The 144179-nt window shown below is 42.5% G+C and overlaps 2 protein-coding genes and 1 long non-coding RNA gene across 4 annotated transcripts; 1 reads left to right on the top strand and 2 right to left on the bottom strand.

The window, feature by feature from the left end:
• Positions 1–56104: 56104 nt before the first annotated feature.
• PDGFRA (platelet derived growth factor receptor alpha) lies at positions 56105–91395 on the bottom strand. Of its 2 annotated transcripts, none has more exons than XM_027735918.2 (23): positions 91104–91395; positions 83224–83284; positions 81519–81833; positions 78533–78796; positions 77675–77805; positions 76496–76667; positions 76204–76393; positions 75593–75708; positions 74988–75114; positions 73798–73991; positions 73245–73339; positions 73002–73134; positions 68856–68960; positions 68063–68173; positions 67564–67717; positions 66285–66451; positions 65042–65157; positions 64375–64497; positions 63653–63764; positions 61676–61775; positions 61453–61558; positions 60507–60742; positions 56105–59490 (listed from the first exon to the last, which is right to left on the bottom strand). In XM_027735918.2, the coding sequence occupies exons 2-23, from the start codon at positions 83270–83272 to the stop codon at positions 59343–59345; spliced, it is 3264 nt and encodes a 1087-aa protein (XP_027591719.1). In that variant the 5' UTR covers positions 83273–83284; positions 91104–91395; the 3' UTR covers positions 56105–59342. The 2 variants fall into 2 exon arrangements, with proteins under 2 accessions (XP_027591719.1, XP_027591718.1); XM_027735917.2 differs by lacking the exon at positions 91104–91395 and adding an exon at positions 90510–90672.
• Positions 91160–109103, top strand: LOC120323996. Its single transcript, XR_005564986.1, has 2 exons — positions 91160–94620; positions 102420–109103. It is a non-coding gene; the product is annotated as an uncharacterized LOC120323996 (long non-coding RNA).
• A 17412-nt stretch (positions 109104–126515) lies between these two features.
• On the bottom strand, positions 126516–127993 carry GSX2 (GS homeobox 2). The gene is made up of 2 exons (XM_027735931.2): positions 127500–127993; positions 126516–127288 (listed from the first exon to the last, which is right to left on the bottom strand). Exons 1-2 carry the CDS (start codon positions 127954–127956, stop codon positions 126948–126950), a joined length of 798 nt encoding a protein of 265 aa, XP_027591732.1. The 5' UTR covers positions 127957–127993; the 3' UTR covers positions 126516–126947.
• Positions 127994–144179: the final 16186 nt, after the last annotated feature.

Raw genomic sequence — 144179 nt, 5'->3', positions numbered from 1 at the left:
CTCCATGCCATGCTGCCTGACTACAGCAATGGTGCTGCTTGCTGTAGCCATCAGAGGTGCCACCTCAGCAAAATATATTTGGTTGCAGGTGATGTCATGTCCATTTTGACACTAACTTGTAGTGGAACCTCAGGAAAGTTCAAGGATGGAGCTTGTCTCCCACTGGACACCAGGGCTTGGAAAAAACCCCAAAGGGTCATTTATACTACTCCGCTGCACTAGGACACTTTTAGCTTTCCCTAAAAAATTTACCAGAGAAGTGTGTCCAGGTACATTTCTAGGGATCCCTTACCTCCTTCAGCAATGCTTCATCACTGAAAACAGTCTTCCAATGCTTCATCACTGAAAACACTTTTCCTATTACCTAACACAAATCACTCTTATTTCCATTTAAGCCCCCAAACCTCTAGCCCTGTCCACCTGGCAGGAGAGAAAGAGTTTACTCTATCCTCTTTCCAGTTACCTCTCACATATCTGAAGGCTGTTGTTACATCTCCCTTCCATCTTCACTTGTTGAGGCAACCATGACAGTAGCAATGTTCTTTAAGAATTGTAATCAGTAGACACTGGAAGGAAAATCAATTAGATTGATGTCTTGAGGGAAGTGAGTTCTTTGGCCTACTTTGTAGCAGTGAGATTTCCTGGCTGGTCAGAGTATTGCTCTGCGTGCAGGGGACGGGGAGGAGGGAATAGCTCTGTCTGTGGAAATTGGGAGGGCAAGTGAGAATTGGCATGAAAATACCTATTTACCTGTGGGGCATTTTTTATAGTACTTTTCTATGGCAATTGAAAAAACAATTTTTGGAAGTACTTAGCCAGTAAATGTAAAAAGAAAGACAAGCCCAGCCTCAGAAAGGATTTAAAAGTGCTCCATCATCTTCAAAAGTCTTTCTCTCTGCATGCTTTTATCAGAGACTGTAGCATAGAGCCACAAGTCCTGCTCATGCAGGATAGTGCATGAAGAAAAGATACAGCAAAGGTCCGTTTCAAAACATGAAATTCCCCTGAATGAAGCCATGAAAGTAAACTTTGTGTCACCCAGGCCAAGCTTCTGGTGGAGTGGAGGTCCTCTGCATTTCATCACAGCACAGGCTCTGATACAGCTACCCCAAAGTCTCAGATGCAATTTTTCAATGTGAAAAAAGGATAAGCAGCACAAAGTAATTATTACATAGTTTTAGTTCACATGCTCATCATTTGATGCTTTAAAAAAAAGCTTAAGTGGAAGAGGGTCAGACTTCAACAAAAGCCAGACTGACAAGTGTCATGAAGGACTACAGTATAATTAGTGTTATGTTGCATTTGATTCAATAGTTTTATTGTAAGATCATTGATCAATAAAATGCTCAGATATTTTTTATGAATTAAAGCTTCAAAATCTCACTTCAGTATTGGTTTTATTTTTAAAGCCAATCATTGATGAATATGGCATATTCTGACATGTTAATCAATTCATTATTCCTTGCAAATACCAGCAAATAAATTAAAATATGATGGATTGAATTATGTTAATACTAGCCCAGATGCATACACTTCTATTAACTTGAAACAGGATATGATCAAGTATTTAGCAAATAGCCTCAGGATATTGAGAAATTTTTAAAAAACCCAAAGAGACAGTAAAATTTTGGGGACTGAGTGACAACTGTATAGCTCACAAGTGCAGCAGATGCATTAACAAAACAACCTGCTTTTCAACTTACTGTTGTCTACAACCAGTGTGTTTCTCAACTGTAATGCAAGATAAGAAGGTGACAGTTATTAATTTCAATGACTCACTAAATAGTAGAGAACAAGTACATATAGCTTTAGCTCATCTCTATAACCACATAATCAATGTTCCCACAGCACTCTGTTGTCATTGACTGGCAAAATAAGCAACAGCTGAGAACTGGCTAGGTTTCTGATTAAAATAATCTGGCAAACAGAAGCAAATTAACCCCATAGTGAAAATTATGCAGTTTCTTTGCTGGGTAAAATTTGTTTACTATGTGCGGTGCTGTGGTCAGTGCTGAGAAAATATTCTGCAGTGCAAGGAGAATAGTTACAGTCTGTCACTTTCCTGATGCTTTGAGGAATTGCAGGGCATGTGATTTTGTTTGCTTTTGCACACATACATATACTTGCACAAATAATCTGAGAAATACTCACTGAATATATTTCAAAATTGCTTTCTCTGGGTGCTATAACATTGGTTTTATTGGTTTCATTGAGCAATACAAGTATGCCACAGCACAGCAAATTCTATTTGTGAAGCTTATGGCCCACTGAAGCAATATGTTAGTATGATTTGTCACAACAGTAGCCTAATTTGCCTGTTTTAGGAAGGAAAACATAATCCTCTGGCAACATGCAAAATATTTTATTATCCCTATGGCAGTTAAGGCTGTATAATGAAGAAGAAAAGTGTTCCTATAACTAGGGCTCTAAAAACAGCCGTGTCAGATTTTTACTCAGTGTCCCCTTTGACAAGTTTTTCCTTAATCTTGCTGTATCTGTAAATTTGTGGTAATGCTACTTTCTACCACTCTTTATCTCATATTTGGACTGTAGCTCTGTAAGACAAGCCGTTTCTTTTTGTGTGCAGTACTGCCAACTTAAGATGTTTTTCACATGTCTCATGATATTTGATGCTTTCCACGACTCTTGTCATTATGTGAGAAACTCAGTATTCATTAAAACATAAAAGTTCTGATCCTAATGGCTGTAGATAAAAGCTCAAAAATGGGCTGCGCGTACACAGTAAACCTCAAAGAGCAGAAAAGAAGAGGATAACAAATAACAGGAGCCCTGATTTTATAGCTACTGGTAGATCAGTGTTTGCCTGTCTTTTTTAGCTGATTATTTGCGAACCCTCAGTTTTGAGGTTGATTCCTCAGCACATACAGTACAGAAAACAATGCCATTCTCACCTTCTGGGGGTGATGGAACAGTTGGAGAAACCCCCATGGTGGGACCTCAGTCCTGCCTAGGGACATCCAGTATGAACCCCTCCTTCTGGGACTAAGGCTGCTGGAGTCAATTTGGTCCTGATGTCTCCATAGCACTTGTTTGTCCTGTGTAATCTAACACATCATTAGTAAAAGTTTTATTGGTACAGGGAACTCAAAGACAATATCCTCTCAACAACACTTTTTTTTCTCTATAGTAACAATTTTTCTCTCAATGTGAGGATTATTTTTTTTGTGGTAAGATTTGGCACAATACTCCATATTGACAACCATCTACTTCTGCTGCTGGTCCACTCCTGACAACTAAGTGGTGTTCAGCTGAAAGGAGAGCTGTTTGCTCACCACCTGAAGCAAGTTATGTCAAGATTCTTGTAACTTTTTTCTTACAAGAGCAGCATCTCCTTGCTAATCAATGGCCTGGCTTTCAGGTGATGCCATCCCACCTGTAGAAACAAAGGCACTTCTCTTCCTACACTTAGAGTTTCAAAGGATACTTCTCCAATAGTACTGTGTTTTGAAGAACTATACTCTGAAATGTGGCGGAAATCCAGGGGGAAAGGAAAACGAGGGGGGGAAGAAAACAACATGCTCAAAGACAAGTGTCTTTCACTACCTGCTCTGTCAGTAAAAAATGAGAAGAAAAAATACCATTTTGTTTTCTCTTTGGTTTATTCACAATATAGCAGCTTCCTTTACCCTGTGCCAAAAGTATGTATGTGTATGTACCATTTGAACCCTTTTTCAGCTATAGTCAGTATTTTTCAGTATGGACTTCTCTTGTGGTGAGTTGCCATTGCCGTTACAACTTAGTGGCATTGCTTTTGGCAGGAGATGTGTATTCTTTTTCCTTAGCTACTTAGTGGAGAGAGGCACTACAAATCCCAAGCAGTTGCAGTACCTGGAATACCTACGTTTTTGGACTTCAGTGTAACAGTTGGTGTGGTCTGCTGAAGAGCATAACTATTTCTGTGATCTCTTCTGTGGGAAGGTAGCTTGATCTTTCCCTGCAAATTTTACAATGGCTTCTCACTGATATCACAACCCAGGAATATGCTTATGTGACTCCAGTGCAGCACTTCTTCTCCGTGCGGTACTCAACCTGATATACTATGGAAATCACATCTTTAACCTCAGTTTCCTTAAATTAAATTATACTTAATATGCTGTTTTAAAAAAGGTTGAGATGCTTTGAAAGAATGCACATGATGTCTTAAATGCAAAATACTGTTTTGATTTTAAGCAGCATAAACTCCTTTTTGCCTTTCCCATATTGTCCATTCCTTTGCCCCAGTGCCAAATTTGCAATACTGTCTGAATGAATGATAGGAAAGTGTGTTGGATAGAATGCACTAATAAATTAGGTCATGGTACCTGATGACTTGTAGGTCATCAGTCCTTTTGCAGGAGAAGCAGAAACAGTGCAAAGAGCTTGCACAGGTCCTACGGTCATACTATTCACTCAGTAGATGGTGCAGGACATTTAGAACAGCAATAACCCTTCTAGGTTTCCTGAATTGTTGATGAGCTGCAGGCATGAGTGTAAGCTCATCTCATATATCTTTATATCTACAACACAGATGTGTTCCTTCTGTCTCCCAGTTTAGGAACCCCTAAGAGTCAATAGGGAAAACCAGGGATTTTTAGGGAGTAATTAATCAGAAGTATTGTATACATCTGCTTGAGGATTAAAAAAAATCATGTACCCAAAGGGATTCTTTTCTTGCAACAAATATATTTAACAACCAGTTTGGACATTTACATCTGAACCCCTGAACTCCACACTTGTGGAGTCATTCTTAATCTGGAAGGTACTTCAGACCCCAAAAATCAGCTTTTCCATCCATAAGCACCTTTCAAAATGGCCTTCAAGTTCATTATCTTCCGTAAAACTCATGCTTCTCATTGCTTCAGATGGAGGGCATTATAATTTCTGTTTTGTCATTATTGTTCATATAATGACTGGATAAATAAAAGGTATTATAAAAAACAGATAGCAGTTATTGCTTTGAGATTTGTCCTTTGGACTGTGGCTGCAGCCTGCTTAGGTTATCGTTTACTGTGATTTATGTGGAAGAAACTCAAGCTTATCTTCTTCATCAATCTTTTGCAACCTTCACCATGCGTACTGTTAACTACAAGTTACCAACTTGTTTTTGCATTGGTATGTCAGCTAGATCTGACTTTCCCGTGACTTAACCTAAGACTGGACTGGATTCCTGAGTTTTGCTCTAAATAACATTTGTAAAAGCAATGCTGGGCACTTTCCAAAGTTTAATAACAGTTTCCTTAATATTTTTAAGATCTGAAACTTCTTGTGTTTTCAAAACATGGTAGCAAAACAGCAGGAGCAAGGGAGGATGATAACAGGAAATCTTCTCAAACATATTTGAGCTACTGAGTATCTATCACTTGCAGTTCAGGAGCACTGCCATAGGATTTTAACAGGAAAAGCATGCAGCCTTTGCATGCACGGTTTTTTTAAATACTGGCAAAATAAATGAGGCACTTGGTCAGTCTTTGTGAACAGGCAGAAGGACTTAAAGATACCCATACAAACAACCTCCTCATTGCTAGGGTCTTACAGTCAATCCCTATTTCTTAGTCTAGTGACAGATTTCATCTCCAAAGTCCAGCACAAAGACTTTGACAAAGGCAGATTGAGTGACAGCACAACTTCTAAAAAGATCACCAGGGCCTGATTCTACAATATATTGAGTGGTCTTGCATTGGTTCCTGTCTAGATACATGTGACTTGATAGAGCATTCCATGTAAAAGGATTCTGATTCTTCTCGTGAAGAATGGGATTTTGCAATTTTTCCCTTGTGAAAGTTAAATGAAGCCTGGCTGACCTCTACAGTTTCCCATAACAGATCTTCTTCAGTCATAATAACAAACTTCTCTTGGAGTTACATTAAGACCCAAGGCCACAAACACAAGTTAGGGACGAGACTACTCAGAGCTAGATGGACAGGAGGTTTTCACCAGGGAAGGATGTGTGCAAGTGCAGGAGACAGATATTATTCTGATGGAGCTACACGTCTAGCTTGTAGGAACCAAAATAATCAAGGAACACTTGCAAAGAAGCCCCCACGGGCAACACTTGCTGTGCAACCACAAGAAAAACATCGGAAGAGACCGCTGCACTGTCTGGAAGAAGAAGTGGAGTGGCCATCACAGAAACTTTCTTTTGTTTGACCTTCATGAGAGGTGAAGTCACACCAAGGAAATATCATATTCAATGGTGAGCTTTTCCTGAGGCTGGATTCAACCATCAAGACTCAGATTACTAGCAGATGACATATATGAAAGGATATGCACTCAATGATTGCACACTGTGTGCTTATACATCATTTCATACCTGTTTAAATGGCAGGGCATGGAAAAACAAAACTTTCAGGGTAAAGAAACTGATGAAAATAACATCCTGGGTATTTAGGCAATCGCAGGCTGAAATCAATCCATTGGTGTGATGCAGCCAGGAAAATAAAGTTATAATTGTGAAGTACATCAGCTCGGGGGTTTTTTGTAGTTGGAGGCATGTCCATGCCATCATAGAGGTGACTGTTAGAATCCCATCTACACCACTCTGTACAAGCTCATACTGAAAAATGTGAATTCCAGGTTGGAGAAGGGCAAAGAAGGGTTATTAGAAAGAAAAGTGGAGCACTCATTCTACAAGAACAGATATAAAGAGCGTGGGTGGTTTAGACTAGAATACAGAGTTACAATCATTCTGTATATATCTGTGAAATGGCTAATCACCAAGTAGTCATTAAAGAATTAAGAATCCTTTAAGTAAGATGACAATACTGGCACAAGGCCAAATGAGAAGAAAGTGGCAATGAATAATTTGGAGTGGGAATTAGAAAGCAAGCTCTCATCCTCCAATGTCCTAGAACATATTTTCAGTTGCATCAAGAAAGCAAGATTCTAAGGTTTTTAAGATGAGCTTGTTGTGACTAATTGACAGTAGACAGCATCCCAGTGTATCCTGCATTTGCCTTTTAAAAGAATACAGGCAGAAAGGAAAGCCCAATATTTTGTCGACAGGAAGGTCTTTGTCAATGATGGAAAAACTAACCCAAAAGAACAGCCTTGCGTATTTAGACCCTCAAGGCAGGGACACCCTTCTTCACCTAGGCCCAATATTCTGGAGAGTTTTTTGGCTCAAAGACCATTGAAGAAAAATTTGAAGCCAGACAGTTCTTTTCTGTCTTCTCATAGACAATATTTGTCATTTGCAAAATTTGCAGAAACCAATACAAATCAATTAGTTGATGGCAGAAACACCCAGATTACATGAAGGTAATCTTCATGTTGGGGCATTCGTGCATTCATGCCTGCTCTTAGTCACCACACCTGAGAGAAAGAGGCAGAACCTGGAAGGATGGTCAAGAGGTATTAATGCTTTAAAAAAATTAAAACATGCCAAAACAAAAATGGTGGCATTAGAATGGAGCTCAAGGATTATTTTTTTTTGTCTCTAAAAAAATTCTCCATCTATCCATGACACTGTAAATGTAATTTCCCTGTGACAAACTAAAAGGCTCTGTAAGTAATGCTTTTTCTCAGAGGTGTTTTTTCACTTTGTAGTTCTTCAATCTTCATTTATGCCACTTCTCCTTCAAATGTTCCGCTTTGGTTTTGTTTATGTCTTTTACCTTCCCCTGTCCTCCATTTCTTTCACCCAGCTGGAGTTAGGTGACCCTGGAGAGATGAAATATAAAGAAAAGCACCTGGAAATTCAGATGAGTTTCAATAGTTTAATATCCTTCCTCGTTTAAAATTCTTTAGGGTTTAGCCTCCTTCTTAAAAGACATTTCTGATTCACTTACCTGAGATTATGCAAATCACTGCTGAACTCAGAGCAGCAAGGGTTATTTCCCTGCATAAAATTAGCAGACACTTAGTAATAAGATACATTTACATTTGTACAGCACATTTTATCTCACTGGATCCCAAAGCACTGCTGAAATGTAGTAGGATGTTGAAACTGAGAAACATTCTTGAGGCGTTAATTCTCCCATTCTCACTAATGTATCCTGATGACATTCATGCAGTAATTCTTACTTCATACCAGTGGAAATTCTCCAACTGCCTTCCTCCATATACTCATAAAAACTTAGGAATAAAAAGTATCCAAAACAGGCTTTTTTCAAAGCCACATTCATTTTGCATAGAGCCAGCAGAACATAACTGCACACTCTGGACTTCGTTTTCAGCTCTCCTAAAGCCTGCTCTTCAAAAGTCTTTATTTCCTACCTTAAGATTTTGAATGTGTCTGCCTAGAAGTTTTTATCTTTTCTCTTTATCTTTAAACAATAGATGGGACCCTTATAATCTAAATCCTTGTTTGATGGCTAGGCTTTTAGTGGTCTTCGTGTGTTTAAAATTATTAACAAGTACTACTTTTTTTCTCTTTGAGTTCAGCCTGTTTTGTCCCTCTCCATTTATTCTGCACTTTCATGAGCACAGGCTCATCTGAAACTGTCGTCATCCTCATAGTTGATATCACTGGGGCATGTTTTTTCACACTTCAAATTGAGTTATAGACTTATGACAAACACACACCCCCCTACACACACGTCCCCTACATTTACTAGTTACATGTTTGATCCCATCTTATACGTACTTTATGTACATATGTGTGCGATTGTGATACAGTAAACTTTTAATATAATTCAAAACCACACTCAAAAAATAAAGGCTACAGAAATATGAGAAGCTGCTGGGAACTTCCCAGTGGAGACAAATACTTCCACCAAACTGAGAAGAAAAGTGGCATTCTGAGTATCTATCATGATTTCTTGGTAAGATCTTGCTTTTGTTTTTGAACACATTGCCTCAGAGCAAGTGACAACATACCAATTTTTCAAGTATTTATCATTTCTTAAGTGCAACAACATTATCCTCTAGCCTGAAAATAAGTAATAATAATGCTGCCATGGTGTCTAGAAAATTAGCCAGATTTTAAATCTGTTTTTCAGAGATTTCAGAGAAAAGGCTAAAATCTGTTGTGTCAGATATTCAAATAAAAAGACTGAAGCTGGATTATGGGTGTACCTCTCTGGTTCTAGCATGCTTCTTGCAGTTGTCCCTGCTTTTGCCTGAGTTTGTGCATTAGGCTCAAAAAAACTGGCAGATAACAAAGCCTTCTGATAAAGATGTAGGTCTTGAGCCCCAGCCAAATGTCAGCAGGGGCCTTTTTATGGACTCCAGAAGGAATTGGCTCATGCCTCTCTGGCATGAAAATTTAAATGTATTACCCAGCAAACATGGAGCTTGGCTATTAGAAGCCTTGAACAACAACAACAAAAAAACCCAAACAGGCTTTGTTCTGTGCATCAAATTATAGTTCTGAATGTGTGGCCTTTGTTGTTAGTATGTTCACAAGATGCACCTAATTGGATTAGGAGCGCTTTGAATAAGACAGAAGTAACCAGTTGGGGGAGCCCGGTGCAGAGCAGCCGGCAGTGGGGAAAGGCACTGTCCTCTGCAGTTACCAAGATGACAGGGAGCTGTAGCAGCTGGAACAGAAGAAATTAAACCCAAAGTGTAAAGTTTAGTACTGAGGTGGGAGTTGGTGCCTTGGAGCGTCATCTTGGGCAAAGGAACCTGAATTCAGGCATTTAGAGATGCTTTCCTTTGGTACACATGGTGAGGCCATCCTGGTGGCACTGGGGCCGTGTGGGTGGGTGGAGGACATAGAGCAGAAGAAGCCCATGGGCCTGGCGCAACTGGATGGAGAGTGAGAAGAAAGGAGAGCATGTCAGAATAGTTTAAAGCACTGTTCATCATAAACAGCCTTCATGTTCAGTCATGAAATTATGCAGTAGCTATGAGACAAGAAACTAAAATTGCTAATACCATTTGTACACCATTTGTACAGCATGAGAAAAATAAATATGCTGCTATTTGACTGCACCTAACATCAATTCACACACATCCAATTAATTAACATGGCAGTTAATTAATGGGACAGTTTTGATCTGCTGTAGCAAAGCTTTAATAGGTAGTGACTCGCTTAGTAATTTATTTCAGTCAAAATTAAAACCAAATACTTTTTATTGGCCCATTTGCAGATCTCCGTATTACCCTAATGGCATCAGTGTGACATCTGAATCCAGCCAGAATTAATCTGAGATGACAAAAGATAAATAGAAGTTGGTGTAGGTCAAGGAGCACAAAAATGGCCATGAAATGCCACCAGATAATCTGGGTCCCTGGTAAAGTACAACTGGCCTCTCACAGCCTCTTGTTAGCTGGTTCTGGTTATTTCCTTCTCTGAAATCAGAGCAGGACTGAACAAAGGAGTGACTAGGCCAAGAAGACTTTCAAAGCTCTTCCTCCCTTAGGAATACATTAAATAACACTGGATCCCGTATTTTGAAGGAGACACTGCTAGTGTAGCAGAAATCCTTTGCTGGCCCAAGTTCCCACAATCCTGCGTGCTAGAATGGCTAGACAAGTATGGGAAGGACTCTTCCTGCAAATTACAACCCCAGGACAAGTGTTTGCGGCAGCTTTTGAAGTGCTCATTCAGTTGCGAAGACTTGGTTGCCCACAGACCTGGGGAATGGCACTCACTGGCACCCAGAGGAGAGGGGGATATGCATATCACCATGTGATCTGATTTAGAGACGATTCCAGGGCAGATCACAAAAGAAAAAAAAGTGGTCTAAAAATACCTCTGCCCTTTCAAGGGTTTTGTGTTGCACCCACCAGAAGCAGAGAACGGAAGCTCACCTTACATTTTAATCAGTCTTTCTCTCACTTAATTTTAATCTGACCCTGAGTAATACCCCCTAAGAAGATTCATGTAGAAGCAGATTACAGCATCTAATTTGCTAATGATGAGACATCATCCTCAGAATCACAATCTTCTGTCATGACTTAGTAGATGCATCAGGAAATAAGATAAAAAATGTCCTGAGTCCTCAGCATTGTCTTACAGCTGGAGCATTTGTCCTCAGCACTCCCCAGCCCTGGATTCAGTCCTACCTCAGGGTTCTGCCTTGCCATACTGGACTGAACTGCAGTAAATAAGCAGGAAAAGCCTAAGTAAGAGTATGTTTGCATTGGAAACTTGAGGGGAGGAACAAGGTGGTTCCTGTAGGTCAGTGCTCCAAAACCAAGGGACTCAGGTCAGCAGGCAAGTTTGGATTGCAGTTGGCCCATGCAACTGGGAAATGTATTATGAAGAGACATGATTTCCTACATACAGAGAGAGTAACTCTTCCAGAGGGATCAAACTCTTCCAGTTTACAGCCAGGGGGAAGGAATGCTGTTTTTTCTCCAGTTTTTTTGGTCAGGCGTATGGGCAGGACTTTCTGAGAAAAGCAAAGAAGAATCACAGGTCACCCCTGGGGAGTGAAACACAGGGGAGCATGGACCACTTGCAATGAAGCAAGCAAGGGAGGGAAGGGACTCTGGGTATTTTGCTCAAGAAAAGGGCTTAGATAAGAGAGAAGCTGTCAGAAAAATAAAGTATTCTCTGTATTCTCTGGTTATGAAATGGTTTGTGATTATGACCTGATTCTCCTTAAATTCAGTGGAAGACTTAAAAGTTTTTCAATTTCTAAAGTGTACTTTTGTATAATGAAATGAATTCTAACACCTGAAGAAATAGAAGTCATGAATGGAAAGAAATGCATTAAAGCCAAAGGTGCCACAGTATCTTCAACTTTTATCCCAGGCAGAAACAGAAAATCTATCAGGAAGGGCTCCAGACTAAGCAAACAGAGTCAGCATCTCAGAAGTCATATTAAGAGTAGCAGAAAGCTCAGAAGTATTGCAAAAGCATTTGGTCAGCAAAGAAATCTGTGTTCAGTAAAAGGAATATTGCCAAAAGTCAAGCTGAGTCAGACTTGTGAAGGATATTAAAAGACACAGCAAAAGATCTTTCAGCATGAAGAAAAGAGGAACAGGTATGGAGGAAAACTCTAATAGTAAAAATCAAGAACTAGCTTCCTAAAGTTGCTAGAACACACTCTGTGCACTTGCCCCACATACAAATACCGAAGAGACTTGAGAACTGAGAGCGGCCTTCTCATCCACTTTTCATGACAGACTCAGCCCACAGGCCACACGACCTACTCTGGCTCCCAGCTGGTTCCCTGCCACGACATGCAAGCATAGCTTTAATCAAAGGCTGAAAATCAGAATTGACGAACTTCTGCAGTCAAATGCGAATGCTCAAACAGAAAAACAGCATTTCCTGGGCACCACTGTGGTCCATAGCTCCTAAGGTCAGGGAGAGGATTTGGGAGGGCAATGTAGGCTATAAACTGAGAAACAGGGGAAGAGCTGCCTCTTGCACCTCTTCTCCAGTCATTTGCTGGTCTGTCACCAAGCAGGCAGGAGCTGCTGTCAGCCCTGCAGGAACAGGTTCATTTTCTGCCTCAGTTTTCCCTGGCCTTCCTCCTCCCCTTCCCCTCTCTCCTTCCACTCCAGCAGTGCTCCCTCCAGGATGAGTTCCCAGATGTACCTGTGTCATGCCTGCTGCAGTATGGTCGATGGGCACAGATGAGTAGAAGAGTTTTTGCAGCCTGCTCTTTATCATAGAGGAGATAGACAAACCCAGTGGTCCTGCCCTTGTATGACGCCCTTGCCAGCATATGCCCCAGTGTATCCCCAGGTGGTCAAGGACAGAGTTTTCTGTGTGATTATTGGGAAAACCTGTATCTTGTGAAGAGTTGAGGGAAAGCACAACTGTGAAGAGGGCAATGCTCCAGGAACTAGTATGTTCTTTCTACATCATGGATGACAAAACTGTCTTCTGCAATCTCTTCTGCATTGCAGGGAATTGAGGGTGGGATGTGTTCTTGTCCAAGGAAGGAGGGAAAGGGGATATCTGGGTCTACATGGAGAGGACAGAGAGATGCCTCCATGGCAATATTGATCCTTTTCTTTAGGAGTCTGCACTGATGAAGTCAAGAATCTCCTGTAGCTTCAAGTGCTGCAGGGCAGTGGATGGATGCTCTGAGCAGAGCAGAGACATTCCACTAGTATTTGCTGTACGTCTCACCCACACTGTGTTGCTGACCATGTAGCCCGAGGACTGGGAATTGTAGCAACAGCTCACTGTACAAAACAGGCTGCCTCTCCAGCCTGCCCCATTACTGGACAACCAACTTGAATTTGTTGATTTAAAATGTGCCTATGTGCCATTTTACCCCACACAGCAATACGGCATGGTGCAGACCAGGTATTCTTTTAGGTGCAATGTTTGCTTGGTGATAGAGAGAGACCAATTGCAATAAAGAGTTGATGTCTGGCAGTCAGCAGCAAGTAAACTATCACAGGGACTCACAAGGACTTACCTCCTAGAGGATCTCATGATGCTGTAGTTTATATTTGGACCTTGGACCAATGATTTACAAGTATTATGATACCTTTGTAACAGAGTTTGTCAATTAAGTTCCTTCTCATGCATCATTTCCTCCTCACAGTTTTGGTTTCCTTTAGGAACCAAAGTGACACAAAGTAAATGGGAACAATCAGAGAATTCACATCAAATTGTACTACTGCTTCAGACCAACATGCTAAGACAGACATGGTCAGTGGACATGCCAAAAGAAGTGAGAAAAACTGATCATTGGCAGAGACAGGTCCTCCAATAGCCTCTGTCACCAAGTTAATGGAAAACAGGAAAGTGGTTTTAAGATGGAACTTTGTACATTTCTGAATGCAACTACATGATTGCAAGAAAACCAATCAAATGGGTCATATATTCCTTCCTGTTGTATGTTCTGCATTGTGATGTGCACCAACACCGAACAGTGACAACTAGTATGACCAGCTGATTACTCTAGTACTGCCTGCTGGAGATTTTCATTCTTTTTCAATAAGCCATGATGACCATTTATTAAGCCAGGGGGTTAGTGGACTTAATCTGTTTCCTAAACTGTGCCTTAACATGTGCTACAATTTCTTTCTTAACCATTTGGTTCAAGTAAGTAGAGCTCCTAGGAAGAAAAGGTGTTACCTAGATCTCTATGGAAATTATGACATGGCCTGGAACTGTACTGCGTGTAAAGTAAGAAAACTTGGCTGACTATTGTGAAAATAAGTAGGACAGTTTCTAATGTGAGGGAAGGTGTGGTCTGGAGAATTTAGCAGGAGATTAACAAATATGGTTCAGCTATTCATAACTGCCACGAAAAATGTCTCACAAAGTTCTGGGGTTTTGCTTTAACTCTATAGATGGAACTACAAATATTATACAGTACAATTTGGCTAAGTAACAAAGATTGTGCATCTGCAATAACCCATTCTTTATACTGAAGGAGAGAGGGAAAAGGATAATAAAACTTAATTTATCCACCCACTTGCAAATAAAAATGGCATTTCATATAATAAACTTCAGGATTGCATTACTGAAAAAAGATGTCTACAAATATCACACTTATATTTCACCAAAATAATAAATGTGGGTTGATATGGTATCTTTCACACTCAGGAAATTCCTCATGGGTTTACATGATGACCCATGGATGTCTTATCAGTTGGTCTGTAGTGAATTTAGCTGTAACACATTCGCCTTTACTTATAGAGATATTTCAGTTTTGCAATCTAAGGAAGAAATACAGAGTTGGTGAGCATATCAAATTTAGAAATCTGTCTGCTCATTTTTTGCCTTAAAAAAGTCATGAGCTCTCCAATATTAGTTTTTGTGACTTCCTTTTGGAGGAAGAAGGGTTTTATGGCAGGATTTGAGTAAACTGGAAATAGGCTTGAGTAAACAAGACATGAGTTGGGACAAGAAATTCTCATCTATTGTCATTAATTGAGATGGACTTTGACTAGCAAGACCTGAATGGAATTCAGCAGCTGAATGGCAGCTGATGGCCATTTGGCTTAAGGGAAGGACATTCAAAAGGGAGTACTGAAAAATTTCCAGGAAAATACAAGCACAATATTACATACTTATATTCAACTCTCTGAGTTCACACAAGAATATTTAAGGTGCAAAGAACACCTAGTCTAGCCCACCAGAGATATTGAAGTATCCAGTGTGTATTTCTCAAATAATCATAGGGTAACAAAGATCAGTTGTGACCATCTAACTTGGTGTCTTGTGGAACCTACCAGAGCAAACAACCAAATATTTTCATTTTTTGTTTGAACTAGAGAATCTCTTTCAGAAACAGGTACTTTAGATTAAAATAAAACTAAAATCTTACAATTGGTTTCACCAATCCTCTGACAAGGTTTTCTAATGGTTAATCACTTCCATCTTTAAAAATTGCCACATATCAGGACTTACCAAGTTGACAACCAATTGCCAGCCACTGGATATTATTATGTATTTGTCTACTAGCTTGAATGTCAAAAGCCACATTCTGCTTTTGCCTCCTCCACCAAAAGGAATGTGTTTTGATGCAGAGGGATGTGCAGCCTCATGGTGAGAGTGCTGGCTCAGGTTCTAACATCGAGGGTGAAATAAGTGCGGTTCCCACAACTGCTCGGGGATGTGCGTGCCAAGCCTTGCAGCTGCAACCATCATTTTATATATGCTGTGATGCTGAGGAAAGCACTGGGAGGTGGTTTAGCTCATAGGTCCTCTTGGCAGTAGCCCTGGAGGGTTCTAGCAATCACTGAAATACATGACCAAGTGAAAAATTGCTAAGGCAGGCACCAAACACCATGTACAATAGCTTTGAAAAACTCAGGTGCTCTTTAGCTTTTAAAGGGGAGTCTGATAAAAGCCACGAGGAAATATATCTCCAGCAGTGTCCTTTTTCAAAAGCAAGAAGCAGCATGAACATTCCCAGGATCAATCTGTGATATGCCTGTCTACCTCTTGCTAATTCACTATTAGAGGTGGTGTAGACAGCCCTGACACCTTGCAAAGCCTCCAGCCCTCCCACGTCCTGGTGCACTACTGTAAGGCAGAAGAGACAGCCCTTCACTGCAAGGGTCTGAAGGATCACTCCAGGGCTACCTTCACAGTCTAACAGCATGATGGCCTGTGGAAACAGTTTGGACTCTGGTTATATGTCTCAGGAAAAGCCAGGGATTAGGTCAGTTGTTACAACACTGAGCATTGGGAAGCTTCAGTCTCTGTATGGATTTAGCCCCCTTTTAATTTAATATTAAATTTGTTACAGGAAATGCACTTCTGAAGCAAATGCTGTGTGCCTTTTGCATAGTCAACAGTATAACATTGTAAATAAAATGGAAATCTAACAAGTAGTCTTTTTTCAACACGTGGCATAAAATTTTTTCCTCACACATGCAACAAAAATTATTAGAACAATTTAACCAGGAACAGCCAGGGAGGGGACAGGCACTGGCAGGAACAGCGCAGGAGAGATGGAGAAGATGGGGAAGATACAGGTTTCCTCTGGCCATTAGATCATATTACCTCCTGGACATGAAATTGAATCTTTTCCTGCCTCAGAGATGTGCAGATGGTAGACAAAACCCTTCATCTTACTGTAAAAGTAGAAAGAGGATAGAGGATTTGTTATGAATCTAGAAAGGTCCCAACCCCACTGGTAAGAGTAAAGTCTGAGTCACATCATAGATTTTTTTTTTCTTCCTGTGGTTTGTCTGGATTTTTTTTGAGTAACAATAAGAGATGGATTTTTTTTTTCTTTCAAATACCACATTATGAAAAAGGGAAGAAATTATGAAACAGGAAAATTAAGAGTTCCTGTCCAGCTTTCATTTAACTCCCTTTATGCACATATTTTATAGCTTGATCTCTACAACACTTTCTTTTAATCTCTTGGGACCCATTTCATTCATTGAGGATACTGCAAAGATATAACATGAAGGAGACATTGGTTTACAGGCAAATAGGACAGGTATATAGTTGAGGCACTTGAATGTTGCCCTATAGGATTGGGATTGAGTCTACAAAGGATTTAAGACTTGAGTGTACTAACCTTGTCTGTCATCCCTGGACCTTATATTTGGGGCATCTCAGAGTTCACTCAGAGCACTGCATAACATCTCCACGCCTCATGCTGGTGGCAGCAAGGACAAGAGAGGAACACCCATCCTAGGCAGGGTGTCCTCTTTTGCCAGGAGTGGGCACTTCAGCTTCCCTTTCTGCTGATTCATTGCTGCTGCTGTGAGACTTCACCCCACCATCTCCAGTTTCCCTGAGGCTCATCTTGCCTTTTAAATATGATATTTTGGACCCAAGGCTAGGCTTTTAGGACTAATAATTTTAATACTGGAAACAGAGGTTCCAAGATCAAATCAGAGGTAAAACAGAACACTGTTCTGCACTTAAAAACATTCTCTCTGTTCCATTTCAGTGTGTGTCATCACAAAGTCCTCCAGTGTGTCCAGGCTGCAAAGATGGGAAGAAAACGTTCCCACAGACATTCATCACCTTTCCCTACCCACCTTATCTTACCTTATCCCCCCTTGCTCTTATATCACACTATTTTGTCTTCTCACTCCTCGTTTCCTTACACTGCAAATGTAAACTTAATGACTTGAACTTTGTCACCCCCTTTTACTATTACCCCTCCCCAGGATAAGGGGACATAACACACCTTTTGAAACTACTATTAAGTTGCAATAACATGCAGCATACCAGTGTGAATCATTAATCAGACAAGCCTTCTATTAATCTGTGAATCCCAGTGCATTCTGAGAAAGACCCATATGGACATAACACAGGTGGAGCATTAAGATGTTTTGTCCACACTGCCTGTTCCTCTTTTTGCTTTAAAGATTTTGACATCACAGCTACCACAGTAAATTGAGGTAATTTTTTTCAGGGAAAGGCACCGTAAAGTTGTATTCATTAGTATTCATTAACAGTTCACCATGAGGAAATTAATAATTTCATATTCTCTGCAGAGTCTGAAAGGTACACAGTAATTAAAAGGTGGAAAGTTCTGCATAAGTATCAGCCTTCCAAAGACTGAAAGCAATGTGGGTTTTACGGAAGAAATTATCCAATACCCTACAGACTGTGTCAAGATGCACGCTTGCAAGAAGACATGTTGAGACTGCCTGAGGCCCCTTCTTTCAGTAATTTTCTGTTCTATATTTGATTACACAACTGTATCATTCCTGTAACTTAGAAGTAGCATTGAATGGATTCTAAAATGCTTATTTCCAAGAAAGGAACATTTAGAGAGATTCAGGTGACTAAATATAAGAAGAGCTGTCTAATGTCATTTTAGATGCTCCAAGAAACCCATCTGGCTTACAGCTGCTGCTCCAGCAGGGCACAAATCCTGCCATAAATCCTGTGTCAAAGCTGCCAACACATTTAGATGACTCCAACAACTGCCACCACCTCCAAAAGCATTATGTTTAGGTACCTGAATTTCCCCATTTAAATTACATTTGAACACTGAAAACAGTCATCAGATAAACTCGGATCTAACTGCAGCCAGGATCTTCTAGCCACAGTGCTCAATTAGTTTCATTTCTCTGCTTTAGTCCTTCCTTCTTAGTTTAGAGTCTACTGTCTCCTGGGGTCTCCAGGCAATTTTGGCGAAACGGCTGACAAATCAGATGCGGCTGCAGTAGCGCAGTCTGAGGAAATGCTTGTCTGCATTCAGAAATCGGCAGACGTGGCATTTTCACTCAGTCCATTAATCCTTGTGTAGCTGGGGTTAAAGTTATAAGCATGCAAGTGCTGCCTCTTCTTACCCTGTTTGCTGGTTTATACTGGCTTGGGGGTTGGTTTTTTTCCTGAAATTCATCCCTGAAGAAGGCATGATTTGCAGTTAAAGAGAAGGGGAAATGCTTCTGCAGTCTTAGGGCAGGAACGGGAACAGGCAGAGGAGACAACAGAACCAAGTTACACAGGTACCTGCGATATTATTCCCATCAGGAAAATCCAGTCTGTGATGCTTTAACAGGGTGCAAAAAAACATACATGGATAGTGCAAGAATATTGCAAGCTCAAAAAATATATATTGTTAGAAGATTAAAGGCCTCCTGATGAATGTTCTTAAACTTCTATGTGTTCTGCAGTCTTTATTTTACTGGTATTTTCTGGTTGGAGAAAAAACCTTTGACATGCCTTCTTCAGCTTCCTTGTGGATAGAAACTATGCTAAACAATTTTCCCACCTAATTTCAATGGAAATTTCAAGTACCTAGATGTCTTTATGTATTTGGTCTCCAAACATTGTTTATATTAGAAAATGCTTAATTTTTTTTATAAAAGCAATACATCTTCCTTGCTGTAGGTCAGCTTACGTTCAGAAAAGAGGTTTTCTGTCACTCTAGGTGATATAATTTTGCCAGTTAGAATACATGGTACTATCAAAAGAACTGTTTTTAGTGTGGGCTTATACGTACGGTAGAGTTTTCTATGCTATTCTTAAGTTAGGATAGGATTTTTTTTTCACACTACTGACATCAGGTCGGAAGTGCAGTTTAGACTAAACAAGGTGCACTTTGCTCAGCTCAGTGAAGTATGAATGCTATCAGTATCAACAGGGATAAAAGAAATACATTCTCTGCTGGTAGACATCAAAAATCTGGTGAAACAGGCTGAGCTATTCCGGTTGCTTACCTGGAGATATATTCAAGCTACTCTGATCATTGCTGCCATGTAAAAATCAGTTTTATTTAAGGTATCTCTGTGTTGATACTGCAATGGAAAGACACACCACATTTCCAACCACTTTGCAAAATAAGGGTCAAATATATCTTAGAACAAGAAAATGTTCTGATATTTCACTGATTTAAAAAGTATTCTTCAGAAATGTGTGTATACTGTGAGTAAGAAGGATGCTTTCTTCCTCCAATGTCCAGTTATCTTGTGCATTTAGACAATGGGAGCCTCAGGTATTTTTTGTGCAGAGTGACCTTTAAGTTTAGCTGCTGCTATTCCACCCCGACATAAAGCAAACTGCAGACAAGAATATCAGTGTAAACGTGATAGACAGTTCTACAGAGTAGGAACTGCAATATCCCCTTCCCTGTCTCAAAAGCACAATGCATACCCCAGCACACATAGGTACCAAAGCTGAAAAAGAAAACAATGCTCAGTTTCAGACTAGTTGCATTAAAAAATTTTATTTGTGGTCACCGTGGTAATTATACACTTCACATGATAAATTATAGTCTGGAAAGTTATGCTGGGGATGAAAAAAGCAACACCCCAAGGTCACAGAACATGGTGTCCAAAGAGAGAGGTGCAAAGCTTTAATTCCTTTTTATTCCTTTGTTCTGTGATATGTTTTCACACTGGCTGTAAAAGCTGTCTGTTAAGACTGTCAAACCACGTCATCTCTCTTTCCTTTGCCTGTCATTTTACTGTTGCTGCTGAAATTAGGGGAAGGCCTTGGGAGCCCAAACATCCTTGTTCCTACTCCGATGGTGAGAGGTCAGCAGGAGAAGTAGCTCTGCTCCTCTGGCTGCCTTCAAAGGACCTCCTGGGACCTCTAAAAAGCCTCATTCTGCTACAGGAAGCTTAGGTTATTCTGAGAAATTATATAAAAGATAATTTTTTATATCTGTGCATCAGATAGTGTTATTTGTATATCCGTTATCTGGCATGATTTCCCCAGTCACTCTGTATGGGTCTTTCACACAACAGAAAAGGCAGCTGAGAAGAGAGTTTAAAGAAAGGAAAATATAGAGCCTCATAATTTAATAGAGAGGTTCAAAAGGAAGTGAGAAGTTAACAAGTTTAAAATCCTATTTGTTTTATTTTCCCTACTGCTTTCATGACACAGATCTTTAAATAACTACAGACTTGAGGACATTTCTCTCCAAGATAAGAGCCTCGACTTGGTGACTACCTGTAAACAGGGCAGAAACCCTTGTACCTAGTTCAAGTAGAATCATCTTTCTTCTCAGATGATCTTGAATCTTATGTGTCCCAACCCCAATATTTACCGTATTTCACTATATTTTTTCTTATTGCACTTATATCTCCTTTCTTTCAGGTCCCAAATTTCAAAGATTGCAGTTACGTTACGTAAGAAAAACTTTAAACACATAGCCTTCGGGACACGCCTGACCACATGGGAAAATACAGCCCAGTTAACAGTGAGTGACCTCTCTTCTGAGAAGAGAGCCAGCAAAAAGTTAAAAGATGTGTTTCAGGGGCCACGTCTGTCCACACACTGTCCTTTTTACTTCAGTCATCCCTCACTGAAGGAGGACTTGAATTTTGCTTTTTTAATAACTGCTCTCCAAGTGTATTTCTCATATTCTGCTTTACCTACTCTGTAAGCTCTTGGGAACAAGGATCACATTAGATCATACGCTTGCACTGCATTCAGCTGAGTGCTAGCAGAGTATTTCTATGAAAAAAAGTATTACAAAGTTAGAGGGAAAGATCACTGAAACAGATATGGAAGGGAAGAAGATCAGAAGAGCCTCTTGTTATAATAAGGACTTAGGGGAGCAAAGCTTGCGGTATCTCTGTTTGACCTTTACAAATAAGAACAACAACAAAAAAAAAAATCTGAGATTGTTTGCATGAAGAATCAATGCAGATAAGGAGTCTGTTAGAAATCGAGGATTTGACCTTGATGTGACACGCTGTGGAGAAATTTGCAACTCTTACAGTCATTTGACTGTTATAACACACCATGCTGTGTTCACATAATCAGCCCAGATAAGAGCAAAGGCTCCCCCTTCTTATTTCTTCCCTTTAATACATTCCTTTCATCTTCTTTTTTTGCAAACCTCTCTAGCACTCCTGCATATTCCACACTAAATGCACTTCTAGTTTTAGAAGTGAAATGAGTAAGAGAGCTGCAAGAAACTGGGACTGGCCCGAAGACGCTGTTTCAATTACGCTCATTTAGTCTTTCTAGGACTGAATGGAATATCCCTATGGCAATGTACTCTTTAATCTGCATTAATTTCTTCAGTTACGTGGTAACCGCTGATGCATTGTAGTAATCACTGACAAATAGACTTGGTTGGAGTAGGCAAATTGGATCTGTGGCAGAAGAAGAATAGAAATCTCAAATCCAAGGAAAATAAAAACCTAATTCCTATCTATGCATTGGCAGAATGAACCTGAGCTCAGATCAAAAGCGTTTATCTAAATAAACCACTTTTGCAAGCACAGAGAGCTTGAGATGGAATAGAGAAAACCAGCTGAGAAAGGCTTCCAGAATTAAAAATTCCAGAATACTGAAGATATCTTATATGAAAAATAAAGCTTCTCTGCCCAACAGGTCCTACATCACCTGCTCAAGTACAGAACTGTACTTCTTGAACTGATGCTCTCTGACTGTCTCAGGTCCTTTCCTTCTGATAGTTATCATATTAAAGAGGAGGAAGATTGAGAGCTAACTGATATGGACTGTATGAAAATGTAAAACAAACATCTCTATGGTACTTGTCCTTTCAAATGTTTCTCTTCATTTGGTTATTGCAACTGGTTTTAAAAAAACACCTAGCTAATTGATGTATTATTTTTCATATGAATAAAGGTTATAATTTCCTTAACCCCCCAGGAATCAGGCCTTCCAGATCCCATCAGATTGACCTAACATTGTGAAGTATGCTTAAAATAACACATTTTGGATTCTTTTTATTTGCCTTTTAGATATGATCTCCTAGGTAAAATTGCCTCATGTTTTACATTTTAAAAAAGCTGGAAATGTTATAGAATCTTTATTCCAAGAATGTAAGTTTTAAGAAATGCATCAAAAATCATGAAACTTGAAATTAAAACATGAGACTTGGCAGCAGTGGTGAGCAGTAATTCGCTCTTCCAAGCACTTCCTCACCCTTTCAAATAGAAATTGCTAATCGCAAGAAAAAAATTCATAAGCGCAAATTTGTAAAGCACAGATGAAACCAGCAACATATAATTATTTCTTCTGTCCTTTTTTTTTACATTTAACCCAAATATACCATTAATTCCACTCATCTATCTCCAGTTTCTCAGCACTGATCTGAAAATGGACGTAGAGAACAAGCCCAGCTTAGCACTATGACATCCTTGTCTTGACCAAATCTGTGTAAATTCAGCAGCGGCAGATCACCTAGATGTTTGCATACAAATTGATCCAAGTCTATTGACTTCCTTTTCTGTAGTTCTCTCCCATGTATTATGCAAAATTCAGCAGGCAGATATTATAATCAGCACATTAGTCATTGAACAGACACCTCCAATTTCCTTGTAGCTTCTCAAAGTCATATTCTGCTGCAGCTCTGAACATTCTCAAGTGTTTCATGGAGTCGGCATCTCAATGTGTGGCTACAAAAAACCAGGACAAAATGAACATGATATGATACTACAATGGACAACTTCTGATCCTCAAGTGCATAGGGTTTTATTTTGACCCTTTGCCATCTGCATCACAGCAGAAATTGCAGAAGCCCTGCAAAGCTTGAAAATACTGTTAATAGACAAATGTCCTCTCATGGCCAGTGCAATTCAGCCTAATGGAATTCAGCCTTGCATTAGTAAGTCTGGACTGTACCAAGTAGTATCTCCTAGACTTGCTAGCAATGTGAAAACTCAGAGACTACCCTAAGTTTTCACTGAAGAGTTTCCTTCTGACAGAATTTAGGAGTGGTGGTAGCTGAAGCTCCAGTGCTTTTGTTACTGCACAATGCCAGCACAGCATTCATCAGTGACTTCTACACCACATGCTGCTTCAATAATTTTCTAGAGTAGCCAGAAGAACAGCAGGCTGGGGGAAGGAGGGTACAACACTGCAAAGTCGGGGGCTGAGCATTTTGGGAATCTGGTAATGTCTTTTCCTTCCTTCTGGATCAGCCACTGATTCTTCTGATTGGCATGGCAGAAAACTTCAGCCCATCAGCTGGTTCTAGTACCCACCCAGGGGATGTCAGCCACCAGACTTACAGCCAGAGTTTTTGGCTATCAGAAGTGAAATATCATCCAGCAATTGGCCCTACTTCTTGCATGATTCCAAGTGCTCTTTCCTGCACAGACATACTCTCCAGATGTTACTAAAATGCCGTTTTCCATGGTTTGGAGATGCTTTTCCTCATCTCTAGCTATGACCCATTGTGCCAAGGAGAGAAGAACACTCCCCTCCTTTCTGCTTAAAGAAACATCCTGGGAAATGGTGCCATATGCCAGAATTGGAAAGATTTGTCTGGAGGATCCTGGGAGTGTGACTAAGCCCCTCGGGGTGTCTAGAAACACCTCAGTTTTCTTTCAAATGTTGCAAAAGCTGCTGTACTTTGAGATCTGTGCTTGGGGCATGTGGGTAGTCTGGGTTTGGGGTGGCTGCCCCTGCTTCCACAGTGTGCTATGCTTCTGGTGTGGGGGCTGGCAGGGACAGGTGGGAGAGCCAGCAGGTCCCCAGGTGATATGCTGACACATGGGCAGCCACAATAAGATCTTACTTTTCTAACAGGAGAATATTAGCTTCTGTTTAAGAATGTCATTTTGCTATGCAAAAGAAGGGATCTTAAGAAACAGTAAAATAGCAACAAATGTCCCCTTCATACTGATTTAGACAACAAAGATTTTTTTCCAGTGGTTATTCTCCAGTCTAGAGTCCAATCCAAAACACCAAAACACTCCATTAAATTTTAATGGGTACAGGTAGAGAACTTAACTTTTAAGCCAAGCTGAAATATTTATCTTAAGGCTAGCCACACTGATCTGAAACTTCAAGCTTGAGAAATCTGTCTGGACATCTCCTACATTCAGACTCTATTTTTTATCTAGAATTTGGATACTTCCTGGTCTATTCTGAGCAAAATACCAGAAAACCCACTTCTCTTCACGAGAAGTGTAGAAATGAGAAAATTGCAGTGTGGGGGCTATGAAAGGTGAAATTCTTCTGGGTATGTTTTCATTGAAGGTTCAGATTTATTCCTTCATTTAGTTTTTTGCTATGATTTACAAATTTGTAGAGACTGGTCCTCAAGAAAATTTATCCTCAAGAATGATCAGGCCCCATGGTAAAATGATGCACTGACATCTTTTGTGTAAGCAAGTTAAACTCCCAGCAACCTAAGGATGTGTGAGCTGTTTTCCAATCTGGATTTCACTGAATTGTAATTACTCCAAAATGTTTTAGATTCTGATAAAGATTTACACATTTTCTTTTTACTTCTGCTCCATTTTGATAGCATAGATGGCAAAATGTTTTACTGTGGATAAATGTGACTGTGGGTTTGTGACTTTGCTAATGATCATGAGTCAATAGGTCTCATGATAGCTAAAGTAGCTGGCTAGATAAAGAGATATACAGATGCTTATCTTTGCAGAAAGATGTAGTGGTAGAAAATCTTAGCAATGCTGCCTGTCCCTCAGCTGTGCATTGCTTAAGCTCATAGCAGGTCAGTTTAAAGCTAAATCCAAGTCCAGCTGCCAATATTTGCAATTTGTACTGCATTCTCTGCCAAAAAAAATTCCGTCTGAAATGTCTCATGCTACTGTCTCATCAGACTAAATATTGTCTGCTACCTTAATCCTAGACAGAAGTGGAAAAGGAGTGCAAAACTGTGTTTTTAAAGTGTATTTGATTGTCACTCTTTAGAGGCAAAGTGTTAACTCTGGAAATCTGCAAAATGGACTGCTAAAGAACTACAAATATGCTTTGTTTTATGAATTACCATGAGAAGAATTATTTTTTAGCTGAGAGAGTTTGAAGGAAGATGGGAGGAGGTGGTATAGGTCGTTAAGTAAACCTAAATAGCTTATACTACCTTTCATTTATTTAGGCATGGATGGGATTAGCTTTAGGCTGATTAAAGGAGACTATAGAGAAGGAGGCAACAGGGGATATTGTGGAGTAGAGGAGGAGGTACTGCATATCCAGTCATGCTGTAGGAAATCTTTGCAACATGTTGCTGTGGCAAAAGGCTTGTGCATTAATAAACCTGCAATATTGTGTGGAAACCTGGAGGTGGGGCTGAGGCACTTGACATTTCTTGAGGCTTGGAAACTGGAGCTGAGAGGCTCCTCTGTGCAACAAGGAGACATCCAGGCTCACCTAGTGCATGAGCCAGCCCTGCCTTGGGTAGCAATCTGGGATTCCTCGGGCTCCCCTAAACAGTATGAGGACAGGAAGGGAACCTGGGAAGACAGTAGAAGGCTGGAGAGTTGGTGGCCTGTAGTTGTGCCACTTCACAATAACTCACAGGCAATATACTCCTAAAAAAACTCATATGCAGGAGTTACTCAAATCCCTTCTCTGTAACTGGTTCCCAAGGCTGCTGTCCTCCAGCAGTATGGGGATTTGCATACAGCCCATTTTTTCCACAATAACCATCTTTCTACTTATTATGCAAATCAAATACCCTGAATCAAAGAGTACACAACTCCTGTTGTGGAGTTACAACTATTGTAATAGACTCAGGAAAAGAGCCATCACTGCATCCAGTGAAATAACACCATTGCAGTATGAGGGCAAGGTTTGAAGGAAGCATCTAATTCAGCCTGTTAAGAAGAAGCAGCTTGATGTCTTTTCGGTCTGCAGAGCCTGAGCAGGAATAGTCCCATTTCTGCTGGACCAAACTTTGAATCACCCAGGAAATTTGGCTGGAGTGCATTGCCAATCAAGCCACATAAAATTATTAAGGAGAGAAAAAAGCAAGAAAATTTATTTCTGAGCTGACCAGAAAAAAACCGCCTGGCTATAAATGGATAGTTTTAATGAAATTTTACAAGTGTTTACTGGAAAGTCTTTATAGTTAGTTCATTCTTGAAAACACTGTCATGTTGTTTATTTAAACTGCTCTATCTCAGCACTATTCAAAATGCTCTGACTGGAGAACTGGCAGGGGTGTGCCATGGGTTTTGTTTTCCTAAGCTGTACATTTTTTCCTTCTTAAAGAAATACAGTTGAATGTCAAATGATAACGTAACTGGTAGCTGAGCTGTTGCATATTTTCTGGGAGCTCTTTTAGTAGCTGTCAAAGGGAAGACACCTGTGAGCCAGAGAAAGTGTACAGAGGGCAAGTGTCAGCAGTTTCCTAAAGGAGGTCTTTGGAAGGGCCCAAAGGCAACCTTTTCTCTTGCAATTTCTTTGGGTTCTACTTTCTACAGACTGGCCTTTTTTAGGGAAACTAAAGGGAGGTAAGATTGGGTTTGACCTTTCTGCTTCTGTCTAGAAATCCAGAGGCATTTTCATCTTGGATACCACATCTTGGTGCATTTCTGAGGAGCTTCAATACCATCTCCTCCTGACCACCACTTTTGGATATGGAACGGTGTTTTTTTGTGGCTGATCCTGGTAAATTTTGCAGTGGAAATGCAGATCAACTTAACAAGCCAAGCATACCCAGTTCAATGTCTTTCTTTGCCTGCTCAAAATGGAAGTATTTTACCAATATCCAGAAGTTCACAGACTGAAGAAAGACACATAGCTACAGAGTAAGCTCCTTGGCAGAGAAACATAGTGGTACTGACCATGCTCATCCATGTATTAGCACCGATATCCATCCTAGCACCACCATTCTCTGCCTGCTCTGCAAAACTCTTTTTTGTTAGGAAAATAGGAAACTGGTGATATTTAATGGGCAGGGTGGGTTTCGAAGAGTGATTTGTTTCCCAAACACTAGATGGAGCTGGGTAATTGAGGTTCATTTCCAGCCTCCCCACAGGTTGAGGGTTGTGGAGGAGCTGAGGGAGGCGGTCGGGTTGGCAGTCATTCACCCTGCCAACTTCTAGAAGCTGGTTCCAGGGCTCTGTAATAGGGTTTGCTTTTATTTTTAATGTGCAACAATAGCCTTATAGAGCAAGGCCAGCCTCATCTTCACATTACATGAAATGGGTCAGTATTTGAATAGACAGATTTATTGTGTTTGCATTTAGGCTTAACAGTTAAAATAAATAGTTCTTTTCTTCCTTGGGAGCTGATGAGCCAAACTCACTTCCAAACAACTGAAGACTTCTTTACTTTTTGACAAACACAGTTCTCCAATTAAGAACAGTAAATAGGATTATACAGTCTGAAAAGGCTCTTTATGGCTAGAAAGTTTGTATGTAGGAAGTGGGGGTCTCTCTTTAGCATTCATTGTAATTCTTTTAAAATACAAACTAATGATTTTGTCACATCCAGAGTTCAGGATTTTCAAAGAGAAAAGCTGCTTAAAGGCAGCCAGCCTTCTGAGGAAAGAGATCTGCATCCGTATGATTAATTCTGTATAATATATGCAGAATTAATATATATTTTTATTCAAAGTCTTTAAGATGCAATCTTTGCTTTCAACCATGTGAAGAAATACGTCATATTTATTTTTCTTTCAGGAGACATTTTTATTATGTTAGATTGATATAAATACATATATATATATATTTGTCTTCAATTCAAAGTGGAATATATGACACAGGTCAGAAAAGGCCAAATAGTTTAGCACACCAGGAACTCAGTGTGACAGCTGTCTTGCCAGTTGCTTTAAAGGTAGTGCAAACCCAGTGCAGAGGAGATAGAAAATAACCTGATAGTAAGAGAAGCTTGATCCAAAAGTGCATCAGTGAGTACCTGGGTAATATTGTACAATACAAAAGCTTCCATCCTATATCACATGGCTGCAGATGTTCATATTATGTATACAATCATCTAATCTCTCTTGACTCTAGAACATCTGTGACATAGATTAATTATGCATTGTGTAAAGACAAAGCGTGGTGATTTAATTAGTTTTCTGATTACTGATTTCCAGTTCCATTGGCTCCTTCTCTTGTCCTTGTAGTATCAAACAGGATTTACTAGTTTATTTTCTTTTTTTTTCCTTCTGCTACAATTCAGCTTTCTCACCAGGGCACTTTTCCCTGTACTCTTCTCATTTCTTTTCCGCTTCCGTATGTCCCTTCCATTTCTACTGTTTCTTTGAGATTAAGTGTCTAGAACTGTAAGTATTAATCTAGGTGGAGGGAATACCATTTGTTTCCAGTTTGATATCCTTGGTTTTTTTGCATTCCAGATGCAAAATGATGATATTAATTGCGATATGCGGAGAATACAGTTATGATGCTACTTAAGACAGACAAATGATGCCCTGGACTTGCTACAGTAAAATTTGTACCGATGTAGATAATTACATTTATATCCTTTTTATTGGTATCAGGTATATCCTTTTTTCCCCTTTTTGTTCTCTTAGAGATTCCTTAAAAGCTCAAGTAGTATCTGCAGTTTTGCCATTCAGCCAAAATTTTGCAAGATTTCTTTTGTCCCTGAGTTCTGTTTTTCTCTGGGGAAGGGTACACCTCTGAGAGCCTGTTACTATCTGATTTTGCAGCCTCCCACCCTTCTAATATACAGTCAAATCTGAACCACTTTCTTCTGCTTGTGATGTGCTTCAGGTCTGCTGGGCATTTTGTGAGATGGTATGGTAATTCCTGTTTTTTCCTTACAGCTTGATGCTGGGCTGGCTCATCTGCTCTTCTGCTCTCAATTTCTCCTCTCAAACTGCTTTGAGGATCATCACTCTAGTCAAATGATGAGAAATGAAAAGTGAAAAATAGGGGTTAAAATAAAAAAATTGAAACCAAATCATTGTTTAATTTTGGTGTTTATGTACCGCTCTTTGCCTTCTCTGCACTTCCGCACAAATAGGGAGGATCTGATGAAAGATGCTCAGGTCCAAGCACTTTCATGGCTCATCTCATGTGTAGGAATGCATAGATTTTCAGCACCAAAGAAAGAATTTGCATATGCTTTAAAGGAGATTGTCTTTTGCATTTTTTCTGTAATTCCCCAACTTGCTTTTATTTGAAACACACCCTCTTTTTCAGATAAAGGGGAAGCCAACCAGTCAGGGTAGGAGAGTGGAGCTCAGTGTGGAGTAAGGCACACTGCAGCTGCAGTTGTTGGAAATAGTCTTTTAACGTCCTGGCTTGATGCCCTTGCTTTCTTGGTGCCCAAGGCAGTTTCACACATTTTCTAGCGATCCATCTGTGAACGATAGAAATGGAGCAACAATGCTCAATGCACAAGCATCGGCAAAGACAGAGGAAGAGCCTTTGCTCTCAATGGCTGAGCCCAGTAATCCGCTGAGAAATTAATTCAGCTTGGTTGACACATGCTGCAGAGCAAAAAGATATTTACGAAAAAATCTTTACAACACATTATAAAAGACACATCTGCAAGTGACTGTAATGGCTAAGATACCTTTTCACCAACGCAGATGTGTAGAACATTAGGGTGGTGGTGATGACTGATTGTAGGGCAGGTTTTTGTTTATAGGTAACTACTGGGATTATAAAATTAAAAAATTGCAGTTTGACACCATGAAAAGCCATGGATATTCTCTTGGAAGTTGAATTTTCAATAAAAATGTCCTCAGTGACTTTCAATTAGAGTATTTCAATTTTACCTAAAGTCTATGTAGTAAAATATTATCACACTTGGGAACGTAGGATCTTGCTACTTTAAATAAATAAAAAATGTGACCTGTTTGCTTAACATTCAATACTTACTTTTATAGATTATATATATCCTTTTCATCTCTAATTAATTCCTCCTATGCTTTTCATTTTTGAGAAGCATCATCTATAAACCTGAGTGTTCAGTTCAGCTGGGGGATTTTCATGGAAGCAGGGGTTAGGCTAACCAGTGCATTTGAAACTACATGTACAGGCTATCTATATTTGAAGGCCAACCTTTTGCTTTTTTTCCTATGTAAGTTTGGTCTTTTCAAGTTCCACCTCAAAAACCACTCAAGGTACACTTACATTTTCAGTGGTATTGACCTAGTAGATGCCTACTGAGGCTAGGATCCCTGTAACAGGGTCAGTGCTTACACTGAGCATTTTTGCCATGTGCAACATGACAAAACATCTGAAATCCATTGGCTTCTGCTCACAAAGGGAAAGCTTTGCCAGGAAGGGAATTCTGCATTAATTACCAGAGCTGTTACTGTAAACAATTTTATGGTAGATCATGCCTTATGTTGTAACCCGACAAAGAGGTGCTTTCTGATGCAGTTCAGAAAGGAGGGGATACACAGCTACAGAATCATTTCTTCTGTTGCTTCCCCAGCCCTGTAAATCTGTGCAAGGCCCTAGCCTCCCATGTTCACTGCCTTCATTTGAAGAGTCTGCCTCTCCAGGCTGTGCAAGGACCTGGTGTATTTCCTACCCAGGGACACAGGAGGGAGGTTTGTGATACATCAAAGGGACCCTGCTGCAGAGCTGCAGGCACCACCAGCTCTCCTTGGCTCACACTGCTACCTACATCGAGTTAAGCAGAACTCATGGAAAGAGCACACACAGTCGGACAAAAGGCAGAGAAGCATCGCAGCAACCCAAAATTGTTTGCCATAAGTCATGTGGCCGGTGTCTGAAACTGGAGGGGGAAAAAAAAAAGAAAAGAAAGCCCGAATTTTTTTGGCTCAAATAAGACTGTTGCAATGCACTTCTAACTTCTGAGTTGAAGTGAACACAAAGTGCCTCCTGTACACCCTTCAAATCTGAGCAATGCTGACAAAGAGGCAATATTGAAGACTGACATTTTTAGGACAAGCATTTAAAATTCACAAATGCTTTGTTTTGTTTTAATTAACACAAAAGTTGATCTGTAACAGCATCTTCTGACCAGCTGGAAGCTTTGTGCTGAAAGAGTCCAGTAGTTCACCCAATGTGGACAAAGGCTTTTATTGCAGTGTCCAATGTGAGAACGTGACCGAGACTTTGAAGCCATAAGTGAGAGGTGTTATTATTATTGGTGCATAGAATGCATTTTAATGTTGCTTCACATCGAAGAGCCTTGGTTAGATATTTGCTACTTGACCATGAAGAACCAGGAATGAGCAGAACATTCAAGATTATTAACTCCAGTGAACCCTGAAATGAGATGATATTACCTAGCATACATTCTCTTTCTGAGACGGTAGTAGCATGACTTTCCCTTCTAACTCTTTCCCTTCCATTTCAATTTTCCTTTTTTTTTCCTTTTGGCCCCTTCAGGTTTTTCTCATTTCAGCAATACCATTGTGCCAGTAATTAACACCGTACTTGACAAAAGTATTTCCTTATCGATGTGGTATTATCGATTGTAAATCTGCCTGCATTCGTATTTTTATACTTGCTATGATAAGATGCTTTGGAGCAGAAGCAATAAAGTCATTAACACTAACACTTGGGCTTCCTGAAATATCTATTTGTCTCCCAGTTTAAAAACTCTTTGCCTTCTGGGGAGGGGGAAGAGGGGAGGAACCTTTTTCTCATTTGTGTTTTTAATGGACTAGAAAACCCAATGGATTTATTATAATTACAGTGCATTTAGTGTTTCACAGAATTAATGCTAATGCTACAAGGGATAAAATTGATTTAAATTAGAGCTGTATGACTGGGCTTTTTATGCATTTCAGACCAGTAGTGCACGCAGGTACAGAGCCCCATCAGAACCGCTAATATTAAAACACTTTACCTTCAAAGTTAATTTGACTGTGAGAGTGAATATTGGTCTATGGTGTATTGTACGGGTTCCCTGAGCCAGTCTATGTGTTCAGAGTATGTATGTTGCTGGCTATCCTTGCCAACAGATTTGACAATGAAGTCAGAGAGGGATGCCAAACTAACAGCTAACACTGTCATTAACTCGCGCATTTGCTGTGATTTCTTCGTTGACAAACATGTTTGTTAGAACACATATCAGGCAGCGTCATCCTAGGAGGGAAGCAAGAACAAGGAAATTAAGACAGTTTGCTTGACATGCAAATTATCATCTCAACTCTAACCAGCTTGTGAAAAAGATACACTTTACAAGAATGACACACACAAGAGAATACACATCGGCTTCATTTTATTTTCAGGCAACTGCTGTTCCATTTTTTCACAGTGTTGAAGGTAACTCCCCTACTTTCCTAAGTATATTATTCTGGATTCTCTTTAAACAGAGAAGCTTTTTGCTCTGGCTGCAAGTTTCTGTCTTATTCACCTTTCTTCTCTCAGGCTGTAATTGAATCTGTAAGGCATGTTTCTTATGGTACCATAATCCGCTGTCATGGAAACTCTGGAGTCAGCCAAAAGGAAAGTGATTCAGAGGTTGGCAATCATTAAATAGCGCAAAGGATATTTTCTGACAACAAAGATTTAAAAATTTGAGAATTCCATGAAGATATCGAAACAAGTGTCTTAAGCAACACCCAGCACATACACAAACTCATATACTGATGTCTTCTCTCAGGATTTTGCAATGATGGAGACCTGGACCAAAAGCTACCAGTACTGGTAAAAGGGTTTCCATGAACTGATTTTTCTAATATCTAACACTTAAGTAACCAGAACTACTGAGGGCTTAAAAAAATGATCTGAAAAAATATTTGTTTGGGGCTACTCAAACAAATACTCATTACTCAAAAACAATAAAAAAAACCCAAAGAAAGAAGCCTAGAAGTTGGATTTCTAAAGTAAATCTATACCTTTTACGAAGTGGAGCTATAATAAAAATGCCATACATGTGTATAAAAGTTATTGTTTCACAAAGAAAATGATTTGATTTGCATTAACGCAATGGATGAGATTACAGAAGAAGAGTCACAAATCAATGGGTATGCTTCTCAACAAATTGAATCTTCCATAGCAGCACTTTCTGTACATACATATTAGATGTAGACACTTCCATATCAAGAAACAAAACTGAACACAGAGAAGGAAAAAATGCTATACCTTTGCACTATAATCTTCATATTATGTTGTTGCAACTGAACTGCACAAATAAAGCAGCAAACTTGTGCCTTTGAGAGTAAGAATAAATAACACCAATTGCAAGTATGACATTCATATGAAAGAAATATGTTTTGTGGTGAAAAAATGTCACTGAAAGTTAAGATGTAAAAGCTAGTTTTTCTGCAAGACTGAATAAAATTTCAATTAAAGGCCTTTTCTAGCTTAAAAAAAAAAAAAGCATTCCCAGTTCTCTGTGTTCTAGAGGCAGCTGAACCCAACAGCATAGCTCAGAAATACATCTCTATGCAGAGTTTCAGCAGCTGGACCACAGCAATTTAGCAAAAAGCCTTTCACCAATCTCACAATGAGGTAAGGGGGTGTGAGGAACTCCGATTCACTCTGGGAATGGCCTTATCTTTACCCATTTCCACCACACTGGACCTCTGAAGTGGCACCTTGGCCTTATAGCTGAGGACCATCAAGCCAAGGTGGGATTGTGGTGATTCTCTTGGTTTTTTGCTGTAGCTGTCAAGCTGCAACAGCTTCAGAGCAATCCCTGATTGCTGCCCGACCAGCTGGGGAGATATGGTATGATTGACCTCAACCCAATGCTGCTCCAGTGATGTCTAAAGGTCCTGGGAAAGATACAACACTTGCGGCTCCAAGCTTGCCTAATCCTCCCAAATCTCCTAAACTCTCTACAGACATCAGTCAGCTGAAGCAAGGAGGCCAATATAGAACACTGTTGTATTTCTGTATTCATATTTTTAAGAAGAAAACAAACAAACAAACAAATAACAAAGAAACCTCCTGTGGATCTTCTATAATTTCTGTTCAATCAAAAGACAAAAGCAAATTTTTGTTTTCTCACTATGCCTTAACAAAGGATTTGCATTTAATAACCAGAAGGACATTGCAAATTGATGAGAAGCAAATCTGAACAGTATGGTAGTGTTAAATAGAGTCTACTGGAAAGCCTTTATCTACTCTTGTGGTTTCAGTTTTTAAAAAGCCTCACTTTGTTTGCGAGTAAAATGAAAAGGCCAGTTATTCAAACCAGTATTGAACAGGCAGTCTTATGAAAATGTGGCTAGCCCAGCAGATGAGCAAAAGCTTACCTGATAATCAGAGCCAGCCCTGTACAAACAAGGGCAACACTCCCAGCTGGGAATAAGGGGCACTTTGAAGATTTGGGAAGCATCACTAGATCTAAGAGCTCACTCCTTACAATATTTAAATTGCTATCACTACCTGTGGCCCAAATTTTTGGATCCCATCCTTCCCTTAGTGATCTTGGTGTGAGTTTTAGCCACACCACAGTGGAAGTATTAGGCTTTATGTGATGCTTTTGGCAGTAGATATCACTTTGAAACTCCAGCTTACATTTGGATGCTTCCATTTACAGTGTTTACTCTTCTTAGTGTTGATTTGACCCATGTCCACTGCAAGCAAGAAACTGTCACTGCTGGGATGTTTTTCACTTGTAACTTTTTGAAAGAAATGAGGCATGATATTTGGACTGCCACAACATTGGCTTCTCTTTTGGCATTTTAAGCATCGAGCTATAGTTTTTATAGCCAGTACTTATCACAGAATCACAGAATTCGCTGAGTTGGAAGAGACTCACAAGGATCACTGAGTCCAACCCTTAGCCCTGCACAGGACCATCCCCAAAAGTCACACCATGTGCCCAAGAATATCATCCAAACACTTCTTGACCTCTGTCAGGCTTGGACCACTGCTCTGGGGAGCCTGTTCCAGGACGCAACCATCCTCTGGGTAAAGAACCTTTTTCTAACACCTAACCTAAACCTCCCCTGACACAACTTCACACCATTCCCCTTGGGTCTTGTCACCGGTCACCACAGAGAAGAGATCAGTGTCTCCTCTTCCCCTCACGAGGAAGTTGGAGGCTGCAGTGAGGTCTCCCCTCAGGCTCCTCTTCTCCAGGCTGAACAGACCAAGTGCCCTCAGCCGCTCCTCATACGGCTTCCCCTCAAGGCCCTTCACCATCTTTGTTGCCCTCCTCTGGACACTGTCTGAGAGCTTAATATCTTTCCTATATTGTGATGCCCAACACTGCACACAGTGTTCAAGGTGAGGCCACCCCAGTGCAGAGCAAAGCGGGACAATCCCCTCCCTCGACCGGCTGGCGATGCTTTGCCTGATGCCCCCAGGACACGGTTGACCCTCCTGGCTGCCAGGGCACTGCTGACTCATATTCAGCTTGCCATTGACCAGGACTCCCAGGTCCCTTTCTGTGGCACTGCTATCCATCATCTCATTCCCCAGTCTGTACGTACATCCAGGGTTGCCCCATCCCAGGTGCAGAATCTGGCACAATCTCTTGTTGAACTCCATATGGTTGGTGATTGCCCAGTCCCCTAATTTGTCAAGGTCTCTCTGCAGGGCCTCCCTGAATTTGAGGGAGTCAACAGCTCCTCCCAGTTTTGTGTTGTCAGCAGACTTGCTTAGTATCCCTTCCAGTCCAGCTTCCAAGTAATTTATGAAGATGTTGAAGAGCACAGGGCCTAAGATGGAGCCCTGTGGAACCCCACTAGTGACAGGTCACCAGTCTGATGTTACCCCATTCACTGTCACCCTCTGTGTTCAACCCATGAGCCAATTGCTCACCCACCACATGATGTGTTTATCCAGCCGTGTGCGGGACATTTTGTCTGAATGGATCCTGTGAGAGACAGGATCGAAAGCTTTACTGAAGTTCAAAAAATTGCCACGTGTGATTGATATAAAGTAGCCATCGATCATCTGGTGGTACCTGCATATCAAGCACTGAAGGAGCTAAGTGGAATTAACTCTCCAATGCTTAATTGTGGACATAACATTTTTGCCTGCAACTTGTTTACCTGCAAATTTGTGCAGGAGGTAGATTCTGAGACTTAAAGATGTGATATTCAGGTTTTTGTCTTTTCTAGTGTTTTCTTCTCTCAACTTGTGTTTTTGCCTTTTTCTGTTTATGATCAGCAGTGTTTTCATAAAGGCAAAACTGACTTTACAATCTTTGCTCAAGTTAGTAATTTTTGTGCAATGTCCCATTTATTTGACTAAGTATCGCTCACAGGTGGAAGACTTTGTTGGTTAGGACTACTTTTACACGAAAGAGAATGTACCAGACAGCAGTAATCTTTTTTTCCAGCACATGGCAAACACCAAACATTGTCAGGAAGAAAGCCTTTACTTTGGAATATGAAAAACAAATAAATTAAATGAACAGGCATGAGGCATCCATGAGAAAACAGCAGGCAAATGTCGGGTTTTTCCCCTCTTTCAAAACATAAAGATGATGTCCAGGAGAAACAAAATCATGACGCCAAATGGTCTCTCGGGAAGCTGTACTTGCCTGATGCTGTGGTCAGCACGAAGGGAGATCTGCTATTGTAATGGCCTGTGTTTTTCCCAATGATGTTTTATTATAAGCAGTCATAGAAAAGAAGAAAAATATCTGTGGCAAAATTTTTAATAAAATAAGGATTTATCTCTCTTACCTACACTATTAAACTTATTATCTTTTTCTAAGAAAGATACATTAGTGTGCTTTATATTTTTGACATATATAAAATGTAAATATTTTAACCAAACTGGCACAGCTGTGTGGCAGAGATATGCTTGATATGGTTACCTTGCTTGTCAGTGGATTCACAGCTTCTTTTTAATTTGTTTTCTGCTGTAGCACCAAGCACATCCTCTCTCATTTCACTGAGAGGAAAAACAGGGCCTTGGGGCTCTTAGAGGTGGTCCCAGTTCTATGGAACCTGAGCTAACTTTCTTGTCCCTATGTGCTGGCTTAAAGTTGTTTTGATAAGGTTACTGTGGAGAGTTTCTGCCAGAATAATGTTGCCCTATCACTGCATTTGAAAGTAATTTTATCTGCCAAGGGAAGACACTGCAACAAGCAAGCTAAAGCATACTTTATTTCATATATTTTCTTTAATTACTCTGCAAGGTCAAAATTCAGTTGCAGGTGCTGAAAAATCTTGGCTTATTCCTGCAGTCCATCCAGAAGCAAAACTAACTGTTTTGCTGGTGAAGATGGAACTATTCAGTACAAATAAATTTATTTTGTGTAACAAATTCCAGCTTAAATGAATTGAAAGGTTAAAAACAGATTCCCTGCTTTTCCTGAAGACATCCTGGCACATAAGGATTTGCTGGACACACCTGCTGTGTGGGCAGCTAAGCCATGGACCCCTTCCACCACCCACCAGCTCTGCCAAGCTCCCAGCACTGCAAGTTCTGGCACCTGGTAGGATGAAAGAGGCAAGTTAATGTGAAAGCTGCAAATGGCAAACTGCACTCACAGCCATGAACCTTCAGCACTTGCAAGCAGAAAGCATTCAGGCCCCACACCCAAGACCAAACTGAAGGGGCTGGCCCCTGCACATCTTAGTATGCCAATTTTCACCTCTGGCCATGGAAAGTATTCTCAAATTGGCTCATCTTCTACGTTATTAGCTGAGCTACTTCTCCTATGCATGGGTGGGGAAGCAGGGAGGGAAAGGACAGCAGGCAGATGGCTGAGAAGGTGAAAATATTGAAAGCAAATTTATCCCTGTGAAGCTCTGCATTGCCATGGGCAGATCACAGCCATGTACTGCAGACCACTGACCACCCCCACACTAACTTGCCTTCTAGGTAATTAGAAATACTTGGTATCATCTTTTTGATTAAGTTCTCAGTCCTCAGTGTAACACTAAAAGAAATAACTTCATATCATTTTGAGAAGAAATATTTCTCACCAGATAATAAGGAATCTCTAATACATTCATATTTCCTTGTCCGAAAGGATAACTAGTTGCCTACTTTCCTTGGACGACTTCTTGTCTGTGCCAATTCTATATTGTATAGGATAATGGCTGTGTTGGAGGCAGAATTATTGCTGGGGACACTGGTGCAGAACAAACATGTTTGTACTTTGTGTATGCTTGGAGCAATGGTGACAAATAAGTGATGAATAACAAACCGCCTACTCAAGTTAGCCTCCCTGGATGCATCCATCTAACTTTAAAAAATGCAGTATGGAAAAAAAGTTAATCACCAAATACTGTTTCCAAATGAGTCTCTGGTATATCTGCCTTTTTTTTTTATTTTATTTTTTTTTGCATACACTAAATCATTTGGGCTTTGTTAGGAAGTATTATTTTCACTAAAATGATATTTTGCATTCCACAGTTTCCCATTTCCTGTAAAGGAAAATAGTCTTAAAATATATAGCTGAGCCACAGGCAGACAGGAACAAGCTAATGCGTAGACTGGCTCCACCTGCATAAGCCAGAATTTAAAAAGCAAACAAACAAACAAAAAATCCAAATAAATAAAATCTTGAAAAGGTGAAGTTAAATAAGACAGCCTCCCTTCTTAAACTTTGCAATTATATTTAATTCCAAGTGTCAGGAAGCACAAGAATGTACTCTGCATAGGCTTTCAAGCTCAGATCCCACTGGAGGTAGCCTTTTATTCCTTCCACAGGCTTCCTGGCTCTGAAATAATCTCTCCCAGAAAAGTGGTGTCTCTTGCAAGGGTGCAGGACTGAAGGAAGCTGCTAATTGCAGGGTACTAGGAAGCTGCTCCAGGGAAACAACATGCAGGGATATCAAACTGATCTGGTCTGGGCAGCTTTGAATAAACCTTACAAGTGGTCTTGGTTCATTCCAGCTTTTACAACAAGATAGCTTTACCTCTTCCCCTGCTGACACGCATTTTTTACCCCCTCCATGCGTCACAGACTTTGTGTGGGCATAAGGACATAAGAAAGAAGTTGTGGATGCCCCATCCCTGGAAGTGTTCAAGGCCAGGCTGGATAGGGCTTTGAACAACGTGGTCTAGTGGAAGGTGTCTCTGCCCACAGCAAGGCTAGATGATTGAAGGTACCTTCCAAATCAAACCATTCTATGATTCTGTTTAGGATGAAGGACAAAGACCACCCTGACAGTGAAACCAGTGGGGGGTTCTCAACATCACGGCTGTGCTGGGAGGCTCCTATCTCCCAGATGAGTAAATACTCAGTGTGAAAAAAATTATCAATCCTGTCTAAAATTAAAGAAAATACCACCATTGCAATGCAATCTCTAGTTCCCTGAGGAAGCTATGGGCAAAGCCACATCAACACATGGAGGAACTAGGTTAGAGAAGTGGCAAAGCCTTGAAGGTCCCTCCTCACTGGGAGACAAACTGTGTCTCCCAATGCAGTTGGCACAGTCTGGAGGACGTGCATTACGTGATAGTGGCATCTCCAAGCCTTTCCCTACTATGCCGGGAGCAGCATTGCTGTCGGTGAGTCACACTCGTCACCGACTGCTGCAGACATCCAGTTACTGCTGGCACATGAGCTGCATCTAAAAAATTGCTTCTGACTTCTGCAGGTGCTTTGGTTTATTAGTCTCGAATTGAAGGTCCTTCCAAGGCTGGAACTCGAGTACCTCAGACATCTCCTCCCCGTCTGAGATAACTGAGCTTATCAATAGACACTGGTAACCAGGAGAATGGTATTTTAAGTGCTAGAGTGTAGGCCAAAAGTCCTATTAAGAACCTTAGAGGCTAAAAGAAAAAAAAAACTTGAGAACACACAAACCCCAGAGCATTTGGGGTTTGTATTTGTCTCGTGCCTTTGACTTTACAGTGTCTTTTTCCTTCACTGATTACAGGATCAGCCTCTTGGTTTTTCTGACGTTTAGATTTTATTTTCTTTGTTTGAGGCTTCTTAGAAGTGGTTTCCAGCTCTGAATTTGTCAAGCAAAGCATGTCAGAGAGGTTTTTTAATGTCAGTTGCAATTCCTTCTTTGTTAACAATTCTCTTCAGGGTTTCCTTACTCACTGCTTTTGCCCGTGTCCCAGAATGACAAGAATCTGAGGTGTTCCCATTTCCCTTCTCTCAGATACTCATTTATGAGGGATCTGTCCAGTTGGCAAGATTTTTCTCATATCAACAAGATAAAAATGTAGCATTAGTTTTCAGAAAACAGTGAATGCTGCAAAAAGGCTTCCATATTAATTGAACATCCAGGCTAGCAGATTTCTTGAAGCCTTTTAGTGTGGGAGCAGTTGCCTCTATAAATGCTGTATTGGGACTGCAGTTTGCATGAGAGGCAAGGAGAATGACTGGATTCCTTAGAAAAATGTGAAACCTAGAAAGTGAGTGGTCCTATGACTCTGTTTATCCAACATCCTCCAAAGTCAATAGGGAATCTGAAAAATCAGCTTACTTCGGATCAGACCTCTACTACATTCTTCTTGGTTCGTAAGAAACAAGAAGGGCTAAGTGGCTACATGCAATCCGTCATTTTTGGGGGGATCTACATATGAAAAGCAGAGCTGCAGACAGATGTGTGTGTGTGTGCGTGTGTGTGTGAAAGTCCTGTTCTGCCATGGGAAATTAACTTAAACTGTTGGGATTTTTAACAGAATTAAAACCAGAAGGTTTTTCAAACTTCAAATATTTACATGAACAGGAGTACTGTGCTATATCAATCAAACACTCATTGACTGAAGACACATTGAAACCTATGTACCTGCTCTCTCAGAGAGCTCTGTGAGCTGCTTGGAGCTAGTTTATGTTAAAAGAAAAAATCCCAAGCCCAAATGACAATACCAGAGTTCGTTAGTTCTCTGTTTATACTCTGTGAACTTAAGTTACCAGTATGACAGGAGAGGATGTATATTTTAGATAACACAATCTGGTTTCTATCTTTTGTGTTTTTAGGTTTTAATCCTATCAGTCTCTTAGCCAAGCAACTGAGTATCAGATTTAACTATTGTTGTATAGAGAAAAAAATCCCAGCTTATCTTAAAAACACAATAGGTTTGAGTATATAAAAAAAAATTTAAACCTAATAATTCCACTTCAAAACTGAGTCAAATTGCTCAGACTTCTCTTTTAGTTCATGAATCTTGTAGTGATAAAATAAAAGGAAATGAATTTGCAGAATTTTTGATTGTGGTGCATGCCTTTATGTCCCTCATGAACAGACATAGACTCTGAGAACTGCCTTCTACAGGCATTATTTCTCAGCAATTTCCGTAACATTTCAAATAAAACATTCACTTTTCCTCTACCCTGTAAACACCAATCTGAGAGTCAAGCCAGATCCTCTGCTCTTTCCATGCGGTCGCAGAGCCCAGCCCCACATCTAGAGCAGTTCCAGGAGTTAGTGGACCTTCTGGGAGCATCTGTGCTGCATGACCAGGCCACCTTCATTTTCTGCTTTGGTTACTGCTGCCTCACCTTGCTCGTCTGCTCTCTGAAGCATTTCAAACTAATAAGTCTCCTTCTGGTTTAATGAGGAAAAAATTGGGGCCTTGGAAGATTTATTAACCTCAGATAAGGTAACAAGGCAATGGTTCTCAAATTGCAAACTCCAGTTTGAGGAGGACTATTTTGCAAAGGTCTGACTGCTCTTGACAAGCAGCAGCAGAGATCATGGGGCTAGTTTCCTGTGGAAACTCACTGGTACCAGTAATTATGTCCTGAAAGGCCCTGGAACCAAACAGGATAATAAGGAATTGGTGAAGTGCTGTCTTCAGCTGGGACAATCTCATATACTCCCAGGGAAAGATATATCACTACATGAATCCAAGGCAACCTCTGCACCCTGGAAAGCCATCCTGCTGTCCCAGGAGAATGGACAAGTCTTCAAGATGACCTTACTCAGCTGTGCCTGAGGTTCAGGAGCTGGCTGTGGCCAGGTGGTTTGTCCAAGCCCTCCCTCACTGCTACATCCACATCTGTTGTGATAACCACTGCCTGCACAGGATGAGCAAGGATAACTTGGGCAAAGAAGGTTAGTGTCACACTATATGTGCAGGTCAGGATATCATGCAAGTTGATTTCCACCAAAGTAAGCAAAGCCAGGACATGATAGGAGCTAAGGGTCTGGTTAAAATAAGTGGGAATTTTGCCTGAGTAAGGTTTGTAGCTCAGGCCTTTAATACAAACCAAGTTAAGAAAAATATATTTAAGTCAGCACTAGACTAGCTATTTAAAAGCTTTGAACAACACCTCTGATGTGAGTGACCTTGAAGAAATTTTGAATTCTTTCTAAGGCTTTGAAGGGTGGTTTCCTAGGAAATTTATAGCAGTAGTAGCAAAAGCAATTCAGATAAGCAAATAAGTAGATCCAGACCTGCATTTTTCAGTGGAAGTAAATTGTAGAGCCGGAGAAAGAGCAGAAAAATTCCGTTTTACCTATAGTACTTATTGATAGGTAACATATCATTAACACATTTTTAATTCCTGAGGGACAAGAGATAGTTCATAACTATAGTGTATAACAACCATAGCCATTTTTACTAATGAGCTTCCACTTGCCAGGAGGACAGACTAGATTAACGGCTGCTGTGTATTCTCTCCCTCTTGCCAGCACATTCCTGTAGGCTTTCTCCATTTCCTACAGCGATACAGGCTGCTGCCCTCGCTCCTGGCCTCTGCAGCCACCCACTCTCCCCCCACTCCACCACTCCTGCCACTGCAGGGTTTGGGCTTTTCTGGTTCTGCTGCTCATCCCTTACCTCACTGTTCTGTTAATCAAGTCCCTGACATATCTTTCAAAATTATGAGTTAAACATACCTTTGTACAAAGAAGAGCAAAGAAATATTCAGGACTTGTTCCACCTCCAAAGCAATTTCAGAAAAAGCATCTGCAAACACTGGCAATGTCCCCCTCATGGGTTTCTTTATGGACTCATTGCCACCAATGTATTTATTCCAGTTACTCCTGCACGAGGGTGTCAAACTTTGGTAATGCCTTAGAAACCACAGGAAGATTTCTGAAGGTTTGCTTTGCCCCTGTCTCCCTCCTCTTCCTCCCGTGGCCATCCCTGGTGCCCTGTGAACCCTGGCACCTGTGGCCCCAGCACCAGCGCTGCCTGATGGACTGATAGGCAGTACAGGAAGCCCAGAGGGAAGCTGAGTTCATACTGATTCTGGGGCTTCTGGGTGCTTCAGATAACCTCACCACAAGTTCAAACTGATTTTTGCTGTGGTGGTGGCAATGCTCTGTGGTCCCCATCGCCCAGCTGTTTTCAGCACCGTTACTTGATCTGCAGGGTGATTTACGATCTGTGCTGTATTCAGCGTGAGCAGCATGACTGATAAAAGGTCAGTGTCAAGGGTCTTTTAAAGAGACAGATTATCATAGCCCTGTGACAAAAGTCTGAAGACTTTGAAGACTCTGAAGTATCAGATATCATCCTAGGAAGACTGACCTAGTCATTTCAAGATACGCTGCCAAAGAAAATTAAATACTTAGTGCTTTTCCTTGTACAGTTCTGTAAATATTTCATATTTATGTTTCCATAGTTTCATATTTTCCTGTGACCACATATAGTTATACCTCCTCAGCAGTATTAAATACATCACTTGTTGCAGCTACAGGGCCTCAGAGCATTAACCAAGACTGACATTTTGTTGATCTTCAAAATCCTCTAGGTTTTGGATACAGGATCTGTATGTAGCATCCTTCAGTTTAATATGTCAAATGTGAGGTAGAAGGTAGAGACACTGACTGGAAACTGGAAACACAAATAACTGGGTGCCCTATTTCCCTTTTTAAGGAGGTTTAAAGACCTCTTGGTTTCTGCAGAAATTTAGGCACCACAACCTCTCTTTGCAAAACCTGAATGTGTTGGCATGCTTGCAAATGAGATAGTGTGCAGACCTCGGAGAGGGTCATTTTCTAGGGAGGCTCAGCTCATGCCCTACAACAGGGGAGCAAAGGGGCTCCTCTTTGGTATCCTTAATATTTTAGTGCTAGCTTTTGCATGCATTGTTCCCCATGGGTGCCATGGCCTCTCCTCTCACTGTAGCAGAGCCTGAGGGCCAGCACATCCCTGACACCATGCTCAGGGATGTGACCAAAGCCAGCCTGGATATCTTTGAGGGCAGGTATGCCCAAGGCATGGGATGGAGAAAGCCAGGAGAAATGCCCGAGACACAGGCAGATTGAAATTCAGATACAGAGGCGGGTTAGATGAGGTTGAAAGCAAGACAGATGAATCATTAAATGAATAGCAGCACAGTGTCTCTCTTTTCATACCCTATTTACAAAACAATGTGATTTTCTAATGAGAAATCATGGGACAGACCAGAGTTGAGCCAACAAGTGACTTACATAATAAGCTCACATTAAAGGATGTGATGCCAAAACACCTTGTAGCAGGGATACTAAAGACAGTTTTAATAACATGTTCCAAACTTCCTGAGGTTGTTTATACCTTACTTCAGATTGATGAAATGCTTTTTCTTACATGTGGACTGGTGTGAAATACCTTTCAGCTAGTGCTAAAGGATCTGGGGATAGAACACAACACAGCACATACTTTCTCAGCTAAGGACAGAAGAGTTGCTTATGTACCTCAAGAAAAAAAAACCCAGTCACTTAATTAGAAGATTTGGAGTTTATTCCAAAACCTTTCCTTCTATAAATTAGCATCTCAACCAGGAGATTAACTGTTATTTTTAGAGTAATTTTACGGTGTATTTGTTATTCTGCAGCTTTCTCTTTCTCAGACGTTAGAAGGGTTCTGGGGGTCGATGAAGAGCTGTTAAATGCCACATGAAAATAATTAGCCTGACCAGAAAGAGGACCAGATTCAGTTCTACACCCAGATGCATGCTCGTGAAAACTGCATTGACAGTGGCACAAAGTTCAAGAGTTATAACCATGAACCAGATTCAAAGTCATTACAGATTGAAACTAGTTACTAATGAATGACTTATTTGGTGAGCCATATGAAAAAAGATGGTGTTTTCAGTACAGATCGTAGAAGACAGATGTCCACATTTCAGAAATTACTTCCAAACTGGCACTACTTGGCACTCTCAGAAGAGAGAAAAAAAAAATTAAAAGAACACTCTTCATCTAAAAGCGTATTTATGTCTGAACTATATTTACCCACTATGGCCTGTGAAATTTTGAAGGAAAGTCTCGGTTCTGCAGTTTTGTGTTGATTAGGCCAATCTTTAGACCTCAGAAATACTTGAATGAATCTCACCTGAACTGATAAATGCCAAAAAAGCATACAGTTATTCCTAGTCCTTCTTCTTCTACAAGGTGTTGCAGCCCTTTACTCAAGGATCTCTCCAGTTGTTTCCAGCTCTTCTGATTTACTGAATTTCCCTGAAATTGCCAGGTGAGAATCCTAGTATAAAGGATTTAAAATGTCCCCTGCAGGCTCAGGCTTCTTGAGCAATTTTCATGGTCCTTTGCACAGCTCAGAAACAAAGTTTCCACACTCAAAGGGGAACTCCACAGAGTCTCAGGCTTGGCACATTTACAGAGTGAAGGAAAACCCAATTCTACTCTGCTTTCCTCTGTACAGGGAGATTCGTAACTGCATCCCTTCCCCAGGAGGCTGTCTTATCCTTGCAAACTGTCATGCAGACCGAAAGGCTTCATCAGTCTCTCCCCTTGTTGTGGTCTTACTTTGCACATTATATTGAGCATGAATTGCTCCAGAGGGTACATTACAGGGCAGTGATTAGGGCACCCAGGTGGCAGCTGGGACACACAGGACCATCATCGCTAATAAATATTTAATCTTTGTATGCAAAGTGTAACAGCTTCAGTGAGAGAGACTCTACATCTGCCAGCTCTGCTCAACCCAGAGCCTGCTCAACCAAGGCTGCAGGAAGACGAGGCTTCAAGCAGATGGCAGAGTTGAACTTGGATCACCCAAACCATAAGCATGTGCTTTAGTCAATCTGCACATTCAGCCCAATTAGTAAATAGTGCCAGATCCACAAAAGCCACATTTTTCTCACACTAAACGATTGATCAAAACAAAAGAAAACATCTCACCCAGGCTCACCAGTCAGTCTTGCTGCTGATCACGGCCCCACAGGCAGTGCCAGTGTTTCACAACAGTCGCTTTCTTCAGCTGTCAGCCTGCATCCTTTAGACACCAGCAGGAAATAAAGCACGAAACCGGAGACAGGAAATTGTTTAATGACAGAAGTTGGCAAAGACAGGTGTAATCCTCAAGGCTCATTTTAGGAAATATGCAGGTATCATTTTGACAGCATGCCTTTAACAAAAAAAGGTAGATATTCCCATGGTAACATGTGGTCTTCTTAGAGGACCCAGCCCTCATTCCGTTGGTAAATTGAGTGACAGCTTTATCACAGCTGGGATGGGAGTTTTTGTGAAATCAGTCTAGGAAAGGGCATTTTAGATTCAGCTTTCAGTGCCATTTAATGCTGTTGTTGAATGACAGCTATGGTGTGATACAGACTGAAGGAAGTCTATTAGTATCTGCCCTTGATTTCACAGCCTCTCTATAAATACCAATTTTGCCTCTGATATTGCCGTTTCCTCAGCTACAAACTGCTGCAAACTTTGAGCCAGGTTTAACTTTGGTTCATTTAATCTCTAGCACCTTCCCTGCCTGTGGAATTGTCTCTGCTCTTTTCCTGCCTCTTCGTATTAGCCTAAGACACACATTTTTTCTTCTCAGTTCCCCATTCCTCATTATTGTGCTTTCCAAGAAGCAAAAAGTGAAAATAATTATACATCTAAACCCACAGGAAGTACCAAATTTAAACCAGGGAGCTGATTTATGTCCTGAGAAGACTTCAAGGTCGCACTCCTGTACTGCTCCTCCATTGCAACCAAGAGACCTGCAGCCTCCTTGACATCTTGCACACACACACAGAGAGCAGCTGTAGGAAAAAAAAGGACAAACACCACCCCTCTCCAGCTGTGCCTTCACGTACACAGACAAATCCTGCTAGGAAATGAAAAGGAGCAGCTAAAGGAAATGGACTTCAGAGTTATGAAACGCTCATCACTGCTTCCCTCAGAATGGATGAGATGAAAGAGGAAGCATCAAATCCAAACCAGACCCTGCACTTACACCTGTCACTGTGTACACACAGCCATCTGAACCTGCAAAGATGAAAAACAGATGAACAACTCAACTTGATAAGAGAATATAGGTATTTATGTTATTACATGCTAATGACTGCACGTGAGCCTCTGCCTCTGTGGAAATGGGGGAGGTAAATAGAGGTTATTAATGGCTTTCTTACAGTTCTGCTTTATGGATGTGAATACTTGAGATTGAAGGCAGGACCTGGATCTCCTATTCAGTATAGCTCTTGAACTTTCAGTTCTATTCAGATTACTGCTAATTATTAAAGCTCAACAGGCAAACTCGAGAAATATTTAGCAACAGATTCTGGGATTCTCATTTTTAAAAAGTTATTAGCAAAATGAAAAAGACAAGATGATGGATTTTTTTTCCTGCATAAACATGTAACTGATCCCAAAATACTGCCTCATCAGCTGACTGCTAGTGGTTTTCCCAGAGAGCGAATTTCTGAAAGAACCCTATAATCTGTGAACTCCTGTGGACTTCCTTAGCAGGAAGGAGAGTTGGACTGGTGATGTGCTGTATCAGATTGCTTTTCCATGTCTTTGTGATGGATGGTGAAATCTCATCTGCTGGAATCACAGCTTCTTCACTTTTAATTGTACACAGTGCATTGCTAGCTCTCATCGTTATAGATAAACAGCGTCATGCAAAGCAAGCACAACTTGAAAGTCTACGAATTGGAGCTGAAAGAACTCAGTGTCTTTTGTCTTGGTTTTAAATCTTGCCTTTGAGGATCGGATTATGAATCTGTTATTTGGTACAGCAATGCTTCAGGTTTTTTTCTTGAGCACCATCATCATTTTGCCTCCCAGACATCTACAGTCTTAAGCTCTGCCAGTGGAGGTTTAGGTTGGATATTAGAAAGAAATTTTTTACAGAATAATCAGACATTAGAATGGGCTACCCAGGGAGGTGGTGGATTCACCGTCCCTGGAGGTTTTTAAGATGAGACTGGATGTAGCACTTAGTGCCATGGTGTTGGGTCAAGGTTTGGACTTGATGATCTCAGAGATCTTTTTCAACCCAGTTGATTCTATGATTCTATGACTGTGATTCTATTAGGGTTAATAAGGTCAGCCGCTGAGGAGCAGATTGCCCACCATGTGATCAAGACAGACTTTGAGTCAAAATCCTTCTACGTCAGTAGTAATATTTCCAGACTTGTACAAGAAGATGAATAGGGATGAAACAGCACAGGAGGACATTTTTAATAACCCTTCGATAATATTTTGGAAGCAGAGATGGAAATGGACCTTCATTTACAAAGGATTGAAGAGTCATGAATTGAGGATCTGGAGATCATATTAGGACACTGGTGCATATCGTCCATTTATTGTTTTGATAACACTGTTTCTCTGCTTTTCTGTCTCTTCTCCAACTGGCAGCTCTTGCATCAAAGTGCATATTTTTTTAAGAGACAGTCTCACTGAGATCCTGTACAGTTACTTACATGTATGGCCCTTTGAAATCTGTAGGTTTTAAAGCAAAGACCGATCTGTGATTTGAAGTATTGCAGTCAGCATGGAGCAAAGTACCACAGCGACCACTGAGCAAAGCGTTCATGTCCTCTAGAGCAAGGTTCAGGCAAATGAGTCACAGCACCTGCAGGGAGGGAAGAAAGAGTCAAACTGATTTTCCAAGGTACTGACCACTGACATATCATGGGGGGGATGGGGCCTAAAGGGAGAGAAAGGACAAGAAAGGACAATAGTTGCTAGTTTGTGACTTCCATAATGATACGTTTGCAGACCTAAGAGGGAGGGAGGCAGGAAAGGCAAGGATTTATCAGTTACCACTTTCTGGTTGTTGCATGCTAAGGAACCTTTCTGCCAATTTCGTTGCAAAAAGAGCTGAGCTTGCTAAAACCTAACCTGGGGGAGTTATACTGGGACAGAACACATTGGCAACAGGGCACAGGCAAGCACAGCCATTTCACAGGTAGTTCCTGCTCCTCCTGCTCCCCTAGGACCCTCTCATTACCTAGCATCCTTTGTTTTCATTACTCCATGCAAAACAATAATTTCATTTTCATGCAAAGTGTTCTCTGCTTAGAAACCATGGCCTCTTTGAGTAGATGTATTTAACAGAATTTATTATACAAAATTACTGACAACTAAGATCACCTCCAAGGTTGATAAGCTAAAACTGCATGTCTAGATTTGAGACAAAATTCAGCAAACCATTTTGATGTAGTCATGGTAATATAATGAAAAGTTTGAAAGATGTATAACTTCTACAACAAACATTCACTTTTGCTTTGAATTATTAGTACTTATGTGTAGACTTTGAGCACTTCCAATCACAGAGCTCCTAAAACCAGAAGAATTAAGATCATTAGCAAGAATGTTATGTCTTCAAGATGTGCCTGCTGTACTAAAAAGATTTGATCTCAACCTAGGCTGTGGGTCACATAAGGTAGATAATAATTGATTTTCCATTATTATTTTTAAAAATCATTATATAATTTTTAATTTTTATTTTTTGATAATTTAAATCGCTTTTCGTCTTGTTTTTTCCATTCATAAAAAAAATGGAAAACTTGCAAAGATTCCCAAAACTTTCTTGTAGGTATTTTATGAATTTAAAAAAAAAAAAAAGCAAAATGTGTATTTCTATTTAATGAAAAATGCAAAGGATATATTTCAATGCACCAGGTGACTGACATTTGGAGTGTTTGACCATTCAAATAGAGAAGAAGGTACAGTTATGTATATATATAAATATAGACAAGTCAATCTCATGACATCAGATCAGGTTGAACAATATAATAATATAAAAATAATAATTTGACAGTCAAACAGAGATCCTTCTACCTCCCCCACCAGTAGCAGATCCAGTGCCACCTCCTGTTATTGGAGAGGTCTCCTGGGACACAGCTACTGTTCCCCCCACGGCACAAGTCAGACAGGCAGAAGGGCCAGCAGTATGTGTGTGACTGAGGGATCTCAGCAGGAGCCTGGGGACAGCATGATGGACAAGCTGTTGGGGCCAGATATATGGTGCTGAAGGGAGGAGAAGACAGGAAGGCAGGTTTACCATGAGCTACATCACCACTGCTTAGTAGCCACGTAAGAAAATTCCTCTTTTCTGGTGACTTAGTATTCTCACAAGCCTCCTGCTCACTCGTTGTTGCAGAAGATAACCTGAGCAGTGTTGTGACAAAATTCAGTACTGGCACAGCAGAGCTCCCCTGGCTGAGATAGTCTCAGGATTAGTGTGGGTCGCATTGGTGGTGTCTTTTAAGAGCCCTATCCATGTGGCTGGCAAAACCCAGACCGCACTGGCAGCATCTCTGATCAGCGTGAAGTTGCAAAGCCATGGTGGGACTCAGTCTCCTCCTTAATGTTGCTCCTGGGACACAAAGGTGAAGCCCCATGGGCGGGCAGCAGGCCAGCAGGTGGGCAGACCTGTGCCCTCACAGAACCATCGCTGTGTTCTCACTCCCACATGTGAGCCCTTGCCTGAGGAACACTCTCAGGAAAGAGGGCCCTCACGGGGTCCCGGAGCCAACTGCCACAGGGCAGAGCAAGGGAACAAAATGCATCTTTCTTGCCTGGGCATCCCTTACCCCGCAGCCTGAGCAACATCTGGCAAGGGCAGCTCTCATGCCCCTACCCTCTCCCAGCCTCCATTTGGAACCTGCCAGGATAAGGAATCCTGATAAATACTATGCTGGAGTTACAAGGGAACTTCTAACAGATCTTCCTATGAAAGGTCCCTGTATCATCTCAATCTCAGCCTCAGCACATGGGTTGGAAAGGGTGAGTCCTTTTCAGCAAGGAGGTAAAAGCAGATTTCAACAGGATCAAAAAAACCCAAGAGCTTGCTTTTTACTCCATAGCAAGAATTGCATTTTCAGGAGAAAATTTGAATACCAAAATATTTGAGCCAAAAAAAATTTTTAATTTTTGGCAGCTCAGGACAGGTTTGGGCTGCTCAGTTTTTGACAGTAAAGTAACATATATTCTCACCATTTTTTTCCATCTTCTTTTACATTATGCTGACATTTTCAAATGCATTTTCTCTCAAAATACAGTTTCTCTTCAACATTTTCAACAACGCTTTTTCACGGTATTTAGTTCTCAGGGTTTCCCACTGCCAAGGGAGCAGCCGAGGATCCAGAGAGGAGCTGTGGAAATGCATTAGCTATGCAGGCTCTCAAGAGCAGCTAGGAGCAGCACTGGATCCCTTTGACCCTGGCCTTTGGCAGTGGCTGGTGGTGTCCTATTCTGACGTGGGTCAGAGATGCAGCAGAGCTCTCAGCCCACTTCTGCAGGGGGGAAGATGAAAAGTGTGGGTGTGAGGAAAAAGGGCCAAGTCAAATGCAAGTCTTAGCAAGACAGCAGAAAAAGCAGAATATCTCATGTCCCAGCAGTGTCTCACTACTTGTGCCAAGCCTTACAGTCAGAGATAGCATCTCCTGCCCAGCCCACAGCTGTAACAGAGCATGGAGAGTCCCCTCTGCTTGCAGCCAAAAGCAGTGTCTCAAACCTCCATGTTGCTACAGTACTTTGTAGTTGGAAATGGAATGAATGGTCCTCTATACTTTCCTGATTTTTCATACATAAAAGCCAAGTGCAAGCAGCCCTGACTGAAGCCCTGGAGGGGTTGGCAGTGGCACACCTCCTGCTCTGCTCAGAGCAATCTCCCTGGGTCATCCAGTGGGGAGACACAGATCAGAGAAGCACAGGAAATCTTGGGACAGATTGGGAAAACACATTTAACTAAATTCACCTCTATTTTCTTACTGGACGGAAAAATTATAACATTTCTTTTTGCCTACAGGCATCTTTCCTTCTTCAGGCCAGTCCACCTCCACTAACTTCCAACCAGAGGAATTCCCATTTCATATGCAGAGCACCAGAGTATTGCACGCACATAACCAGAACTGCCACAGGCAGACACCAGGAACTACACTGGAAGTGTTTAAAACATGCTGATGTAATCTCACTCTCCTGCTCATCCAGCCCACTAGACTAGAAATGATATCTAACTGGGTTTCTGAGCTGCTCTGAGCAAACAATGTGAAGATATAAGTCTTGGTTTGGTGCATGCCCAGAGTGTTGAACTAATAACACTTGCCTCATATGTGAGCAGCTGCAAAACCTGATATTTACACAAGGATTCACAAAGATGAGAAAAGACTGCTTTTTATTTTTTTTTTTTTTAGATGACAGGCTCTGATTCAAATAGGAATTGATTTGGGAAAACCCTCTGTTTATGTCATACAGCATGCCAGGTTAAATGATGACAGTAGATTATCTTTTTTTATATAATTGAAGATTAGCTTTAGAGTGTTGATATCTTTCCCACATCAATATAGGAGCATTTTTACCTACCAAAGCACCCATCATTTTGCATGTCAAATAGGTCATGAGCAAAGCAAAACTCTACCTTTAAAAGCACTCAATCAACAAGATCACAAATGCACTTGGTTTAAACACTATTACACCCAAATACACTTGCTGGTGGGACCCACTTTTTTGCAGAGCTGTCTCTGGGAACACACGCGTGCTTGCCTTACCTCTGACAAGGTGGCTCCAATTTCAAAGCTTAGAACTGCCTCTAATAGGCTTTTTCAAGACTCAGATATCAGCTGGCACGTGGTTCTGCTGGCAACGCAAGGGCTGTTGTCTCAACCACACAGAAATAATATGCAGAGATGGATTTTATGAGGCCAATTAGCAGAGCTGGAAAACACAACCCAGTTTTTGGTTATGAAGCCCTACCTCAAGACCTGACCTGAGTTGCTTTTTGGGTTTTTTTCAAATTTATCAGGTGGTCTAATTATATCCCCTTTCTTACGAATCTTTCATCACTTCTATGGAGAAATGATGAAGCAGGCGATGCTCCTGATGGCAGAGCACAGCAGAGCTAATGGCAGCATGGATATGGCAATGTATGATCTATTAGATTGCTACAGGACTTGAAATAGCTTAAAAACTCAAGCTAACCCTCAAACCCACATGCCTCCTTGTAGTTAGAGTTTGGGGGCTTTGGTACGTACATTAGACTGGTTCCAACTATTTTTTTTTAATGTCATGAAGGTACATGAATCCAACCCTCAGCTCAGGAGTGCTTCTGGCTCTTCATCTAACAGCAGTACAACACTAAAGCAACAAAAGAATAAATGCAGAGAGACAGACAGTCTCAGCTGAGTTTGGGATATCTGAGGTCTCACTCTTCACCATATTTAAAGTCGTATTTTATCCTAAATCCCTCCCTCTCTCTCTCTACAAGTTTTTTGAGGCAAAATGCAGAATGTCCTTCAGTGTCATCAGGGATAGCAAGGCAGTTGCCAGTCATCCTATGGAAAACTATGGTTATCACAATAGGTTCTTCCAAATAAAACAGTTGGAGCTTATGGACACCGTATGTACTTCCTATTGCTTTAAGAGCTCCAGCTGTTCTGCCTCCACAGTGGCAGTACACATGTGCTGCTGTGGAACCAAAAACAGAAAAAGGATGAGGAAAAGAATGATTTCACATATTTTTGTCTGATGCTTCCATCTTGTGGTCAACTCAGAAAAGAAAAATTTGGCTTTTTATTTCAGTAAACGTATTATTAACAAATGAAAGGAAACTTTGGAACTTTAAAAGTGTCCTTAATTCTTACCTCCAGTTGTGTGGATGGGAATGAATTGGAGTTGGAAATTAGATGAGTTTTCTTTTTGAAAAGCATTGAACATCAATGCTAGCAGGGGAAGTGGATAGTGCCTCCTCTGCCACCCACTATGTTTTAGTCTCACACAAGCTGGCTGTGCCGAGGGGTGCAGGACAGAGACAGGGTCAGATGAACAAGCCCTAACCCTAACCCAACCCTTTATCTTGCTGTAGGCATCAGTGATGTGACTCCTATGGAGTATGGACTCTGCTTCAGTTGCTGGCTTGATGAGCTAGCCCAGGTCCGTAGGATGACTTTCTTCTTTGTTTCTGAGCCCACGAAGGCTTTCCTTTGTTTCCCTCTCATCTTTCCTGGGGATTATGCCAGAAAATAGCTCTCATACCACAAAACCTCTAACAATGGGGATAAGTTGATGGATTACAACCATTTTGCTGAGACAGTTGCAAAGGCACTGTGCCTCAGGTTTCCAGAGCTACTGGGAGCATCTCAAGGTGGCTGGATGACTTGTCTCTGGCTGGTCAACCTGCTGCTTCCCTTTTGCACCATTCATAGCAATCCAGAAGCTTAGCCAGAGGTCTTTTTACCTGCATAAACTAAGGTCTCCTGCACAGAGCTCATGTGGAAAGCCATTCCTTACTTTTCCCTTCACATTCTAGCCAGAAGCCCACCCTTCTCTGCTACTCCAGACACAGTGCTGCTCTTACCCAGCTCCACTCTCCCATGCAGACTGCCTCTGCCATGTGCCAGTGCACTCCCTTGACACATTTCCAGCCAAATACCTGCAGTGGCCTTGAGACAGGGGTCAAAATGCTGAGTGGGACTCCTGTCAGACAGCCAGTCTGGGATTATCAGTGGAACAAGGGCTAAGCTTTTGTCCAAAACTAATCTACTTCAGTAAGAGAGCGAGAAACTCGCTATCCATGCTCCCCAGTATGGACAGACATGCTCACAGGCACATACACAACCATATCCTACACATGGGAGAATGCACCCAACTCCATAAAGGGGAAGAAGGGGATGGAGAACTGAATCTAAGGTTTGTAGCCAGAGAGTACCTCTATACTCTCTTGCACAGGGAGAGATTTCGGTACCCCCACCCTTTACCCCACATAGCAGGAAAAATGAATACATCAATCCTCATGTTTCACACAGCTGCTGAACTTCAGGAAGAGCAGGTGCACAGCTGAGCAGGATGTAAGGTCACAAGACTCTTTCCCGACTCCCCGGGGTGGCAGGAAGTGTTGTGTGACCATGCAGTGTTACAAGATAAAGGCTCCTCTTCAGCAAGACACAAAGGAGAGACAACCTACTCTAACCCTTACCTAAGGCAAGGGCCAAGGATGCTGCACCCCATTTGAATGAGGAGGGGTTTTCCTTCGTGAGGAAGTGGTGAAGGAGGGGAAGAGGTTAGATGGAGCATTCATTTCCCAGCATGTTCTAAGAACAGTGACCGCCCGATGGACAGAAAGTTGATAACTGGTCTATTCACAGGGCTTTCCCACAGCCAGCCTTGCCTGGCTCCCACTGGCAAACCATGCAGGAAGTGTAGCCAGTGCAGGAAGTGCAGCTGTCAAGTTTAACTCTGATTTCAGGTTGAAATCTTACAAATCTTCTCAAATTTACATTCAGTTACATCCACTGTGTAAAATTTGTTACTGTGGGAGCACAGAACCATAGGACAAATCTTGTTTGATTCATAAAGGAAGTGAGTTCAGCGTAGGTTTAAAAAACCCTGCAGCCTGAGGCCTTTCCTGAGTGTGCGCAGACCAGTAGGCATCAAACCCTTCAGCACACCTGGTGCCGAGGCCAAAAAGGATTTCATCTTGTGTGGGGAACCCAGTGCCCATCTCAGGGCACATATTCTGCTCTAGGCAGCAGTCACTGGAGCATCACACCTGCTGTGATTTGGGAGAAAACATGACTCGCTATAGATGTCACTTGCTACCCAGGTCATTTGCTGCCAGCACTTCCCCACTGTGCCCACTGGAAGGGCTCAAAGACCTGCTTGTCATTGCTACCTGATGGCTTTGCAGAGAACTCAATTAACCAAAAACCTCTTAAAGGAAAAAACTCTGAGCAACACTGATTCTTTATAACCATTTTTCAATAAGTGAGTATAGACCCCTCACATATCCTTAAATTATATATCATTTATTGAAATATAGAGATCTTAATTTACAAGAGTTTTTCAAAGACAAAATATCAACAGGGGCATTTTTGAAATACATTTTGTGCCTACCATCACTCAGGCCAGTTTACCTTCTTCAAACATTTCACAACAGCCATCATTTTGGAAACACTTCCTTTTTTATTATTCTAAAATATAACTTTTGGACATTCAAAGTGCAACAGTTAACGTGCCTGTGGAATATATCACAGTAAAAAAAATATAAACAAAGGCAGTGATATAGCTGTCATAAATGTTTTGGCAGTATTCTAGAAGTCTATATAAAAATACTTATATACATATTGATGTATAACATCACCATATCTCACGTCCTTCATCATGTAATAGGACCATTTTGTACAAGTTTCAGACCACGCAATAAAGGAATTGGTTGGCCATTCCAAATGAAAAGCTGCATTTCATAGGCTAACACTGATTGTCGTTATACAATTACCGTAGAAGAAGTTTTGGGAATATCTCTCCAGAGGCTTCTCAAAAATTAAGCCATAAAAAAAAATGTCTATAATACTCATAATATTGTAAAATCAAACAATTCATCCTCTCACACTTCTTTCTCTCTAGTAAATTCCTTCTCTTCCTCTGCTTCTCATTCCAGTTTCCAGGCCAGCTCATCTGATTCCAAGCCTGCAGTGAGCTGGCTTTGACTAGACCCCTGCCACAGATGCAGTTCATCTTCACAATACCCATGACAAGATGGAGAACTAACATTACCATGGACCAGAAAGTGAGCCAGCTCTGGTTCACATCCACTATCTGAGTCTAGCCTGAGATGCGCTGTGAGATACAGAATGAAACTGGTGGGGAAAAGGCAAGACTGCGTGAAAATGTCCTTAGATTCCAGTAATTGATATAATAAAATGTGCTAGGGCTGATTTTCAAACCCCGAAGAACACTAGGCCATGTGCAAAAATGCAGGTGAAATTGCTTGCCTAATTTGAATGTGCAGATATAACGACTACACATGCAAATTAAGGCACATGTGGTCTCAATTGGCCATTCAGATATCTGGGATGTCCACAGACAATTTGTGTTTCCTCAATTTGTAGTTCGTAACTGGAGGGAGACCTTATATCATCTCACCAGTCCTGGCTATATCAAGAGTCTTGTGTTTCACAGTTGTCTCCATACAGAGCTCAGTGACATGTTTGCCTAAAGCATGGCTCCCAGGAAGACACTTGGTCCTGATCTGTTGAATACAAGAAATAGAGAATGCACCATCATTCACAGTTCTTTCTGATTGTCAGTTTCCATCAGGACTGAAAATGTAGGGGCTTGCTTCAGGTCCTGTTTTCACATCTGCTGTAGTTTGTACATGGCCTCAGCCTGGTGACAGTTTGAAACCCATACTCAGAATTATTTGCTCGTGTGGCATTCCACCCTGTAACATTGGCAATATTACATTTGCTTTCATTTAACCCACAACTGTCCACAACAAGTGAAACCAAGGGAACTTGTGGAGCTTTTCACAGGGCCATTCGAAGTTAAACTGTAGTTTAACATGCAGCATGTTCTGTCAGTCGCTGCTGGTCCGTCTTTCACACTTCCTAGGAAAATACTGCAAGACAGGAATGAGTTTACACCACATTTGCATTGGTTATGTCGTGACAGAGGCTGGGCACACCCTAGGAGGTGCTCCTCACACTGAATTAAGGCAAAGTTTGAAAGGTTGGGGCCTTTTGCAGTGAAGTACCTTTTTTCACATGTAAGTCTTCCAAGGCATCATAACTCAATAACACATTGTACAGTGATAGCAGTAATCATAATACTTTGTTCATATAAGTGGTGTCAAAAAAACAACAATTGCAGGCCGAGAACAGGCTTGTTTTCATACACGTTCCTCCAAAATACACTCTTGGAAGTAATTACCTTTTGTAGTTACAGTCTGCAAAAATAAGAGAGCTTTCTGTTCCTGTTTAAACCCGAAAACTAAGAAAAGAATATTTGCTGCAGAATTATTTCTGCTTATTTAACTCGAGTTCCAGGCTGGGAGAGATATCTTAGTTCAAATATCAAATAAATTCTTCACAGCTAACCCTGGGATAAGATTTCTTTTGAGTACCCATGAAACATTAATAATGGGATATTGCTGGTGGTTTATCACAATCTTCTATTCTCCAGAATCTTGAAAAGCTGATATAATTTTTTTTCAATTTAAATTTTTAGAACTTCGATCAGAGGACAATTAAATGCTTCTAGTACATGTGATTAGAAAAGCTACTCAGCTTATGAAAGAAAACAAAATCTTAACTTTTTTCTCCATGTTAAAGTAGTTTTAGCTAATCAGAACAATTACCATACTGTATAGATTAAAAAAAAGAAATTGTCTCATAATAATTTTCAGGTGATAATTTTCTCCCCTGCACTTCAAAAAGCTTTTTGAAACTGTGCTTTTACTGAAGGACAATGAATAGTAAAATATACATTTAGTGTTACTGAAAACAGTAGTAGTATTATCTTGAAAACAGCTACCTTCTAGAGTTAATAAAGACTTACTAGGTTTCTAACACCTATTATAGACTGACTTTTAATTATTATTATTATCATTATTATTATTATGATTGTTATTCCCCTTTACTTGCATTAACGGTTAAAAGTAACATGTTTTGTAGTACCAGTCAGTCCCTCATGGTTTTAGACCTTTTTGGTCCAAAAGTGGTTTTCGCATGTTCTTTAATTCACATGGTAGTTCAACAGCAGCTGACATTGAAATTGAGAGAGGAAGTACACAAAATTCACGAGTGATCTCTTCTAAAATCCATGACATATGTTCAATGTGCACCCCAAAAGGTCCTTGAGTAGACAGTTATTTACATAATTACAATGGTGAAATATTGCTGCAGTGGAAATTTGATCCATCAAAGTCATATGAATGCCCTTGAAACACAAAACTGGTCTGTTGGTGGCCTTTCCCTTCGTCCCCCTACCAGTTCGAATGGCAAACAAAACTGAGATGCCACTGAAGTACTGCAAGAAGCAACACTAAAAAAATCCATCTTCAACATGTCTCTTTCATTCATACTCAGGCTGATTCCTCTGCTCATTACTGGGAGTTCCTCTGTACAAATCCACCTCCTCTTTACATCCTTGATGTTTCAATAAAGTGGTTTTCTCTGTGGAGCAGAAGTCTATAGATGACAAGGCAAGCTTCCCCCTATGCACAGCTGGAAGACGTCCATGGGGTTACAGGAAACTGTCCTCCACCAGGTCTGAGGAGTCAATTCCAATGTCATCCATCATGTCAATGTCCTCAATGGTCTCATCCTCTCTCTTGATGAAAGTAGAGCTACTGGAACCGGTTTCAATGGCACTTTCTTCAGATGTCTGTGAACTGGAAGAGACAAATATCTCAGAGATAAGATATGTAGCAAATGTGGCAGAACTGAACACTACCTCCCAGATGCTTTCTGACCCATGGCGCAATCTTAAGTGACTATGACCACCAGTTTCTTAGGTCATGACATATCTTGTATATCATTAGTGAAACACCTTGGAATTCAAAGGAGCAGTTGTTCATAATGTTCCTCCAAACACTTTCAGTCAGAGACTTGTTAGAGAAACAGTTTTATGATAGTGCTGTGACAATAGGTCACTTAGGTAAATCTAGGGAGGTCAGGTGAAAATAAGATGACAATAACAGAGATTAAGATAAGAATAACAGAGAGATATAATAGATCCTAATCTGGATAGTTCTTCTTAGAGACTTCATTCTTTCCCCTCTTGAATATTACACAAAAATATATTAAAAAAAAAAGCTTCTAGGTTGGTAATTCTATAAACTATGAATTAAGTGCTGAATTAAATCTTGGCCATTCACAGTTAGGATCACACAGTGTTGTGTTGTAGTGGAATTGGTCATGCAAACTGACAAGAGAGAAGTAAAAAGTCCTGGATACCCTGCTGTCACAGAAAACTATACCATAGAAGATATTCAAAACTTCTCCTAAATTTTTAAACTGGTCTCATGCAGAACAAATCAATCCTTTGAGAGCTCCAAGATGTTGAGCTGCAGAGGCAAGATGTGTTGCAAAATATACCCACAGAGCCACAAGACAGCCACTGTGGCTTGGCCAAGCTAGTAAGGGAGTCCCAGAGACACACGGGAGCACCCTACTAGGAGTCCCCTTCCAGAGGCAATCATGTTGCCAGAGGAAAATTACATTTTTCCCATGGAAAACACTGTGGCCAGTCATACTACCATATTTACATGGGACTCCCCCAAAAGGTGTTTTCAACAGAGCTAAGAAAACGATCTGCAGAGTAGGACGCTGAAGAATGTTAATGGAGATTGCCAAACATGACCCCAAATGGTGACTACGGGCTACAGGATCTGTAAACTGCACCTACCTGTGTCTGTTTCTTTTGCCAAGCTCATCTTCAGAAACAGGGTCAATGTCAGGCAGGGGGATGATGTATCCACTGTCAGCACTCAGCCTCTGCTCATCAAAACCACTCTCCCTGTCCTTTAGCTTGTCTTCATTCTTGTAGGTGACACCAATGTAAGCATTGTCACAGTCCCCTCTCATGCGTGTGACAGCTGGGTGATCACTTTTCAGGAAGTCCAAGTGAATCTTCTCGTAGCTCTGAAAATATTCATTTCAAACCCCTCATTAGTAGCTATTCACTGAGGCTGCCTTTCTTCAGATGGGCACCCGTGATTTGTTAGCCCAGCAAATATTCTGCCCTATGAGCCATTGACACTGGATGGAGAAGCCCAGCATCTTCAATTACTTTGAAGGGAGAAGTGACACGTAAGTTTCAGATGATGCAAGAGCAAATGTGGTATCACAAAGCAGACTAGTAAATGTGAAAGAAGGGTAGGGAGAGGGAGAAGGGAGTTAAGGTAGGTGGGAAAATGAAACACTGAATGATGGGGCAGGAAGAGCATGCCCAGAGCTATCAGAAGTGTGGGGGAAAACTTGATGATGTAAGGGTACAAAGACAGAGACAGGGAGCTTATACACATGGGGCAAGAAGTCCCTTTTTTAGAATTATTTTACTGCCTAGAAAATCCCAAGAAAATATATAAAACCAATTCTCCAGTAGAAAAATTGAGTTGGTAGGATTTCATTAAAAATGGAGAGTTCTGCTTCCCAGCCACTACTGCAGAACTGCTTCTCTCAGTAAGCTTGAATGAAGAAACCGAACGTGCAGTGTCCCCATCCTAATCACGTAATTCATGTAGGTTAGGATGTGCCAGTTCAGTGCTAATGGCTCTTGTCGCTGGAACAACACTTATAATTCCCTCTGGAACAGTATAGAGAAAACACAGAGAAAATTACAAAGAACAAACCTTTTTGTACTCTCCAGGCAACAAGTTCTCCACAATTTCACTCAAATGGTAGAAAGAAGGTCTTTTCTCTGGTTCACTGTTCCAGCACTTCACCATGATCTCATACCTGCAGATTAGATGGAAACCAATTTATCCAACTAGTAAAGGAACATGAGTAACCAAACAGAAACTAAAGCCAAGTCTGGAGGCTGGCCAGGTGTGGAAAAGCCAAGTGCACACATACACTTCATTGGTAGCATGGTCAGGTTTGGCCATTCGGTATCCACTCTTGATCTTATTGTAGAAAGTAGAATCGACCATCATGCCAGGATATGGTGTGCCACCTGCAGATAAAAGAGAATTAGGAGTACTACTCTGTACTTGACTATCCATGCAAAGTTCCCAAATACTGCCTTGCTGTTCATGTCAAAAAGTGCTAATGCTATAAATTGACATGGCATCAAAATGGTTCTTTCTCAGTCAGTGTTTCACTTCAGAACTACCATTTGGATGACATTAAGTCCCAATGTGAAACATTGGCTAGGAAAGATTGAAGTAGGTACTACTTAGAAAAAAATATCTTTGAAGTGTTTATAGAATGTATTGGCTACAGAGATCAGATGATCCCTGTCATCAACCATCATTTGGCATATCTGAGGCCATGACTCTGCCTTGCCACTGAATTTCTGTGAGATCTTAGCCAATACACTTGCTCTGTTTGGTATTATTGCCTTTGGCACCTGTACGACAGCTGAGAGTGACATGGCCTGAGTTACACACCCCATCCTGGCTTTGAGGGTGAAGCCTCAGTGTGAGCAAGTCCCCTCTATACCCAAGTGGTCCCACCTGGGCAGCTGGCTTTAGAACAACAGCTAACATGTCAGGTGCATGGATTGTTCAAAAGTTTGGACTTGGCCCCTGAGCTGACACAGTTAGCTGATAATTTGGGGCTGCAGCACACAGGAATCATTGCACTCATGCTCGGTTGATGCTGAAGTGAAAAAAGGGTCATTCAAGCAGAAGTCAGCATGGTAGCAAGATGTCAAAATTGACCTTGTTAACAAACACTGCTGAGGATATATTTTGCTTTCCAAGAAAGAAAACTTTCTCAGACAGAGGAACCATACTATAATATTACGCCAGAAACCTCAGCCCTTTCAAAAGAAGGATTTTCACCTAAAACTGGGCTTCAGAACCTTCTTTACAGGGCAGTGAAGTATAGGTGTGCTTCAGTTCTTGAGCAATGGCACTCACATGCCTCACAGGTATTCTGGAGAATGGATATTAACGGGATCCTATGATGCCCAGAGATTACAGATTACAGAGATACCATAAACAGTGGTGCAACTGTTGTTTTCTGAGAAGCAGCTATGTGACAACTTATTCTAGAAAATAACATTAGGCTTGGGGTTGCTAAGAGGCAGCAGTAGTTACCATACAGGCACAATTAATTCTGCTGACAGTAAATCTGGGCAACGCACACTTGCTGAAGCAGGTCAGTCACCTGTCCATGGGACTAATTAATGAGGCAGAGGAAAGAGCCAGGCTGTTCCCAGACGGGAACTGTACGTTGTCTGTAACTGCTGTATATTGTCATAACCACTTTACACTGCCATAAACCAACTGTGTGAACAGTGCTGACCTGGAAATGAGAAATCAGTGTCCCAGAAGATTGACATTTATTTTCATTCCATAATGGGACTAAGACATGCTCTTGTGAAACATACGAAGAGACTGTTTCAAACCAGCCACTAAACTGGGCTGCAGCCCAGGCACCCCACAGCAAGGGAGAAACATGTTGCTTCTCATATTAGTTAGAAAATCAGTCCTGGTACATCGCATCAATACTTTTGCACAAAAGATTTTCAATCAGTTTTTCAATTTTCTAGAAAAAGTAAAAAAAAGTATCTGGCAAAAAATCAAACAAACAAAATCCCCCCCCCAAAAAAACCAAAAACAAAAAAAACCAAACAAAAAAAACCCAAACAAAAACAAACAAAAACCAAAAAACCAAAACAAACAACAACAAAAAGAAACAAATAGAACTTTGGGAGTATGGACATTTCACTTCACACTGGAATCTGAAACCCCATATAGAAGAACAACTAACGGTGGATTTCACACGTGCATTTTTACTGTAGAATTTTAAATACTTCATGTAGGACAGTTTGAACTGAAAAATCTTAATCACTAAACATAGGAAAAAATTCACTGTGCATACCAAGAGAAAATATTTCCCACAGCAGAATGCCATAAGACCAGACATCACTTAATGTTGTGTATAGGTTGTCAAAAATGCTTTCAGGTGCCATCCATTTTACTGGGAGGAAAGTCTATAACAGAAAGAAAGAAACCCCAAACCACACAGATTAGTCATTAAAGAAATGCTTACCATTCCAACTGTTATTTGATAGCCAGGAATAACCTCTCTCTATAAGAAAAGTTGTGTTAACCTGACTAGTGTTTATTTTTCATGTCATTTAACACAGAGGTACCAGGATTATAAGCAATGTTACTAGTTGCTCCCCACAAAAACTAATTAAGACATAACTGTATTCATTTTATCACTAGCAAATGACCAGGCTGATTAAAGGAATGATACAAAATCCAGCACTGCTGAACTAGATCTGATATGTCATTGTTTGATATGTCACTACTCTTTCCATATCATACTGTCAGTTCCTTAATAATTTATGCAGTCACAAAACTTGCCAGTTTAAAAAAGTACTGTGAAGTACTGAATGCGGCCAAGTACTTTTTGGCTTTAAAACAGAGTTAGAAAATTTACAGGAATTAATGAACTGAAGAAAAATTGTTCTGAGGAGCATTCATCCCAATGGTCAATTAGTGTAAGCAACACTGAATGGCAAGAACATGAAACAGCATTTAAAACTGACACTTTTCATTTCAGTTAAAGCAGAGCTTTACTGATTAAGTACATACGCTGCCCTTGGAGACATAATTGGAATCATGCATGATGTCTCTAGCCAGCCCAAAGTCACAGATCTTCACAATTTTTCCTTGAGCCAGGAGGACATTACGAGCTGCCAAGTCACGGTGCACACACTGTATGGGGAGAAATAAAGTTGTTCAAGGACATGCTAATTCCATGAGGACCATTTCCCTTACAAAGATCCCTGAGAAGGGGTTGATCTGAACAAGTGCCTGTATTCCTTGAGAATAGGGACAGGGAGGCACTGGCCCACAGAACTGGTGAGGTCTTATGCAGATAGATTGTAGTGGGGAGGAGACCAAAGTGATGCCATCCTTTCCCATTCTACCCATCCTGTACTAATGACATGTCTATGCTTCTGACCATGCTGGTCTGTGGCTGTACAGACCCTCCACCCAGACCCTGCCTTGATTCTCCACCATCTCTGACACTGACTCCACTAATGTCACAGGCTGCAGCAGGAGAAGAGGACTGATTGCTGCTTTGATTTTTCCCACCGTGGTGATCTCTGTTTCCAGGTAAATGAGAAATCTGTCTACACTTCCAAAAAGAATATTATATTGTGTCAAGTCTTCAAAATATAAATTGAAACCCATAGTTAGAGAAAAAGACATTTTTACACTTTCTTCCATTTTACTTACTTTTTTACTTACTTACATTTTTAGAAGCCAAGAATTCCATTCCTCGTGCAACTTGGTAGGTGAAGCTCAGCAAATCCAGTAGGCTGAGTCCCTCTGAGCCATCATCCGAAAGAAGGTTTTTGACTTCTGATTCTATTGAAAAGAAGAGAAAAACGTGTTTGTGCTGTGGAGTGTGAAAGTATCATCCATCTTCCCCTACCTATCATGATTCTGAGCTGATGATTTTAGCAGAGTACCATGACCAAAACAGTCTTTTCGTAATAACTAACCAGTTTTAATGTCTTCATCAGTCACTAGCACATGCTGCATTCTCAAAAACATGGAGCATTAAATAAAGGGTTTGAGTTTTCTCCCGTCTGTAATTTTTTCCCCTGGGAAAAAGTGAAGTTAAAAAGGCTCACTGTAATGTTACACAGGTTGTTTACTCGGTGTGTAGTACAAAACATTCATTTAGAGGTCTTGCCTTCATTAGTTTTTTGTGCATGCATGTACATTATTATCCATTTACTTTTGCTGAACACTGTTATGTTTCCCAGCAAGTATTCACTGGGACTAATCCAATACCAACAAAAAGGTTCAGGAATTCTATGGCAACAGTTCTTATTTCTTTTATGAAAGATATCAGCAAAAAAACAGTCAAAATTCAGTGATTCATTTACCCTGACTGTCCTAGAGAACAACATGGGTACATTAGTCTGCCGTGTAAATCTGGGACTGGATATGATTCAGTTTCCGAGGCCTAGAGGCAGAAGTGACGGTGCCAATTTTTAAAGCAAAGCATATTTGGTTTCTTAGAACAGGGGTGGGGAATGAGATGTATTCATTATATTCATTATATAATCCAGGAAAGTGTTTAGGAGTGTTCTGTGTTTGTTTAAGTGTCAGTTAATATGAAATGTAAGTGGAAACAGAGCAATATAAATTACTATTATTATTGACCATTGCTATTGCTTAAAATCTTGCAAACTACAAGAGTGACAAAATCACTGCCTCCAGAGATGCCTACAGCCCTGTTGCAGAGCATTCAGAACAGAAGCAAATACACAACTGGACCCCTTCTGCTCCAGCAACATGCACTCCTATCCCCAGAGCATAACGAAAGAATAAAAGCACAAGCTTTTAGCTTATACCTCATGCTCACACACTTGCTGAACAGAGCTGAGCAGTTTACATCTATTTAGAAGGCCAAAATAAGATATGTGTTTATGCAATATGCATTTGTATTAATGATATATGCAGAAGAGACAGTTCTACATTACCTGACATGGATTTTTTCTTATATGAAGCAGGTCTATCATACACAGATCTCTGAATATCAGAGTATTTAGATCCCTCCTTTCTTTCCAGCATAGGCACATACTGAGTGGTATCAGCTTGTTTCATGTCCATGTATTCTCCAGTGTTTTCAAATGATAATATCACATAACTGAAATTGGACAAAAATATAGGTGTATCAGCTAGTACTTCCCAGGTGACTTCCCTGCCACAGCATCCTGCATATCTAATAGTTCTTTTATGGTGTACAATTGTATTGCTGTAAGATATAAGAACTGGCTTCTTGATAGGGAATAGATAAAGATCATGTATTATAACATAACCATGTATCATGTATGTAATACAACCATCACTTATTAGTACATGTTACTGTGCATCACTGTAGTTAAACACAAGCTTTTTTCAATAGTCAGGTATGTAAACATGTATTGCCTTAATTCCCAAAATCCCACTGAGCTCAAGTATCACTACCTATGGCTTTTAGTTCAAGGTATTCCAAATTATAAATGTCATTTATCCACCCAGACAGTTTGCGTCAAATCCAGTCTTGCTGAACAAACCCATGTCCAGATGCATAGTCCTGTTTGTACACAGCTACCAAGTCAGTTGATCTATTTGTCTGAGTGATTTTTGGAATGAATATCTCTCCACCTTCTAAATCCTGGCTAATTTTATGGCACTGCATTGTTGCTGAACGAATGATGACAAGCTTCCTCCACCGTCATCTGGAAAAAGCTGTGGGGTGTACAGTGACAGTAAGGAAGCTATTGAGACTGGCTAAGCCGTTGGTAGATAAAGGAGAGTACTTGAGCTTGGAGAACAAGCTCTGCCAGGCTGGTAGAAGGGAAGGAGTTTTAGACAGTGGAAATTCCCCACGAAGGGAAACAAGGAAACAGGTAGATGCACTTTACTTTTAAACTTGGGTGGATAGAGACAGGTTTTTTTACAGAGAGGAAAAAAATGAACACTGGGCTGTGATTTATTAATGAAAGTCTTATTTGGGATGTCAGAATGTTTATGGAGAACCCACGGTGGTCCTTGGACTGCAGGCATCTCTACATGCTGGAAACATGAAACTAGGACACATGTCAGAGAGATTGAACAAAAAGTGTTAAAACCTTTCCAGACCTAAGAAACTTGATAAATAAAAGTCTAACGAGAAAAAATAGGGAGAACTTTAAACCACTGGATGAGAGAAATGGAGTGTTAGTAATGACATTTCCTTAAGTCACAAGTCGCCTTTTTTTTTCCTTTTTTTCACACCTTCTTGTGCTTTCATCAGCTGGGTTCATCCCAAAGATATCCAGATCTTTCTTTGGCTTCTCTGGGTGTCGGTTCAGGAAATTGTCCCTGTTCTTATGCAGGTAGTTCACCAAATCACCATAAAAGCAGTATTCAGTAATTATGTAAATAGGACCTGTTAAAATAAAGCATAATTATGCATTGATGAGTGGGGTCTTTGAAAAACAAACCCAGAAGACTCTACAGAAACAAACAAAGAAGGCTCCAAAAATAGTAGAAAATAGACTATAAAACATAAAAATTATTGTGAGTTAATAAATTTTATCTACTAAGTTATGACTGCAACTATTACCAAATAACAATCAGGTTTGTGAAACCTATATTTGTTTATATTTATTGTTAAATCCTTTACGTGAAATCTGTATGCTTGTTAAACAGTGAATGATGACCCTACAGCAAACCTTTGTCAGCCAAACTTACCTGATTTTGTAAAACCCTTTATTTTGTCAGCCAAACCCACCTGATTTTGTACAAGCTCCAAGCAGATTCACAATATTCAGGTGGGGGCCAAGATGTGTCATTATCTTCAGTTCAGACATGAGTGCCTGTTTTTCACTGGATCTAGCTGTAGCTGTTGAAAAAACACAGAAATTGCCTTTTTCAAATAACAAATGATTTCTCCTTGCTTGCCTCATTGGAGCACTGCTAGCATGGTTTCTTGGAGAAGACTATATCCTTTACTTGATATGTGTCTTTCTTAAGATTTGGAGAGGAGTCACAAATAATCAACAAAGGACTCACTTGATGCACCTTCAATAGCTGACCCAGCCTATTTTTCCCTCTCCAGTGGTACAGTGGCACAGAGGCAGTCCACAAGCTGCTCATTTCAACACAAACAAGCTTCCCATGATTCCTCCAGAATCACTGCATCAGATTCTCAGCTTTCATGAACTAGAAAATCTTCAGTGAACTTAAGATTCTTACACAAGGCTTGCCTGCTTCTCCTTTGTTGTGTAGCTCTCATTTGTTCACAAACATTCATGGTTATTTTATCTTTTTCAATATTTGCTGAGTTATTGTGGCTGCTCAGCTAAACCCAAACTTTGGATGTTTTCAGAAGCCTCTGTACTTTCTGTCTTGAAATGTCATAAAGCAGCCTAAAGTATAATTTTAAATTTCAGTCATTCCACCACTCATTTTCTACTTCATATAAGAAGAATTAATTTATACACAAGGAAGGTTTGAATAGCCCTGTGGAATGTGCCCTACCTTGCCCATCCCCTAGCTTGGGAAATGGAACTCCAACAACTTACGTTTCAGCATTTTCACAGCTACTTTCATCACTGGTTGCGAACGACTCAATCCATATGCAGTCCCTTCAACTACTTTTCCAAATGCACCAGAACCAAGGATTCGACCTGAATACAAGGGAGAGCACTATTTATTTCAGAAATGAACAGCAATTCAGCTCGTTTCCTTCTGTCATTCCTCTATGAGTTGATTCTTGTGTGGAAAGAACAGATTCCCACAGCCAGATCACTCGTATTATTGTTATTGATGTTGTTGTTAAGCAGGAAAAGCAGATCTAAAATGCTGTCATTAAGTACAATTCTTAAGAACAAGAAAGCAAATATCAGTAGCACACCTGCACCTGAAAGCTCAACTCATTCAAATTCATCTGTTCCTGTGCCCTGTCGTCTTCACTTTATCCTCTCTAATTGTCCCAGACTTAAGTTGACCTCTTTGCCTCAGTCAGGACCTGAATACAATACAGTCATGTTCCTGACTTAAAAATCTGAATTGGATCCCTCAGCTGTAGTTTTGGTCTATTATATAATGCTGGATGGATCTAAGCAGTAAGACAGACTAAAGCACATCAACAGCACATTCAGAAACAGACAGGCAGGGCCATTTCAGATCTGCAAGAAGCTGAAATGCATGTTGAACACGTATGAGGGGAAACTTCCCTGAAATTTAATGTACAACTGTGTTTCATCTGCTGGAATAAATTGTATTGCAAATTTCCAAGTGTTGTAAGGAAACAGCTAATGTTTATACACGCTTTTCTCATAAATCAATTTAGACAAAAATTTTAGATTATCATATCCTGTCTTCTAATACAGATACAGCCTGCAGAAGAATTGTGTACAGGTTGATTGAGATTTTAGAGAAATATGAATAAACATACTGTAAAACACTATATTTCATAGCTTCTACATTGAAGACCAAGTTTGTCAAGGCAACACTTACTCAGTGAACAAACCTGTATATGAGGTACAGATGCCAGGATATTATCGTATGCCTGACAAACTCTCTTTTTAATTTTATGTTACTTTTTAACTTTCAGCACAGAAAGAATAAGTAGTGACTTTTACTTCAGAGATATACAGCATTTTGTCTTTGATATTCATTTGTGGTTTGAAGTTGTCATCTTCTACACTTCTGAAAAGCGTTATCTGGCACGCAATGCCATGTTTCTGTTATCCTCTAGCTACAGCCCCCACTTTTATTGTATACACATTTTTAAAAGAGAATTTCCAGCCAAAAGATATTAGCATCATTAACAAGCATAAAAAATGGTTTAAGAATGCTTAGCTGAGTTAACACAGACAAACCTCTCCAAGATTATGACAGTGTAGTTTGTCATGCCCACAGAAACTATGTGATTTCAAGATTCCTGTGCTCCAAAGGTTATCCTTCCAAATCAGGATGTGAGAAAGCTTCCCACTACATTTCAGACTAATTCAAAACACCTGAGTCTGAAATCTGGCCCCTGAAACTTTTCAGACTGAAGGTCTGGGAGCCATATGGCAGGATGCAGCCCTTCAGAATGTGATGGTATTTGTTGATGCTCCTTGATCTTCTTGTCTTCACAAGCCAATTCCTCCCCAAACCATATTGTTAGTTGAGCACAAGGCACATATCTCCCTCTTCATCACCTCTTCTGGGCCGGAGTGCACGTGGAGACAGTGAGAGCACTTCCTAAGTGGTAGGGAGTCATCACTGCTATTTCCCCTTTTCAACCCTCTCTGCAGATGTAGCCCAAGCCCCGTATCTTTTACATTGGAAATTTGGAACGTGGTGGGAGCTCAAGAACTGGAAGCATCTGTAATGCCATCACATTCTTGATGACTGCTTCAGTGAAGCCCAAAATTATAGCATATGTTTACTTTTCTCAGTATACAGGCACAGCTGTGATCTGCTTTGCCACCACAGAGGGACTGTGCAGACACAGCAGCAGCTCAAGACCCTTCAAACTAGTGGAGGAACAGCAGCTATTTCAGCCTCTCTACCAATTCATAGAGCTAATCTGCTGTCACTGCCAAAAGAAGTGCTGCTTTTCTGCTCAGAGGACACAAATTCAAAGGTGAAGTCTGTGAATTTGTTCCAGATCCAGCCATCTCAACTGGATGCCTCTGGCTAAAATTGAACTGGGATGATCAGCCCACCTCAAATTAAATTGTTAAGTCTCTTGGCCTATATCAAAAGCCAAACAAGTGCCAAGCTTTACAATCTAAGTCAGTTTCTAGACTCATGAGGAATTAGGTATGACATCTCTAAGTGTCGTGTGACTTGAATCTTAACTTGCCTTTTGCAAATGGGCATAGGTCTGATTCTGTGTCAGACCAGCATTTCATTTTAACAAAGTCAACAGGAAAAATGAGTGGCTTGCTGGGAAGTGATGAGAGCAATTCTGCCATCTCTCTACAGCCACCCCAGGTTCCTGAGCAACAGAGCTAGGACTCTCAAAAGGCCCTGCTCTCTGCTGTATCAGCCAGAGGAGGAGGTACAGGTCCTGCTGGAACCTCGACATTTCTCAGCAGATCCAGGAGAAGGCAGTGGTGTTCAAGCAGCTCATGGCATTACTGCATTGTTCTTTCTGTTATGCATCTCCTAGGCTTGCACTGGCTGCTGAATGCTTCAGACAGCAGTGCACTACATACACTGTGGAGCAGTGATTGCAAAGGGAAATTTGCAGTGTAACCCAAATTCATCAATTGAAGCTTCATCCAGTCAACATTCAAAGTTGGCGTTTAACACAGCACTGCACTCCAGGCACTATTGGCTAGAAAAAACAAATAAATGCCAGCTGGCTTACACAGTTAGGATGGGAAATGCTCATCTGGCTGAGGCAAAATGTGTTTGTAACCCGCTTCAGAGCCTCCCTGAGCTAAAGGTGTAATAGCTTTGCTGTCATCTCCCACTCAGATAAGAGAAAACCCGCACAAAACAAGATTATCAGCCACAGAAACAAAAGAGGGTCCCCCCCATCAGCAAGCATTTAATATGGTAAAACTGTCAGCAGGTATAAATGTGAACTGTGTCAAGAAGAAAGCTTGTGCAGTCCAGATTACTAAAAGGATATGTAGTATTGGTTTTTAGAGCACTGACTATCCTGAATATACTTGTAAACAAGAAGGCATTGAAGCAGGCTGGTGCTCATGAGTCAGAGGGAAACAAAGTCACAGTGGTGGTCTTTACCAACTCAAATCTGACAAATCCTATTTAGGCATATAATTAAAGTCTGGGTTGTAATAAAATAATTCCATTAAATATCCATCCTCCCCTAGTCTTCAATTAGCAACACGAATTTAATTAAAGGATATTGTTCCTGAACCAGAAATTTTTGTGCTGCTTCTTTCAAGAATTAACATCAACTGTTTCTCTGTAACGGGGAAGAAGAACTGCACCAGGGGAGCACATTTCTTAAAATATATCAAACAAAAAACATATTTCATCTTCTTCTCCTCTATTTTGTGATGCAACTTGGTGCAGAGATACCTCCAAGGGAGGGAAGCCTTGTATGTTTAAAGCACTATCTGTATGGAACATTGAAATTTTCTATAATCATTACATTTTCAATTGATAAAAAAGACACATTGGGCCAGCCTCGAAGAAGTAATTATGACTGAATTCTGCATGAATTCCAATGAGGAATAACAAAGCAAGAAAGAAGAAGGAGAAGGAAGAAGGACAGTAGGCACAAAAATATGCAGTTATTGATATATGCTTGGCATGGATTAATAATTTAAAAAATATTTTTAATAAAACTACTTAACTACTTGCAGATTTCCCTTGGCCTCTGTACATAAGCATATAAATGTGTTGCAAACAGAAAATACTGATTTTTTCTTCTGGATGTATTAGCATGAGTGTTGAAGAGGGCAATTAATGCTGAGAGCATCCCCCTAAACTGCATGGAGGTGGGCACTACACATTGAGGGAGAGATGGAATGGAGGCACAGGAAACACTAACACAAGAACTTCAGGGCTGATGCCACTGTAGGAGAAGAAGAGGATGAGGAAGGAGAACTGAGGAGAACAGACAGGCACAGAGACACTCTGGACTTTGTGACCGTAACTTCCACTGTAAATCCCAGTAACACAGACCTCAGAGTTGTCCTTAATTGTCTTTATCCCTAGAGAATAATGAGGTTAGTCCCTTAGACAAAACTTACCAAGCACTAACCCATCTCGAGGAAACTCCCATCTGGAGTCATAGGGCAGTTGCATTGGGTCCACATAAATGTATTCGTGGCCATCAGGGCTGATAGATTCAATGACTCTCCATCTAATCTCGTACCTTGGCTTCTGCAGAGCACATTGAATGCAGACCCAACAATTAGTCCTGTGCTTGACTTCAGACAAGATCAAAACCCAGCAGGGCTCAGCATCCAAACTGAAATGCTTTTCTACATTACCTGTTTCCATATGATGACTAGGACAATCAGTGAAATTATCACAATCACTAACAGCACTAGGACTGCAGCAGCCACCGTTAGCTCTGATCGTAAGGCTGTGGAGTAAAAAGACAGACAGTATTTTCCTCCTGAGCCATGAGGAACATGACACACACATAAGACATCCACCTCGCCTGTCATTGTAGTTCCTATGTCCTGCGGAAGTGGTAGGAGCAGTTCCTGAGGCTGGTGACTGTAAAGTCTTTCCAAGCCCAGAGCTGCTCTGCCTTCCTGTTTCAAAATCAAATACAGATTGTCTAGAAGAATGTCCCGATAGCCAGTGGCAGTAAAATGGTAAAATGAATCATGGAACCACATAATAAACAAAAAACAGATGCACCATAAAGACCTGTAAAATGCCTCATCCTCAGATGTCTCAGGGTGGAAGAAAAAATCCATTTTAATTAATTATCTACAACAATTCATACTTTTATCTATTAAGATTGAACTGGGGTGTGTTAGAGTGGGGTTAAACTGACTGCTATAATTTCACAGAAGGAAAAAGCAAACTCACTAGGAGCCACAAGCTTCAGTTCTCGAGTAACGGCACCAAGGTCATTCCTTGCCACACATCGCACAGCCAGGGTTTCCTCTACCTTCTGGAAGGTCACCTGGCTTTCCACCACATTTTTCTCATCCAGGTGGGCTTCCATGTGTATATCAGAGATATTGTTAGTCAAAAGGGTCCATGAGGTGTCATTGCTGCACCTGCAGAGAAGAATAATGGGGGAAATGAGCACTGGCTGTAGGCACGGATAAATAAGAGTGAACAGAACAAGAACTACCTTTCCCTGCAAATTTCTGCTAACAGCAATCCTTTTAAAAGACAGAAATTGTTAAGACTGCCTCTATAGAAAGCCTGCACCTTTGTTCCCTCATAATAGTTATCCTTCTGATTCTCATTACTGCTTCTGACTGGAGGGCCCAACAATGCAGCCCAGCAGGTTTGGTAGAGATTGACCTTGGTGTCACTGTGTATCCCATGGAGTTATGGTACTGGATGGATCCCTATTTTTCCCAGAATCCTTAGTGCTGTACAAGGCTCCTGGGGACGGGGCTAGGAAGACAACCACCCCATCAGGCACTAAGAGGTTTTAGTAAAATGAGAGCAGAACACAGCTCGGAAGTGCCAAGGCCTCCTAGCCTTCTTCCATGCATGGTATCCCCCTCTCTGTTGGATAATACCACAGGGAGAAAGCAGCTTTGCAGTAGACACAGAAAGAGCCAACCTGGAACTGGCAAAAATGGAAGTAATTACTCCATGTTTTTAAAATACTTTGATGATGAAAATTATAATTAGGGGGGAATAATCACAAGTGAAAACTTAGAAGCACACAACAGTGTTAATGAGGCAGACTGAACTATCTGGGAAACTAAAAAAGTTCCCTGTGTGGAGGGACAGCTACTTTTCAAGGTCCTTACTCAAACCAGGACTGTGAAATCCATAAACTTGGCTTATTGAACACAAAGTTTTTGTGAGAGAAACCTGCTGAATTGATGCACTGTTTCTTCTCCTATAAGATGTAATAGGAAGGACACTGGTAACCTCTCTTGAAATATAAGCAACATGCCCCTAAAAAGAAATAAAAATTATCTAAAACTTACTGGCTCTTGATGAGGAAAACGTGGTACTGTAACTAATTACATTAAGTTAATTGAGGATACACATAATATTTTAGGTAAGACAGCACCCACTCCTCTTACTTTTTAATGTCCTTGCAAACCAGCCATTCCACATCAGGAAGTGGGGTCCCCTCTGCCAAGCATCTCACTGTCTGCCCACCTGTAGTGCCATGGTGATCATCCACAAGGGCTGAGATCAGAGCTGGAACTGGGAAGGAGTCAGGAGTTTGTTAAAATATTTGTCAGCATTTATGAAAAAAAACAACTTGAAATTCAAAGCAGGACAGGTGTTGTTTGGCCAACAACTTAGCAATAGCTAGAGACCCAGACTCATCCAGGAAGTGCTTATCTCCCATAGGACAGCTTGGATCTTAGACTAGAGCCATGAAAAAGAAGTCCTGTGGTTTTGCCACGTCCTCATGTCATACTGAATGAGCTATCGCCCTGCTGTCAGCTGGAATAACTTAGCTGAGAGAATAAAGTTTCTTTTTGGCTCAAGGCCAGTGCAGAAGTGAAAGCCAGGATCAGGGTAAAAGAGCTCAAGGGACTCAGCACACACACACTCCTCCGCAGACCCTGGTTCATGCCTTTTTTATATCTATACTCCAGGCAATCCAGTGTGTAAGTGCATCAAGTCTTTGCTGTGTGGCATCAGTTATGGTGGGAAAGGCTGTGGGGCTCCTTACCTTGTATTAGCAAGGAGAAGGTGTATCTTTTAATCTCGTCTTCATTTTCAGCAACCAAAGTATAGTATCCACTATCTTCTTCCTTGGCCCTTATCAATTTTAATACACTCTGAAACCTGCAGAAATACAAGTTTTTTTGTACTTTTAAAGCAGGCATGAAAAATCACTTTGGTGAAACATATAATCTGGGTATGTTGAGATTGTAACATAGTGGCATTTAGCATTTCTAGCATACCTTTAAATGAAGTCATTACTCAAGTGGTAAATAACTACCAACATAAAACTGAGAAAGAAGTGGGATTAGTTATTTTCTGCAGGGACCTGACAAAGCTCTGATTTTACTGGAAACAGCTAGAGATTATTGGTATGCAGGCATGTTGAAGGGAATTAATAGGTTTAGTGCTCAGAGACCTTGAAGAGGTTGGTATTATGAAGAGAATAAGAAGAGGCAGATTACGCATTGCCCTTTAGAGTAGAAAACAAATAAATTATTTTTAAATGCCACTAAAGAAGAAGCAACAAACTGAGGTGGAAAGAGAGCAGGAGCAGTGCCAGGTTTTTGGGGAGAAACTCAAGTCAGCATGATAAAGTAAGTGTCTGAAGGTTTTTACCTTGTTTCCTGGACTCTGTTAGAACTAGTAACAATCTCAGTAAGATTTTCAATCAGAGTCACATTATCCTTCAACCAGTACATTTTTGGTGCTGGGTAAGCCTGCACATCAACAACAAAGTTTTTGACTTCGTGCAGGTTGACAGCTTCCAGAGGGCTAAACTGAGGCTCCAGGTGAACAAAGCCTTTGTCTGTAAAGGAAAAAGCCTTGCGTAAACAACACTGTGCAACATTTTTCAAGAATGGTGTTTTCCAATGCATTAGTAATTTGGGACACTAAAATCAAACTATACCATGAACTGTAATGACTACTTTCTTATTTTCCTTAACCTCCTTGGTTGCATGCCGAGCAGTACATTCATAATCCCCTGTGTCTTTCACTGATGCCTCAGGAATGGTCAGGGTGTAAACCAGCTTCTGCGATGGGACTTTGATATCATCAAGTTTTATCAGACCTTTTTCTTTCTGTAGTTTGGAGAAAGAAAAAAAAAACTTGCTTAAGTAATTGAGCTGAAAACACATCATAATCTAACCAGATGCTAGATTCTGCCTCCTCTCAAAACAAGAATAATTTATTGAAAAGAAGAAGACTCCTGTGAGTAAAAGGATGGTGAGAATGGCAGACTGTGTTATCATGAGAGGCTGGAACAAAAAATATTCCTGGGCTAGTTTTGAAAGGTGGCATATACCAGGGACTATGACGTGTAAGATGGAAAATGGAACAAAACTTTCTCAAATAATTTTTCCTCTTGGACTCATAACTTACTTAAATAAAACATGGGATTTGTGTTTCACAACCAGGTACACTTCAATTACTCCATTTCTTCAGTGACCAGACTTTTTACATGGGATACTCTGAAATTGCCTGGGACGGGCTCTAACCAAGTTTCACTGAATAAAATTTTTCACTGCAAAAATATGTCACACCAGTTTGAAAATTTTCAAGGTTCTCCAAAAGTTTTAAGATTTTCTTACTAGATGTTTCTCATTAGTTAATAATTACAGTGACTCTAAGAGTCGTTTCAGTTTATACCTGCATAATGAAGAACACTTAAGAATATATGATTCTTCATTGTCCTTTATTATGCCTGAGAACCAGAGTTTAAGAGAACCATTTTAGAGGTTCAGATCTTCAGCAGCAGAGCTCCACTGAGATGTCCAACACACCTAGGTCTTTCCAATTTCACATTTCTTTTTTTGAAGCAGCACAAGACCTGAAAGACAGATCCTCAGAGGACGGACTGCTAGCCATACCTCACTTTCCTCTCATGCTTTGCATACTTACTAACAGCAAACTCTAACTTTTGGGATTGACTTTCCTTTATGATAACTTAAAATTTGAAGAACTTACTTTGTTTTCCCTCCTCAGCTGTCCTCATTCAGATAAGAGAAGACTATATTACAACCCCACCCTCTTTCCCAGTAAGTAACTAGAAATATTGAGGGAAAAAGAAAAAGAAAGAGAGATTTACCACTTTCCCGGGATAATTCCACTGTAAATTAACCACCTCATTGTCAAAGACCACACAAGTTACTACGATGGTCTCGCCTGTTTTGTAGACAGTTTTAAGAGCTTCAATTTCAACTGGAAGCTGTGAAGTAGCTAAGAGAAGAGAGAGAGAGACCTCATTTAGTTTTAAAAAGAATGCTCTTTTCACATGGTACAATTTCAGAGGGAGATTTCCATTTCACTTCTTCTACTGAGGAATTATCTGAAAAATTCAGTAAAATTACTGCTGATCTATACTGATTTAAACAATTAATATTTAAAGGATGAAGTGTACAGGCATTAAGTTCAATCCCACAAAGAAATTATCCACTCATACAGTTTCAATTAGAAGTTCCTATCTCAAATGCCCCTGTGAAAAGGCATTCAGTATAAAAGAAATCTCCCATTTTGCTGATCAGTGCCTGTCTTTGAGAGTCCCTTGCTGGCCAGGAAAAACGTTTTCAAAGTAATTGAATCATGATGTTTTTCAGGCCACACAAGGTTCTAAAAATCAAAGCCACAGAGAAATACCACCCTTTTAAGTTATGTTTCAGCAAATAAGATGAAAATACATGGACTACAGAAGTCTTTTCTTGCAACCATTTAGGAGAGAGAGGAGATGGGAGAGGAGATAAAGTTGGGGACACTTTATTCTTATCAAAATTAAAATTAATTGTAAGCAAACTCACAACTAAGTAACTGGCAATACTGACAGAGGAGCAAGGAGCTCATCATTGGGGAAACGTGATATAACTGTGTGTTGCTGGTGCTAATATGGCTCTTACAGTGTGAAGAAAGAACACAACTATTTTTTTTATTTTAAATGAACAGAAATAGATACCTCTTATAATATAGACGAGAAACTCATCAGACTTGAACTCCACGCCTTTAGCCACTGTTTTGCATGTGTATGAGCCCGCAGGAAAATTCCCTATGAAGCCTTGTTTGGTGTCATATAAAGCATACACAGCCTTGTCTAAGCTGTCAGTTAAAGTCACTTGAGCATCTGGGTCACTTGTCCGACAAGGGATAACTGTGGGATCACCTTCTTCTACTAGGATGAACTGGTCTTCTGGTATAGAAGGAACAAAAGGCATGTCTGGGTCTGTAAAAAACAAGATGTAGTATTACACTGTCTTGTTTGTAGCAAGCCCACATACAAGAATTGGATGTCAGTGGCCACTTATAGGTCATAACTTAAATTTGTAAAGTTCATTATCCCGGTTTTTCAGAGATTGCAGGTAAGGTTTACTAACTGAATGCAGTATCTCGTTTTAGCTATTTGATGTGACATGTAGTGAGAGATTTCTTCTAAGCACAAAACAAGAAAGGACTTGGGCTTCTTTGTAACAATTCAGGATGCAGGATGAAAAAGGCAAAAGATTCTCCCCCCAAAATGCTAAGTGTTATTAATCACAACTCACTCATTTTAAGTTAATTTTTTTTTCTATGGTATTGCTAGCTGTCTCCTAACCAATATATAAGCAGTGAAAAAAAAATAAAAGTAAAATGAAAATCCAACCACTTTCCAAGTCAAATAAAGTAGAAGTCAGTTTCATGTTGTTTATGTTGAACGCCACTAAAGCCACATTTCATCAAAAATAGTTCAAGGTACTTATCTTCATGTATTTCTAACATGTCCAACATTACAGTTATGAGACATAGTTAATTATGGTCACAGCATGTGGTTTTTAAAATATGGTATTCAACTAGGAAAAAAGCAAACAAACACCTGGTAGTTTTATTTCTTTTAAAGTCAACAAAAAGCATGCCAACTTTCCTACCCAGCCAATCCAAAGTCTGAGTTTAAAACATAATTGCATAACATTATGCATAAAAAGCATGGCCCTCCATTTGGCCATTCAGAATAAACAAATAATCCCTGCTAGCCTGAAGCTTCTGTGCAAAGCTTTATAATAAAATTTAATAAATAGCAATCCAAATCCCTCCAACAATAGACTTTCTGCTGCACTGGCAGGCTCTTTGTAGCAATATTCCAAACACAGCGCTCCATTCCAAAGACACTGCCAACTCCATGTATTCATTTTCTCACTGTAATTTAAAACAGAAACAGGATTCACCTAGTTTGGTTCTCTGTGTGTTGTTAGTGAAAATAGGATATTGTGTGAAGTCTCAACGTAATCCTCCCTGGCTAAAGTGGGTTGCTACCACCCATTGCCCTCCTAATTCATTGCAGAAAAAACAATTGTAAAGACAAAGTTTAGAGTGGAAACAGAGACATCCTCTATAATTTGGAGAAAAGGATATGTTTTTGCATTTATGACATCTTGATGGTTAGAGAGTGGAAAAAATTACAGGGTGTCTCTGCCTGGCAATTCTGGTAGGCTGATGTCTAGAGGCTTTTGAAAACCAAACTAAAAAGCCCTCTTGAAGAAATCTTCAATCTCTTGCCTTTATATTCCTTTACTGTGTGAGTTACAAGACTACTTAACATAAAAAAACCTCTTCTGGTGATTTGGTTAGAGGTGTTTGGAAATCAAGATACACGTGCTAAAGCTGGCAGCCTCTGCTGAAACATCTTGTTTCAAGAACAAATGCGAAGATTTTACATTTGTTGTGAGAAATGGAGAAAAAGTCTTGGAAGAATCATTGTCCTTGAATCACACATCATGAACTGAAAAAACTTAATGCCACTGCAAAACAGCCTTTAAAACAGGTCCTGTTACTGCTTCCTGACTTTTTCCCCTTCCAGAGTCTCCTTTGCCATTATAGACATCATCTTCTTCAGAAAACACTGCAGTTTTGCAGGATGATTTGCAATCTCTTCTTCTCTCTTTTGTTTCCTATTATGAATATTTGCTGCAAATCAAGTGGCTTGATCTTTTCTGGCCCTACAGTATTGCCCCTCTCCCCCTGAACCCCGGACAATGCCGAGGAAACATCCAGAAAGGCCATCAGTCATGCTTCAGCCTCTGGTGCCTATCTGAGCTATGACAATAACGATTTTCGTCCGGTGGAGAGTGTGGAAAACATTTAAGCAGATTTCCAGTCTGAACAAGGGGGTGAAAAGGCAATGCTGGGAGTAGGCACTCCCAAAAAGAGGGGATGCCATTTCTTCTGAATGCAACAGGTTTTCCATCACTAAAGAGAAATGTAGCACAGGGCCTGGGAAGGCTGTGTTTGCTTTGAAAATTACAGGGCACTGCATGATAGCACCATGCTTTTAATCTTGCATCAGACCAGCCAGCAAGCACACTTCTTTCCCGCCCTTCTGACAGTCACCCCCGAGACATCTCCATTGCTTTACTCTTCCCAGGCCCTGTGGACACCTGAGCTTTTTCTAGATCTCAGCTCAAGCCTAATTCAGGTTAAGAACAAGATATGGCCTTCCTCATCTGGCAACTGCTTTAGTATCATACATGGCACTGATTCAGTCACTACACATCCCAAAATATCCATCCAAGTCCTCCCTGAAAGGACTGGTATTTATGCTAATCCCCACCTGGGAGCCAGGCAAACCTGAAGGCTGGACATACTCATACAGCTGGGCTGACCCGGTCACCAAGGTCTACTGTTCAGCCCCTGGTGGTCAGAAGACCTCAGGTCTGAACTTGTGAGTTCATCATTGTTCTTGAGAACTAAAACTCTCACCAAAAAAGCGAAAACCCAGAGGAACAAAAACACAGAGGAACATATCCATAGATTCACAGGGACTGGTCTTGATTTGTATGTTAGGCAGTGGCCTTGGGGTCAATTTCTCTTCCTCTGAGATGAAAATTGCCACCAGCAATACACCTCTTCTGAACATCCACAGTTCACCTCTCCCATCCAAACCTCCAAGTACAGCCCTGGCACCCTGCACTTACCAGGCACATAGATGTAGATGTCCTTCCCATCCACTTCCCCATCCTCCACTTGTGTGTGGTTATAATAGCAAACATACAAGCCTGTATGAGCAGCTGAGGCATTTACTACTTCAAGCACTGTCACGAAGAAGCCACTGTTGTTTTCTTCATGTCTAATGTCTATCCTGTGACTTCCCTCGGTCACTGGGTACTGCCAGCTCACTTCACTGTCCCCAGAGCATTTGAGTGTGAAATTGGAATTCAGCTGTACCACCATTTCATTCCTATTGGGAACAATAGTCGGCAGAGGAAGCTGGCAAAATGTTAAGAATGGTCCTGCAAAAAGACACAAATAAATATCATATGAACACACAGAACAGCCTCAGCATGGGGACGTGAAAGGAAGCAGACAGGATCCAGAGCAGCTATTTTTCTGACTATTTCAGATCTGCTGATGTCCCAGGAAATTTGCCCTTGTCAAAAGGCAGAGTTTTGCCCAAGGGATGGCAAATGGCTTTCCTTTGAAATGTTAAGTGTTTGCTTGCTGACTTCTGTTTGTCAAATCAAGAGGTGAAAGACAGACAGAGGTTAAGTTAGAGATAGCTCCCAATTCACACATTAGCTTTCCAGCCCCAAAGGTGGGTAGGCTTTATTGCAGACCAGTGAATCCCACACCCTGGCTGTTTGTTACAGGTATCTCACAGCTTCTTACAGACGTGATCAGGAAGCCAGCCTTCGAGTAAGCTCACAGCTGAAAGTTAAACACCACTTCCCAAGACTAACACCCGTACTTTACATCTGATTTCTATTTGTGCAGAGGGCCAGAGCAGGGGCTTAGACTGAAAAGTCGCGCATTGGGTCTACCTCTAGCCAAAATGTACAGTTTTATAGCCAGATAAAACTGCAATCCACTGAACTAGATGTTGTAGATGGCACTGGTTTTCAGATGCAATCTCCAATTACAGGCTCAGGTTTGCAAGTCTAGGTAATTTGTAGGTGGGCTCATAACAGATCCAAATCCAAAAGGAAAATTACAGGATCTACATCCTAAAAGAATGGGGAATTCACCAAGCAAATACATTTGGTGTTTCAGTCTACCAAATGATCTGTACAAAACAGATAGGGTAGTCCATGATAAACAAGCACCTAGGCTCACAGTGTGAAATTGCCACTCAGCAATAAATCAGCATCAGGACTCCAGACTGTCTTTGAAACCATTTTCCACTCCTGCACAAAGTTACCTCAGTCTACAGGCCCTTTCTATATTTGGCAGCCTGTGGCAAAGCCTGCCCTCCCCTCCTATCACCATTCACTCGGCAGATGTTGGGAGCTGGGCAGGCGAGTGCGGTTCAGTGGTGCAGAGTGGGAGGATGCGGGGAGCCCACACAGGCAGCCCCGCCTGCACCATGCTGCTGCAGAAACCCCAGCAGGGCACTTGGGACAGCTGGAGGTAGGCAGGCTCACTTTCCCTGCACAGTCAGGAGAATTGGGTGGGAGGAGGTTACAGCAGCATAGGAGTGCTGAAATGGGCAACCTGGGCCAGCAAAAGTACTGCCTTCTTAGTAGGTCTTGTCTAAGCTTACCTAAGGAAAAGGCAGGAAAACCATGTCTGTAGCCAGCTGGCAACCATTTGGTATTTGTTATTATGGGCAGAATAAAAGCAAGTTTAAATATAAATTCATTAAGAATTAGGGGTGGAGAGGCTTAGAGGACTGGGAAACATTACCTGAAAGAAAACATCCCAGGATCAAGAACATCCGTGGGGAAGTACCCATAGCTGCCAACAACTGAAACAGAAAGGAGAAGGAAAGAGAGCCAGTTAATGGACTGATAACTGCATAAGACTTAGCAGGACCCCTCTTTTGCAATGCCCAAGTAGAGCTTCCCACCACTCCTCATGGTGCCACAAAGAGAAACGGCCCAGGGACCCCAGCTCACACCCACAGCCCATTGAGACTCACACCACTGCCCACGAGATACATGTGGCCACAGACTACAGGCAGCTAAGGCACCATAACCCCTTCTTTCAACTGGCAGTGTAAGGAACCAAGTCCCAATGTAAGGAACCAGGTCCCGGTATATCCCCTTTCAAATGACCTGCAAGCAGCTCTGCTGCCCACTACTGCCTCCAAAACTGAGCCTACAGAAACACCTCTGCACAGAGACAGCTCTCTTGCAGGCATCAATGAGGATGCAACAGCTTCAGGCAGCAAGTTCTGACCTTTCAGCTGCAAGTGTTTTTTATGGGAGAAAAAGCACATTTGAAAGCCACTCTTATTACAAATAGTACAATCCCAAGTGATATTTCTGTTTTGCCATTGTACATATGTATATATATAGCTTACAGAATACAATGGTGCTTATTGCCTATTTAGCAGGAATTCCCTTGATCAAGCAACATGCTATTTAAAACATATGCTGAAATTTTCTAATGAAATAAATCCACGACAGACTGTAGGCCAGCACTGCTACTCATATAACATCTCTTCTCCCCAACAGTGTGGAGAGTCATAGATCACATGCAATTATTTCAGCTTTCAAACACATAATCCTAAGGTATCTCTCTTGTAGAAGCAACAACAGCAGTAAGCATCTATGTAATTTTCGTGCCAGTTAACAACATTTCTACATAAAACCCTCAAGCATCCTGCTAGGTAATTTCTAAAGGAGAAGTTCCTACAGTCCCTACTCCCATTGGAATCAACAGATGTTCTGTTGTTAACTTTAGTAGCAACTGGATTTGGCCAAAAGACAATATAAATTAAAAAAACACTGCATGGAAGAGCCCCTAACCTGAAACACAGACAGGAGTTAAATAAAGGATGATGTGCCAAGACAGAGGCTGCTTTTCAAAGGTTCTGGAGAGTTTCTATTCATCCTCTAGTATTCAGTTCCTGATGCTGAGACAGGAAAATATGTAGGTGCAACTAGTTGTTACAACTCTGGCATTGCCGTGTGGGAGTTAAATGCTTTCAACATGCTGAGGAGTGTTTCTGAATTAGTCTTGCTTTCCTCTGTCAATGTGTGGAGCAGACAGCACTCATTGCAAAGCAAAAGTATTTGATACTCAAATCAAACATAAAGGTCTCAGAAGCAGGATTACAAGACTTACAAACTGCAAGCCTCAAAAACACGTACAAACTATTTCTGAAATTCAGCTAAAAATATTTCAGCAGAGACAAGGCCTTTTGCCTGATTCTTCAATTGACAATAATTGACATGTGTTTATGTATCTGTGTCTCATTGATAACAGACTCTTGGATATCAAAGAATTCCCTCAGTTTCAGCTTCCTTACTCATTTTTAGCACATTCATGTCCTGTAATATTTTCTGATAAAGTAACCCACTGTAACTCTTTAAAGACTTACCATGGTCTGCTTAATTGATCTAACTCCTAGCCTTCCAAGACCCATAAGATGGTGTTACCTCACTGTCCGCCAAGTTCCCTCCCTTTTCTCTCTGAAAACACAGCATTCTCCCCCTTTTGTGTTGTTTTACCAGACTGTTCAGTGCAAGTGATGCAGCACAGGAGGAGAAAAAACAAAGCTAGTTTATCTTTTGCATACCAGAAGCTCTGCTGAAGTGGACTAGCATTGTTGCAGAGCTGTGTGTGTAAGCGAGGACTGAAGCCCCATGACTTACTGGTGTAAGTAAGTAAATGTGATGGCATTTCCAAAGTGCTGTTTTGAACTTGCTGTCTTGGTTAGGCTGTTGCTGAAATCAAGGAGTGTCTCAACCTAGTTTAAAAACACAGTAACTTAACTAAATTTGCTTTCTCCATCTGGCTATTCTTTCACAACCCAGAGCTTTGATCTTTCCTCAATGACCTGTTAATGTCATCAAGACCAAAGCAACACTTCCTCACTGTGAAAGACAGAATAATGTACTGAGGATTCACCCTCGTCTGTATTCAAAATCTATTTTAACTGAATTTAGTTGTATCATGAATCTGACTTAAGCATGATGAAGTCCCATCACCAGCATATCCTCACACATTCTTGCCAGACTCAAGGTTTAGCATAGGCGTAATTTCACACTTTAGGGCGTGAGAGAGTTTGCTCATGCCCACAACACCAAGCAGGAACAGTTGTCTTGGTTTTGTTTATTTACAATCACATACATTTTTGTGTGCACTTATTTAGTTTTTTACCTTCCTTATGCAGATCAATTATCTTTGTCCTCAACTATCCAAATCTCAGCCCTAGATAAGCACATCAGGTTCAGTTCCTAACACTGGTCCGTCAATCCATAACTTGGTGTAGCCTCACTGAAGCCTGTAGCTTTATGCAAGCTGAAACCCAGTATTAACAGAACATATACGATGTAAGTTTGAGCCAACCTTAATTCTCTGCATACCTTGGACTTTGCTAGCTAATACATAAACATGGACACGTAGAGTAAAAGCTAAGTGATGCCATGAGAGCTTTGCCAAATTCTTTGCAGGGGATTGCCCAGGGTAAAAGAGTCATTGGATTTATATAAGTTTTCAAAGGATCTGACTGAAATCCTGGTATGTCTCTTGTGCTCTTTAGTGATAAAAAATCCCCCAAAACCAACCAACCAACCAAACACAAACCAAAAAAAAAAAAAAACAGAAAAATAACATCTGAAGAACTTATCAGCAAGGAGTCAGTTTTCCAAACACTAACTGTCAAGTGCTGGTTTACTACCAAGTAAGGTTTCATTGACTGTACCACAAAAGAAAAGGTAAAATCAATGTCCAGAAAGCCAATGGAAATATGTGTTTAAAAAATTATTATATTCCTAGGTGATTGCTCTACATGACCTAAAGAGAAAGAAAGGAAGAGGAACCAGAAGAGCCAATGGTATACATTTTTTTCATACTGCTGTAAATTAACGGAAGACCTCTTTCAAGAGAGAAAACTAGTCCATCTACCAGAACACTGCAAACGACTGGGCTGATTTCCTGCCAGCTACCCAGTCACTACAGTTCATCCTCTTGGCCACATGATGGCAATGTTGATCCACAATAATGAGCCAAATTTCTTGTCCAATAGAATGCAACGCTAGTCTTCAACGTACCAGATAGAATCTAAAAATCTAGGTCTCCTAGATCAACATAAAATTCAAAATTCTTGCATTTTAATTTCATGTGATAAAAAAAAAATAAAATAAAACCAAACTGGTCCCATTTGCTCTATATTTACATTAGGGATAGAACAGTTGGGTTGCAGATCTTGGCACGTAATGATGTGATTACCCTTGCTATGAGAGGGCTGGGTAATTTCAGTGGTGCTTTTGTCAGAGTGGCAGTCTGTCCTTCTGGGAAAACTGATCTTTTCCAGGAAGAGTTAAGGGAAACCTAAGAAAAGAAAGAAATATTTCCATCTTGCGGTGTTTGTCAGCATCTGAATGTAAATGTTCAGTCAGGACCTCCTGAAACGTTTCTTGGTTCTCAATTCCCAGATTGCAAACTCAACTGTCTGCAAGAGCAGCACTGCCCTGCAGCAGTAACATGTGGTTCTGAAGGTTTCACTGGCAAAAGGTTTAAACAACAAAAGAAAAAGTCTTCAGTGAAAAAGACTGGTATAAACATTCTCCAAAAATGAGGTTTGTTCCTCATCCCTTTACAAGTATTTGAATCCAGCATAGCCTGTACATAGGAAAAACTATGCATCAAGAAAAGCCCAAGAAATAACTATGCATCAAGAATAGTCCAGTGCTGGGCTCCTACATATGGCAATGGTTGCCCTCTAGTCAGCCCCAATTCTTCAGCCTAATCCTCAAGGAAAGAGTCCCTCAGTCTAGAAGCTAAAGGTGGGAGGGGAAATTGCAAAGTCTAAATTTTCCCACTTGATCCAAAGAGGATTTTCCAGACTGTCTCAGAAAACAGAAAAGAAAACAAAAAATAAATCAAACCAAAACAAACAAACAAACAAACAAACCCACCAACACCAAAACTGTCACTTCCAAGGAGTACACCTTACTTGTGTTCTCAGAATCAAAGAACACGTCAGATCCCAACTCATGTGTTAAGAAGCATTGTGTGGAAAAAACTATCCATATCTGTTGACCACAGGAGCTAGGAAGCCTAGCTGTTGTAAACTATTCCCTTGGGTGCCCATGTAAAGCCTTATTAGCTTGAAAGAAATGAGTCAAGCAGGAGAGCAAGGCAAGAGGGAGAGAAAGGACAGCTTGCTTTGTGGCTCAGGGATTTTTTTTAAATTATCAGCAATTCTTGCCTACTACCAAGAAAAATCACCTCTCAGAAGTCATTCTTGTGTCTTTAAGTCTTTAAAAGAAGCAAAGAAAACATCTTCTATTAAAAATTTTAGTGTTCACGTGCGAAAGTGCCATTGTGGTCATGATGAACTAAGAATGAAAGCAAGGCAAGGATTATATCAAGTTATACATTTAAGCCTCATTCTTTAGACCAACTGGTATAGCTGGAAATAACCAGCGAGGTCTGCACTATGCAAGACTTCTTCTGTGTATATTCATTGTGCTTGAGTCCTAGCTCGATGCTGCAGTACAGAAGAGAGGTATTTTATTAAAATATTTATTACTTCCTGCTTTCTTGAAACCTAATACTTATATATTACCCTCAGAGCCACATGAAGATTTCCCATACATTAACAAGCTATCAACAGTAAAGATAGCCCCAATGCCTGATGGCAACTGGACTGGCACACCTCCTGCTCTTCAGTGCCTGGAGAAGAGTACCAGAACAAGGGATCTCTTTTAGAAGCAGCGAGACAGTGCCTGCAGACTGACAGATTTGGTTTACTTGTGGACTCCTAAATGCCAGTGTTTTGTGAGGTCTCATTTTTCTTCAAACTTTTTTTTTCCAAGCTTTGAGGTTGGTTGAACCGCTGTTTAGCTGAGGCCGTTCTAAAATGTTTATTGTTAACTAGAAGCTAAACCCGAAGTCCCTTGCTGGGAGCTCTTTCTAGATCATTTCTAGACCCAGAGTTAAAAGTCGGATCTCCACAGTTCAGATTTTGATCAGCCGATGACAGAGGAATCTTTGATGCCTGTCTCCTTGTTTTGATCCTGTCTCTTGCCCCATCCAAGGACACAGAGTTTAGTCAGCTGAGCTGGGAACCCAGCTGGGCTCTGCATCGGCCCTGGGAGATGCCAAGAGCATAACAAGCCACCCCGCTTCCCTGTGTGTCCCGTCGGGGAGACAGCGGCCTTCTACAGCCAGCCGGGAGTGGGGTGTGGATGGTGGTGGTGGAGTTACGTTCACACCCTCAAGCCCCCATCAGGCTGCAGGCGCTTGACAGACCCTGTCTGCCCGCGGGGAACCCAGGCAGCAGCCCTCAGGGAACGGGGAAACGGCACTGCCGCGACTCCTGTTCGGTCCGCCGCCCCTCGGCGGGCCCGACGGCTGGAGCCGCTGCAGATCAAAGGCTGCCCAAGACACCGAGCAAACCTAGCAGAGATGGCAGCTCCCAGCCACTTCGCTGTTTGTCTGGAAAACAATAGGAAAGCCTTTGCCAAGCTGGAGAGACTTTTTTTTTTTTCTAATGCGAGGTAGCCAGGAAAAAAAAAGTACGGGAGACGGAGAGGAGCAGAGCAAAGACGTGTCTCCCTACGGAGCTACGACCCGGTGCTTCTTCTCCAGCCCTCTCCCTTAGGTGAAGCACGAACCCCGAGGGCGCGGGGTCTAGAGAGGGTGCGGAGTGGGACAGACGTGGTGCCACACCTGGGAGCTGTGGGACCAAGAGAGAGCGATGTGTCTGCAGCCCCGGGAATGGGTCCGTCGGTCCCCGTAAGGGTCGAGGCGATGCCCAGCCCTCCCCGGGCATGCAGCCTTGGGCCCCGGAGGAGCGCTAGGAAACCGGAGGTTTGCAAGAGACGCGTCGAAAATGCCGTCGATGGAGCGCTGGAAACACGCTCCCGGCGCGGGTGGGGGCCAGGGCATCGCCCCCGCCTCTGCATCGCAGCCTCCTCCCCGACGGGGAGCGGGCGAGCCCCGGGGGCTGGCGGCTGCACCCCGGGACTGCTGCTGCCTCCCTAGATCTGTCGCTGCTGGCTCCAGAAAAAGCTGTCCAAGTCCTGTTGTCTGGAACGGCTCCTGAGCTGCGGGATCCGCGTCCAAAAATGTTGAGCAATACCGCGGACAGCCAAAAAGCCATTTCCTACTTGCTCCTAGGACTTTTCCAGGGGACTCCAGCCTGGCAGAGGCTGGCAAGTTTGCAACTCCGCGCTTAACAAAATCCAAAAGTTGGCCGCGAAGACTTTGCCCTCCCCCGGGGTAGGAGGCAGTGCGGTCCAGCAATCCGGCGGGACATGCGGCAGGGCTGGCGCTCCCGTTGCGAGAGGGACTGTAAGCTGGAAAATCTCCAGGTACCAGCCCTGCCTAAATTCAGCATCTTCCCTGTTGCTGAGACATATAAAAAAAAAGACGGGGCTCGCAGGGATGGAGATCGGGTCGCCTTGGGGGTGTTGTGTACGTTCTCGGGACCTCGGGGCATTTTAGGCTACTGGGTCAGGGGGAATGAGGTGAGAAAGGGGGTCTGAAGAGGGGAAGGTAGTGAAAAACAAAGGGTGGGGGAAGGGACGGGTGAGCAGCGGGGTGAAGGAAGCGAGGGATGCGAGAAGAGAGGGAACCGCTTACTTTGTCGGTGCGCTTTCCCACTTTCCCCCCCACGGGGCGGACACCGTCGCTGCCCACGGAGCCCCGGCAGGTCGCTCCCACCCCCGCGGCAGGAATGCGGCGCGGTGGCCCCCGCCGTCCCAATGTGTTTGTCATTAGCGCTGCCCGCGCTCCTCGCCGCCGCACCCCGACGGCCGGCGCAGCGCCGGCTCCCCGCTCCCCTCCACGGGGCCGCCAGCGCCCGCTGACTGCGCCCTGCGGGAAGAAGCCCCACACCTATCTCAGAGCATCGAGGGGGAAAAAAAAGGGAAAAAAAAAAAAAAAAAAAAAAAAAAGATACCCCCCTGACAAATAAATAAAGAAAAAAATAACAAGATAAATCAGGAAAAAAACGTGAGAGTAAAGGTGTAAAAAAGAAAAAGGTGGGGAAACTGCTCCTCACTTCTTACCTTCTCCTTTACAATCCGCAGCCCCAATCCTGCAGATTGTAAAACATCCAAAATATGTCCACGTCTTTTGTGACTTTCCCCGCTCAGCCGCGCTCTTTCCCTCCCGCTTGCCCTCCCTCCCGATCTGACTGTAATGGTCTCACAAACCGCGTTCCGTAATTGATTCAATGTTATAGTCCATCCTTCCAAAACTAATCATTTGCTTTAAGTAAATAGCTGTCAGGAAATGAAGCCCCCCTCAGGCCCCTTCAGAATAAGAGCTGTCCTGGCTCGCCCGGCGCCCCCAGCCCCGCGGCCGCACAACCCCAGCCCCCCGCCCCCCCCCCGACCCCCCCGCCCCGCCCCCAACAACCGCCACCCAACCCCCCACACCCCAAAAAAAACACCCCGCCACCGCGGCCGGAGGCGGGCGCGCCGGCGGGGGGCTCTTACGCAGGCAGGGGGGCCAGTCTCTGCCTCCAGATTTCACCAGGCTCGCAGGGGAGGGGGAGGTTAGCCATATGGCAGGGGCGAGGGGGAGGAAAGGGGGAAGCGGGGAGTTTTTGCGCTGCAGGGGGAGAAAAAAAAAAAAAAAAAAAAAAAAAAAAAACCAACCCAAAAAAACTTTTATGAAAACTCAGAGAGCTCCCAGTTTCATGAATGAGCCTCAGACCCTCCAGGACGGTGGGTCTGGTGCCGAGCTCGATGTCCACGGTCACAGTGCGAGTTTATGGACGGGGAGTTTGATCTGGAAACGAATTCGCGGCTTCCTCCTGTCCTTTGTACACCGCTGAGCTCCGGCTTGGGCTAGAGAGAAGGATGGACGGCCGTGAGCCAGCCAGGAGCAGGAAGCACTGAGAGAGAGAGGGAGAGACGAATTACTAACATTTATGAATGAAAGACACAACGAAAGGTAACCTTCAGCAGGAGCCAGCCCCCCCAAACCCCGCAGCTCCGACGGGACCGAGAACGCTCTTCTCTTCGTCTCTGCCTTCGCTTTTCCCAGCGCAAACAGACCCTAGTAATAACCAAATCAGGGGCTCGGCAAGGGCCAGAGGTGCCGGCGGAGGCGCGGGCAGTGCACGTCCGAGCCCGTCCTGTTTGAACACGCTCCAGACGGAGCTTTGATCCCCGCCGGGGAATCAGCGCTGGGTATCTCTGCTTTGTTGGCCGTCGCTATCTGCTGGCGATAAGGGGTGGCCGAGGGAGCTGCCCTTGCCGTCCTCCTGCTGTAGGCTCCGTGCGGAGCGAGGCGAGCGCGGCCGGCGGGACGAGGCGATGCGGCGGCCGCGGGAAAGGGGGCAGTGCAGCCCCAGGAACGGAGCGGAGCGGAGCGGAGCGGGTCCCTGCGCGCCGCCTGCCTCCTGGGGAGGGTACCGGCCCCAGATCTGCGCCCCAGGGCTTCTCCTGCTTCCTCCCCTCCCCAATCTGGCATCACCACCACCCGCATCTCTTTTTCCCTTTTAATATTAAACAAAAGAAAAGTTTGTTCTCAAAGTCAAGAGCCAGGATCCAGTGGTTTTTCTCTTTACTGAGTGAAGCAGAATTAAGCCTCTGAAGCGAAGATGCCCCGGAGGGAATGGGTACAGAAACGAGAACCGACTCCCATGGAACCGCGCTCAGGCTGGGGTACCCCCGGCTGGGCTCGCAGGGTCCCCGGTGGCGCTCCCGGCCCTTTGCACGCCCTCCACTAGTGCATCCACGGCTCGGGTGAGTGCACAACCCCGCTATTGCTTCCACATGTTCCTCCAGGAAATCATCGGAGTCAGAACTGTGAGCAGCCCCTGGTCGGAATGCTAACAGGATACCGTAATGCTTGTGAATAAACAACAGGCTCCCAGTGAGTCAAAAGTATGGCAAAAAAAAAATCCCCCAAAACCAAAACAAAATAAACCAAAATCCAAAACTAAACAACCAAAAAACAACACGGGGGGAAAAAACTCACACTGCACCCTGGAACTCTGCATCTGGGAGGGTGAGCGTACCTAGTAGCCTGAACCCCTTAATTTGTGGAGGGAAATGTTCTATCATGACTTGGATCAGAGCTGTGAGGTCTCGCAAATATAAGCCCCGCGAAGATGAGCGTCAACTGTCTGTGCGCCCCGAGGCGATCTTGCAGGATTCGGTCCTTGATGTATCGGCGTGAGCGTGTCTGGTTTAACGTGCGGGGCAGAGGTGGTGATTCCTGGCGAAGTATCATCATGATGGGATGTAATGCGAGAGTTACTCTTGCGAAAAGAAAGGAGCAAAATGAAAGGGGAGGAGGCGCCTTCTGGTTGCAATTACCTGGCTCATTTGAATAATGCCTTTGTCATGATCATTATCGAGAGGTCGTTAACGGCTTCCACGTGGGATCTCACAAGACCCAACGAAAAATAAAAATTGCAAACTGAGGGACTGGCAAAGCTGCCTGCCAGGCAAGGCTGGCGCTGCAGGCGGGGGCCCGACGGCTTTGCGGGGACAGGGACGGCGGTGTCCCGTCGCCCAGACCCCCTTCTGGGGAGCGGTGATACTTTTCCCTTCCCTACGCTAAGGGCCCGGCTGCGCCGTCCCCATGCCCGCCGCCCCGACAAGGACCGAGCCGGCGGGAGGTGGGCTCTACCGGTTCTCGTCGTTGGGCCGATCCCCCTCCTCAGTATCGGTGGTGTCTATGGATTGGTTCCGCGCAGAGGAGGTGGTAGTTAAAATAAACCCTCCGGGACGTCTGCTGAGCTCTGCCCCCCGCCCTGTGTGGTGCAGGGGGGTCCCGTCCAGAGAGGCGCGGGGGACGTGGGGTTAGCGAGAGGACAAGTGGGGGTGGGGGAACTTTTTACCATTGCGGCCCCCTCTCCTCTCCCCTCTCCTCCCGCCTTCCCCTTTCCTGAAGGGTTGGAGCATAAAGTATCCCGCTAGCCTATGTTTATGTGGCAACAGATGGAAGCTGCACACGTCTTAAACAAAACTGCGGTGCCCGAGCTAGAGCAGCTCTCGCCTGTTTATGCTCTCAGCCTACCCCCCGGCCTGGATGGGTGGGTGTACGTCCCGCTCCCGGGCCCGCGGCGCCGGCAGAAGCCGGGCATCGGGGGCACTGACGGGGCGGGTTATTGCAGGGCGGCTCGCTCGGCTCCCGGACGCTTCCAGAGGGGCTGGTAACTTTCGAGCCGCCCTGCTTAGCATTCTCCTCCCTGGGGAAATCCCAATTTGTTGCAAGTAATAAGCTCTTTCCTGCGGCTCTCTCCCAAGGGTGAACCGTGAAGCGGTTGGCTGGCTGAGCCTATTGGACAATGCAATGGGTGGCTCATGTGGGGTCCGAGCGGCCACCGGCGGGACGGTGCAGGCGAGAGGGCCCCGCGGGAAGGCCCGCCGTGGGGCCGCAGCCTTTTGACTGGATGGGAAAACATGTCTGGGTTTGATTATCGTTACCCACGTTCAGCGACGCACGGAATGGGAGTCACCCTTTTTACCTTTTAGAGCAGGAACCCTTGCCTGGCGAAGAGCAGCTACAGCGTGGAGCAGAGAGCCCTGAAACCCCTGAGACAGAGAGAAAACAGAGCGACCTGTCATAACTTGTCGCTATAAATCCGTGCTCACATCTGAGCGAACTCAGCGGCGAGGGCTTCCTGAAATAGACGGAGACCTAGTCAGGCGACCGCCAAGGCCTCGAGCCCCGCCGAGAGATGTGCTCTGCTGGCGGGAGGGCCCTGTGTACATTTGCAGTCCTACCAGGTTTTTATTTCTTTTCGTATTTCCACAAATACAGATTCCCTCATATTGTTTGTTCAACAGAATTTGGCTCTGAATAGCAGGGGTCCCGTGTCACCGGGAAGACAGGGAGCCAGACAAAAGAAATAACTTTGCCCAGCCTGCCCTCTCTAGCCTTTATTTTTATTCCCCACATGGTTGGTTATGGTAGCTCCCCGTGCCCGTCGTTTTCCCACTGAGGCCGCTGCTGCAACGACGTCGAGCTGTTTTCCTCTTATTGTTGCTTTTGGCTCTTGACGTTAAAAGATGCCAGAACAGCCGTGGAAGCCTTATTCTTTGAAAAGCAGGCTTTGTTTTTCCTTTTGCTCCCGCCCTGACGTTTTTTTTCACTGCGGCAGAACGGATAGCCCGCTTTGGTCCAGAAGCAGCCTGAACCAAGTTTAGGGGTGAGGTAAAGCAAGGCGTTACCCTTCTTAGCCTTTCACCGGCGCCTGGCTCCGCGCTCCTCTCCACTCCGGCCCCCCAGCCCCCAGGTGGGGAGCCCCAAGCCCCGGCGGTGCTCCGACGGGCGCGAAGGCAGAGCCGAGGCAGAGTCGAGGCTGCGGGCGCCTGCGGGGTGCGTTCGCCACCGGTCGAGGGGGTCGGTGCCGCCGCCCGCGACACTAGAGGGCACCGGAGCCCGCGGGAGTAGCCAGCCCAGCCGGGCCTGGCAGGGGCACGGCACCCCGCCGGCCGCTGCTGCCTCTGCGGTTCGTTGAGCGATCGACCGGCTTTGGAGAGAACGTTGAAGGGAGGCCGTTCTCTCACTCCCGGCAGTCTAAGGGCTCCAGCCCTGTAGGTCCAGCCCCGCAGGTCCAGCCCGGCCCCGAGCCGGGCTCAGCAGCTGGGAGTATGTGGCACGTTGTAAGCAAAGCAGAGAGATAAATTCCTCCCGTGATACAAATGGAAAATTTTCTCTCTGAAATCAAAGCATCTCTTCTGCTGATTCAGCCCAGGTTTCACTTCGGTTCATAACTCCCGAGACCATTATCTCTGCCTTTGTTCTTTCTAGCTGTAGCAATTAATGTATTACAGCAGTACAAAACCACAGCCAGACAAGACTGCTTTCATTCTGCAACTATTTACTATTAGTACCAGCTTTGCCCCCTTGGGCTACTGTGCTTGGGAACCCAGCCCTGAGCTCTGCATGGTGGAGCTGGCTGGTGTGGAGGCCACCCCGGGCGTCGTGGTCATGGTTATCCTTGACACGGTGGGCATGGGCCAACTCTGTGTCAATATCAGTCCCCTGGGCTGACCACTCCGCCATACGTTCCCCCCACATGCACAGAAGAAACAAAATAGGGTGAGCATTACCAAGTGCCAAACTCAGGAGAGACACAACGTGTCTGTTTACTGACCACCCTGAATTGCTCATGCTCCGAACATGGGATATAATTTTTCTGTTTCATGCCACAGTAGGTTTTCTTCTGATGCTTAGTGATTAACACACGCCTTTGGCATGACTTGCTGTGGAATATCTGGAGCTGTGGCCAAGGTTTCTAAATTGTAATTTTCAGTCTGTATCTCATCTAATTCTGCAGAGAGCATCTTCTGCCTCAGTTACATGATCGCTTGCCTGTCTGTTGTTGACAATCCTGGAGAGTACTCAGTTATATACACTCCTCTGGAGCGAGGTGGTTGCAGAGAGAGAAATGACAAAGTGAGATGAGAGGAAAATGCAGCTATAGGTCCCTGCAGCCACAGATTTAAAGCTACAGTTCAGACTTAGCTTAGTCATGTAAGCTTTAATGTGGCTTGAGAACAGGGGATACAGTAGCATGTAGTTACATTTTGGTCCTTAGATTGCTTGCTCTTCTAGTCAGATATTCTGTTTTTTAATTTGAACTACTTTTTGAGAAAGAGACTAGTGTGGAAACTGGGACAGATTCTGCTTTGTGTAAACCTGGTGTAAATCTAACTTCAAGGGAAATATTCCAGATTGAATCTGGTATAATTAAGACTAAAATTTGGCTCTGGAAGACTTTTCTTTGGCAGTAAAGTTAGAGAAGTACTGAGAAGAAAAATAATTAAAACCGGGACTTTGTGCTCTTTTAAATAACATATGCTATAGGCTCTTTGAATGCATTTGTTCTCCACGACAGCAGTATTTTAAAACTTTCACTTTGGTTCCACTAACCAAGTTAACCCTTGACAACCAACTGTGTTTAAAATACATTATGTACAGAAACCTATAATTTTGCAGGATATTGTCCAAATAACAACCAAACTCCGTTAAAATGATACGATTACTGCTGTGGCAGTAGCAAGCTTCCACTTGCTGGTGAAGTCATGAATTTCCCTGTCCTAGCCACAACATTGGCATTGAAATCAATCTGAGTTTATACCTTATTTGTCAACATGGTTTTTTTACATGGTGCAAACCTTGTTATCTGACTGCTAAACTCAACAGACTGAGGAGCAATTGTCAAAAGGTTGTTGCTTTTTTATCCCTGGGAAGTAAATTCTGAAAGGAGTTCCTAAAGGAACACTGAAAAACTGTATATTACTACACATTCTTCTATAAGACAACAAGATGTCATCTAACAGTTTCTGTGTTCAATATCACATTATTTGTTAGGCCCATGCCCCTAACAGAAAATATCTCACCATAATTTGATTGCAATTGGTGAGAAGATGCTGGCCAATTCTTGCCAGGTCTGGCTTTTATCCCCAGTGAAATCACAAGGACATCTGTCATTCTCTTGAGTGGTCCCAGATTTTCACCATGGGTTAATCAGATCTTTCTTTAGGGTATGTAGAAAAAGGAGGGGGTAAGGGGAAATAATCATTTATCTTTGATTCTTTGTGATATATGAAGAATATGGATTTAGAAAACATGTTTTGCTGTTTTTAAATGGGGTTGGCATGTAAGAGGAGTCAAATCTTGTTTGTTATTTCAAAATACAGGAATATCAAGCCTTGTCAGCCTTCTTTTTTGGTAGAGGATCCTTGCTGAATCAGTGAAAAAAGACATCAAAGCTGACTCTTTCACAGAGCAATCTTTTAATCTCTTTATTGAGTAGGTTTGTAGAATTAGGGAGCAGTCAGACACACATCATGCCCAAAGTCCTGCTGCAATGAGTTTATCCACCGTCCTTCCTCCACCCTGCATGGGTGCCTCAGAGGAAAGCAGGTAGTAAATGTGGGAGGAGAGCCCAGACTGCATCTCTGAAAGAACCTGTGCTGCAAGAGCCAGGAAGATGGGGCCAATTCTGATTTTACACATTTGAGTGGTTTTTTCAAAGAAAGGGAATTGTGGAGTAATCCCTCACCTTCCTGGACCCTATTTCTATCCATGTCTTGCTTCCTTTGTCCCACATTAACAGGCTGAGTACTGAAGGAATAGCAGTAAGTGTGCAAAAAAAAATGCCCAATTGAGAACAATACTTTTTTTTTGATCAGTCAAGGACACCACAAAGAAAGAATAAGAACAGCTCACTTCATTCCTATTTTTTATTTTGTAGTCAAAGGGAATAGAAGTGTGCTCTCCTTATTGTCAAGAAAGTACAGAATTTCCTTTCCATCTCTCTTTGTGATGGAAGAAAACATTTGTAAAGCCAAAGTAAATCCAAATAAATTCTTGCAATTCCTTGCAAACTTACATTTTTCTATTTTTAGTTATTTTTCTCCCAATGTGCTTTATACTATTATAAGACGAAGGTATTATTGAAATCTATGCCTCTATGAAACTTTGTTGGGAATTTATTGCTAAGCAAGCTGCAAGAAGAGTCTCTGATGGTCTGAATCAATTTATGAAGGCTGGTCCAATTATCCTTTTCCAAAACATTGTAGGATTTAGTCAACTTGACAAGATGAAGGCCTTGAGGAAATGCTTTACTCCAGAAACATCAGCAGCTGTAGAGCTGGGGGCTGATCAAAACAGTGCTCAGAAGCATAACTGTAGCCTCTGCTGCTAACAGGGATGTTGGAGGCACACAGCTCTGCTTAGGGGAGGTTAAAATATATAGGTAGTTAGACAGTTGAAGTGGATAGAAGCCATTGCAAATATCTGAGGAATCTAGTGCTTTTTTTTCTTGCTGGGAGACAAATGGTCCCGTAGCCCACTTAGCACCTGCCAGTGCCTCTCTACTGCCCTTTGCCCTGTAGGGTTGCTTGTTCTGACAGCTTCTGAAGCTCTCTGGGCTTCAAATTCCTTCTCCGTATGTTGGTCTTTTTCATTGCTGCCTGTCCCAATATTGATTTAGGAAAGAAGGAGAGTTAAAAATAGCAGGCTTCAGTACTGTCCACAGACCTTCTGCCTAGCTTTGCTTTAGGCCTGTGAATCACAAACATTGGTTTAAACCATCATTAGCATCTGAATGAAGATAAAGGGGACAAGAGGAGCTAGGATGGGCTGTCACCTTGTGTAAATATCGCTTCTCAATTATATTGAAGAGTAGGAGAGAAGCAGATCACAGTGGAGGATGTTTGCATCCCATTTCAGCAGTGGGGATTATTTGGAATTAAGGATGTAACAAATTGACTCTCAAAAAACCATGTTGGATCTCTCAAAGAGTCCACTGGAGCCTGAGTGAAACCTGCTGTCATTCTTGGGTAGCTTTATTTCCTTCTTTCTCCTTGCTGCCATCATTGCCTCTAAACTGTTCTGCCTGCTGAAATACATGAGAAGCAAGGGTGAAGTCCCAGGTCACAGGGGTATGCAGTGTGAAGAGGGATGTGTTTGACGGGGGAGTAGGCAGTCATACTGCAGTGGGTTGCACGGTTTTATGAAGGTCAATAAACCGCGGCTCCATCAGACCACCGGAGAGAGTGGCTTTCCCAGCTGGAATCATTCAAACATGTGGCCCTGCACTAAAAAACACCCCAGCTCCAGTCTCCAGGAATGAATTTCTGCCATGGTTAGTAAAAGTGTCCCAGAATATCTCAGAGTCCCAGTGTTAGACAAGAAGAGAGCCAGACTCTGAGAGAGACACATTCAAACTGGGATTAAAACCAACTGCTGGCTTCCCACCCAGAAGCAAAAATAAAACGAGCGTTGGCTGTAAACACAGGCACCACAGGCTCCCCCCACCCAGCTCCACAGCTTTGCCAGCTCTGCAACTCCTACAGCATCTACAGAAGCCACAACAGAAAGGAGACACCACAAAAGTCAAAAACAGAGTAGTCTGTGGTGAGGTGTCTTTCAGGGAGGAAAGCTTTCAGATCTCTACAGAGGTTAAAATGTGCCAGGAGTGGCAGGTTTGAACCTGTTTGGGTCAAAAAATACCTATTATTCTGAGAGCAGGTGGTGAATCCAAAATACCTCAGCACTGTGGCTTTCTTTAGTAAGAAGTCAGTGCTGAAAAATATGATGTCATCCTGTCAGCTTGAATGTACATTGGTATGGCAATGCAATGACTAACCCACGTGGACTAGTGTCTCTACCATTTGCTAAGGAGACCCAAGCATCAGTCCCACCAGACAATGAGCCTGCAGAGGAAGCCAGAGGAGCAGGAGAGTAACATGCTGGATGACAGACTTTCTATTGGGAAAGATCTGGACACAGTCTGTGGGCTACTGAGTCCAGGAATTATGCTGAGACCTGGAAGCAGAACAGGACCACAGTGCACAAAATGCTACATGCAGAGGGTACAGGCAGGGTAAGTCCTAGTCTTTAAAGTGGTGATGGCAGGTGTCCAGGCATATTGAAATGCATTGGTGCCAGCCTTTAAATCCTCCATTCAGACAGGAAGTGTTTTTGCTGATGATTAGTGCCAACACAGTGATTAGGACCACAGGAGTTTGTCTGGGGCGAGAAAAACCTTGGGTAGACAGGACAGCTAAGCCTGTGGAGAAAGCATAGGCAGAGGCTTGTGTCCTCTTGCTCGGATTTAAATTAATTATTCACTTAGCATTCACTAAAGCAGCTACACGGTTACAAAGGTGAAAGTTTAGATTGCTTATCATTTCTGTTCATGTTAGCTTGGAAAACTTTAGGCCCGCATGTACCAACACATGTAACTCTCCCTTTGGAGTTACAGTCTAGAAGACTGGGTTTGACCAAGTAAATTAAACGGATCAGCTTGCATTTAGCACTAGTTTTACAGGTCACTTCATAGCTACAGTGACTTCACCAGTGTAAATCAGGGATAACTGTTGAAATCCATGAAGTTACAGTGAGTGAAGTTACAGTGAGCAACGTTACAGTGATCATTCATGATGTTTTTCGCTTTTGGAAAACCAAAATGGTGAATCAGAAAATCTGTAAGGACAACATTATATGTAACAAGTTGTACCTACAGGGTACAGGTCTGTTAGATGTATCTCAGAAAAATCAGTATCCTAAAGGTGGGGTTATAAGAAAAATTTCTAGTGTTTTTGTTAAGAATATCACCAAAAGGGTTTTGTTTTGGAAACATATGAAAAACAGAGCCAACTTTCCACTTCCAGCATCTCCCATTCAGAAGGAATGTGCAGAAGACCTTGATATGATATGAATTAAAAGGATTCTGCCTCTGCCAGCCCTAAATTCCAGGAAGTGAGACGCAGCATCCTCATCTGTTCTTACAGGCAACATTTGTTTTTACTCTAGCCTAAATACCACATTGTTTCCTAAATCTCAAGAAGTTGACCGTTCACTTAGATTCCTCAACCTCTCACAGCAGAGCAGCAAGCTCTACATAGGTATTTCAAGTGCTCTTGCATGACGTCCAAAACTGACTCCTGCCCCTAGAGATTTAGAGGCACCTCTGAAAGAAACACAATGGATTCCAGTGTGTGCAGAGCTACTGGGACAGAGCTGATAGGTCACCCAGGCTGTCTAGAGGCCCCTTGATAGCAATGCCTGGAGTGACGGGGCTACAAGATCTTTTCCTACCTGAAGCCAGGCTAAAACACCAGCCCATGATCCTGCAGGGAAGTAGATTTCATAATGTATATTCAGAGCTTCATGAAATCCTTCCATAGCCCTGTAGGGGCTACTTTCAGATTTTGCTTCTTTCCTTCCTCTCTACAGCATCTCCCATTATTCTACTTGCTGTGCACAGGCAGCAAGCATCCTACTTGTCTTGCACACATACTTCCAAAAATGTGAAGAAATCCTCTGGTCCTGGATTCTGAACTGGCAGATATTACCGAGCCAGTCCCTCACTCCCTACTGAGCAACTGGCCTGATGTTCTCTGAGTGAGGAGTGCACTGTGCTAGCAACATCCGACACTCTTCAAGGAGGTTGTGCACTGTATCTGATGGAGTCACTGGATTTGCTGCTATCATGTAGAGGAAGGATGCAGATAAAGAGGCTTCTGCAATCACCAGGCAGCTACTAAAATTTAGAGGTCCTGATCCTGAAGGACAACTGCGTCAATAAAAATCTTATATTTGTTGGGATGCCTATGCCTGCTGTAGGCTGGTAAAACACCACCCTCTCACCTCCCCTTCCTCTCACCACTTCTGCTGACAGTGGTATCCCAGAAGCACAGTACTGGTGCGGCAGAATAAATAGTTAAGTATGCTGAAGTGGGTTTTCTCCTGATTTCCCCTATCTCCTTACACCGGTGTAAGTTAATTAAAAAAAATCACAAAAAAAAAAGTTGTAGCATACAAAATATTTTGCTAAGTATTTTCTGAGGTTGCTGAGGGATTTAAGTAGTGAGCAACATTACTCAGGGGTAGTATAGTTGCTTTTCGTCTCAAAAAATAATTAATTAGACACAACAGAATATTTTGTCAAGCATTGCTCTTTCCCAAACATTAAAAAAATTATCTTTGTAATAACTACATAAGAATTAATAAGGGACTCCGTAAGCATTTGGTCATACTACCTGAGGCCTGGGTTGAGATTAGTGTTCCTAAAACTCACTATGAAATGATTAATAAACTTCAACAAGCTATACCCATATGTATATCTCCTCATGTCAGAGGTTCTCCTTCAACATCACTAAGGAAGAAACTCAAAACATTGAATGTAGCTCAGTAGGATGTCTTCTATCTCAAATCCCTCTATGGCAAATCACTGATCCAAATGGGTTTCTGGAAGTCGTTAACACAAAGCAAAAAGCTTCAACAAGCCAAAACAGATCACTAGTTTTTCTGGAAAATTTTAACAGACTCTTGTGGAAGTTTTTTAATTTTTCTCTGAGAAATCTCTTCTTTTTTGGCAAAATTAAGAAGACTCAAATTGTATCCTAGATCAAAAACTATTCAAAACACTGTCAAGTTCTCATTTTCTACATCTTTATGAGTTTCATTTTTCCTTTTTTTTTTCCCTTAAGCATATAGAAAAAAAATAAGAGGAGAATGGGAAGGATCTCTGCTGCATGGTGACCCTCCCCAGCTTGAAAGCTGACACGGAACACTTGGGTTATCTCAACTTCATACTCCTTGGGCTTGTTTACTCCTTTGTGCAATGATGAAGTTGTGCTGGCTCATTTTCAAGCTATTGCAACAGTCACATACTGAGACTCTTCCTCCATCTGTGTGTCTTCAGATTGTAGCACATTCCCACTTGCTGAACTGGGAACAGATAAAAACTGGGACAAGAGAAAGACAGGTTGTTTGCCCCTTTGTGGTAAAACCAGTGACAAGACTCTAAACTGTGCTGGTGGCACAAGCAAAGTGGATGCTTGCTGCAGTTATGGACTCAGAAGATACCTGAGAGAGAAGGAAATCGTGATGGATTTGGTCAATCTGGAGATGCAAGACTTCTCTAAATAATTCTGAGAACAGGAAGTGGTGAAAAACAGGGACAGGATCAAAGAAATACGCACAGTTCCTTTCCAGCTCCTTCTGCCTCCAGCATCATCTTGTTATAGTTGATGTGACTGTTCAGCTACAGGCTGAACAGACAGTGTGGCTGCAGTCCTAAGTGTTCCTATGGTACATCAAAAGACAGGAAACTTTGAAGAAATGCATAATTTCATGAAAATATTAATAAATGTTTGGTGTGCTGCCTCAAGAAAATGAGATATGTTGCATTTGCAGTAATGCAGATAACATTCATGCAAGAAAAATCTAGAAGAATGTGACTGCACACAATATTTAGGCTAATTTTTACTTTATTTGACAACTGCTTTGAGAGGAAAACAGCATTTTAGAAAGATTTTTTGTTTCCTATACTCATATCATAAGGATTTTGAAGTGCAAAGGTCACTCATTTTTCTAAAGAGTGTGGTGACACAGATCAAAAAGTTATATCATGGCATTAAATTATCTTCATTACAAACTTTGATCACTATCAGGTTGTTATGATTCTTACTGGAGAAAAACTAAAAAAAAATCAAGTCCCACTAGCACAGTTTTGAAATGCTATCTCTAGTATTTCTTTTGAAATGCCTTTGAAATATTTTTGTCACATTATTTGTTCTTAGTAGTTTGTTTTCCTAATCTTTGAGTTTTATATTTTCACAAGGGTCTTTTTATTAAAAAAAAAACCTGAATAGCTCCCTCATGAGAGAAAAAGAGACGCCAAGTTTGTTTAGTATATTACATATCGCTTGCCACTTTGATAGTTACCTAATTTGCAGACATGGGCATAATTTCAAGTTGGCAGTGCCGCCTTAAACTTTGATTTCAAGAATGCTGTTTTATTAACATGATCTGACAGAGTCCCATAAACCAGCAAAGTTGTGCAATGCTTCTTCCGTGTTTTCATCTCTTAGCACAGATTTGTTATTTTCAGAAAAGAATGACATTGCACCATTTCTGGAGCAATGTAGATGACTTCAAAAGTCACCTCTTCTAGAAAATGATTACTATAATCTATTATTTAATCCTCTATCTAATCCAGGAACTGTCAAAACCAGATTGATTACTGTCTAGAAAAAATGAATGGAAAAAATAAAACATAGGGAAACATATGAATAAACTGCATACAGATGCACTTTTTTATCATACTTTTCTATGTACTTATATATGCAAGCATACTTGTACCTGGCAGTTTTCTTAATTCATCTACATTTCCCCTTCACACTTGGGTTTGTTTTCAACAGTCATTTACTTGATTTTTTGTTTTGCAGAAAGTAATCAGTTAAGATCAGCACTCTGCCATGTTCAATGCTTTTTATACACATATATAGCTATAAATGGATATATATAAATACACGTAAGGCCCAGAGTCTGCAGTGACATGAGTGTGACAGAGAGAGTGTGACAGTCCTTGTCCCTAGCAAAGGCTGCAGCTGCTCTCCAAAAGCCTCTCCAGAGCAGCACAGCAAGGAAGATTCTGCCAATAAAGTCTATTGGAATCAAGTTGGGAAGCATCCTTGGCAGGCAAGAAGACAGCAGTCAAGAAAGAAGTTAAGGACCAAAGTGAGAGAAGTGAGACAAAACCTGGTGTGAGAAAGTGCAAGTTCATGTATCAAAAAGTTACGAACAGTTTTTGCTGTGAATATAAGAAAGATTAGTAGACAGATGGGATAATTTTGAGCTCCCAGACATTTAATGATCAAAATAAAATATATTAAAAAAAAAAAAAGAAAAAGAAAAACAGATAACAGAAAGTATCAGGATAGGAATTGACATCAAAGACATCAGAGAATAAATGCCATTCTACAAGGCACTAGGTATTACCCTGTTTAGCTGTATTCAAGCATATCCAGGAAAAAGAAATCCTAGGTTCAGGAGAAGGGCTACCTTGAACAGGGTAAGATAAGAGGACACATAGGGAGCCTGGCTATGTCAGTCTGTCAAACTGAAAACTGAAAATGAGTAAGTGTCTTCAAAATGTAACAACAGAGTAAATACCAGAAGAGAGAATATTCATTTAAGAAAAAGCAAAAGAACAAATATGCTAAAAGGTAATGGTAAATAATGTATCAGTAAAGAAGTAAATGTTGATCATGAACATGTTTACAATGATAACAAAATGTTTCCAAGCACCAGAGTGATGAGTTTAGAGACGGTCCTCTAAAATGATGGGCTGGTCATCAAGAGCACTGCAGCAATCTAAGAGGTGAAAGACCCCCCATGGCTCCAGTCTCAGAGGACCAGGCTCTGTATAATCCTGAAGACCATTTGTTTTGCCAGAAGGATGGGACAGCAAAGGCAAGTGGGCATCAAAACTGTTCCATCCCCAGCTTGGGGAACCAAGCTATGAAGCAGTGGCTCCTATTACGGGAAGGAGGTATCTCCTTCACCTCCACTACTATAGTAACCTCCACTATACACATATCAATTCATCCCTTGCTGGTGGCTGCAGTAACTGTAGTCTGATTTTCCAGAGTTTTTAGATACATAGAAGAGGTTGAGCGTTGTCCATGCTGAGAATTAGTGCTGAATTATGACACTCTACAAACTACTGCAGTGCAGAAAGGAATAAATCTCTTTATTATGATTTTTAAATGTTCTAAATAAAAGGATAGTTATTACTTGGCTTGTTAGAAGCTCAGTGGTTGCTCAGGATTTCCTGAGCAGGTTATTGGGCAGGTCATCAGACAGATTACACTTTTCTGAAGCTTGTAGTAACTAGCTGCTAGCTATGGTTACTCTCCAGTATTGAATTAAAATGCTGGAGTAGGAGGCAGAAAGAAGACCAGGAATGGAATCAAAGCTGCAATCTGTTAACTTCACTGAGACATGGCACACTCCTCTGAGAGCAGCTCAGCACATTGTTAGTGCATCAGTTTGTGAAGGCTCCCTTCTCACCACACAGCCCTTCAGAAGTTGGCTAGGGAAGACAGCATATCACGAAATACCTTGGCGGTGTGCTGGATTCTCTTATTACACCACCACGAGTAAAGGAACACTATTAAGTCAGGCGTAGCTGGAAGTTGTATTTGCAGAGTGATCTGGACCTCATGTTATTTGTATCTGTAAAACTATTAACCCTTGCACTCTTCTTTCAACGCTCTGTTCTATTTTCTTTTCGAAATGATAAAGGGAATGAAGTTTGTGGGTAATTCCTAAGTAACTCTGCGCTCAGCTGCCATCATTGCTTGGTCTTAGGGGTTTCTCTCTCTTCAGGACTCACATCTAAGTTTATTCAAATAATGGTATATAGGGCCTGATACTGTACCAGCCTCTTCTCATTTTCATATACTTGTTGCTTCTTAGTTGCTCAAAGACACAGAACGAAGATTTCACCAAGGTGGAGAGAAATATTCCTTCTGCTAGCTCAGGCTCATAGGGCAAATGCCACCCTTGCTTGTTGAGTTTTCTTGTCATCTCTCCATCTCCCCTTCTTCTTTTCTGCTTCCAGAAACAACAGTATTTTGTCTTGAAGCAAACTTTCTGCATTCCACTTGCTATTTTTGTCAGTGGTGTAAGGCATGCACCTGCTTTTCATTAATCTAGCAATCTCACAAAGCTTCAGAAATACTTGTTTGAATAGGGATGCCAGTATACCTCTATGGATGTGGCTCACCCTTTACCTCTGGGGACATCACCTGTAACTCAGAGGGCAGAGGTCTGTATTTTGAAGCTGAAGGACAATACTTCTGTTTCTATGTTCACAGCTCATTGAGTTTTAGAAATAATTTGTCAACTGCATCCTGAGTCTGTGCCACATGGCTCCACTAACATATCCACAAAATCTGTCAGAAAAATACGCTGGTTGACTGCATTCAGTGAAAATGTTGCATGTTTCCTGCAGAGTGACAAATTCCAGCATTAAAATGAGGTCTCTGTATCAGCACACATGGAGGCAGAAGGGGATTAGAGTCCTTTCAATAATCAAAAATGTATAAAGTTGAGGCTTGATTCATAGCCTGAATCACAACTCATTGAATTTTCTGGAGTAAGTCCAGAGGCTGCAGTAGGCTTTGGATCACTTCCAGCCTCCAAAAAAATAAATAGCTGAAATTTAATATCCTGATATATATATATGGGAGTCCACATTAGATGAGCTAATAATTTCATTTTGGACTTTAACTCTGTGCATCTTGTCAAGTCTGAAGCTTTTTTGGCCTTTTAAAAGCAGCTGTAGCATGAATTGTCTCAAGAAAACACAAAGTAGATGCCTACACTGCACAGCAGGGTATTCTACAGAGATCCCAGAGCCACTGCTGACTGTACATTGTCCCCTCAGCTGCATGGCACCGTGCCCAGGCTAATAAGACCTGCTGAATGACATAGTTTGTTAGTGTCATAGCAGCTTGGATTTTAGAGCTTCCGATCTCCTCTGTTCCTTGCACCCATCCCCACATGGAAACTCCACCAGTTTCTGTCCTTTCTACTCAGCTTCTTATAGGATTGTTCCCCAATATGTTTCTCACAAAATGGCTCAGGTTAGCAAAAGTCATCTCTTTAATCCAATTAACTTAACGTGGTCCATCTCTGTTGGCTATAAAAAAGGGATGACTTTATAGGAGCCTCTCTGTTGGCATATACAAGTGGCATGGAGCTGCTGGGACTGTAAGGATAAACAGCTGTGCTGGGACATCTTCTATCACCCAGCTGCCACCAAAAAATTCATCCCAAAGATTTTACCCCAGAAATATTACCATGGTCTGTCATCTAAAAGTGTCTGTGTCTTTTTCTCTTTTAAAAACAATGCATCAAGTCCTAAACATCTTATCCCAGGCAATGCTTGCAGTCTTCTACACTGACACAACTGTTTTGTTCTTGAGCAAAGATGTAGCTCAGCATTCAGTCAGGAATTTGGGATTCAGCATTAAATGCAAGTAGAACAATTACAAACAAAAAAAATTCCTTTACTGATTTCTTTGGTCACACTTCAGTTCTTAAAGGAGAGAAATCAAATGTAAAAAGGAGAATGGTATTGCTCCATCTGCTACAAGTTTCAAAGCAGAAAAATGTTCCTATCATCCTAAACACACAAACACCAACATGATAATATTTTCCCCAGACTTTTAAGTCTTATTCCCTCTTAAGACCATTGATTATGCTTCTCTGTGAGAAGAAAGACTATAATTGCAGGTTTCTCTCTAAATATTAAAAGGCAGCAGTGGCAATTTTGCTGAAAGGAGATGTGGCACACAACATTTTCCCATTATGTTTTTCAGTTGCTTTTAAAGTAGAGTGAATCAGCATTGTTTTCCAAATACCAGGAAGGCACTAATAACTCTTATGAAGGAGGAATGGAAGTAACAGTTGGTCATTTTACTGCAAAAAGTAGTTATTACTCTAATAATGAATCATTTGAAACCTTCACATGGTCCATTATAACAATATTTTAAATCAAACTGTAAGAGACTTAACCCCATAAATCTGAAAATGGCCTAAACCCTCTGGGAATGACAATACTTTCTTGACAGGCCAGATTCTTTCTGAAATCAAGAAAGATTTTTACTTTCCTGGGAAAAGCTATGAGACATTCATGTTGTCAGAACTCAGCCCACTGTTTTAAATGACAGCATTGCCAACTGACCATCCTGCGCGCTGTATTATAGTCATTTTCTCTCATCAAAATATTTTCCTGAGCAGTTTAACAAAATGTTCGTCAGTTCAGCATAAAGAGATCCCACTCTTGCCTACATAGGTCCAAATCATGAGGAATCCAATTGAACTAACACCATACCACTGCACATCCGATATATGAAAGGAGAATCAGGCAGGAGAATGAAGCAGGTATATGCTACCTGCCATTTAATATAAACTTCTCAAATTAAGCACCTGTTAACATTAAGTTATACAGCTGTATCATGCATATTTGTGGAAAAAAAATCTTTATACATATGTGTTTGTATTTCAAAATCTAGTTTCTTTTCCATTTAAAAAAGCATCAATCTTTCTTACCCACCACAAGAAAGGTTCTTTCATCGTCTCAGACCCAATTTCTGATGTACGGTAAGGGTTTCCCAACCTTGTTGTACTGTAGAAGTGAATTAGCAGCATTTAGGAAGAGGAAGCAAAGAATGCCAAGAAATCCTCCCAATCTGGACAATACACAAGCACGGTAAATCTGGGACCCAATAGAGAAACTTATAAAGATGACCTGAAACTGAGGTCAACATCAAAATAAAGAAGCAATGTCATTAATAAAAGTGCATGTAATATTTTATGTTGTATGTGGTCTCTGTATCTGGAACTACTCTATATCATGTGCAAAGGTGCTTCTAACTAAAACCTGAAAAAAATTAATGCATAGTTACTAATATTATATAATTCTGGTACTACCCTCTCTTTTTCTTATAAAGTTGTCAAAATAGCACAGTAGATATCAATCTCTTTGGTTTTTGCCCAATCTCTGCCTCGTTACCAAGGCTGCATGAGTAGCATTCACTCAATAGCTCTTGACTTCATGATGGCAAGAGCAGAAAATTCCAATCACTATTCTTTTGTGATGTGCATCCCATACAGCAACTAAGCATGAGCTGCTCTATGAGCTCCCTCCGAAGCACACCCCATGCTCTGACAGTCATGGTACAGGTTGGATGGGGATGGAGGAATGGGGAGGAGCAAGGGGCTTGACCTCAATTATTCCATATTTGTTTGCCAGTCGGTTTGATTTCTTGCCCACCAAAGGGCTAATGTCTAGTTACTAAGCCAGACTGCCTATGCAGTCTGCTCGTAATTGCTATTCCTAAGTCAAGTTATTTCAGATTTCCTGATTCAAAACAAAACCCCTTTGAGATGCTACTAGTCACTCTAAGGAGTAACCTTCCCCAGGAAGAACCATAAAAACTTCACAAAGTTGAAGACATGGAGTGTGGAGAGAGCAGGACTGGAAATAGACCTCCCATCCACATAAAAAAACCCACACCAGAGAAATCCTCCCACCCCTTTCTACATCATCACCCTGTGCCCAAATAAAACAGAAAAAATGTAGGAAAATGTAGAAAAAGTTTCTGAGCAGGCAGGAAATACATCCACAAATGCTTTTCTCCTAAACATTAAGGATTAACATTTAGTGATAAGAAAGCAAATGGGAGGGTCAGACAAACCTGTAAGCAGAAGACGTCCCCTGAAGAAGCCTGCTACAACCTTCAGAGCCATAGCACAGTGAGCACCAGAATTCCCCCAAGAGAGTGTAGTGCTTGTTTGAATGAGGTTTATCTGCCATAAGACAGATCTGGAGAGGAAAACACTGGCTGATGGAGTTTGACATATGGGATCTGAAAATGAAACACTGTCCACCCTTCTTTTACAGCTTTATCCACCAAGAAGGATCTTAGAGCAGGCAGCTCTAGCCACCTATGCAGGTACCCAGGCTGAGCCTTTCTGTATTCACGGAAAGAGAGGTTCTCCAGAGAGTGGTTCAAGAAAGCACTTACACATACTTAACCTTTGAAGTGTGCTTGAACAATATTGAATTCTCTGATTAAAAGAGGACATTTCTAATGTATAGCCATAGTCATGAGAGGGGAATAAATGGCGACAAAATACTAAGAGCATCAATCCACTGTTCCCTCTAGTTACAAACTGTTTTCAAGATTTCTCTTTAGAGTACATGCCTGCAGTGTCTTTAGCTAACCTGGCCTGTTGCAGAAGTGGAAGCAGGACTAGGTCTATTAAGAAATCATCAAATAAGAAAATCTTCTGATTCAAGGGCCTCTTGGACTTGGTTCCCAAGGGGAAATCCCTGGGAAAACACACTGATGAGTAAGATTAACAATAACAGTGTCAACTCATCTTGTAAATCCACCACAGTATTTCTAAAATGGTTCACTCAAAACACTATAAACCAGACAGTTTTTGTGCTCAAAGCAACAGAAGTGTTTGCTTATAGCAAAGTGTACGTGTGTCTCCCTCTGACGCTCTTTGGGTATTTCAAGCTAAAATCCTCTATGCAGTATAACGACTATGTTTCCCAAAGAACTCGAACACACTGCTGAATATTTTAGGCATATTGAAATAAAAATATTCCCTTGACAATGTTGTATGCTCAATTTCAGCACAAAAAAAAATAAAAGAAATACGTATGTAAATGCAGAGGCATACTTACAACATTTTATAATCATTACTTAGAGCAGAGAGTGGGTGGTTGTCTTGTCTTTGACAGTTCTCACATTTTTGCAGTCTGAGTAAATGTGGAACAACAGGAAGCTCTGACACCCTGTAAAACATATAGCACAGCCAACTCTTGTACTTCTGTTTTCTTCCAGCCAGTGAGGGTTCATTTTTTCTTGCTTCGGGCATTCAGTTTAAGAGTTTGTTTAAGCAGGCCAGAATACAGTCCATGAAGGAAAATAAGCGTGCTGAAGTGGCTTGAGTCTGTATTTTTTACATGTGATTTTATTTTTTCTTGAGTTGTCATGCTTAAAGTAAAATTGTTTTCAAACATGTGCTTTAATCATTATTATTCAGTATTAACAGAAAATAACCTCTGTACACATTTCCACTTGAAAGAAAAAAACAAAACAAAACCATACAACAATGATGTTTCCACCCAAGGAGCCTTACTGCATGCAAGATTTTTTTGTATTTGTATTTCCTATTTTTGAATTAATAGCTTGTTATAGTACCTCACCATCTTCAGAGCAAAGGCTGCAAGTTTTCATACTGAATACTAGTATTTTGTTTCTCTCTCAAAATTTGCAGTAAGCTTTGGTAGTGTACCTGGATATCAAAGCCAGTGGTCTTTTGGCCACAAAATGACAGTAAAACCTAGTGTGCACAGTAATTCAATGTAAAAATTCTCTCCCTGAGTATTTAATAAAGCATATTCTTTGTTGTCGTTGTTGCTTGAAAATATGGATGTTTGAGGAATAATGTATGACTGAATGCATAGAAGAATATCATAGGAAAGCTGTCATGTGTTACATTACAATTCAGGGTTTTTGTATGTTCAAAGTTCTTATGTCAGTCAATATTATCTTAGGAACTGGCCCTGCAGCCAATAAATCAAAGAGCAGTTTGTCACTGATTTCACAGAAACATGCTGTAAAAGAGTAGGTATTTCTCAAAGTGAAACACTTCCTTCTTCCAAACCTTTTAGGCAACCTATAGGAAGATGTAGAAGACTGGAATGACTATCTGTTGAATGCAAAAGGGGAAATGGCTGAAGGGTACAAACAAATGCACCAGCACTCACCATCACTCTTTGATATTGGCTGATCTTGAACAGTGAGTAACATAGCCAACAGCATTTCCAAAATTTGGTCTTTGGTTTTGTCTCTGATCCTGTACACTTTGTGGTGCATTATTTTCATCCTCCTCACTCAACATAAGAAGAAATGTCAGTAATTGTTCTCTAAGAAATGTACCAGGGAAAGCTCCAACAAACAATACTTTCTGCTATTGTAAGAAACCGAGAAACTTAAATAAATAAATAAAACCCGCTAAATCAGTGTTAAGGCAGTCACAGCTTTCCATTCAATTTTAGCAGAGAGCTATTTTGAATTGAGGTACAGTACTGCCCTAAGTGTTTGCACTGCATAGTGAATGCAGCAAAGTAGTTTGGTTCATTGAGGCTTAATATTGGACTAAAAAAATCTTAGAAGAATAGAAAAAGAAAGCTGATCAAAAATCTCCTGCATTGCTGTTACTTTTGGGTTGCCCTGAGCATGCTACAGTGACTCTACAAAGGCATTAGCTTCTTTTCCTGTAGATATCTAAATGCAGTACCAACATCAGTCTCTTCAGGTTTGCATCTGAATATAAACCTTCAGAGAGAATACATTTCATTTAGACAACACATTAGCACCTCCTACCATTTTATAACCTGCACATCTGGAAAATTATTTTGCCCTCGTTGCTGAGACACATGAATGCATTGTGATCCTTTCAGCATACCACTTCCAGTCTTCTCCTGTTGTTCAAAATCTATTCCTTTGACTCAGAATGCTGATAATAAATTTAAGATGAGATCAGTGACTATACATTCATGGTGGGTAACTTCCAAATACCACATTAACAGAAGGACAATAGGAGCATTTTTAGATTATTAAGTACCAGAAAGTATTGAAAAATGCAAACGAGGAAAAATAGCTAATTTCTCCGGCATGGATAATTAAAACAGAAATACACAAACACTTTTTGTATTAGATAGAAAACCTAATTCAGCCCTAACTATAAAGTCATCACCTATTTCATCTTCTTACCTCTACTATGTATTTTAAAAAAAAATAAATGTGAATTTACATTATAAACTTGACCTGAGTATGTTTCCCCCCATAGGTATATCTCAAAATTGTCATTTATTTGCTAAGAGATGCAAAATGTTGGATTTTCTGAGTGTTCTGATGAGGTGCCAGTGTATATTTAGAGATATATAGATATATAGGTATAGATATTACAAAATCTTTTAGTCAGTTTTTAACAAATTCTGTTAACAAAGTCAAATGGTCTACAAAAAATTTATTGTGAGAGTTAGAGAATCACCTAACTGGAGAGACTTGGCTTTTGCCTTGGCTCACACTTATTTGCAGTCCTGTTCCAACTCTACTCTGACCTTAGTTTTAAGATTTAGCAGCTCTTTAACAGTCAGCAGTTCTCTAACAGTCCCTAGGAGGTTTTTCCATAAGGATCTGTTTGATCCTTACTATAATTCACTCCTGAATTCCTGTCCCAGTTTTCTTCTAACTGGATACAGCCCAGTAAGCTGTACCTACAAACCAGCAAAGCCTTCTCAGTGCTTTCCCAAGAGGGTGGGAAATGGCTAACAGCATGAAGTGGCCCAGGCAAATATCACCATCCTGCTTCCCTTTCTAAAACAATTAAAGCAACACTTTCATACTGTTTTCTGCTCCAGCAAGTTAGTGTACGAGAACAAACTCCCATTTCTGTATACATCCTGCTTTGCATGTGCAAAATTATGCTTGCATGGAGACTTCAAGGTTTGTTTGCAGCTCCAGTTGTGTTTGCACATATCTAAGCCAGGCACAGGATTTGAAATGTTTGTCCCTTTACTTTTTTCTGCTGAGAATAAATACAATTTATCTTAGAAAAAAAAAAAAAAAACCAAAACCACTTTTTGGAGGGCTCTAAGTTGCTGGAATATGCTGATACAGAAAGTATTGCTTTAGTCACAGTAACATTACTTTCACAATGCTATAGAACAGTTCAAATACATTTATTGATTAGCATTAATGTAATTACAATGGAAACTCCTGTTCTCCTAAGGTGAAAATGTATTTGTTAATTCAATGCTCCAGGGTACAAGCATACAGTCATTCTAGCAAAGAAACAGCAAATTACACAAAATAAAGAGCCAAAGGGCGTTAGGACCACACAAGTGTACCTTGTTAGGACTGGAAAGGGTTACCTTTGTGCCATTCCATTCCCACTTACAATCATTGCCCCTCGAATGGATTCATGTTGTGCCATTTTCTCCTCTAGCTACAATAACAATGAAGTTTTCAAATCCCCGTCCCCTCTTTGATTTGATGGTCATTCCTGTTCCCTCTTTTATACAGTCTGGCAGCCTGAACAGAAAAATCACCAATGAATCAAAATACTCCTTGTCATAGGGAAAGCTTTTGTTCTCCACTTCTTTTTTTTTTTTCGACTTTCACCTTTTGCTTTCACCATACCTTCCAAAGAGGGCCTGGGGGGAACCACCCCCCGGCTCCCCTGAATTGACCCCAGACTTCATTCTTCTGCTGTAGTGATTCCCACTCTCCATTAGGTGGCATTAGTTCAAATTCCATCTTGAAACAAATTGGTCCAATGACTGTGCTCCCCAACAAATTTTCTCCTGGAGTTGGCTGGACCGTGTCTTCTTTCATTCCTTATCCGGGGATGTTTCCAACCCCAGAGCTACTAATTCTGTAGGCTTGCCAGCGTCGCCTTCCAAAAACATGCCTTTTGCAAATGTGTAACATTTTGATGCTTAAATAATCTTTTAAAAGACAAAATTTCCTATGAATTTCTATAGCTCCTTTCAGCGTGTAGAAAGAACTATGTGTGCACTTATATGTTTAATAGAAATCATGTGTATAAAACCAACAAAAAAACTATAAACTGTTGTCCAACATTATATTGCTTCTTTACAAAGAGTAAAGCTGTTAGAAGGTGAAAGGGAAGCAAGTGCTTGTCTCACTCCTAAATCACCTCCAAAACAGAAAAAAGGAATAACACAAATCCATCAAAGCCAGTTTTTAGTTCTGTGAAAGACAGTGTTACATAGTAGAAAGACTATGACATAATACATCCTGCTCTCCCACGAAAATAAAAGAAATATTTCTGCAAAATGCAACCTAGGACATTCACAAGTTCCCTCAAGATAAATGGAAGCCTGAATAAGATGAAATGGGAATCAAGGTGAAGATACAGAGGGGGGCATGCTCGCTGAGTACTGCAGTTTGCTGCAGAGCCTGGGGAAGCTGAAGCTTACCCTAAATTAGGGTAAGACAGAAATAGCTTTCAAACATCTGTATCTCCTGTTCACCTTTTACACAGAAAATGCACTTTAATTTCAAATGTAAAATTTCTTCAAATGCCCTGGAGTTTTCCTTGGTGGGAAGGGCATCAGGGTGAACACTAACAAAAGGAAAAAAATAGCAAATTTCTTCCATTTCTCTTTAGAGTATGGGAAGAACTAAACACAAGACTAACAAGGGGAAAAACAGTTATGAAAATAACAACAGATCAGTGCTGTCCTTTGCTCTAAATGTGCACTATGTTTACTCTCTCCTCTTCCTGCAGTTTTACCCAAGTCTTTTCTTTTTAGGTCAGAACCCCGTAGTTCTTATAGCAAAGGACCACCGAAATATGTCAGTTTTGTGGCTTCAGGCACACCATATTCCTGCTGATACTCCTGTACCTCAAGGCAAAAGTCTTCCTCCAGGAAAAAACTCTTTCAAAGGCTGTGTTTATACTGAAGATTTTTTTAAACCATCTCAACTTTGACTCTCAGCTATGATAAGGCTGGTTCTGGCAGCAGCTGATACTGTAAACCTCATTTTCTAATGAGATTAAATTTATGAGAGTAATTTGCCTGTCCATTCCTCTATCTGTCTCTCAAGCTTGTCCCACTCACTCTTCTCCCCTGTAATTTTGGTATCTATTAGCCAATGTCAATTAGAAAGGAATAGAAGTCTTACAGACATACTGATGCTCTCTTCTCCCAGGTAGGTGCAGAGCTGAAAAGAGGATGACCTGATCATATCCTCTGATTTTGTGTATTTTTAAAGCGGAATGAAGGCAACGGTGGAAGTTTCCATAGGAAGGAAACAAGAGCAAAGGATGGGACAGCCCAGAGAACTGGAAATGACAGGAGGCAAAGGCCATGTTTTCCAGCAACAACACTGTCTTCTTTCATGAGGCTCCAGCATAAACAAGAATGATACACATCATCCTGGCAGCCTGCACTTCTCAGGATTCATTTCCATTTACTTTCGTGGGATTTCCCTCAATATAAAAAGTAGCATCACCCCCTTTGCTTGTCTGATGGGCACAACAGTCAATGCCCTCAGGATGGTTAACTCCAGCACTGCTGCTCTAATCGCAGCAGCATCAAGCTGCTCAGGTCAGCACTGTGGCAGGGGACACATGTCCTCCTACTCCATGGAGGCACTCCCTGGTGCAGGGCAGCCTCCAATAACTGCTGGCCCTATTACATATGCTGATACTACAGGTAATAAAGAAGCCCTCCAAGGATGAAGGTGATGATATCTCAGTCTTGTTCTGGAATATTTCCAAAATCATGAAGTCCTGAATCAAGGTGTTTGAAGGACTCAGTGCCTGTTTTGTAAAAGGTCTCCAGCTGGGATTTTCTTTCTTCTAATGCTCACCAATAGTGGCAGCTATCCTGCAAGGTCTGAGTTGTTTCCCTAAATCAAATTTCTAGCTAAAAACTAATTCTGAAACTTAGCTCTGAAGATAAAAAGATCTGCTCATTTTATCAAAAATTGTGAGACTGCCCCGAGAGGTAATCCACTGCTGAGGCAGACTAATGTGGAGGAACATGCATTTGGAACTCACTGACTTTTACCTTTGCCTAAGAAAAAAAAAAAAAAACCAACAAAAACTTCAGAGATAATTTCTGTGCATGCAGAAAGTACTCATATTTACTCATACTCATCACTTACTCATATTTTATAGCTATTGGAAAAGAGAAAAAAATTGACAACTTTACTGCAATTTGACAATTTTTGCTGAAAATCCAATGGACCAAACTGCCACAATCTATTAAATTGTACATTGCCTGAGCCCACTCAGTCCTGCATTAATTAGAAAAGACAAATCAGATCTTGAAAAATGTTTTATCAAGAGAAAACAGGCAATACCAAAATACTCCAAACCTCCTTTGATCTTTTCTTAACGGCAGCAATATTTCAATATAATGATTCTTGAATCTGAAATTGGCAGGTCCTGCTGAAAAACAACAACAAAACAAACAACAACAATGAAACCTCCTCGTGGCTTTTAATTTGACTAATGAACAAAAAATGCAATTTCAAAATAAAGCTATGAGAGTGGATGAAAGTGATGACAGCAAAATTAAAACTGATCCTAATGACATCAAGTAGCAATTTTTTTCTGCTACTTTCCCAGCTCCGCTCAGAGTTATTGCAGATTTTAGATAAGCAAGATTGACTCACCAACACTGTTCTCCTGTCTTCAGTGGAATCAATCACATGTCTAAAGACTTTGTGGTGTCTTTACTATCACTAACTCAATGCAAGTCAGCATAGGATCCTGTATATTCACTCCAGGACATGTATCATAAGCCAGGACTGGCCTTTCAAGGAGACTAAAACAAAAAAGCAATCTCTCTCTCCTTTGCAGTACCTAAACTGTGGGTATCTACTTGCTTTTGTGTAGTAACCCGGAGAATATTAGGCTATGACTGCTTTAGAACCTTTTTCTAGAAGAATAAAGCAATAGTGCTAGGTTAGTTAAAATCAAAGCATACTGGAGAAAAAATAGAACACCAAGTTTTTGTTCAAATGCATTGTACATGCCATGTACAAATGTCAAGTATGCTTCTTGGTTTAATGGTATTTGCATCATCTGCATGTATGGTTGACCACATTCTGGCTTAAACTTCATGCCATTTTGAGAAGACTGGGAGCGCTCATAGCATAAAAACAGACTGATTTTTCTCTGTCATTGTATACTTCTACAGAAGAAAGGGAAAAGATGTGTGGTCATGGCTATGCATTTGAGGTCGGGGTTGAAGACTCCATGATCCTGCGTGCAGTGGTACATAGTTCTGAACTAAAACTCATCTGCTATTATAGGAGTTGGATTATTTAGAATAAGATGACTATGTCATGCAAGATATTTCTCAGACACTTTGAATTCTGAAGTCTGAAATTGTGTTTTACATACCAACTATGTTTATGTTGTAGCTATGCATATATTATGGCCTGTTGGCTGAGGAAGCTAAAACTGGAAAGCAAATGGATTGCCCGGCTTGACCTTAATGTTAGGTCTCCAGTATTTTCTTTGGATGGCCTTCAGTCCACCTTGGGGTTTCATGCCCCTCAGCCTTTGAAAGTCCGTTGGTAGGCTCACAGTTGACCCCTGTAGAGTGGCAATTAAAAAAGAGAGAGAGAATTCTTACAGAAAACTGGCAGCTTTGTTGCTATATTAATCGAGAGTTTCACAGCCCTCTCCTGCAGCCTGGCAGGCAGCACCCCTTGCTCCTCTTCGCAAGGGGATGCTCCTGCAGCTGTGAGTGGCCTCTGGCACCGCCGAAGGCTCCCCAGGCCGGGGTTTGTGGCTCCCGGGCAGCGCCCACCCTGCCCCGCCTCCTCCCACTGTCCCTGCCACCAAATTACATACATAAATAATGGTACCGACAGATAAAAAACCAAACAAACAGACCCAACACCCAGCCAGAGCCGCGGTTGTTGGTACTTTTCACCGCCCCTTCGCATAATTATTGTATTCGCGTTTCCTCCCACTCTCCCAATGGGCTACCAGCTGCAGAAGTCCTGAATAGCGAGCTTAATTGGGCTTTGTCATGCAGAATACCTCCATTTTCTATAGCAGGTTACAAAGGGACCCTTGGCAGACGTGGCGGGCTCCTCTGGCGACGACGGGTCGTGCCTGGCTGCGCCCATCACCTCCGCACAGCGCGCAGGTAGCGCGGCCGCCAGACCGTCCCGGCGCAGGGCCACCTCCACCCACCGCCCCCAGCACAGGCTCACCTCCAGCCCACCGCTGTCCAACGCTGCCGAATGCAGGGTCACAGCTCCTTTCGCCCAGCTCCCCAGGCTGCTCCCAGACGCCCCCGGGACATTCCGGTCTGGCCGGGCCCCTTTCCCTTTGCGAACACGCCAAGAATGTCAGCCAGAGTTTATTTCCAACATGACTTTTTAATAAAACTCAGACATTATGACCAAGTGTTCCCATTTCGTAGCAAATCGGTGTGATGAGGGTTAATTGGCAAACCCCGGGCTCAAAAGAGGTTAGCCATTATAGGCTAATCATACATTCTCTATTTGATATAAATGGTGTAGAGTACAGGGTATAGATATTCACCGTGAATTACAGCTAATCGTCATTTGGAATCTAAGCTACTACTTCTGCCCATTTATTGGCACTGCTTCCTTCAGACTTATCTTTTTTTCCTCCGTCTTGTTTCTTGTTTTGACAGTTTAAATCCAGGTCTATATCACACAGAAAGCTAATAAAATTCTCATTTCATTGTTAATCTGATTTCATCGCAGTATAGGTTTTTACCCGCACACCTGCATAGCAGGGTGTAATTCCATTAATAATAATGATAAAAAAAACCCAGATCAACATATTCATTGCATGTCTTTTCCCTGATGATATATTGTGAGCAGTGTGAGTTGAAAAAGAGCCATTTATTCTCACCGTGAATGAGTCTGCCTGGAACTGAAGACTTCACCTGCCTCCTCAGTCAATTAGGAATGTATCGAAAATTCTACCAGAAAACGAGTTAAATTAACCGTTAGCTAATTTCCTTGTGTCCCTCCTACATAATCCCCCCTTTTCAGCTTGCCCCAGAAATTACCACATGTTGCAAGGTTCAAATAGTGCCTAATGAAACAGTGACTAAATGGTTCGCTTAAACCCGCAGCGCTCAAACCCTTTCGCTCTGCCTTCAAAGCCTGGGGAGCTGCAGAGATCGGGGGTGCCCATCTTAAAAAGATTATATATATATATATATATGCATCGAGTTTGGCAGCAAAATCTCCCCTGGCAGGGCAGCACAGCCCCTCCCTTCCCACTGCACACTCCGGGGCTGCCCCCGCGGGCGGAAGAAAAGTGTCGTCCCACTCTGAGCAAGGCGCCCGTGGGAGGACAAGGGCCGGGGACCTGCGGAGACAAGACCATGGAGAGACTGCACGTACACGCGGGACCGCAGGACCGTGCCCCGGCGCGGATGGGAACACGCGTGAGCTCCCTGAGGGATTCCGTACAACTTTATTTCTAACACCTCGTGTCGGCGCTTTCTCTGAGGGTGTAGAAAGTGGTTTGGAAGGGACCGCCTCCCAGGAGGCAGCATTCTGTCGAGGTCTCCCTTTCACTTTCTTTACATTCACGTGGAGGCGGAGGGTTTTTCCTCTTTTACACGGCGGTTCCACGTAAATTGTAAACCTTGATTTTACCGAGGTTCCTTAGTTTGAGGACGGAAAGAAAAAAAGCAGCTCTGGGTCGGCAAACTTCTGTGCAAAGCCCGCCCGAAGAGAAGCTTTGCCACGCAGTTACAAGCTCTCATTTCTGTCTAAAGCGGCTTCACTGAAGTGTCATCTTATAAAACGCGGTGAATTCCGCAAAGAGAGTCACTTATTTGAAACGGTGAGGCTAATACAAAGTCATCAAAGCACTATGGTTCTTGTCTTTAAGTGACAACCCTCTTTATAGAACTGTTTGAAATACGCCTCCTGCTTTTCAATGTCTCTCTATCCATCTTTGTCTGCTCTTCAGAAAAGCAGACAATATAAAGCAAAGCCTGGCGAGCTCCCCACGCTCTGGCTTGGGCAGTGCCAACGTTAGCCTTGAAATTGTCACTCCTTCATTAATCTGAAACTAGTTATTTTTCCAGAGCACACAGCACACGCTTCCGATCTTTTTGGGTTCGCTTCCAACGGCTTAAATCCCACTGGACACGTCGGCTGGGGTCGGGGCAGGGGGGAGGCGCGGAGGGGCCGGGGCCGACCCATCGCCCTGAGCGGGGCCGGCTGGGAGGCGCGCAGGGGGCCGAGAGGGGCGCGGAGCAGATCCTGTGTGAAATCGGCGCTTTCACGGCGAGGTTGAGCGCGCTGCAGCGCGGACTCACGGCCCGTGGTTTCCCGACTGGCACTGTGGGTTCGGGCTGTTTGTTATTCCGCTGTCATGCAGGACTCCCCGGCAGCTGCCGGGTGCACGGCCTTCCGCCACCAGCGGGGACCAGGTGGAGCGAGGGCGCCTTCCCAGGGCCGGGATCCCACCGGGATCCCCGGGCCCAGGCTCCCAACTCCTCCGGGGTTTCTCGCTCAGACTGTTACCCAGTTCAGCCAACAAAGGTGCGCGGAGGCTGCGGGACGCGCTTCCATCCCTCGTACTTTACATACTTTTCAAACAGACGCAAAAACTTTAACAACAGCAATAGTAATAGTAGTAGTAGTAGTAGTAGTAGTAGTAGTAGTAGTAATAATAATAATAATAATAATAATAATAATAATAATAATAATAATAATAATAATAATAGAGAGGGTGGGGGGAGTTTGTCCCCGTTTCTTTCCCGAAGGACTGCGGTAATCTTCAGGCCCTGGATTCAGGATGGGAGCGCTCCCCGCCCTGCCAGTGTCAGGACGCTCTCTGGGTTCCCTGAGCGGTGGCAAAAGGATTTGTCCCTTCCTGGGCATCTCATCCCCATGGGCACGACACAAACTCCGCAGTGGGCATGATCCTTTTTGGCCGTGGCTTTCCCCTACGGCTCAGCCGTCGTCTGAGCCGTGCAAGAGGGAAAAAGAGCCCCGGGCAGCAGCCGAGCCGCCGCACAGCTCTGCCGCCGATTCGGCCGCCCCCCTTCCCGCAAGGGCAGTGCCAGGCACCGACACCGAGGAAGCGTCCCAGAGGGGTCCACTCGGCGGGAGGGGAGGGAGTAGGAAATTAGGACAAGCTATAGATAAATGCAGGGGAATTAGTTAGATCGTCCCCTCTCCTTTCAATCTCCAAAACGGGGATAATGAGGAAGGAGAGTTTTCTGCAGTCCCCTTGCCTGGATCCCGGGGTCCCTGCGCTGTGAGCCCCGCTCTCCATGAGTGCTTGGGCTCCGACTGATGGGGCCTAGTCCGTCCTGTCCACTCCACGGAGGATGAGCAGCCGGCCGGGACCTCTGAGCTCTTTGATCTGAGGGTCCCTGGAGCACAGGATGTGTCCTGCCACGGTGCCCCGACCACACCGCGGGTGGGAGCAGAGAGCTGCCACCAAGGGTTTGCACTACCCCGTGTCGGGGGCGGAGGTGCGAGACTCCGGCGATGGGCGTTGCGGCAAGAGCTCCGACAGCGGGGAGACGTTACACCAGATTCCAGGGCAGGGCTGGAAAGAGCAGACGGGGGAGCGCGGTGCCTTCAGCACTGCGAAGTTCCGCCAGCCCGCGGTCGGCACTGCCCGTGGGCAAACAGGTCCTATCAGAGTATGGGAGCACGTTCAATCGAGAGTTTCACAACCGGAGAGGTCGGTGCAGTGGGGCTGATCTCGGCCGGGCAGATTGAGGTCAGGGAGACTCCTCAAGACGGATGTTTTCCTTCTCCGAATTTTTAATCGGGAAGAGTTAAATGGAATTAAAGGAATGAAATAAATATCTGAGGAGGAATGCTACCCCGGCATGTTACAGAAGGTCGGTAGCGAGGTCACTCACACAAACATAACTCGCACCCCTCATACAAGTGCTCTGGCTTCCGTTGTGCGACCTTCTTGCGGGTCTTTGCCTGTGCGGCGCCCGGCACTGCGGCTGCACCGAGGGTTCGGCAGCCCGTGTGAGGCGCTCGGGGCCAGCCCACACCTGAAAGACATCCAGGATACAGGCAGCTCCTCTGCCGCCAGTTTATGCCAGGATGAGCGGCTCCAGCAGCGGCAGCCGCAGCCAGACACCACATGCTTCTCTTCTCCTGACTGCCCGGAGTGGGACACATCTGGTGGATAATGGGCAGTAACTGCAGCTGGATTATGTCAGGGCCGTGCTTGGATCATATCTCGTGCCAAAAACGGGAAAAAGGCTGGGAAGTTGCATGGAGCCTCATGACGTGAGGGCGGTACTGCAACACCAGTCTGAACCGCTCCAAGGCTTTGTCCTTGGCCTCTACAGAGAAGCGAATTCATTGCTCCCACGGGAGCGATGAAGACATATGCAGTCATGTTTCCAGTGTTCTCAAACATCGCTGTGACAAGTACCAAAGAAAATGAGAGCTTTTACATATTCAACGCACTTGAAACGAGTGCAACCTTCACGCTGAGTGGCAAAAGAAAAAAGCTGTTATCAGGGTGCTGTCCCATATCCCCCAGGCCCTTCAGTCTCCTCTATAGCTTCTGTTCTCAGCCCTGTTACTGGACATACCCTCTATCTCAAGGGTCTGCCTCAGGCAGGTTTGCCTCCCTGGATAATCTTGTTCCCCCTGCAGACATCCTCATCCAGCAGGCTGTTGGGCAAAAGACATCCCTCTGTCCCCCAGTTATGGATTATCTGATTCCTACCAGAGTGAATAGTGGCAGCTGAGGTCTCTCCCGGGTCTGTCCCCTGCAGCTCGCTGGTCAGCTCTGCAGAACTCATAGGAACTCAACATCTTGGAGACTCTGGTGGAGCTATCATGTCGGGTGGCTAGTTTGTATTGATCGTAGAGTTTATGAGTTATGAGGGAATGAGGGTGACTTGCAGAAAGAAAAGCACAGCAACTGCATAATCCTTATTTCCATAGATAACTAACTCTAAGAGGAATATTAAATACAGAACTGAACACTGCTTGTCTTGGACACTGAGGAAAAACTGCACTTCACACTTTGTGGGAGGAAAAAAAGGATAGAAAGGAGAAGGGAAAATAAAAAAAGGAACCCCCAACACATTCTAATGTAAATTTGCCTAAATTTCTAACTGTTGAACGTTGCACATGGAAACCCTACAATACATATACTGCAAGTTAGGGTATGCTCAACTTCCACTCCTGTTACACTGACTTGGACTGCCTAGTGCTAAGTTCAGGTTGAGCTGGTTGTACCAGCCTTTTGAGATATGTCAGGGCAAACCATTGCACCATTCCTCTTTTCCAAAATTTTTAGCATGAAACATTCACTTTGAAACAAAACGAAATCTGGTGATTACAGCAACTGTCTCAACAACAGAACCTGTGTGCAATAATCATATGCCACTAGTACCTCTCAACCCTTGAAAGGTACATACAAAACCGTTGATTACTATAAGACATAACTTCATTTTCCTTTTATTTTTTATTTTTAAGAAATTGTTGAATACTGCAGTGAAGAGACTCCTTATTGTGTATCTTCTAGAAACAGAGGGAAATACCAGTTTATTCACTGAGGTGCATGTTTCCACAGTTACACTGAGAACACATACACTCTGCCAATTGTATCTTTACAGTTTTAAAATATCTTTGAGTTTTCCAGTATCCCTAAGTCTTAATTTCAAAGACTGTCATGCTTTTTCTCACCCAGCAAAGCTTTGTTTTCCCAGGCTGCTGCAGGCCTGTTAAGTCCCCCCTCTTACATAATGGGATGACACTGCTGAGAGGGTGGGCAGGACTTCTTGTGTAAATAAGCTCCCAGAGCTTCGAGGTTGGAAAAGACCCATTGTGATTATAGAAGCAAGCTAGACACAGGTGAACTGAAGCAGAAGAACGATAGTTTCCAGAGACCACCTCAGCAGATTTTAGGGAAAGAGGATGCAACCCATTCAGCCAGACCCTCCATGAGTTTGCCTGGGAGGAAATGACAAGGACTTCAAGCCTTTTGCCCTCTGGTCTCCCCAGGCTGGCAGGTGAGGGGACTGCCACTTTGGTAAACAACATCCCCAGATGCTCATGGGATCTGGGCTGCTGACCTCTGTACTCAGCTAAGGTAGTGAGATGGAACAGTGAGATTCTGTATTTGATTTTTTTAAGACCAGGCTAGAAGCATCGGTCCTGCTTTTTCTTTCCCTTCCTGTCACACTGTGGTTGTGCTGGACACTGCCTCTGCCCCAAGCCCCAAAGCTGGTCCAGGATGTGGGGCAGTGCCCACACCGGGCCCTCTCTATCCTACCCCAGCCCTGTCTGTGCACCTGGCCTCTCTTCCAAGACAGGCAAGCATTGCAAGTGTCGGTGCGGTGAGGCTGCATCTCTCTCCAACATTCAGGGTGCTTGCAGGCAAGTCAAATTGGAGATTTACCTCTGAGCTGAAGCTCTGAAGTTAGGGATCAAACAGGAGAAATGTAGGGATTGTTGAGAGAATTATTTACCAAAAAGATTTTGCCACCGTTTTGGAGGTTGAAGTCAAAAGTGTAGATTGCATTAGAGGGATTGTGTTTCCACCCAAGGAAAAGAAGTGAGCGGGGAATAACATAGCGTGCAAAAGGCACTTCTGATTTGCTCATATGCTGTCTGCCAGTATGGCAGGAATTAGAAAAAAAGTTATAAAGAGGCTTATTTGGGACTGACTAGCTCCAGCTCCATCCTGCTCTGCACCAGCCATGTTCAAGGAGCTTGGGATGGGTCACCCAAGCCAGAGGCAGGATGAGGCCTGTGGTTAGGTGCTGCACGAGTGGGTTTCTCCTCAGATCTGTTCCCTAAACCTGGCCAAGCATTTGAATGAGATCAACACTGAAAACACTGGACACTGGCGTGGTGCCTGAGACAAAAAAAAAAAAAAAAAAAAAAAAAAAAAAAAATCAATTATTTCTGTGTAACATCGCCCTGGAATAACATAAGCAGAGCTTCAGTCTGGCGAAGGGCCGATGTACGCAGGCAACCTCCTCGGAGGGGGAAGAGCTGGGTGGTGCTGAATGGAGCAACCGGGTCGGGCAGCATCGCCACGGCGGGACACGGGGCGGTGCGGGGAATCCTGGCGCGCAGCCCCTCGCTCCAGTCCCACTGCCAGGATCTGCGGTCCTGGGCCAGTGGCAGGTGGGTGTCCCCGACGGTGTGTTGCCGAGCGAGCAGACGGGAGAAAGCTGTCAGTCGCCAGGAGGGCATGCGTTGGCTCTGGCTGTGAAGGAACACAAAGCTGCTGGGCTCAGAGGACAAGGCTGTATTTGCATTCCGGCTGGAGTGGAGTCCCCCCCCCCCCCTTCTCTACCTCGCAGCCGGCCCGAGTCGCAGGGGAAGAGAAAACATATTCCTGTTAGTAGCCGATGGCTTTTATTTTTGCTCTTTATGGAGATCTGACACATATACAGCGATGCTTTCACCGTACAAAGAACTGTGAAGAAACGCACCTTGCCCCAGCCAGTCCCCTTCGCTGCTGGGACTGGGCTGGTGCTTGGAGGTGGAAGTGGGTGTGGGGGGATAAGAAGAAAAAATTAAATTCTCGTCTGATCTCATTTATTTAAATAAATATAAATATAATTTTTATATAAAACTATTCACAGACAAACAGTCGTTCCAAACCCAAACGACCGATCTTTATGTCTTATTTTTGTTAAGAAGTCCGCCCAAAAAGTTCTCTACAGGTTTTAGTTTGCTTTTCAGTTTTTGATGCCTCGCTTATCGGTTCCAAATGCGTTTGTTTTTTGCCTTTAAATTGCTTGGGGGCAGATGGAGGAAGGCACCCTGGGCCACGCGAGTCTTGTCCCATGTTACATGTTAGGAAGAGCAGGTGCTCTGTCCTGGGGTTACATAAATAACGTTTTAGTTGAACTCTCACGACTAAAACATTTACATTCCGAAAATATATTTATATATCTCTTTCTATTACTGCAAAGGGATGACAGTTAATCTCCCTGGCGAGGGCCAGGGAGGGCAGGTTAGCGGGCTGCCGTCCCTGGGCAGAGGTGCCAGGTGAGCCGCCGTGCCGCCACCCCGCTCCGGGCTGGGACCCGGCGGCGGCAGCGGAACTCTGAGCCGGGCTCATAACGGGGAGACCTCTTTATCCTCTGTAGCCGATGAGGGGGATAGAGACTCTTCGTCCTCCGACCGGGGGTAGTGCCCCTGGCTGGTGCTGCACTTGCAGCCCCCGTGAGAGTTTCGCTGGGTGCCTTTGCCTTCTTTCTTGTGCTTCACCCTCCTGTTTTGGAACCAGATTTTCACTTGCTTCTCGGACAGGTTCAGGTACGTGGCTATCTCGATCCTCCGCAGCCGGGACAGGTACATGTTGGAGGAGAATTCCCTCTCCAACTCCAAGAGCTGGGTGCTGGTAAAAGCTGTCCTCATACGTTTCCCGTTTTGAATTTGGCTGGATTCGGACCCTCCTGGGTGGGAGAGAAGCGCGAACTTCAGCGTGACGGGGGAACGGGGAAAGGGGAAGAGGGAGAGAGAGAGAAAGAGAGAGAGAGAGAGGGAGAAAGAGAGAGAGGAGAAAAGACATTCTCCCTCAGCTTTCCGACCCGGGGCAGCCGCTTTCCCTCGGGGGACCCCCTTCTCCCACTGCCCCCCCTTCCCCGGCGGCCACAGGGCTCCTACCCATGCCGAGGCAGTGAAACCTCCGGGGGTCGCTGACGCTGTAGGTGGTGGCGGCGCAGGCAGGTGGGTGATGCGTAGGGTGTCCCAGGGCTGCGGCGGCGGGCACCGAGGCGGCGGGCGGCGGGTGCTGCGGCGGGTGGTGAGCGTGGCCGGTCCGCGGGCAGCACTGGGCCTCGCCTGCCGCGGTGGGGAACTGGCTCTTGAGCAGAGGGATGGCCCCGCCGCCTCCGCTGCCGCCACGGGAGGAGTGCAGGTGCGAGGTGACACAGAGCGGGCACACGCAGAAGGCGCCGCTCTTTCGGGACGGGCAGCCCGGGCCCGACACCGACATGACGAGGGGAGAAGGCATGCTGAGAGGGATGAAGAAGTCCTGGCCGTGATGATGCTCAGGCAGGGACGGAGCCGGCCTCGAGGAGTCTTTGATGATTAAGGAGTCGACGTAGAAGGAGCGGGACATTGCGGAGGGCTGCGAGGCCGGGGACGGCTCTCCGAAAGTCGGGATTTTCCTGCTTGGCCAAGTTGCCACTGAAGTCCTGGCGAGTCGAGAAGGTGCTTATGTTTGAGAGCTGAACAAAAGGGTCCCTGGAGAGGGCTGGTCTTAAAGTTCCCCCGCCTGGATCCCCTGCGCCGGGGTTTTATATCAACTATTTAAACACGTGATGGCTGAAAGCCTCGCAGATCTAAATCTCCCCGGGTTCCCAGGCCGGCAGGAGAGGCTGCCGGGGGGGGGGGGGGGTGGGCAAAGCGGGGTAGGGGGGCGGCAAAGTGTGCGTGTTTGCTCGTTGCCCGATGACTTCACTCCTTCGCCTCCGCCTCAGATAAGTTATAGCAGCAGAGAAAGAGGGGAGGGGGCGGCTGCCCCACGGCCGCGTTACACGTCACGCTCGCAGGCATATCCCCCTCTCAACAAACCCGGGGTGTTGGGTTTTTCCCGAGAAGAATGCTCCTTTCCTTCTCCAGGAGGGAACAAGAGATGAGAACAGGTGATGCGTTGAAAGATGCGGGTCAACGCCTTCCCACTCACACCCAGTCAAATAACACCCAAGGAGCCGTGGATCCCACGGAAGCCTGGGACCAACACCTTTCTCCAGTCTGGTCCACTCTCTGCACTCAAGACTCCTTCAGGAGGCCCCTTCCGCATCAGAGGAGCCAGGGACACAGATGTAAACATGGATATAAAGTTAGGGATGGCGCGCGTTAGTGTGTCTGCGCATACATATGCATGTCGGGTGGGTTGAGTGGTTTGGTTTTTTTTTTCCCCCTCGCCCTTTTCACCCCGAGTGAATCTTGTCAAATTGGCAATTACTGCAACGGACAAAGCCTTCAAATATCTGGACACTTCTCAGCCAAATGGTATCAAAACGGAAAACTTCCAAATGAACTTCCCCGTCCGCTCCAGGACCGCAGTGCGCAGCGCTAATGAAAAGCGAACATGTCAGGGAGGGATTCTTTGATCTCCACCAAGTTTGCTGAAGCAATCACTCAAAGTAAAATTGGATAAACAGCTAAATACGGTCGGTGGCTCCGAAGCATTTCAGAGTGCATTAAAAAGCCAAGGTATTCGCAGATTTTCCAATGACCTGTTTTATGGGAGTTTAAGAAGACACTTGTCATTAATAGAAGGGCGATCGTATTCTTCTTTGGCAGATGCGAAGCGCCCGTTAAAACCGAGTGCGAATCCCATCCCACTTGATGCGGGAAAGGGAAGCGACAATTGTGCTCTAAAGCAGAAAACACAGACTACGCCTGATTACCAGGCTGAGCATAGTCTCGGGAGTGCAGCAATAGCCGAAACGTGTTCAGAAGCCGTTGTCGTGAGCAAGGGCCGGATCGGACCACGGACATCCTATCAGCCCTCCCGCACACCCACTCTCCCGCTGTTAAAACCCAGCAAAATAAAACCGCCTTCTTGGCGGAGCCGGCATTTCGGCGCTCGAGACCAGGGAGGCTCGGCTGTGCAACTCGAGCCTTGCTAAGAGAAGGGTCAGGTCTCGCCCTGCTGTGCTGTCCCGTCCCCAACCTGCCACGGGACAGTGCCACTGTGCGGGCCCCTCTGAGCAGGGGCCGGCTGTCCCCCAGCCCTGCTCGCCTTCCCCCTCCCCGAGCATGCACGATGCAACAGTGTTTTTAGGGACACTCCGCACTCAGCAATCTGAGGATTTATGGATGGCAATTAAAGTTTTATGAATTGCAGCTGAGGCTGGTTATGAAGCTATTTGAATGTGATTAGAATTCAATTAGAAAGTGTTTACCGGCCGGCGGGGGCTCCGGAGTGTAAACAGGCAGTTATTCCAGCAATGCGCTAATCCCGCGTCTTGTGACAACAATTAGGGGCTCGCGGGGTTTAGGCCGGTCGGCTCCGACCTCACCTACTTTTCCCCAAACCGCTGTCGAGGGCCCAGCCGAGGTTCCGGAGCCGTCAGACCCCAGAGCTCCAGGGACTGCTGCCCGTGCCGCCGCCGAGGCCCTGGGATCGGCGGCCCCGGGGTACACGGGGGCTCTGCCTCCTGAGCTCCGGTGGGGCCGGTGAGATGCTAGTCACGGTCACCGTGGACAGGCATGGGACTCCTTTGTCTGGCTCCTCCCGTTTGAAGCACAACTTACCTGGAGAAGATTTGAGTTAATATCTGCATTTTATTTTATTTTATTTTTATTCATATATTACTTTCCTTTATGAGAGGCTATTCTGGAAAATGATAGTAATAACAACAATAATAATATAAGCCCAAACGTCAGTGGAAAAAGCTGTCTGCAGTGATGGAGTGGATCTGGGGAAGGGGCTGTCGTAAGGGAAGGCAGACAGAGTAAGAGTCAGATCAAAATTGCAATTTGTAATTGTTATAATAAACCAAGTGCAGTGATAAAAGAGAGAGAGCGAGAGAGGCAAAAACACTAAGAAAAACCCACCCCTGAAAGCTAGAGCAAGAAAAGAAGTCATTTGAAAGCAAAGACATCCCAAACCAGGCGGAATGATGCAAGGCGTGCGCCCACATCACATCGGCCTCGTTACAATTTTATTTTTCAATAATTCTGTCCGATAAAATTTCATTGTCCATTAAGTAATCCCCGAAATGAGAGCTCTTATGAGCCTATAATGAGCTCTAATTGCTACGACTGGGAGAGCCACGTGGAAGGATTTAGAAGGTATTAAGCAGTTGGGTACAGAGCACAGGCTGTTACCTAGCCATTACTTTCATAATTCAAGGAGAAAATTAGTCCTTTTAAGGGAAAATCCTTTGATTCCCTTCATTCTGCTCGGGGTGACAGAGTATAGCTTTGTCTGCCTTTAGTTCAAGACAGTGTAACAAATGAGAATGTAACGAAATTGCCCCCTTTTGAAAGTGGAGCAGTTCAAAAAGAACATCAGAGCCGCTCCCCTGGTCCGCCGAGCGCAGGACTGGGTGCTGGTCCCTCTTTTCTTCCAGATGTCTCTAACACCTTTATGTAGAAGAGATTCACGGCTTAAATGACAAAGCAACTCTTTCCCTTCCCTCCCCCAACCCCCGCAGCTCTCGGCAGAAGAAAAAGCCATGTCCGCTCGGCGAAAGCAACGGCTTTTAGGCGCGCATCTCCCCTGAGTTCACGGGAGGAGCTGCTTCCGTGGAAAGCGCCGCAGCCCGGGGACAAGTTTCGACCAGGAAAAAAAAAAAAGCCAAAACAGCAACCCCAAAACAATCCCCACAGAGTAGCCGTGGTCGCAAACAGCGCTTGGCAGGATGCACCCCGGGCTGGGGCAGTTTCCGTACGGGAAAGCCCCGCTCAAAATAAAGCCGTGCGTGGGTAAGCGAGGGGCCGCGGGCTCCTGCGCTATAATCGCGTTTATTCGCTACTCTAACATTGATTTCCTATTACTTTCCAAAGTGATAAGCGATCTTGACGCCGGCTGTTCTGAAGTGAACGCAAGCAAAAGACAGGACTTGCCCCCAGCTCCCATTAAGGAGGTCATTATAAAAGCGTGAACAAGTCTATTAATGTTTTATTGAAAGCGCATCGTTAACTTGTATCCATCCTTTTCTAAAAGTGGCATTGTGATATTGCTGTCTGTGGCACATCTTACCCAATATAGCCCGAGATTTCTCCATTATCTGTAACCAAGCAACACTTTCTGAATACCAAAAATTGAAAAGAACCGCTTAGTCTTCAAGAAAGTCCTCAATAATAGTGGAAAAGAACAAAGATCCAGGAGACAACAAAATGCCACAGGGGTGACTTTTCATGAGCAATTATCTCTCATTAATCAGAAGAACAGCTGCAATATTAATTTTCTCTCTTTCTTCCTCTCTTTTCACAGTCCCCAACATTTGAATAATCATAAATTTTGATTTCATGGAGCAGCAACATTGCCAGAGACTTCGAGACACAAGCTACCTAGGCAGGGCGCACGCTTTGCACATAGCTCTTATTTTAAGGCTGCCAAAGAATAAAGTGAAGAAAAGAAAGGAGGGGAAAAGTTTGGTCTGAGTTGCTTTCCCCCCTCCCTTTGCCTCGGAGCACGGATTAAACCAGCAGCCCCTTCCCTCCACCCCTGCCGCTTTCACTCAGGGAAAGTAACGGGCGAAAGTACCGAGCGTCTGCGCCAGCTTCAAGCGTGGGAGTTTCAACAACCTCGCTGTCCATTTAACTTCCAAACATGAAGCCAAGCGTTGTAGATCTGTCCAAAGAGACAATCTTTGGGCGTAACACGCATTGTGAGACATCAAAAGGCCCTGGCGTTATGTGCACTGAGAAGCGCATTCAGCACGAAGGGTGCAATGCCTGTCTTTTCAGGGGCTCAGCCACGGATTGTTTAACAAGTGACGTCGCCGCGGCAAGAAAACCACGCTCCTCCAAAGATAAGGATGTAACATTAAATCTCGCTTTTTTGGATTTCAAAGAATCTCATTAAGGGCAGGGGCTGGCGGCTGCCGCGCCGGGGATGGGAGTCGTGCCCCGCGGATGTGAGCGCGCAGTGCCGCCTGCCCAGCTCCTCGCTGCCTGGGGAAACAGGGCAGAGCCGAGGCCGAGACCCCACCACCCCTCAAACTCTGCCCATCTCCGGGCACCAGCCTTTCTCTCCTCGGCCTCCGGAAGGCAGGGACGTGGAGCCTCCCCCCAGAGACCGACTCGCAGCCCGGCAGCGGCCAGTGGGCTCACCCAAGAGTTTGAGGGCTGACTGTGGGCTGAGGAGCGTGGAGACCACTTCTTGCCCTTCGCTGCAGATGCAGATGCCCCGTGCCCTTCCCTTCCGTGGGAGATTTCCTTTGCTTCCATCCTCTGTCATAAATCATCCCACCTCGACTTGGCACAGCAGCCCCACCCCGACTCTGGGAAATCAGGCCGTATCCGAGGAAATGAAGAGATGCCCCTGCAGTCAGGAAGGACAGGCCCCTGGCTGCCCTTCCCGGGACTGCCGAACCCCTCTTGCCCCAGTGCCCTCCTGCACCTCGTGGAGCAGGGGTGGTGGAGAGTGGTGCAACATGGAGCTCCAGCTGTAGCGGGAGCAACCACTTCTCTCTAGGAAGAAACCTGCTCCCTCCTTCACCCCCTTCACACCCCTTGGAGAGATGATGCTGCTACCACTCCACATTGTTGCTGCTTTACACAAAGTTACTCTTCCACCCCATTAGCAGGAAATTTCTATGTGAGTCCTTCAGGGCAACTATGATCACTTGCATTTGAGTGAGTGCTCCAAAAAAGCTCCAGCAGCAGCCTTCTGCCTCTCTCCCTTTACAGCCCAAATCCATGCCTTTTGTTTTCACCTATAGGCCTACAGTGACAACTGTCTTTCACATAATGACCAGCCAGCAGGCCTAATTCTGCTATCCTTTTTATCTAGAGTGGGAACTTTCATTATTCACTTTGTGAGGTTCTCCCTAAGTCGATCAGGTCTGCACTTAAATACAGGTGTGTAAGCCTTAATTCTCTTCCTCTTCAACCCTCTTAAGAAGAGTGTTAGCTCTTTGATATGTTCTCCTTAGTGTCTGGAAGCACTTGTCTGTGCCTTCTTACCACAGTGAAGTCTACAGCGTTGTTTCTGCGCTGTTCTACAAGAGATTGTGTGGAGCAGAAAAAGGAGGAAATACCCAGTGAAATTATTACCACAGTCTGGTCTGATATTTCTCTGAGCCTGGCTTTGCCATGTCCCTACCATTCTTCAGACATGGGGCAACATCAGGCCAGACACTCCAGGTGGTCTGGGCCCTGTTTTCATTAACAAAGAGGTAAAATTGTTAGCTGTTACAAATAACGTGTATGAGGGAAAGCTGTAGTGGTGTATCTTTAAAGGGGGTAAAATTAAACCCTACAGCAGCCTCAGTGAAGATTTAAGCTGGGAGATGGAAACCCCAAGGTCATGTGAGTTAGAACAAGGATTCAAAATGCTGCTGTGGACTCTAGAACACACCAATCACTTCCAGTTTTGGTTTCACCAAGCGATGTCGCACAAATCAACATGAGAGTGATACTTTGTGGTAATACAGGCCCCAATATAACAAAGAACATGAGATTCTGCGTAATACTAAACATCTTACTCCATTTCTATCCTTGAAATTCAGCCCTCATGCATTTTGATCCTTACGTGTCATGCTTAGGTTAAAGCATTTGGCTTGACAGTGACCAAAAAGCAGTCTTTTGAATTTGCTACCAGAGGAAGTGCCACTTTTTCTAAAGCCAGATTAACAGGTACAGACATTGAATGTTGCTTATGAGAAAAAATGAAGATGCCATCAAACGTATAATCATATTGTAGGAGCTAACTATTTCACAGTCAGAAAATCATATGAATTTTGAGTTCAATTCATGCAACCTAAAAATTAAAATGGTTATAATTTCTTCCTTTTTCCTGTAATGAAAGTATGGAGGTAGGATAGTTCAAGAACTGTAGAGTGATGAAGGAATTATCTAAAGAGAGATGATATCAATCCTGAAGACTCAGAAAGCAGAAAGGAATACAGTTATGATGGAGCTCCTCAAGGATAGTCTAAGAAGTAGTTGAACTACTTTGTTTAATTTGATTTCTTGCCACAGTCAATAGGACTTCACTATTCATAGGAAAGAACTGAAGTCAGTACCTGTGAAGACTGGAGTGCCATACTGGAAGAACTGTAATGACAAAACCAATATAAGCTGGGAGCTCCATGGCTGAACTTGACATTGTGACTGAGGAACCTGGACACATTAATCCATTTTTATGATACATGACGATGGTATGGTCAAGTGACAGTTATCACAGAGCATAATAGGCAAGGACATCTCACTAAGGAGATAGAAATACTGTGCATATGGACTCTGAAAGATGCCAATCATGCATGAGGAAACCCATGTAGCTGGTGTATGGAGAAACCTTGTCTGGGGTAGCAGACACTTTTCCATGTCCATCTCAGAAAAGACTAAATCAGAGCATGTCCAATGAACAGCTTTAGGATTACAGTATCAGAGCAACATGGAACCTTATGAGAAGAGAATACTCAGAGAGAGGGGACATGATTGTTGCTTGTACCAGTGAGGTAAATATCCATAAGAGAGAGGAGCTACTCCGTGTAAAAAAGAGTATCACCACAAGAACAAGTGGATATACTCTGGTTGTGTAGAAATTTAGCCTGGAAAAAAAGCAAAAAGACCCTTCTAAGTATGAGAGAAATTAAGTTCTGGAATTCATGATGGGATTTAACAATGTGAATATGAAACACAAAATGTGACACATTTCTGACTGTTATATAACAGTGCCTGGAGTTACAGGATTTTTTTCTGGAGACACACACAAACACTGCTTAATATCCATTTTGAAATAGTACTGACTTAATTTTTAATTGTTGATTTTTTGAGGGAATGTGTTTTCAAAGAAATATGCTGGATTTGTATTCCTGAAAACTAAGGTTCACAGAGCATCTAGAGTACGTCTGGAAGCAGCACTCTACTGCACCCTCCCTGTCCTCTATCTCATACCTTGCATATTCATAGCCTGATTAGTGTTCTGGATACTGCCTCTGTTCCAACAGGAACTGTTGTTTTGTTTGTGGTTTTTTCTCCCTTTTTATATTTGATGTTAAGAGCTGTAAAAAAAGCCATATGTACCAAAATGGTCAGATTTTTCGTGTGTCAGAATAAACATTTGTCTGATTTTGATACAATCTATAAACCTGTACAAGAAATAAATCTATCCTCTTATTTCTCAGTTCTCTGTTCACAATATAATCTTAGCTTTGCCCAAGCAGCTGTTATGTGAAAACAAATCTCTAATGCCTGTAGCTGGAAGCAGCCCTTTATCACTTTCATCCTTTTATACGTATTTGTATCATCAATTTAATATAAAGAAACAAACCCAAAAGTTTCAGGAAGCAGAGTCTCAGTGAAGTACAGGCTAGAGGTAACCCACCTCTTGCTTTCCTATGAAGAAAGTAACATTTTGAGGAAGAACACAATATGAGCATGTCAAAATGAATCTAAAATAAAGGCTTTTATTAAAACAATGTATAAAAAAGTTTTGCATAGCCTGCCTCTTCTTATTTATCATGAATACATTGTCCAAGCTTGTATTTGAAGCTTTCGCTTTGAAAAATCAGGAACAAAGTAATTTCACATGTTTTAGGATCTTGTGTAAGTATATTAGTTTGAAGCTTATTTAGTCTGCTATAATGTTGAGGCTTTGCCAAAATCTAATGGAAAGAGAATGATGGAAAGTCTTGAAAATTATTTTATAAAGTTTAGAGCACTACTCTAGGAAAAAAACCAGAACAACACTAAAACAAATTAAAAAAAAATAACCTAAAACAGGATGGAGCCTCTGAAGAAAGAAAAAGTATTGGAACCCAAACTTCCAGAAGATGGTATAAGTCACAATTTTATTGTGCAAACAAAATATAATTACTATTATACATTGACTAGACAAAAAAACATCAGGCAAAAAGGAGCCCAAACTTTGAAGAGCAGTTCAGACACAACTATCTCCACTTCAGCAGTCCAGGTTCTCTCTGTTACACTTCAGCTGAGCCAAAGAACTAATATTCCTATTAAAACACCTATGTGTCTAGGATATAATTAACACTACAGTGTTTAAGAGGTATGACTGTCTGCCCTCTCAGACATATTAAGACAGACTTGTTACAACCCAGAAGGTGGAAAGCTTTGGGTAAAATATTACTTTTAGTTCAGACACATAAGTCTGCAGTTATTCTGAATGGTGCAGTGGGAGTAGAATTTGGCGTGGTGTTTTCAAAGGTTAGTTAAACAAAATATGACCTTCTTCAGGCTAGGGGAACAAAAGAGGTCAGCTCATTCTCCAGAGCTACAAAAGGTCTTTCAAGGATACTAAAGAAATAAAAATAAAAGCCATGATCACACTTCCTAGATGCACACACAGAAACAACACTTGTATGTTAAGGTATTACCCAGTGGAAAAAAACCCTGGGAGCTTCCCAATCAATGAAGAGTCCTGCCAGTAATTTACCCACCATGGAAAAGAGTTACAGATTCAAACAATCAATTTTGTCCAAGGTCCCAAAACAAGAAAATTGTGGAACTAGGATTTGACCCAAAATCTTGTATTTTTCAGCATCTTGCAGTATATAACAGTGCTTCATAAGGCACCTTGAAGAACTGCAAAGAGTCTGTTGAATCTGATTTTATTTTAATAACTCCTTGGGCAAAGGAAGCATAACACAGCTTCCCTATTCCTTTCTGGGTATGGATTTACATAGGTTATTCTCCTGCTTGCAAAGACATTCTGGTACAAGCTGGCCATTGTGTACAAACAGATCAGTTACCCAAACTTCAGTTCTCTGCTGCAGGTTGGAACTGATACTCTAGTCTCTTTGAGGGGAGGAAACGACTCTACTCATATGTCTCTAACTAGCTGCAATGAATCTGATCATGAAGTGCCTCTGAATCAGGTGTGCAATTCTTTCCTCTGCTGCTGCTTCACATGCACGTCAAGAAACTGTACCATTCCTATGGTGACTGGATAAAGCAGAGATTTTCACTTTGCTACATCAGGTCAATGCTTAGGGTGAGACTGCTAGCAGCCAAAAATTAACTCAAAGAAGGAACTGAATCCTGTAGAAAGGCAAGTCCTTTCCAATGTCTCTCTTGTTCCGAAAGGAAAGTAAGTTTATTTTTAGGTTGCAGATAATTCCCCTCTCTCATGCTTTACCACAGAGGTTGGAATTGTTATTTGTTCTTTACCTTCCTTAGGGACTTCATGCTCTAGGACTTAATATATTCTACTATAAGTGAATTTTTCATGCTTTAAACAACTTCTCATAATAAGAACAGCTGTTTTTTCATGCTTTGAGGATCATGCCTCATACTATCAGAGAGAAAAAATATCTACTTAGAAGCAGAAAAGACGCTATTTTAAAAGTGTTCAAAAGGAAACAAAAATTGATATGTCTGAAGGAGTCTGGTGCTAGAAACCTCTCTATGCTTATATGCTATAGGAATGAATATGTTAGCTGCCCAAATATTAATGAACATAAGAGTGTTCGGTGGAAATCTCAATTGTTCATGTTTTGATGATTTTAAATTAAAGACATCCTTCCCTTTCTCTTTAGATCAACATTTGTCACAGTAACTAATGAGGAAGTAATTATAATGTAATTGGTCAGAATAATCTGACAGGCAAAGAATTACGTTCTCAGTCCTAAAGGACTACATAGTTCTAGTTTTCCAACAGATTGGGTACATGTGGGCGGCATAGTGGAGGGTATTTGCCTTTAAGCAGGATAAAAACTTTTGCAACTTCTATTCTCAAGAAAATATTGACAGAGGCATTGTCTAATTCTCTAAAATATGTTACATGAAGGCATTTCACCCTAATACAGATTTATAAATCTTATTTTAAAAATTTCATCATATGAAAGCTACTTCTTTTTACAGTGACTTTGAGATTTGCAGTCCAGCCGCAATAGTTAAGTAGTCACTCACTGTTTCTTTAAAATGGTGAGCAAACAGCTTAGTCATTCAGTCATATTTACCAAGAGGAAAACAACTGTCCTCAAGATAAAGATAAACTAAAAGATGAGGCATTGAAAGATGGAAAAACAAAGAAGCGAGTTAAAATAAAGACACTAATTTAAAATCCCTGCTGACTTTCAGGGAAGTATGACTCTTCACTTCGATAGCAGCTAGAGGAGGCTTGCATTTGTCATTGGCCTTTTTGGTTTGGGGTTTGTATTGTTGCTTTTTTTCTAGAATAGAAGTTGACCACAGCTTTACCCAAGTAACAGCATCTGTATCTCTAACACATCCAGCTGAGGACTCAGCCCGCAGTATTCCTTGATACTGTTTTCAGCACTTCTAACAGATCCTGTTCTCAAAGATGATCTTCAGAAGAAAGGATTGAACATTTTTGTACATTTGCTCTTTTAAAAATATCTCTAAAACCCACTACTTGCCATTCCCTTTGTATGTTTATATGATTTTGTTTATATTCTGTTTTAGTGGACTTTAGCTTTTGTACCCCCAGCACTGAAAAAAACCCATTGGTTTCAATGCTAGATTTAACTCAAACAAAATGAAAAACTTTTTTGTGTTTCTGCTTAATTGATTATAGAAAAAAACAAAAACAAACAAAAAAAACCCCAAACAAAATTAAAAGCAAAATCAAGCAGCAAGGATTCTGCTATATTAGGTTCTAGTACTGACAGGAAGTGAAGAAACAAGTGGCCATACATATTTCACATGTCAGTGAGTCTTATAAGAAAACCAAAACCCAATGTCATGCCTAAAAACAGCCAAGAGTTTATCTTGCCTGTAGGCTGTGTGAAACACGAGTAGCTCTTTAAGTCAAGCATATCACAAATTCTTTATGGATTAGGAGATTCTGCCTTCAGTATCATGTTGTCATGTGGCCCTTGGAAGAGCAGGACTATCCAAGTGCACCCATCCAGAGTTTTAACTGACTTGAAACTGTAAGGACTCTATTTTTCATTTTTTTTATATGTTAAGGGAGTTCTGAAAAAGAAGCATCAGCTTTTCTCTTTACATGAAATCTATGCCTTCTGTACTGTATTTATGACTTAAAAAGGGTGTCTTTCAGAAATACTATTTTCTATATAGAGGTATCTTTTGAACTCTTCTCATTAACCTCACACAATATAGGAAGCTGGACCAAAAGGAAAACAAAATAAATTGCTACACAGAAGGAAAAAGCTAACAAAAATGACATGAATTGGAGATATTAAACATATCTTTTTACTCAATTCTGCATCATAAGTCAGCAACACAACTCTGACTTACTGTAATGGTTTGATGTTAAGACTTTCCTTTGCTTTTTGCACAGAAAATACTGATTAGTTTACCAGTGGTTTTACAGAAATTTTGCAAAATAATGAGTTAATCAGCAAGAAATGACACAATGAAACTGATCAGAGAAACGAATGCAATCCTGTGACTCTAACAGTAAGTTCTGCTTTGTTATTTGTAGCACCTGTTCCTATTCCTGCTTTCCACATTTCTGCAATATTGTAATCAAAATCTAATTTTTGTTTTATTTTATTTTATTTTGTTAAAAATAAAATGGTGGTGGTGACTGATACCATTAGCAGGAATGTTTACATTATCAGATGCATTTTTCCCAGATTTGTTGAGGTCAATGGGACATTTAAGTAGAACAGAGGAGTCAATCCACAGGTGAGTGGCTCTGTGTCAAGGGAAGGGATTGAGGTGGGAGGAGGTCTTAGGGCAGACCAGGCAAAGCACAGCTTGTATCCTCAGAGGTTTGCTACAGTCCTGTAGCTTTGCTGAACTCCCCCTCTGGTGTCTATTATTTCTATCTTCCCTTCTCTGGCTGCTGTACCATCCTATCCTCCCCTGCTTGCCCCCTTCCCTTGGTATCACCACCCACTCTTGATTTCCTTCTGACTACCTCTTTTCTCTTAATTAATCAGGAAAAGAGAAGCTGTTTCCACCAGCTTTGCTTTGCTGTTGAGTGGTGGTAGGAGTTCAAAGAACAAGGTTACTTCTGCACATGCTGCTTGTTCTTTAAGGTCCTGTTGCATGAAACTGTTTCCTTCAGAAGTCCAACAATGTACTAATTAAGAAAGGAAAAGACGGAGAAACAAGATGAAGATCCTGGGAGGAATGAGATGAGTGACAACAGAGAAGATGTTAGAGGGAAGCAGGGGAAAGAAGCAATGACAAAGGGAGGGCTGGGAAAGAAGCACACAGGAAAAGGAGAGGTACAAACAATAAAGGAGAGGAAAATAAATAAAGCAGACATCTCAAGAGAGAGGTAACTGGAATAAAGGACTACATAAAAAGAAACGTGACGATGATTTAAAGTTCCCTTTAGATTACAGTACACAGTTCTTACAGAGCAACTCTGAGGATAGCGAGTACCTCAGTCAGAGAGAGCTGTGCATGATACCAATTCTCCCCTACTGCAGTAAGGAAATTCACTGAGGACGGAGGGCACTCCTGCCTGGAACAGCAGCACAGTGCTCCTCAGGCTAGACTTTAGGCTTACCTTCCTTTTTTAGATATAAAGAAAGTGGCTTAAAAAGGCAATCAGTACAAGCCCGGCACTACCCTCCCTGTTCCTAGAAAAAAGACAGTGCACTATAAATGTGAAAGGTGTCCTACCATTTTGAGTCAGAGTAGATACCAAAACAGTCCAAAGCAAATGCTGTGATGTGAAGGCACTCAGGAGGGTGTAGCAGGTGGCAGGGCCGGTGCATGGAAGGGAGGCATTGGCAGTGGAGAAAGTGATGACTCACATGATAACTTCTTCAAACAGAGGAGAGGCCCACCTTATTCAGTATGTGGTAGAACACCAGCTGCACCAAATGAGTTTACTGGCTGCCTCTAAGAGTGGTCCAGTACTGATGAGACCAGTGCTGAAGACTTTGAGCATAGCAGGTGCTGCAGAATACATGCTGAAACATCATGGGCAACTCAGCCTAGAAACTTAGCACTTCTATGTCATACCTGCCACAGCTCTTCATCTGTTAAAGGCTACCTCATACTGAACAGCTCGAAACTGCAGACCATGGAACTGAATTTGTTAGGCGAGTAATGTACACCTAATGCAATGAACTAATCAAGGGTCCTGGGACTTTCTTTTTGTCTTATCTCAAATCCATCAAGTCAGATAACCAAGCTTGTCATGCCAAGCAGCGCTGCTCCAAGGGCTCAAGTGTGATGTAGGTAAGCCCATCCCTCCAATGTAATTTCCAAGATTTCCAGCATAGTGCTTCACAGTATTAACTCTCATTACCTGCATGCTACTGTGAAATAGGCATCTAAAAACAAACAGGTTACCAAATTAATCTGTAGAGAGAGCTAACACGAGGAGGCATAGCTTCACTGAAATCAGTGGGTTTCTCTTGTTTTTGTCAGTATTAAGTTTCAGGAATGTTAGACAGAATGAGTGAGTCATCAGTCCTGTTAAATCCAAATTCTACGTGTGAGACATGTTTTAAGAACAGTAACTAGGTAAGAAAAACCACACGTAAGCATACTAGTATGAAAGCACACTATTACTCTGGGGAATTCTGTGTAATTCTGTAGAATTCTGCTATTTCGCAAACGAAACCTGTTACAAGTAGCTCAGGACAAAAATATTGTCACACTTTTCCAGTGTAGCAGCAAAAGTTGCTGCCTTTTCCTTTACAGCACAGTGTCATGGATTCTCTCACAACCACACTGCTTCTACCCTGCTTTTACACAGAGCAATAAGCACCATCATATCTTTGTACAGACTCTATTCCTGAGAAGTACACCATGAGGATCTTTATGAATAATGGAGAGTAAGTGGCAATGTAGTCTTCCAGAAAATAAGCTGATCAGTATTACAAATCCAGAGGAGGGCCACAAAGATGACTGGAGGGATGAGCACCTTTCCATTGAAGACAGGTTGAGAAAGTTGGTTTTTTTCAGCCTGGAGAAGGCTCTGGGGAGACCTTACAGCAGTCTTGCAGTAGCTAAAGGCAGCCTACAAGAAGTCTGGAGAGGGACTTTTTACTGGGGCCTGTAGCGATAGAAGGGGGCCTTAAATCAAAACAGGGTAGATTTAGATCAGATGTTAGGAGGAAATTCTTTACTGTGAAGATGGTGAGGCACTGGAACAGGTTGCCCAGAGAAGCTGTGGATACCCGATCCTTGAAAGTGTTCAAGGCCAGGTTGGATGGGTCTTTGAGCAATCGGGTCTCATGGAAGGTTCCCTGCTCCGTAGCAGGGGGACTGGAACTAGTTGATCGTTAAGGTCCCTTCCAACCCAACCATTCTATGATTCTCTGATATACCGTAAAAAGACAGGAAAATAGATCTGCAGGTTTCAGAAGAAAAATGATCTAATGTGAGAAAGAGGCTATTGTAATTAAGATATATGAAGTAAAATACTAGGAAAGAAAAGGGGAATGTAGAATTCCCTTCACACTGACGAAAGTGGACAAGGGGAGGGCTACAGATGTCATTTATCTGGACTTTTAAAGCCTTTGACGTGAAGATGGAGAGGGACTTTCTACAAGGACACGTAGTGACAGGACAAGGAGGAATGGCTTTAATCTGAAAGAGGGTAGGTTTAGATTAGATATTGAGAGAAAATTCTTTACTGTGAGGGTGGTGAGATATTGTAACAGGTTGCCTAAAGAAGTTGTGGATGCCTCATCCCTGGAAATGTTCAAGGCCAGGATAGATAAGGCCTTGAGCAACCTGGTCTGGTGGAAGGTGTCCATGCCCACGGCAGCGGGAGTAGAACTAGATGATCTTTAAGGTCCTTTTCAACCCAGGCTATTCTGTGATTCTATGAAAAGCAGATTTGCCTGTTTTTTTGACAGTTTGGGGCTGAATCCTCTGACATTATACATTAAATACTGCTGCAAGTATATGATCCACTAGTCAACTCTGTAAAATAAAAAAATCTGCTCTCCCTTTTTAAAATGTTTTCCTGCTACTACTGAATCCCCTGTCAGCACTGCCTTCTGCTGTTGTTACAACAGCTGACGGCCTACTTGTTGCTAAGGCTATTATGCTCACTCTGGTTTTCCAGGCTTTAAGTTTTGGTTTTGACAAATAACAAAACTGGAGAGAGAGAACAAAAGTCTCCACCATTTTTAGGGTTTTCTGGTTAGCTTTCATCTATGTAGTCCTAAAGGGGCTGTTCCTCTGCAATTTCATTGTTCATTGCACTCCATGCAAACGGTGGCCTTGGCATGGTGCCTACCATGGAGGGCTGCAAGGCTGCTGCAGGAATGGCAGACGGAGGCACTGACAGCACCAAGGGACATGCAGACACCTGGTCCCAGACCTTGTGTGAGCAGACTGGCCGTGGTAAGGGCCACTTCCCCCACATTCCCTTCCACTAGGTCAGAGGGCCCAATGGGCAATCCCTTAGCTCACAGCAGGTATCCAAAGCCCTTGGTTGACTTCATGAAGACCCAAAAAGGGGCTAAACCCTTGTGCTCTTGTGGCCAAGAAGGCCAATGGTATGCTGGGATGCATTAAGAAGAGCACTGCCAGCAGGCTGAGGGAGGTGATCCTGCCCCTCTGCTCAACCCTGAAGGCCCCATCTGTGGAGAGCTGTGTCCAGTTCTGGGCTCCTCAGGACAAGACAGACATGGAGCTCCTGGAGTGGGTCCAGTGGAGGGTGACAAAGATGATTAAGGTATTGGAGCATCTCTCTTATGAGAAAAGGCTGAGAGGTGGGCCTGTTCAGCCTTGAGAAGAGATAGGAGAGGGGACCTCATCAATGTCTGTAAGTGGCTG

The sequence above is a fragment of the Pipra filicauda genome, unplaced genomic scaffold, assembly GCF_003945595.2.
Source record: "Pipra filicauda isolate LSUMZ 115617 unplaced genomic scaffold, ASM394559v2 scaffold116_size3395265_pilon, whole genome shotgun sequence".
In the NCBI taxonomy this organism is placed as follows: domain Eukaryota; kingdom Metazoa; phylum Chordata; class Aves; order Passeriformes; family Pipridae; genus Pipra; species Pipra filicauda.
Note: the sequence above shows the minus strand (reverse complement) of the source record. Positions and strands in the feature narration are given on the sequence as shown.

Coding starts and splice junctions, on each gene's coding strand:
- PDGFRA (XM_027735918.2), bottom strand. CDS start 83,272: ATGGGTACTTCCCCACGGATGTTCTTGATCCTGGGATGTTTTCTTTCA. Junction 81,834..83,223: donor CCTGGGATGTTTTCTTTCAG/GTAATGTTTCCC, acceptor GTCTTTTTGCAG/GACCATTCTTAACATTTTGC. Junction 76,394..76,495: donor AGTAGTCATTACAGTTCATG/GTATAGTTTGAT, acceptor TTTCCTTTACAG/ACAAAGGCTTTGTTCACCTG.
- GSX2 (XM_027735931.2), bottom strand. CDS start 127,956: ATGTCCCGCTCCTTCTACGTCGACTCCTTAATCATCAAAGACTCCTCG. Junction 127,289..127,499: donor GTTTCACTGCCTCGGCATGG/GTAGGAGCCCTG, acceptor TCTCCCACCCAG/GAGGGTCCGAATCCAGCCAA.